Below are 140,372 nucleotides of genomic sequence, written 5' to 3'. Positions count from 1 at the left end.
CATTATGAGTTGAACAAAAATTAGAATGCCTAAATATATACCTAAAGATATCGAAATTTCACGAAACAAGTTTTTATAGGTTCGTATTATTCTCCTGATCATGAAAATAACTTCATCCATAATTTTGACCGAATAAATTGAGTGTGGTATTTTTTTTAAGGCAAATTAGGTATTATACAAATAAAAAATTACAACACTCAATTTATTATATCAAAATTATGGATGAGGTCATTTTTATGATAAGAATAATACAAACCCATAGGAATATCTTTCATAAAATTTTTATATCTCTGTGTCCATAGTTTGACATTCCCATTTTTAAAAAAAATAATAAATTTTTTTCTAATCTGGAATAAATCCATGATTCGTTTTAGAATTTGTCCCAAATTCTGGCATGAATCTTGGATTCGTCTCAAATTCTGGGATGAATCCTGGATTCGTCCTAGATTCTGGGATTAATTATAGATTTGTCCTAGATTTTGGGATGAAATTGGCAAAGAAAATCCTTCGTCGCTAAAAAATCCTAAAATCTATCCAAGTCACAATCCCCTTTCCCTACCCTTTTTTTCCTCCTCTCAGCAGCGGCGACGACAACAATCTCCGTCAATTGACTCGGTATCCCCTCTTCCCTCTCTCGGCTATGGCTAGATGGATGACCACGGTTGGCCTTGGATGGGCGCGGGCAGCCCTGGCTAGCTGTGGCGGTCCCTGGCTGGCCGTGGTCGCTCGTTGCTGGCTGTGACCACCTGTAGTCGCTCGTGGCTAGCCGTGGCCGCCCATTGCTAGCCGCGATCGCCTATGGTCGCCCGTGGCTGGCCGTGGCCGTCCCTGGCTGGTCAACTGGCCTTGTCTAGGATAGTGGACCAGTCGCGGCCGCCCGTGCAAGCTGGTTGTTTCATTTAGCTTTCGTAATTAATTTTTTACCGAGAGTTTAGGGTAGTCGGTCACCTATTTTTGGTATTTCTTTGTTCATTATTATACAATTATTTTTTTATTATACAGATTTAACCACAAGTAATTATGTATTTGTTGATTAATTGTAATAGATCCAATGTTTACATGATTAAAGTTCCTATAGTAATTATGTATCATGCAGTGATCCGGCGGTTAGAACAGGGGGCCCCCATTTTGAGGGGTCAACGCCACGTGGAAGTCAAAGGTCCAGGTAGCCGACCGGAGAAGGGCGGACCGGTCGGCCGACCAGAGAAGGATGGGCCGACCTCCCGGCCGGTCGATCGGTGAATAACCGATGGCAAAAGGCGCCCCGACAGGGGTAGGGGTTCCGACGCTCGATTGAACAGTAACGAAGGGTCGAGCGGAAGTCATGCTCAGCCGTAGACATAAGGTAACATACTGCTAGCAGTCCCTACATAGCACCTTACCGAGGATCTCCCCAGCATACCGATGCATACGGAGGGCCGGACGTGAGGTGAGTGCTGGCCGACCGGACGTGAGATGAGTTACGGCTGACCGGACGGGAGATGGGTGCCGGCCGGCCGGACGGGAGAAGAGTGCCGGCCGGCCGGACGCCCCGGCATGGAGTAGGGAGAGAAGGACAAGGAACATCTTATGACAGCTGTCAAGTCCTATGACTAGGCCATATTCCAAATATGGCGGCAAGATGTTCTGCTGTCCCATCGAAGACTTGCCTGGACTGTAGCAGTATGGTGTCAGGTAAGCATTCTAACAAACACATACCGAGGTATGGGCTAAGGACACGTATGTGCCTCGGTAGGTGTGCGTGAGCCCTTTCACCGCTCTATATAAGGAGCCTTATACTTCGTCGGAGGTACGTGATATATAATTTTTGGAGTCACTTCTTCACTGTTAGCTTGCCTGACTTGAGCGTCGGAGGGTCGCCGCCGGGAACTCCTTCCCGGCTCAACTTCTGTGAAGGTTCATCGGAAGTTCGTGTGACCCGTCGGAGATCTACATCAACGACTCGGAGAGCGTCACGTGCCCAGCGTCCGTTGATTCAGCTTTCGGACAGGATCAATTTGGCGCCGTCTGTGGGAACGCTCCTGCATCCGAACAGAAACAATGGACGAGGCTGGACGATAGCACATGGTGACGCTTTCCATGGAGGAACTTGACGCTCTGATCGAGTTGAGGGTCGCTAAGCTTGTGGAACAAAAACAGAAGGCACCAGCTGAGCGGCCCGAGCAGCAAGCCACATCAGCATCAGGTGGCCGAGCGGAAGCACCACAGGCCACGATTTCATTCCATCAAGCTCTATTCCGCACTCCTGAAGCCGCAGCAACTAATCGAGAACGGGGATCATCTTCGGATGAAATGCCAAGACGAGATAGCAGAAAAGGGAAAGCCCCCCGAGCGGACGCATCGCCCGAGCGGATCAACCGCCAATTTTCAGAGGCTATTCTACAAGACCCTCTGCCCAAGCACTATGTGCCTCCGACGATCGGCGAGTACAATGAAACCAGCGACCCCGACGATCATTTGGGTAAATTCGATAACACTGCAACCCTGCATCAATACAAAGATGGGGTGAAGTGTCGAGTTTTCCTCACCACCCTCTCCGGATCGGCTCAACGGTGGTTTCGGAGGTTGCCGGACGGATCTATCACAAGCTTCAAAGACTTCCGTACGGCCTTCCTCCATCACTTTGCAAGCAGTCGGTGCTATCAAAAAACCAGTGTTAGTCTGTTTGCCATCAAACAGGAAGCCCGCGAATTGCTCCGAGCCTACATCCAGCGGTTCAACAGAGTAGCCATGGACATTCCAACGGCCACCTCGGAGACCATGATGAATGCCTTCACACAAGGCCTCGTGGATGGGGACTTCTTCCGATCACTCATTCGGAAGCCGCCCCGAGACTACGACCACATGCTACACCGGGCCAATGAATACATCAACGTGGAGGAAGCGCAAGCGGCCCGGAAAAAATAAACTCTAACTGAGCGGGCTCCTCCTGCCGAGCGGAAGCCGCACGCTGCTCATCAGCCACCCAGAGGACCAAGGGCCGAAGCAATCCGCTCCCCCCATGCTAGGTCCCACGTGCAAGAGGTAGCTGCCGCACGGCCCAAGCCAAAGAAGAGATGGACCCCAATGTTCTGCTCCTTCCATCGGACAGACACGCACAACACAAGGGATTGTCGGAGTCTTCCCTTGATCGCTCATCCCGTTCCCCGGAGTGGCGGTCAGCGATCGCCATCATCCGACAGGCGACAGAGAACTCATGAAGCCGATCGGACGCTAGCTGACAGGCGACCACAACAAACTCCCGAGCGGCATCGTTCTCCAAGGCGGGAGAATCCCCGGATGTCTAGAGAACGACCCCGACCGTCCGCTCGGGAAGAAGAAAATAGAAGTAATACTTCCCGAGGCGAGATCAACATCATAGATGGTGGTCCGACCAGAGGAGATTCCAATCGAGCGAGGAAGGCGAGTGTCCGGCAGCTCCAGATCCATGCCGTTAGCTGCAACCAGGAACGGGCGAGCGGACCCGAAATCAGTTTCGGGCCCAGAGACTTGGAAGGGGTTGAAGTTCCCCACGACGACGCTCTTCTCATCAAAGCGGTAATAGCCAATTACACTATTCACCGCATTTTTATTGACACAGGGAGCTCGGTCAATATCATATTCAAGAAGACATTCGATCAGCTGCAAATTGATCGAGCCGAGCTGCTGCCCATGACAACCCCCCTCTATGGGTTTACGGGCAATGAAGTCCTGCCGGTCGGACAGATCCAACTGGCTATCTCACTGGGAGAAGAGCCACTCAGGAGGACGCGGATAGCAAACTTTGTGGTGGTTGACTCTCCCTCATCATACAACGTCATTTTGGAACGACCGGCGCTCAGCGAGTTCCGAGCGGCCGTCTCCACCTTCCACCAGAATATCAAGTTCCCCGTCGAAGACAAAGTGGGAGAAGTACGGGGAGATCAACTAGCAGCTCGGGGATGCTACGTCGAGATGGTCCGAGCAGAAGCCAATTCCGCTCGGAAGTCGCCACGGATCGAGGTGAACGCTATAACTGAGAAGCCTCCCTCTCTAGTTTATGAAGAAAAAGAGGAAGTGCAGATTCACCCGACCCGAACGGAGGCCACAACGTTCGTTGCGTCCGACCTGGAGGCAGGCCAGAAACAGGAAGTGATCAAATGCCTCCGGAGAAATTGTGATGTCTTCGTCTGGTCAACGCACGAGCTGCTCGGGATTTCACCGAGCATAGCGCAACACGAGCTACATGTCCGACCGGACGCTCGGCCGGTGAAGCAGAGAAAAAGGGATTTCAGCGCCGAACAGAATGTCATCATCCGGGCGGAAGTTGAGAAGCTTTTGGAGGCCGGCCATATACGCGAGGTTCAGTTCCCGAGCTGGCTGGCGAACGTAGTATTAGTCTCCAAGCCGGGCAACAAGTGGAGAGTGTGCATAGATTTTCGAGATCTCAACAAAGCTTGCCCGAAAGACTTTTATCCTCTGCCGTGAATCGATCAGCTGATGGACTCCACCGCAGGTTGCGAGCTGATATGTATGCTCGACGCTTACCAAGGCTATCATCAGGTGTCGCTCGCCCGTGAAGATCAAGAAAAGGTCAGCTTCGTTACAACCGACGACACCTATTGCTATAATGTGATGTCGTTCGGATTGAAGAACGCGGGAGCCACATATCAACGGTTGATGAACAAAGTGTTCAAGGAGCAGATCGGGCGAAATCTGGAAGTATACGTGGACGACATTCTTATCAAGTCCGTCCGAGCGGCCAATCTCTTCGAAGACATGGAGGAAACTTTCTGAACGCTACGGAAATATGGAGTCAAGCTAAACCCCCAGAAGTGTCTTTTCGGAGCAAAAGGAGGGCGTTTCTTGGGTTACATAGTGACCGAGCGGGGTATCGAAACAAATCCCAGCAAGGTGAAAGCTCTACAAGATATGCCGCCTCCAAGAAATCTAAGGGAAGTGCAGCGTTTGACCGGACGGATAACTGCTCTGTCCAGATTCATCTCCAAGACCGCCGACCGGAGCCTATCCTTTTTCAAAATATTGCGCAAGGCCACTAAATTTCACTGGGACGAAGAATGCGATCGGGCATTCGAAGAACTGAAGGCATATCTGAATTCTCTGCCTGTGCTAGCTAAGCCAGCCGTAGGTGAGCCTCTTTGTATCTATTTATCTTCAAATGAGCAAGCAGTCGGCTCAGCATTAGTGAGGGCGAGCGGAGAAGAGCCTGTATATTTTCTGAGCCATATTTTAAAGGATGCTGAATCTCGCTACACTGGGCTCGAGAAGTTAGCCTTCGCGCTGGTCCTCGCCGCTCGGCGCCTTCGTCCCTACTTCCTGGCGCATACCATCATTGTCAAAACTAATAGCCCGCTCGGACGAGTATTATTGAATCCAGAAGCGTCCGGACGGCTTATTAAGTGGACAACGGAGTTGAGTGAATTCGACATTCAATATCAACCCCGCTCGGCAATCAAAGCGCAGTCCTTAGCAGATTTTGTAACTGAGGTGCAGAATTCAAAGCCGGAAGCCATGTGGAAAATTTTTGTGGACGGATCATCCACTCTGCTCGGAAGCGGGATTGGACTGCTGCTGCTCTCTCCCCAGGAAGAAAAGATACACTTATCCGTCCGACTGGATTATAGAGCTACAAACAATGAAACTGAGTATGAAGCCCTCATAGCCGGCTTACAGGCAGCTCGGCATGTGGGAGCCGGACGGGTGACTATACATTCAGATTCTCAATTGGCTGCTCAGCAGCTATCTGGTACTTTTGAGATTAACAACGCTCGGCTCAAACTTTATGCTGAAGCCTTTGAGAAGCTCAGAGCCAATTTCAGAGAGGGCATCATCCAAAAGATACCCAGAGCGGAAAATCAAGCGGCCGATGAGTTAGCCAAACTTGCAAGTGCAATAACGTCGTTCGTCACCCAATCGCCAATCGAACAAGTATCTTTGGTGGCGCACGTCGACCGGATGGAAGCCCTCACATTCCCAAGTGATTGGAGGACACCCATCATGGAGTTTCTCCGCTCGGGAGCTACGCCATCCGATTACCATAAAGCCCAACTTCTCAAGAGAAGGGTCGGTCGGTTCACACTTATTGGAAATCAACTCTACAAGAAGGCTTTCTCCCGCCCGCTGTTGAAATGCGTGAACTCGGAAGACGCGACGTACATTCTCCAAGAAGTGCACCAAGGATCATGTGGAGGACATCCGGGGCGGGCGATCACTGGCTAAGAAGATATTGCTGGCCGGATACTTCTGGCCAACCCTGCAAACAGACGCCGCTCGGACCGTCGCGACGTGCCTTTCTTGCCAGAAGTATCATAATTTCTCACACCGACCGGCAGAAGAAATGAAAGCAGCCACTGTGTCCTGTCCCTTCGACCAATGGGGAATGGATATTGTGGGTCCATTCCCTATGGCGTCCGGGCAGCGGAAATTTTTACTAGTGGCAGTCGATTACTTTTCTAAATGGGTGGAGGCTGAGCCGCTAGCCAAGATCACCGAGCAGATGGTCAAGAAGTTTATCTGGCAGAACATCATCTGTCGGTTCGGCATCCCCCGTCGACTTATTTCCGACAACGGGCGGCAGTTCACAGGAAAATTGCTCGAAGATTGGTGCAAAAGCTACGGCATAGAACAACACTTCACGTCCGTGGCATATCCCCAAAGCAATGGTCAAGCCGAAGTAGCCAATCGGGAAATTCTTCGTATTTTGCTGGCTCGGCTCGACCATATGGGAGGTAGCTGGGTGGATGAAGTGTCAGACGTCTTATGGGCCATCCGAACGACCCGAAAGGAAGGAACTGGCGTCACGCCCTTTCATCTGGTGTATGGCGGCGAAGCGGTTATTCCTGTCGAAGTTGGCGTCGAGTCCGCTCGGATCCAGAATTATGATGATGACAACGCCGAGCGGAGGAACATAGAGCTGGATTTAGTCGAAGAAGAAAGAGCCAAGGCATCCGTTCGGCTGATGGCGTACCATCAAAGAATGAAGCAGAATTACAACCGGCGCGGAATCCCCAGATCATTCCAGGTCGGCGATCTTGTCGGGAAGAAAGTAAAGCCGGTCAGCGACGTCGGCAAGCTAGAAGCTCCTTGGGTGGGCCCCTTCAAAATCATCGAAAAGCTCCGCTCGGGCGCTTATTATTTGGAGGATGAAGACGGGCGGCAACTGGATAGGCCATGGAACGCGAATCATCTCCAGCCTTATCGAGCTGGGTGAAAGGTGCACTGATGTAAATCATTTTTGTATATATTTTGGGCCGCCTATGTACTTGTAATGCAGGAAGATAAAAAGATAAAAACGCATTGAGCATTATCCGCCGAACGGCCTACTGCGTGAAGACCCCGTGTCATTCGGCCGGGCATATAATTATATGAGCCAAATGCTCGAAGGCAAAGACCCCGTGTCGTTCGGCCGGGCATATAAATTACACGAGTCGAAGGCTCGATGGTAAAGACCCCGTACCGTTCGGGCGGGGTGTATATTATTCGAAGCACGATCAAGGTCAAAGATCCCGCGCCGTTCGGCCGGGAGTATGTTAGCCGAGTCGGAGGCTCGATGACGAAGACCGCCGTTCGGGAGTATATAATAAAAATTAGCCTTAATAGGCCGTCGAGCTCCGACGTTAAATATCGAGAGACGAGCTGGCGTCTATAAACCCTCCGAGCGGAAGACCGTCGAGCTCCGACGTTAAATATCGAGAGACGAACCGACGTCTATAAACCCTCCGAGCGGAAGACCGTCAAGCTCCGACGTTAAAAATCGAGAGACGAGCCGGCGTCTATAAACCCTCCGAGCGGAAGATCGTCGAGCTCCGACGTTAAAAATAGAGAGACGAGCCGGCGTCTATAAACCCTCCGAGCGGAAGACCGTCGAGCTCCGACGTTAAAAATAGAGAGACGAGCCGGCGTCTATAAACCCTCCGAGCGGAAGACCGTTGAGCTCCGACGTTAAAAATCGAGAGACGAGCCGGCGTCTATAAACCCTCCGAGCGGAAGACCGTCAAGCTCCGACGTTAAAAATCGAGAGACGAGCCGGCGCCTATAAACCCTCCGAGCGGAAGACCGTCGAGCTCCGACGTTAAAAATTGAGAGACGAGTCGGCGTCTATAAACCCTCCGAGCGGAAGACCGTCGAGCTCCGACGTTAAAAATCGAGAGACGAGCCGGCGTCTATAAACCCTCCGAGCAGAAGACCGTCGAGCTCCGACGTTAAAAATTGAGAGACGAGCCGGCGTCTATAAACCCGCCGAGAGGAAGACCGTCGAACTCCGACGTTAAATATCGAGAGACGTGCCGGCGTCTATAAACCTGCCGAGCGGAAGGTTGTCAGGCGCTAACGGTAAAATTCGACGTTAAAAGGCGAGCAACCGGAGTCAATAAATCCTTCGGACGGATAACTTTCTGCAAGGTCCTGCTCGGTTGTAAAGGCCGACCTCTGATCGGGCTTGCCGATAAGACGAAAATAAAGGCAACGTGTGGCCGAGCGGCTCCCTTATAAAATATACTTGGCGCAAGAAAATTAGGACCGAGGCAAAAGTTGAAGATTTGATGCTGGTCGAACAAACAAATGACAAAAGAAGAGGATTCGTTTGCGCAGAACAGAGGACCGACAAAATTTATAATATTCGTCCTGAACGGCAGGCATACAAAAGATTGCACACTTAGAGAAATTACATAAATCCCTCATTCACTATCATCAAAGTTAAAGAGAGAGTCGGGGATGGAGCCCATTATGGCCGCCAAATCTTCGGGGGGGACGGACAGCTCGGCAGGTATGTGGCCTTTGGTCTTCAGATATTCCACTGCCACTTTGATCGCCTCTTCAAAAGTTAAGGATAGCTTGTCGCTAAACCTTTCGCCAAATTCATCCGAGCGGACGAATGCTTTACGCACCTCCGCCGACTGACCAGGCTCCCCGTCCTGATATTCTTTAAAAGTAGCTTTCGAAGCGTCGAGGGCAGCTTGAAGATCTTTCCGAGCCCCTTCCGCTTTAGCTTGGTCGGCCGAACGGCCCTCCCGTTCAGTCTTGAGCAGGGCGTCTAATTCCTTCACTCTCTGCTCTAGCCCCCGGTTCTCTACCTTCATCATATCCATGTCTTCGATGACTTTAAGTTTCCGGGTGGTCGCGGCCTTTATTTCCTTGTCCCGCTGCTTGACCAAAGCTTCGAGTCGAGCCACCTCACTCAACAGATCGGAGGACTTACCCCGCTTGGCTTCCAGCAGTTTTTTGGCTTTCTCCAGAGCGGTTGTTGATTGTCTGCTTTCTCCCGCGGCTCTGAGCTTTTTCAGCTCGTCCTCCAGTTCGGTTAAGCGATTGCTGATAGCAATCTGCTCCACCCAATTCTGCAAACGGACAGGAGCAAGTTAGAAGCTGAATCCAAATAACTAACAAGGCAAAGAACATACCCCGGTCGCCTGTTGAAGATTGCTGTCGCCTAGCTGACCGGGAGTCATCATTGTAATTCGGAGTCGAGCATCCTCCCAGGCTTTAGCAAGAGGACCCGTGAGGGTGATCTGCTGCTCGGGGACCACTGGTCGATCAGCAGCCGCCATATATTCCTCCGACGGAAGGCGTAAGATAGTTTTTATCAATCTCGGGCCGCTCGGATCACCCTGTGGCGCAGCTGCTTTACCGGACGGCTCACCACTTGCGGAAGGAAGGTCGCCCAATCACCTAAGGCGACGCATGGTTCGCGGAGGACTGGCGGGCGGCACCTCAGAGGTAGCCCTTGGAGAGCCGTGCGGCGTGGGGGTATTCTCTATAGAGACCGTCCCGGACAGCACTGGAGCTTCATCGCCCCGCTCGGACTGTGGTTCATCAGATGGAGTTGGTTGAGAGGCTGGTTCTGGCCGTCTTCGCTTCTGAGTTGCCAGGGGAGCTTCGTCAACCGAACGACCCTCTACCCCGACCAGAGTAGAAGGATCTACATCGCCTGTAGCCTCACCGAGAGAGGCAGAAGCGTCTAAGGCTTCAGGGACACTCGGAGTCCCCTCATCCTCGCCGCTGGCCGGACCAGCTGAGTCCAAGCTCCGCTCGACGATCTCCCTATTCTTGGTCACCTCGATCTCAGCGGCTCGCAGTTTCAGCCGCTCGGTAGCCTTTGCGCGCCACATAACTTCGGCTGCAGAAACAAAGAATAAATCAGTTAGAACAAAAGAAACGGGAAGATAAGAGAACTTACTCATGCTGCAAGGCAGATCGGCTGGGATAGAAGACAAGCCGAATATATATAGTACTCCCAGAAGGAGCAGCTTGTCTATGTGATAGCGCTGGCCGACTATCCGATCGGCTGCATGAAGGTAGGCCGGATCACCCCTAAACTTGCCGAGCTCCGGTTGCACTGGTATCGTCGTTTGCCACTTGATTCGGAAGGTCGGTGGCTCGGGAAAGCGCATATAGAAAAAATGCTCCTTCCAGTGTTTGTTGGAGCTCGGCATATTATCAAAAAGGACAAAACCTATCCTAGATTGGAAAACGAAAGTACCCCATACGGCCTACTTAGGGTAGTAGAAGTAGTGGAACACCTTGGGGTCCAACGGGATGTTATTCAGTTTAAACAAAACTACCACCCCGCTCAGCAGCCTGATGGAATTCGGAACTAGCTGGCCGAGTGGGATGCGAAAGTAGTTGCAAACTTGCAAGAAAAACTTATGGGGTGGAAAGCGTAGCCCTGCCAAAAATTGGTTTCAGAAGAAAAGAACAGTGCCGGGCGGCGGTTCATGAGGCCGATCGGCTAGGGTGGCTATTACTATGTGGTGGTCGGAAGGAATGTCATAAGTCCGAGCGAGGCGCAGCGCGTCCTCCTCGTCAAACCGGCTCTCCATGGTCGTGTACCAAAGACCAGGAGCGCCGGCGGTCGACTGGGAAGTGCTAGTCATGGGCGAAACGCAGTAAGAAATTCGAGGCAAAAAGAAGGGTTCGAACGAGAAAGAAAAGGTGGTAGACTTGAAGGGGACAGCTAACAGAAAAAAGGAGGGAGCGAGGAAAAGGAAGGCTTACGAGCAAAGGGGATGATCGAAAGGGGCTTCGGGTCCGTCGGGGAGCTGAAACACGAGGTCACCGGAGCAGAAAGAACAGCGGAAGGTCGAAGGTCGATGAAGAAGAAGGCGGCGGAGAGAGGAGGCTGCGAGATTTATAACGTTAGCCTCGTACGGCCTTAGCCGTCCGATTCAGGTCGTGAAGAACGAGGTCATCATCCAGCCGTTCATTTCAAACGGCGGTTGTCCCATCGGAGGTGACGCCACCGCTATACCCTGACAAAAGTAAGATCGCCACGTGTCAGCAGGATACAAGTTACATTTAATGAGCGCCCCTTACCGTACGCAGCGCACGTGAGGGGCAATAGAGAGGAGGATTCGGCATGGATTCCAAGGGAATACAAGGCACGGGCAAGACACCGCCGACCGGATGAGCATCCCTATGCCTGGCCGAGCGGAGTAGTGTAGCGGCCGTTGCTCAGTCAGATCGGCAGTCCAGTCAGTCGGACTTCGCCTCCTTCGACTAGACTTGAGGGGGAGGCAAGTGATCCGGCGGTTAGAACAGGGGACCCCCATTTTGAGGGGTCAACGCCACGTGGAAGTCAAAGGTCCAGGTAGCCGACCGGAGAAGGGCGGACCGGTCGGCCAACCGGAGAAGGATCGGCCGACCTCCTGGCCGGTCGATCGGTGAATAACCGATGGCAAAAGGCGCCCAGACAGGGGTCGGGGTTCCGGCGCTCGATTGAACAGTAACGAAGGGCCGAGTGGAAGTCATGCTCAGCCGTAGATATAAGGTAACATACTGCTAGCAATCCCCACATAGCACCTTACCGAGGTTCTCCCCAGCATACCGATGCATACGGAGGGCTGGACGTGAGGTGAGTGTCGGCCGGCCGGACGTGAGATGAGTGCCGGCTGGCCGGACGGGAGATGGGTGCTGGCCGGTCGGACGGGAGATGAGTGCCGGCCGGCCGGACGCCCCGGAATGGAGTAGGGAGAGAAGGACAAGGAACATCTTATGACAGCTGTCAAGTCCTATGACTAGGCCATACTCCAAATCTGGCGGCAAGATGTTCTGCTGTCCCATCGAAGAATTGTCTGGACTGTAGCAGTATGGTATCAGGTAAGCTTTCTGACAAACACATACCGAGGTATGGGCTAAGGACACATATGTGCCTCGGTAGGTGTGCGTAAGCCCTTTCACCGCTCCATATAAGGAGCCTTATACTTCGCCGGAGGTACGCGATATATAATTTTTGGAGTCACTTCTTCACTGTTAGCTTGCTTGACTTGAGCGTCGGAGGGTCGCCGCCGGGAACTCTGTTGGAGTGTATACTGAAAGCCTAAGCTTTGTAAACTTTCATTATGAATATAGAATCACATTTGGTCAAATTGTCTACTTTTAGTTGTAGTTGTTCACTTAATTTATATTGTAGATAAGATAGTATGTGGTGTCACATACAGAAGATGATATTATCAGTACCTTATAAATTATAAACAGTAGCTCACGACCAAAATGGAAAGGAACAAACTATTAGAAGGTCGTAGTGTAATTAGGTATCAGTTTATCTTGACTATATAATTACACTAGTACACTCAGAGTGTATTGAGTAGGACCATTTGAGGTCGTTTCTTTTATACTGACTTATAAAGAAACAAAGACCTCAGTTATTATGGAAGTGTGTGCTCTTAATCCTAATATAATAACAAGCACATATATTTGATATTTATTTCTTTAATTTATCAATGGGTGAGATTTAGTTCGATAAATCAATAAGCCTGATAAGTTGGGAAATGATATCACTTATAGTGTGTGTTGTTGATTATAGAAGGAAACTGTGTCCTAGATATACTAGGTTGATAATGTCCTCAAGAGGAGCTTATAAGGATTGTCATGTTAAACCCTGCAGGTGGACTTAGTCCGACATGATAATAAGGTTGAGTGGTACTACTCTTGGATTAAGATATTAATTAAATGAGTTGTCAGTAACTCACTTAATTAGTGGACATTCGATATCTTAAACACAGGGAGACTAACACACTCATAATAAGAAGGAGCCCAAAAATATAATTTGGGATTGGTGCGGTAGTTCAATAATAGTTCTCTAGTGGAATGAATTATTATTGATAAAATTAAGTTGTGTGTTCGGAGCGAACACGGGATGCTTAATTTTATCGGGAGACCAAAACCAATTCCTCCTCTCGGTCCCTATCATAGCCTCTTATTTATAGAGTACTATACCCACCTATACCCACCTTCTATACCCATTAATAAGGGGCCGGCCGAGCTAGCTTGGGAACCAAGCTAGGGCCGGCCTAGGTATAAAATTGGGTGGCCGACCCTAGCTTGAACCCAAGCTAGTGGGGGCCGGCCAAATTAATTTTAAAATGAATTTTAATTTTAATTTTTATTATGTGGGAGATATAATTTATTAAAGAGAATTAAAATTAAAATATCTCTCTTGTAAAAGATCTACAAAAGATTAAAGAAAGAGATTAGATCTATTTCTTATTTGTAGATTGGTGAGGCATTTTATTTTCTCTTTAAAAATTATTCACATGTTGTAAAATTAAAATTATAGAAATTTCCTTTTATCAACCATGAAGAGATTTTGAAGAGAAATTTTATTTTTTAAAATTCCCGGAAACAAATTAGGAAGTTTTAATTGTTGATTGAAACTTGTCCAATTTGTTTTCATTGATGTGGCCGACCATAAGATTTCAATTGGGGAAATTTTATTTTATTTTTCTCAATTAAATCATGTCAAGGAAATTGAGGAAATTTTATTGTAATTAAATTTCCTAATTTGTCTAGGCCAAGGAATATAAAAGAAGGGGTGAGGGTGCCTTCAAGAGAGACAACCTCTATTATTTCTCTCCCTCTTTTGTTCCTTGGTGTGGCCGGCCATCCTTTCCCTCTCTTCCTCTTGTGGTGGCCGAACCCCTCTATTTCCTTGGAGCTCTTGTGGTGGCCGGATACTACTTGGAGAAGAAGAAGAAGAAGGAGAGGAAGCGAGCATCTCTTGGAGCTTGGTTAGTGTTTTGATTTTCTTCCTTGGTGAAGCTTCTTTCTTTGTGGCCGAACCTAGCTAGGAGGAGAAGAAGGTGGTTGGTGGTTTCTCATCTCGGAAGATCGTTGCCCACACAACGTCTGAGGTTAGAAGAGGAATACGATAGAAGATCAAGAGGTCTTTCTAGAAGGTATTGTTAGGACCAAAAGTAGCTAGAGGGGGGGTGAATAGCTCGTCGCGTTTGCTCGATGCTTGGCGTTGCTCGGCGTTGCTTGGCGTTGCTTGTTTCTTCAAGAATATGCAGCGGAAAATACATAAACAAACACAAACACGCTAACACTAGGAGTTTACTTGGTATCCACCTCCAACGGAGATGACTAATCCAAGGATCCACACCACGCACGCACCCTCCACTATGAAAACACTCCTTTTCGGTAACTACCGAGGGCGGAGAAGCCCTACAAGACTCTCAGTACAAGAAGAAGAAAGGGTAGTAAAGAATAAGCAAAAGCTTACAAGAAATGCAGTAAAAACCCTAGCTTCTTCTTCTTCTCGTTGCAACTCGCCTCTTGACTTGGATGAACCTCCAAGAACCTTCAAGAACAAGCGGTGAGGAGCTTAGAGAGTCTTGGGGAGGAGGAGCTATGTTGAATCTGGAATGAATCGGTGAAGGTGTCCGAAGGAATCGAACGCCTGCAAGCACCAACGGTCGAATCCCAATCGATTGGATTGCTCTCAATCGATCGGAGGCTTTGGATCGATCCACGGATCGATCCGTGGCTCGCTCCATCGAAACGCCAGGATCGATCCACGGATCGATCCGGCGCTTATCGCGCACAGCAGCTCCCAATCGATCCGATCGATTGGGACCTCTGAATCGATCCACGGATCGATCCGGAGGGGTTCTGTTCGGGGGACTCACCGGATCGATCGGCGGATCGATCCAATCTTCTGGATCGATCCACCGATCGATCCAGATCTGATCGATCCACGGATCGATCCAAACCTCTTGGATCAATCAACGGATCAATCCGAACTGGATCAATCCACGGATCAATCCAAACTCTTGGATCAATCCACGGATCAATCCAAACTCTGGATCAATCCACGGATCAATCCAAACCTTGATTTTTGCCCAAAACCAAGTCCAAAGCCCCCTAAACCAACATCTAGTCAACCATGACTTGTTGGTACATAAGACCTAGCATCCGGTCACCCTTGACCAGCTAGGACTCTCTCACCAAGTGTTTGGTCAATCCCTTTGACCCACTTGGACTTCTCTTCCACTAGATGTCCGGTCATCCCCGACCCACTTGGATTTCTTTCTTGCAAGTATCCGGTCAATCCCTTTGACCTACTTGGACTCTCACCAGATGTCTGATCAACCTTGACCCATTTGGATTTCTCTTGCCTGGCTTCACTCACCAGGACTTTTCCAATTGCCTAGCTTCACTCACTAGGTCTTTCACCTGGCTTCACTCACCAGGATTTTCCTCCTGCCTAGCTTCACTCACTAGGACTTCCCAATTGCCTAGCTTCACTCACTAGGTCTTTCACCTGGCTTCACTCACCAGGATTTTCCTCCTGCCTAGCTTCACTCACTAGGACTTCCCAGTCAAGTATCCGGTCATCCTTGACCTACTTGACTCTTCTTCAATCAACCTTGCATTGTCAAACATCGAAACCCAAACCAAGACTCAAGCTTGGTCAACCAGGTCAACCTTGACCTGAGGGATGTTGCACCAACAATCTCCCCCTTTTTGATGTTTGACAATACCAACACTATCACTTACAATACCACATGTAAGTTAGGCTAATCCCATAGTCTAAACCTTCTTCATGCCACTAGGTAATGAATACATAAGTTAAGCCCTTCATTCTCCCCCTAAGAAGGCAAACTCCCTCTAGGTAATAAAAACCTAACTTACTCCCTTTCATTCTCCCCCTATTGGCACACATCAAACCATCTTTGAGCACACATCAACCCGTGCCTCAATTTTGGGCACTCTTCAACAAATGCCCCATTGTTGAAAACTCTCCCCCTGAAGAGTTGCTCATCGTTGTTCACAACTTCACTCGTTGTGACCAACACGATAATGAAGGCCCCATACCCTTCATTAACCTTAACCCTACATTCTCCCCAATGTAGGCAAATGCCCATCCTTGAGCATTATCCACTTGAAGCCACTTGAACAATGAGGATATCCACTCCCCATTAAAGTTCAAACGCTCAACCTTGAGCATATTCTTAACGGAAGGTTGACCACCTTCCAAGGTTCATGAAAAATAATTTTCATGTCTTTAAAGAGTCCCTCCCCCTAAAGACATGGTGGTAACTTCTGTCATTGCACCAACAATGACTTGGAATCCCCAAAACTTTAGGAAACCCAATTTTAGAAGTTTTGAGGTTCAAATATTCAAAATTTGAAACAAACCTCAACCTAAACTTCAACTTAGCCTTCCTTAACCAATCCATCCTTGTTTTCACATGAAAACACCCTTTCTATGTATACACATGTATTTTTAGGGGTTTGGAAAGGTTATCTAGACTAAATTAGGTTTAAGGATGCTGAAATCAGGCTTTCCCAGCCAAAATCAGCAACTTGGATCGATTGGAGTTGGGTTCCAATCGATTGAACCTTTCTGAATCGATCCACTGATCGATTCAGTCTTCTTGGATCGATCGGCTGATCGATCCAGCGAGCTTCTGCTCGCGAGAAATGCCTTTTCAATCGATCGGCTGATCGATTGAGGCACTCCAATCGATCCACTGATCGATTGGAGGCCTGAAATTGCTGAAATTCAATTTCAGCCAATTTCAGAAACCCCTAGAGAATTCTACAAAATTCCAAAAATCGTAAAACTTTGTGTAGACATTATTTAGGGTATAATTTATCATGGAAAAATAGTTTTCTATGAAAATACATCATATTTTCAAAGATTGACACAAACTTGAGAACTTGCAAAAACTTTAGTGTTTTCTTCAAGTTTGTGTCTAACTATTCAATGGTGATTACTATCAAAAGATAGCCTTCACCAAGGTTTTCCAAAATTATTTTAAAAACATTTTCAAAACCAATATCCCACCATGTTCCTTGGGCTTAATGCACATGACTTGTACATTAGCTTTCCCAATGATGGGAAAACACATAACTATGTGTTTTGATGAACCTAAAACTCAGAAGAATGCACTAAATCAACATCTTGAGTTTTGTTCATCTTCCTAACATCTCACTTGTATCTAATGTGCACTTAAACACATACAAGTCACCTTATAGTCCTTGTGAGATGTGAGATTTTGGTTTTAACCTATTCTAGGGATCATGCATATCTATCTAGGCATTTTAAAGATATTAAACATCCACCTAGGATGTCACTTGTTAATAAGTGATGTTAAATGCCATTTGTCCTTAATTTACAAGGAATTAAACTTAATGCATGATTATGTTATGGCATACATCAAAAGGAAATAATTTTCAAAAGAAAATATCCTATAACTACATGATGTATGTATGTCATGACATGATATTTTTGAGTTTTTCATAATAAGTCATGAATGCACAAATAAAACATGATGTCATGGCATGTAATGGGCAAACAATCATGGCAAGGTTTAGCATAAATAAAATATACCTAAATTACCTTTCTAAGTATCCTTACCCACTTAGCTAACCCAAAATATACTACTTGTTTTAACTTAAAACGTTAGACCTAGATTGCCCTAAATGCTTCAAAGAAATGTCAAAGCCTAAATTGACATTTATATTTCTCTTGATTTGTTTATGCCACTTAAAAATTAACCATATCCTCAAATGTTGGCATATTCCATTTTTCCACAAGAGTAGCACATAAATCAAGGCCCGGAGTGCCTTAAATTTCTAAGAGAATACCAAAATCCCAACTTGGTATTTCTCTAGGTTTTCCCAATTTATGCCCTTTTAAGATAAAATCAAAAATTTCACCATTAGGCACATTTTACTCTTTCAAGGAGTAAATAATAATTCCATTTTATTTTCAAAGGTTAACAAAAACCTTGAAAATGCTCCTTGAGTGTCAATTTCCTCAAAGTTGGGTTAACTACCCTTCTAATCGGAGTTGACACTCTCTAACCCATCTATGGGGTAGAGAAGATGCTCCTAGGAACCCAACACCTATTGGTGCTCCTTGGATGCTCTAGGTATTCACTAGGGATAACTTCCCTAGATACCTTCTTTGTGACTTTCTTAGACTTCTTAGAAGTCTTAGTCACATTTGTTGCAAAAATACTCTTAGGGATAACTTCCCTTGTATTTTTGGCTTGACCACTAGACCTAGGGTTGGTTCCATAACTATATGGAACCCTATGGTAAGAGATTACATCCTTCTTAGCCTTTGGTTTGTATCCCAAACCCCTATGGCCATTAGATGACCTTTGTGCTCCTAGACCTAGACTATGCTCATTTTGCCCTTTTAGGATATTTTCCATCCTTTTTAGGGTCTTTTCCATTTTATCAAGCCTTGACCTCAAGACTTGATTTTCTATCACTAAGTCCTTAGTTTTTGGTTTTCCATTAAATTTATGAGCATTTTTATTTCTAGGCTTGTTGCTAAGGTCCTTAGTGTGATTGCCTAGATTTTTATCTACCTTCCTAATCCTAGGTGTGGTAGTTTTAGCATGGTAAGCTACATTATTTTCCTTAATTTTATCATGCTCTCTATTCTTATGGTAAATAGCATTAAAATGATATAAGTTAGAACTAGCATGCTTTTTACCATAATGTAAAGGGGTAGACTCAATAAAAGTTACCTTCCTTTTTACCTTAGAGGCTCCCCCTTGACTTGAGCTTCCTCCTTGAGCCTTGACCATCTTCTTCCCCTTCGGGCATTGACTCCGGTAATGCCCCTTTTGATTGCAAGAGAAGCACACAATATGCTCCTTGCTCTTCTTTGTTCTGGGGATGGTCTCCTTTGACTTCTCCTTGCCCTTAGGTGCCACTTGGCCCTTCTTCTTGGCCAATTTAGGGCACTTGCCTTTGTAGTGCCCATGTTCCCTACATTCAAAACATATAATATGATTCTTATTATTAATTGAACTATTTATACCTTCTTGTGTAGGGGTGGCACTTGCTCCTCCATTTGATATGAATGTAGAGGCTTCCTCTTGATCCGAAATCAATTTCCCTCCAATTGATTTATCTTGACTTGTGGAGGTGGAAGCTTCTTCATCCTCTTCTTCTCTTGACCCGGATGTGGAGGATTCTCCTTCTTCATGATCCGGTGTCACCAAGAGTTGCTCCCCCTCAATCCTAGAGGTGGAGGCTTCACCTTCTTCTTCATCCTCTTGTACATGAAACAAGGAATATGCTCCTTCCTTGCTCTTTTGATTATACTCCCTTGAGACTGAAGCTTCTTGGATTTCCTCTTCTTCGGAAGTTGAGCATCTCTCAACTTCGGAGTCCTCCTCTTGATCTTGCTCCAATGAGTCACCCTCTTTGGATTCTTCTTGGTTAGGTACAGTGGAGGGGATCTCATGAGCCTTTTCCAATTTGCTCCATAGCTCTTTGGCATCTTCAACTTCTCCAATTTCCTCCAAGATGTTGCTCGGCAATAGATTGACCAAAAGCTTGGTCACTTTGTCATTGGCCTCACATCTTTGGATTTGTTCTTGGCTCCACTTGCTCCTTTTGAGAACTTTGCCCTTTGAATTCCTTGGAGCCTTAAAACCTTCCATTAGAGCAAACCATTGCTCTATCTCCATCATCAAGAAATTTTCAATTCTTGATCTCCAAGAATCGAAGCTTGTGGATGTGTATGGTGGAGCCACCCTTGTATCAAATCCAAGTCCATCTTGGAATTGCATCTTGAAGTTGAGCTTCTTGAATTCCTTTGACTTTGACAATTTTGCTTCAACTTCTTCACCCTCTAGCTCTTCTTGTTATGCTTGACCCTTCCGGCGATGATTCCGGTGAAGAGCGGCCTCGCTCTGATACCACTTGTTAGGACCAAAAGTAGCTAGAGGGGGGGTGAATAGCTCGTCGCGTTTGCTCGATGCTTGGCGTTGCTCGGCGTTGCTTGGCGTTGCTTGTTTCTTCAAGAATATGCAGCGGAAAATACATAAACAAACACAAACACGCTAACACTAGGAGTTTACTTGGTATCCACCTCCAACGGAGATGACTAATCCAAGGATCCACACCACGCACGCACCCTCCACTATGAAAACACTCCTTTTCGGTAACTACCGAGGGCGGAGAAGCCCTACAAGACTCTCAGTACAAGAAGAAGAAAGGGTAGTAAAGAATAAGCAAAAGCTTACAAGAAATGCAGTAAAAACCCTAGCTTCTTCTTCTTCTCGTTGCAACTCGCCTCTTGACTTGGATGAACCTCCAAGAACCTTCAAGAACTGGCGGTGAGGAGCTTAGAGAGTGCTGGGGAGGAGCTGTGTTGAATCTGGAATGAATCGGTGAAGGTCTGCCGAAGGAATCGCACGCCAACAGCTATAAACGACGCCAACGGTCGAATCCCAATCGATTGGATTGCTCCCAATCGATCGGGGAGGCTTTGGATCGATCCACGGATCGATCCAGAGCGCCTCTGTGCTCTGGAAACATGCCTGGATCGATCCACGGATCGATCCAGCGCTTATCGCACGAAGCAGCAGCGTCCCAATCGATCCACTGATCGATTGGGACCTCTGGATCGATCCACGGATCGATCCAGAGGGGTTCTGTTCGCGGGGACTCACCGGATCGATCGGCGGATCGATCCAAATCTTCTGGATCGATCCACTGATCGATCCAGATCTACTGGATCGATCCACGGATCGATCCAAACCTGCTGGATCAATCAACGGATCAATCCAAACCTGCTGGATCAATCCACGGATCAATCCAAACCTGCTGGATCAATCCACGGATCAATCCAAACCTGCTGGATCAATCCACGGATCAATCCAAACCTTGATTTTTGCCCAAAACCAAGTCCAAAGCCCCCTAAACCAACATCTAGTCAACTATGACTTGTTGGTACATAAGACCTAGCATCCGGTCACCCTTGACCAGCTAGGACTCTCTCACCAAGTGTCTGGTCAATCCCTTTGACCCACTTGGACTTTTCTCTTCTTGCCAAGTATCCGGTCAGTCCCTCTGACCTACTTGGACTTTTCTTTCTCGTGCCAAGTATCCGGTCAATCCCTTTGACCTACTTGGACTCTCACCAGATGTCTGATCAACCTTGACCCATTTGGATTTCTCTTGCCTGGCTTCACTCACCAGGACTTTTCCAATTGCCTAGCTTCACTCACTAGGTCTTTCACCTGGCTTCACTCACCAGGATTTTCCTCCTGCCTAGCTTCACTCACTAGGACTTCCCAATTGCCTAGCTTCACTCACTAGGTCTTTCACCTGGCTTCACTCACCAGGATTTTCCTCCTGCCTAGCTTCACTCACTAGGACTTCCCAGTCAAGTATCCGGTCATCCTTGACCTACTTGACTCTTCTTCAATCAACCTTGCATTGTCAAACATCGAAACCCAAACCAAGACTCAAGCTTGGTCAACCAGGTCAACCTTGACCTGAGGGATGTTGCACCAACAGGTATAACTAGTAGTTTTTCCTTTTCCGCATTATACTAGTTATTTATGGAAATAATACCAAATACAAGAGGCTAACGTTCTAGTATTTCGAATATGTTTTTCGATGTTGTGCTCTTTTGTTTTATTTATCCTTGTGATTTGATTGTTCTTTTCGGTTAACCTAAAGTTATTTTAGGAAATTAAATATTAGCTTTCTATAAAAGGTTTTGTCTAGTCGGTGGTGGTTGCTCCCATATCCAAGAAGGTCATGTGCCTCGCCACGTCAGTACTGGGAACCAATTATGGAAATTAATATTTAATGAAATTAATAACTTAAGGTGATTTGGGTCGAACGTGTTAAGTTCCGCAGGAGACCCAAGTCAAAACCTAAAAGAACGAATAGATTAAGTTTTAGATCAAACGTGTTAAGTTCCGCAGGTGATCCAAAATTTAATTTAAAAGAACACATGGTAGCTAGGAAAAGGTTCAGACCTTTGTACAAAATTTTTGTACAGTGGAACCTCTAGGTTTTCCGAGTAGCAACCAACAAACTCCTTCCCGGCCCGACTTCTGTGCAGGTTCGTCGGAAGTTCGTGTGACCCGTCGGAGATCTACATCAGCGACTCGGATAGCGTCACGTGCCCAGCGTCCGTTGATTCACCTTTTGGATAGGATCACTTGTCATTACGTATGAATGTTATTTGTCTCATAATTATTATTTTTAAACATTAATACATGGATTGTGAACCTTTTAATTTTTTAATTTTTATTAATATTGTTTATTTATTTTGAACAAGGTTGGTGAAGCGAAATCTATGTAAGATGAGAAGGTAAGTATTATGTTTTTTCCACAGGTAAGAAATTTATTGCACATATCTTGTTTCAATATATTATAATTATTTTTCTTGTTAGTTTAAGTAATCTTATTAGAAATGAAATGTTTTGTTTGTTTGTTTGTTTATTTCAATATCTTTTGTGAATGTCATACTTGCTTTTACATATTATAAATATTTTTCTTGTTGGTTTAAGTCATTATTTTTCTTGTTAGAAATAAATTTTTTTATTTGTTTGTTTTGATTAAGGGTGTAAACGAACCGAATCAAGTCGAATATGAAGAAAAATCTAAGGCTCGAATTAGTTATATTCAAGTTCAAACTTGATTCGAAGCTCGAAAAGTCTAAAAATGTTAGCTTAGATTCGGCTCGAATTAGAGCTCGGGTTTGAGTTCGGCTCAAAAGACTTGAACATATTTATGAGTTATTCGAATTATTGCTCAAAAATAAGTACACGAAAGACTAAGAATTTATTTATTTAATATATAATTATATTATATTAATAATATATTAAGGCTCGCGAACTATCGAACTAAATAATTTGGGCTCGAGTTTAGCAACAAAAAGGTTCGAACATTTTCGAGTTCAGCTAAAATTTGATAAGTTCGAATACGAATCATAAATATTTAACGAGCCGACTCGAAAAGCTTGTGAACCAACTCGACTCGTTTATACCCCTAGTTTTGATGTAGGAAAAGAATGCATTTGATATGTTAGTTTAAGATTTGATATCAACTTGTAGATTAATTTGGTGCGTGAAATGTTAATTAGGATGTGTGATATATTAAATTGGATGTGTAGTATGTTTATGTTGTAAACATGTGTGTGGTATTGTATTAACATGATAAATTGTGAAAACAAATGAAAGCTGGTCAAAATTTCCAGATTTAGGGATGAATTTGACGACGAAAATAATTTATTGTCAATTTATCGAAAATACTAAGTGATAGTAATATTGTGACGAATTGAATTTTGTCTCAGATTTTACGATGAATTTTGAGACGAAAATCAATTCGTCTCAATATTCTGTTGGGACCAAATATGTAGCTAGGGGGGGTGAATAGCTCGGCGCGATCTCGTGCCCGTCGTTGCTTGTTTCTTCAATATGATAGCAGCGGAAAATGCAAAGAAACAACACTCAATGCTAACACTAGGGATTTACTTGGTATCCACCTCAAGAAGAGGTGACTAGTCCAAGGATCCACACACTCACGCACCCTCCACTATGAAAACACTCATTTACGGTAACTACCGAAGGCGGAGAAGCCTTACAAGTTCTCAGTACAAGAAGAAATGAAAGGGAAACAAAATACAATAAGATCTTACAAGTTTGCACAAGAAAACCCTAACCCTAACCCTAACTTCTTCCTCGCCTCTTGACTTGGGCGTGCACCAGCACAAGCCTTCAAGAACCTTTAAGAACTGGCGGTGAGAACTTTGTGGAGTCGCTGTGAAGATCGCTGAAGAGAAGGATCGTAGTCGTGGAAGTTCTGCCGAGAGAAACGCTTGCCAACAGTTATATCCTGCGCTAACGGTCAAATCCTAATCGATTGGATTGCTCCCAATCGATTGGGGAGGCTTTGATCGATCGATCGATCAATCTAGAGTGCCTCTGTGCTCTCGGAAATTGCCTGGATCGATCAGTCAATCGATCCAGGGCTTATCGTGCGAAATCGCACCTCCCAATCGATCGCCCGATTGATTGGAGGCTCCCAATCGATCGGCTGATCGATTGGGAGGCTTTCTGTTCACGCAACACTTCTCCCCAATCAATCCACTAATCGATTGGGAGGAGGCTTGTCGCGGAGACTCACCCAATCGATCAACCGATTGATTGGCCATGAGCCAATCGATCGGCTGATCAATTCAGCTCCTGTTTTTGCCCAAAAACAAGTCCAGAGTCCCCTAGACCAACATCCAGTCAACCATGACCTGTTGGTACATCATGCCTAGCATCTGGTCACCCTTGACCTGCTAAAACTCCCTCACCAAGTGTCCGGTCAATCCCTTTGACCCACTTGGACTTTTCTCCTCGTGTCAAGTGTCTGGTCATCCTTGACCCACTTGGACTTATCTGCACCAGGTGTCCGATCAACCTTGATCCACCTGGATTTCCCGTGACAAGTATCCGGTCAATCCCTTTGACCTACTTGGGCTTCCCAACACCAGACGTCTAACCAAACTTGATCCATCTAGATTTCATATGTCTGGCTTCACTAACCAGGACTTTCACCTAGCTTCACTCACTAGGATTTTTCTTCTGCCTAGCTTCACTCACTAGGACTTCTCATTTGCCTGGCTTCACTCACCAGGACTTTCCATCTGCCTAGCTTCACTCACTAGGACTTTCCAGCTGCCTAGCTTCACTCACCAGGATTTTTCAGTCTGCCTAACCTCCTAGTTAGGACTTTCACTTGGCTTCACTCATCAGAATTTTTCAGTCAAGTATCCAGTCAACCTTGACCTACTTGACTCTTCTTCACAATCTCCCACATGAATAATCGCACCTGCAATCTCCATGTCTTGTCTACATGTATTGTCAAACATCGAAACTTAAACATCAAGACTCGAGCTTGAACCAATTCAAGTTCAGTCAACCAGGTCAACCTTGACCTAAGGAATATTGCACCAACATATTCGTCCCAGAATCTATAATTATTAAACAGATTCATCCTAGATTTTGAGACGAATTTTGGGATGAAAATTAATTTGTTGTTGATTTACCAACAAAATTATCATTCTTCCCCAAATTTTGCCTACCCAGATTCAGGGACGAAATGTTTTTTGTTGCCAAATTTAGGACAAAAAATAATTTTGTCCCAAAAAGTTTGCGATAAATTTTTTTTGTTGCAAAATAAGCAACAAATTTGGCGACAAATCGAAACTTCATTGCTAAATTTGGCAACAAAATCTAAGATTCATTATAGTATTTTTGCGACGAATTTCATTTTTGATGCAAAATTTACGATGAATTTGGTGACAAAAAGATAATTCATCCCAGAATTTGTCCTAAATTTGGAGACGACAATTTTGGGATGAAAATTTTTTGTACTAGAATTCATTCTAAATTTTTTTTATAAATTCGTCCTAAAATGTGTCCCAAATTAGAATTTTTTTTTTGTAGTAAAGTGAAACAACCAACATTTTACCATATGGATTCTTGTTCCTTACTGCTCAAGGGGTAATTGAAATATTAACTATTGTTAATGGTGATTTCATAACCTCTCGGATAGCAATGGTCGACCATTGATAGTCGATGACTATCATTAACCCTTGGGCATTGAATGACCTTTATTCAACGTTCAATACAAATGAGGAATGATGCTCTTATATAAAGAGACCATGGTCTTGAATAGAACAGAGAACGTAGAAGTGAAAGTTATAGCAAATAAGAGAATCTCCATCCACCTTCATTCCCCAAATCTTCTCTCCGTCATGCATTTTTTCTCATTGATGTACCCATGATAACAATCAGGTACTTTCTCAATTCACCACGAACAACTAGTGTTTGGTTGTGTACATAGTTCTGTCATTGTATTTGTTGAATCGAGTAATTCGCTAGAGAGGGGGTGAATAACGATTTAGAAATTCGAGTAGAAAATCGAGTACGCAGCGAAAATAGAGAATTGAAAACAGAACAATGCTAACACAAGTAATTTTTTACTTGGTTCGGAGCCTTGGTCGACTTCTACTCCAATGGTCGCACTCGTCGAGTGCTTTCGTTGGGTAATCCACTAACAATTCAAAAAAGTTCTTACACAGTGAAAGTACAGGAATGCTAAAAAGAATTAAGTACCGACAATATTTAAAAAAAACAGCGCATTGTTGGAGAAGCTTCAACATCGCAAGAGCACAACACGACAGAGCAAACGTTGGATGGCATTGTAATGAATTGTTCTTTGCTCCAGGATGCATCCTCCTTATATAGGAGGCTCCGGACTCCCGGATCCCTTCCGGGCGCCTGGAGTGTGACGTAGCCCAGCCAACCATAGAGCTCCACGTGGTGACGCACAATAGGGATAAAGTTTGCATTCCGGGCGCCTGGATCCCTTCTGAGCGCCCGGACCTCCATTTTCCAGCTACTTGCACGAAAACGTTAGTCCGAGGTGGAACACAAATTATACAACCCTGCAAAACAAAGTGTTAGCATAATTTATATAAGGAACAAGTAGTAATTAGATTCCGTCTCACCGAGACCGGAATCTAGTCAAGATCTCAACTTAGAGTTCTGAAATGGTTCTAAGTTGGATTGGCGCCTAAGTTCCCTTCCCGGGAACGCGTCCTTGTTGGTGCTACTCGGAATTCCATTCTATTTTCTCTGTACAAAATTGTTTACAAACACAGAACTTTTCCTAGCAACCCATGTGTTTTTCAGAAGTTAAACTTGGATCGCAAATGAAACTTAACATTATTAATCCAAGTTCAACCCATGTGTTCATCAGAAGTTAAACCATATTACAGAAGTTTATTAAATATGTATTTCAAGGATTGACTTTCAGGCCGTTAGCGAGACACTCGGCCTTCTTATGTATGGGACCATCCACGACTTCCTAGTCGAAGCCTTTCAAAAAAATTGAATACTTAAACTCCTTAAGGTAAACCTCCTCTCTATCGACACTTTGGCTTATTCTTTCTTTTCCGCTGTGCTTACTCGCCTTCAAACGTTTTTCGATATTCACCTCCTCTCTATCGATTCTTCACGATCCAACAATACAAGATATCATGTTCTAATTAAATGATACAACGAAGCAAATTAGATATTTGACATTAAATGTTTGAAGTTTACTAGTGAATATGTATTCAGTTTGAGAAGTACAATCATTTTATGAAAATATTCTAAGTAAATCGTAATAACCAGATCCACGATGGAACATGAGTTTGTAGATTTTGATAACTATAGTGAAGAAATTGAATGACTACGAAAATTTTTAGAAGATGTTTCGAGATGACTGAAACCAGTGTTGATAATTTGCATACATTACTATAGTTAATCAACAATTAGTTGATCATAGAGACATCTGTATAATAGTAAGTCTAGACATATATGTCATAGATATAAGACTATTAGACAACTACTCTTAATGAGAATTATCACTGTTGACTATGCGAAGTCAAACGATAACCTAGCAGATCCATTAATAAAACGTCAGTTGCAAGTTCATCGTAAAAGATGGACTTAATACTGATGAAAAATGTTGGTGTAAAGGAAACTCAACCTATGTAGATTGGAGGTTCGAATAATTAAGTTCAAAGAGACAACCTAACTATACCGACAAAATTTCTCGCTATGGGGGAATGACCCAATAGATTATTCAAGGATGGAGGTTAAGAACACACAAATTTTAATGATCTAGTAGAGTAATGTGAAATACTCTTAAGAGATCACTTATGTGAGAAATAAGTAGGATCACTTCGAAAAAAATTGGAGGCACAATTCTTAAAACTTCTTACAAAACCAGGTATGTTCATGGCCAAGAACAAATATACTCATGAGAACTGAGTTGTATCAAGAAGTGTTTTGGGTGATATATGTCAATGCTTACATAGACATCAGAATAATTCAAGGACATCATATTTACTGTCAGCTAGTAAATAAACAAGTCTTCATAAGGTAATGTGTGGTTTTTCGGGCTGCGAAAACCGCTTTTTCGCGTTGCGGAAACCCCAAAACTCCCTAGCGAACGGATCCGTGCGAAGAGTATAGAACAAAAATTTTACATGTACGAGTTTACTAACTAGATCTACTCTTAGATCTATATGTTTAGAAAATTACCCTTGATGCGTGCCCTTTTCGAATCCCGCTCGTCCAAGGAAGTGTCGGATCTCAAGATTGTCAACGTAGACAATCCTCTAGAAGTATCTGTTGGAGTGTATACTGAAAAGCCTAAGCTTTGTAAACATTCATTATGAATAAAGAATCACATTTGGTCAAATTGTCTACATTTAGTTGTAGTTGTTCAATTAATTTATATTGTAGATAACATAGTATGTGGTGTCACATGCAGAAGATAATGTTATCAGTACCTTATAAATTATAAACAGTAGCTCACGACCAAAATGGAAAGGAACAAACCATTAGAAGGTCGTAGTGTAATTAGGTATTAGTTTATCTTGACTATATAATTATACTAGTACACTCAGAGTGTATTGAGTAGGACCATTTGAGGTCATTTCTTTTATACTGACTTTATAAAGAAACAAAGACCTCAGTTATTATGGAAGTGTGTGCTCTTAATCCTAATATAATAACAAGCACATATATTTGATATTTATTTCTTTAATTTATCAATGGGTGAGATTTAGTTCGATGAATTAATAAACCCGATAAGTTGGGAAATGATATCACTTATAGTGTGTGTTGTTGATTATAGAAGGAAACTGTGTCCTAGAGATACTAGGTTGATAATGTCCTCAAGAGGAGCTCATAAGGATTGTCATGTTAAACCCTGCAGGTGGACTTAGTCCGACATGACGATAAGGTTGAGTGGTACTACTCTTGGATTAAGATATTAATTAAATGAGTTGTCAGTAACTCACTTAATTAGTGGACATTCGATATCTTAAACACAGGGAGACTAACACACTCATAATAAGAAGGAGCCCAAAAATGTAATTTGGGATTGGTGCGGTAGTTCAATAATAGTTCTTTAGTGGAATGAATTATTATTGATAAAATTAAGTTGTGTGTTCGGGGCGAACACGGGATGCTTAATTTTATCGGGAGACCAAAATCAATTCCTCCTCTCGGTCCCTATCGTAGCCTCTTATTTATAAAGTACTATACCCACCTATACCCACCTTCTACACCCACCAATAGGGGGCCGGCCAAGCTAGCTTGGGAACCTAGCTAGGGCCGGCCTAGGTATAAAATTAGGTAGCCGGCCCTAGCTTGAACCCAAGCTAGTGGGGGCCGGCCAAATTAATTAAAAAAGAAATTTAATTTTAATTTTTATTATGTGGAAGATATAATTTATTAAAGAGAATTAAAATTAAAATATCTCTCTTGTAAAAGATCTACAATAGATTAAAGAAAGAGATTAGATCTCTTTCCTTATTTGTAGATTGGTGAGATATTTTATTTTCTCTTTAAAAATTATTCACATGTTGTAAAATTAAAATTATAGAAATTTCCTTTTTATCAACCATGAAGAGATTTTGAAGAGAAATTTTATTTTTTAAAATTTCCGGAAACAAATTAGGAAGTTTTAATTGTTGATTAAAACTTGTCCAATTTGATTTCATTGATGTGGCCGGCCATAAGATTTCAATTGGGGAAATTTTATTTTATTTTATTTCAATTAAATCATGTCAAGGAAATTGAGAAAAATTTATTGTAATTAAATTTCCTAATTTGCCTAGGCCAAGAAATATAAAAGAAGGGGAGAGTGTGCCTTCATTGATACAACCTCTATTATTTCTCTCCATCTTTTGTTCCTTGGTGTGGCCGGCCATCATCCTCTCCCTCTCTTCCTCTTGTGGTGGCCGAACCTCTCTCTCCCCTTGGAGCTCTTGCGGTGGTCGGATACTACTTGGAGAAGAAGAAGAAGAAGGAGAGAAAGCTTGCATCTCTTGGAGCTTGGTTGGTGTTTTGTTCTTCATCCTTGGTAAAGCTTCTTTGTGGCCGAACCTAGCTAGGAGGAGAAGAAGGTGGTTGGTGGTTTTTCATCTCGGAACACCGTTGCCCACACCATGTCCGAGGTTAGAAGAGGAATACGGTAGAAGATCATGAGATCTTTCTAGAAGGTATAACTAGTAATTTTCCCTTTCCGCATCATGCTAGTTATTTATGGAAATAATACCAAATACAAGAGGCTTACGTTCTAGTATTTCGAATATGTTTTTCGAAGTTGTGTTCTTTTGTTTTGTTTTTTTTCCCTTGTGATTTGATTGTTCTTTTCGGTTAACCTAAAGTTATTTTAAGAAATTAAATATTAGCTTTCTATAAAAGGTTTTGTCTAGTCGGTGGTGGTTGCTCCCATATCCAAGAAGGCCGTGTGCCTCGCCACGTCAGTACTGGGAACCAATTATGAAAATTAATATTTAATGGAATTAATAACTTATGGTGATTTAGGTCGAACGTGTTAAGTTCCGCAGGAGACCCAAGTCAAAACCTAAAAGAACAAATAGATTAAGTTTTGGATCAAACATGTTAAGTTCCGCAGGCGATCCAAAATTTAATTTAAAAGAACACGTGGTAGCTAGGAAAAGGTTCAGACCTTTGTACAAAATTTTGTACAGTGGAACCTCTAGGTTTTCCGAGTAGCAACCAATAGTATCCACACGAACAAGATGTGTTCTCTAACACACAAGGATGGAGAAGAGAACACCATAAGTGTGCTAGCACTTCTTGATGCTCTCGGATGGGATTGGAAGAAGAAGAAAGGAAAAAAAGAGAACACACTCCTCTAAAATTCTCTATGTGACTTTCACTAACCTCTCTTCTTAGATTAGACTCACTCTCCTTTCTTCTCCCTTACTTGAAACCCACGACCAAGAGAAGAGAATGAGCAAAAAGAGAGCTTGAGGAAGAAGATGATGTGAATGTGAGTGAATGAAAAATTCATTCTCATTCAAAACCAAAAAGGTAACCCCCATTCTCATTAAATGTGGTCATTAAAGAGAATAGATTTGTAACCCCCATGAGGTGGCACCCTTTGATGATGTGGCACATCATCATTAGTCCTCCTAATGCCAAATCACTAATGATGCGGCAAATAGTCAAGTCAAACTTGACTCTTCCTGTTCCTCTCAAGTCAAGTCAAACTTGACTTAATCTCTCTCATGGTTGATTTAATCCAACCATTTAATTCAAGCCAATTTAATATAATGAATCTAATTCATTTAACTAAATTGGTTCAATGAGTCATAATCTAAATTAGACTCATTGAACACATGAATAAACTTGAGTCCAACTCAATTAGCCCAATTTGAATTACTCTTAATCCAATTTGGTTCATCACATGAACCTAATCCTTTTGGTTCATCATATGAACCTAATCTCCATCCACTTGTTCTTTGTGTGTGACCCAATAGGTTCTTGTAACGTTGGTAATGTTTCTAAACTCCTTTAGAAACATAAGCAATGAGCGACATCGAGCAATACATCATTGCTATCCAAGTTACAAGAATGTTGAGATCTAACATCACCTTGTGACTACTAATTGTGACTTCTCACAATATATGACAAGTGTCCTTCTATCCTAGACATTTAGATTGATCAATGTGAGACATAGACCGTGTCATCCTCTGATCAATCTAAATCCTGAACTCCAAGTAGACTCACTAAATCAAATGAGCTCAATATCTCATATTGACTCATTTGGGCATGACCATGCACTTCGTGATCTCACTCTATCAAGAATATCGATGTCTCTCCTGTCATATAGGAGGAATAGATCTCATCTACATCACTCACATCCCTCCGCATAATTTGTTACATACCCAGTAATCGCCTTTATAGTCCACCCAGTTACGGGTGACGTTTGACGACACCAAAGTACATAACTTCTTATGTAGGGAACTATGGTGACTTCAGGTCTAAGGACTAGTAGTCATACTAATAGCCACATGAGAAAGTATATGACACTCATATAACAATCTATGATACTTTTTCATGGCGGATCATTCAGTATACATTCTCTAATGCATACCCATGTGTCAACTTGATATCTCTATATCCATGACTTGTGAGATCAAGTCATCGAGTTGACCTACATGCTAGTCTTATTGCATTAACATTGTCCCTGAATGTTAATACTCGACTAGGAATGATTAAGAGTAGTGTTCCCTATATCATCTCACTATCGATTCAACCAATCGATTGATATAGGTAAGAACCTTCTACTCAAGGACGTTATTATACTTAGGGGGCGTTTGGTTCTTTCCTAGGAATAGGAATTGGAATGGGAATCATTGTATTGTGGAATGGGAATGAGTATGAGTATGGATATCACTTTTAAAAGCAATGTTTGGTTAGTTGTATATCTTCTATCGGAATAAATCAAAGTTTCCTTTTTTACCCTTAAAGGAAAATAAGAGAAAAAATTAGATGTGAGAGAAAGATGAATGTGAGAGAAAAATATGATGAGAGAGAAAGTATTATGAGAGAGAAAGTGTGATAAGAAAGAATGAAGAGAGAGAAAGTGTGATGAGAGAAAATGAAAAAAAAAAGTGTGATTGGAGAGAGCATGATGAGAGAAAATATGATGTGAGAGAAAGTATGATAAGAGACGATGAAGAGAGAGAAAATATAGTGAGAAAAAATGAGGAGAGAGGGTGTCATGAGAGAGATTGAGGAGAGAGAAAGTATGGTAAGAGAAAAAGAGAACATTGAATATAATGGGAGAGATTGAGGAGAGAGAAAGTATGATGAGAGAGAAAGTATGTTGAGAAAAAAGGAGTAAGTGTGATAAGAGAGATTGAGGAGAGTAAGTATGATGAGAGATAAAGTATGATAAGAGAGAAAGTGTGTTGAAGAAAAAAGGAGGAAGTGTGATAAGAGAGATTGAGGATAGAGAGAGTATGATGAGAGAGAAAGTGTGATGAAAAAAAGAGACTGTGATGGGAGAGATTGAGGAGAGAGAAAGTGTGATGAGAGAGAAAGTGTGATGAGGAAAAAAGGAAGGAAGAGAGTGCGATGGAAGAGTTTAAGGAGAGAGAAAGTGTGATGAGAGAGAACGTATGATGAGAGAGAGAAAGTGTACTAAGAAAAAAAGAGAAAAGAGAGTGTAATAGGAGAGATTAAGGAGAGAGAAAGTGTGTGATAAAATGATGAGAGAGAAACTTTGATGAAAGAGAAAATATAAGGAGAGATAAGTGATATGAAAGAAAAAATAAATAAATATATTTTGATATTTGATATTAATGGAGAAAATTTTAGTTTTAAGTCAAGGGTATTTTTGGAATAAGGGAATATTTTGATTGATGAAAATAGGGTAATGGCTCATTGAAGGGGAGGTACATGAGAATGAGTTATTACCCAATTTCAATGATTCATTCCCTTATTTGTATTCCTATTCCTATAATCCAAACATTAACAATGGGAATCAATGATTCTCATTTTCATTCCCCACTCCTATTACCCTAAACCAAACACCCCCTTAGTTTATTTTGCACCAATACAAGTAAGTATAATAACCAAATGCCTTTATTTATATAGAATATGATACAATAAGTCCAAAATACAATCATTAAATGATTGACTCTAGGGCTCTAGCTAACATAATGTTCAAAAGATAAAACCCACATGTCTTATACAGGACTCAACTATTGAATGTTATCATATACTCTATTTCTATTCATGTGGGGGAATGCTAGAAATGTGAATGGAAACTAAGAGGTAAAAGGAGACTCCTGTAGGATTGAAAAGAATTTAAATATCTCTACAATGGTATGATATTGTCCACTTTGGGCCTAAGCCCTTATGATTTTGCTCTTGGGCTCTATCCAAAAGGCCTCAAGTCAATAGAGATATCTTTTCTCTTATAAACCCATGATCTTTTCCCATGTGTTTTCAATGTGGGACTATGTTTGCAACCTTACAACCCCAACAATCCCCCCTCAAACAAAGGACCACAAACTTCTCACGTTCGATCCTCGACCCACCAGGTCTTCCTGCCTCTCGGTCCACCCGACCTACTAGGACTTCCTTACCTAGCCGCAACTAGAACTTCCTGCTTGGTGTATGGTCCTCTTGATCCAAACATAGGAGCCCCCACTTTCTTTGTTCGAGGTCAATATTGTACCTACATGGCTCAATCAGACCATAACTCTTGTGCACAGTCGACGGTTAAACCTTTTGGCAGTCCGGGCTCTGATACCAATTGTAGGATTAAAAAGAATTTAAATATCTCCATAATGGTATGATATTATCCAGTTTGAGCCTAAGCCCTTATGGTTTTGCTCTTGGGCTCTACCCAAAAGACCTTAAGTCAATGGAGATATCTTTTCTCTTATAAACCTATGATCTTTTCCCATGTGTTTTCAATGTGGGACTATATTTGCAACTTTACAACCCAACAACTCCTTTGTGTCTGAATTTAGTCTCACATTAGGAGTTTCCTAACATTATTATTGATTTATATTATTGTGCATGCATGTATTATTGGGATATGCATGATGCGGGTGCGTGCTAGAATACGTTTCGTAAACATATGCAGTAGAAAATAAAATAATAATAATTTCTAATTATTACATCACACACACTACACACATACAAGGATACAACATGTCAAATATGATCATATAATTAAAATTTTACGGGAAGTAAATTTACGCTAGGTATAACTTACGAATGACATGTAACGAGAAGGACATCAACTGTAGCGGTGTTGTTGAACCTCGCCTCTATTCGTATCCACGCCGAGCTCCTTAAGACAACTCCTTGAGTGCAAGTCTCTCCTTCGGAAGTTACTAACCACGAGTGAAGAAGAGAAGCACACAAGGGAAAGTTTTTCTCCCTTGTGGTGGTCACGACAAGAAGAGGGAGAACCCTCTTGTTGGCGACGGGAGAGAGAGGAGAGGGAGAGGAGGATTGGATTTCTAAAAGCCAATCAACCAAATAATGAAACTTGTATCTAATTCTCTCCTAATTACATTTATATATAATCTTCTTTAATGAGTTGGATTAGAAAGTTCAAATGTAATCTATTATCTCTTAATAAAAAATTAGCTCATTAACATCTTAATTTAGTTCACAACTAAATCAAGTTGGTTCATGATTAATTTATGATTAAACCAGATATGGTTCAACTCTAGTATAAGAGATGTAGCACATCCGCGCTTCCATTATGACAAATATTTTTATATTTGTTTTATGTATGGTCCAACCAAACATTTATCTCTTGATCTAAGAATCCTATTCTTTAACTTGTTTTACATTTTTTAGAGACTGGTTAGTATGTGCTGATATTCAGTAAATAATTTTAAGACAATCAAACATATAATATGCACTCAAATAGTGAATCTAGTGTTGGTGTAGTGGGGTCGGCAAGAAGGGGTTGAATTGCCTGAAAAATAAAGTATACCCTCCTCAAGTCTTTCAACTCAAAAATGCAACACTAATAAAATAAAAAGCAGAAATAAAAGAGGAGACAGAATTTTGACTTGGTTACAACCAAGACGGTTGTTAATCCAAGGCGGTCGAACAACTCTACTAGAATATCTCCTTTACTATAGGCGAAGAAGCCTTCTTTACACACTTAGAATGCTCAGAGGTTGCTAGGAACTTAATATAGAGTTGAATGCTTGATTGATTTTCATTTCCTAGCTCCAGGGGCCTTTATATATAGCTCTTGGAAAGTCTATCTCGAGGGTCCAAGGTGCCTCCAACAGGGGTTCAAGGCGCCTCCAATAGTTTGATCGGATAAAACTTTATTCGAATCCAAACGACAACTTTGGCTGGGTCTGAGGCACCTCAAACAACCTTGGAGGTGCCTTGGACTGGTCTAAGGCGCCTTCAAGGTGATGGAGGCGCCTCGGACTCGTCTGAGGCACCTCGGACTGCATTGTATAAATACTACATGGTATAAATAGTTTCCAGCTTCCGAAGCTCCGATGGCTTGGGTGATTTCGGCCATCCGAAATAGGGTTCACTCGAACCCAATTTCCGGTCTTCTCCTTGAGTAAGCTTCCGACCTGGCTTCTCGTCTATTGAACGTGCGCGCACGTTCTTCTCGTCCACCGGTGTACTCTTCCGCAGCTCTTTCGTCCTTCGGACGCATCGAGCCCGTCGTCTCCCTTCTCGTGCCATCCTTCTCACTAGCTACGTCTTCCGCTCGACTTCTTACGGTCATAAGTTCCTGCACACTTAGACACAGGGATCAAATAATAAACAGGACTTAACCTAGCTTGGTTGATCACATCAAAACACCCACGGGGTCCAACATCTAGATTTTGTAAAAATCGTAAGACGATTGTCTTAGGACATCCCTCAAAATCTAACATGTATGATATGAACAAATAAATGGGGAGAGACTCTCTCATGCGTGAGTGTGCAAGGAGTGTAAATCTTGGGTCTGGATTACACTGACCAAGTTGACTCATGTGTGAGCTTGACCTGCGTATGCCGAATGCTAGATCGATCGGGATCAAATTTGTCCAAGTAGAAGATCCAACATCCCATATAGTAATAGTCAATCATTGATGGCTCACAACTATCACTAAGCCTTGGACATTGAATGATCTCTACTCGACATTCAATGTAGATGAATGATGATGCTCATATATAAAGAGAACATGGTCTTAAGCATAATAGAGAATTCAGAAGCGAAAGGTATAACAAATAAGAGAATCTCCATCCACATTTGTTCTACAAATCTTCTTTCAGTCGTGTATTTAGCACATTTTTTTGGAAAGATTGTGGAACATTAATTGTGTGCAGCTTCGTTTGGCCCTTGACGTAGATCCTGAGCCCATATGAGATGGATACTGAGCTCACACATACTTCCATTTTAGAAATCATTCGTCTACCTTTATAAAAGTAAATTGTCAGCATTACTGATGTTAAGTATTCATTGCTTTCAGCGAAAGTAACTTAAACACTACCGATGCCGATTGCCACTGTTAACAAATGCATCTTTCTTCATCAAAATGGATGCGTCATCGTCCCATTAGCAGCGACATAAAGTCACACATTCGGTGCGACAGACAATTCTCAATCAGTCTTTTTTTAATATATATAATCTTTTTTTTTAAAAAAAACAAGAGGTTTCAAAAATCACGCCGTTACAATCACGGAGTCCATCCATATGCTGTCGAAGGGGTGCGCCCACTTGGCCGTCACGGGTTTTTAATCCCCGCCCTAGAACACTCACATCCTCTAATTAATTATCCAATCATTTAATTTCTGTTTAAATGCTCCAATTCCCTTTGGCCTCCTCATTATTTCCTTGTTTTAAGGTGCGACTTGACTCTCACCGGACATGGACGCCATCACCTTTCTTTCTCCCCTCAATAAATTACGCCGTTGGATCGGCCGATTAGGACCGAGTCTCCTCTCCATCCCTTTCCTACTACAACTTTTTTTTTTTTTTAATTTATTTTTTAATTTGTGGTAAAGCAATAAACAATCGATTCCACCGCCACGTGATTGCGCGTTCGCCTACTCCGAGCGTGGCCGTGGCGGCCTTGAATTCGCCCACCTAGATTATCAAATTCAGTTTTAAGTCGATTTCGACCGGGTGGGGCCCGCCTCCGCTCCACTAGATCGAGTGCCGTTTATCGATTCATTAAAAAAATCCAAACGGAGCCGGTCGCTCCGCGTTGCCCAGTCGTTGGGGAGCCAATCACTGCGCCCGGACGGGTTGGACCGGGTCGGCGTCACGTTGACTGTTGCGTTGTCCCGTCTTAAAAAACAATTGAAGGCCTGTCGACGGAGTTCGAGAAAATGCTGAAATCGAGCCGGGTTCATCCGGTCCGTCGGTTTGAACCAATCCGTAATTGGAGCTGAATTAGACCGGATAAAAAGGAATCTCTATCGTCTCTCTCATCCTCACGTCGGGAAACGGGAAACGGGAAACGGGAAACGGGAAACGGGAAACGGGAAACGGGAAACGGGAAACGGGAAACGGGAAACGGGAAACGGGAAACGTCGTCGTATTGGCGCTGCGATTTCCACGGCTCTTCGGCTTATAAAAAGGAGAGCCGCCGCCGCTGTCCGAGATGGTCCATGGTCGCGCCATAGATCTTCTCCCCTGCGTTCAAGCGGAGAAAAGGTGCATCTCTGAGGCTTTGGTCGAAGGCTCTTTGGTGTTTTGTTTTGTAGATGCGGTGGTCGTCGCGGATGGACTTCCTTAGCCCTGCTGGAGTGGCTTGACCTCGCGGTGGTTGCCTGTAAGTTTTTTCCTCCGATTTATCTCGGCTTCTGGGTGCCAAGGCCGGCATCAGATTCCAGTTCGTGTTTTGCTCTGCTGGTGTGGTTGTTTTTTCTCTTCATTTGCTTTGGGTCTGTGCTCCTGGATTAACTGATACGAGGTTTCAGTATCAAGAAAGCTCGTTAGGTGAGGAAAGTTAGGATTGTGTATTGATTTGTAAGGGGAGATTGAGATTTTTGGCCGGCGAAGAAAACAATCGGTTGGTTCTGCACTAAGAGGATGCCTTTTTGAAGGGAAAAGATATCACAGCGGAGAACTGAAGATCCCTGTTAAGGAGAGGGAAATAGGGGATTCCCCATCTCCAGTTTTGTCTTAATACCTTGTCAAGCAAACGCTTTGGTTCAGCGAGCAGTGGGAGTTCTTTGAACTTTGGGCCTTCGAGGAATTTCTGCTTTTCCTCCCTGAAAGATGAGCTGCATCGATAATTGTAGAGACGGTAAAATTGATGAAGAGGAGTTCCGGCGCCCATGTGGGAACAGAGTGGCGGATGACTCTCTTACTCTGGGCCGGCACGCTTTTGGGAAAAATGGTACTTATCCGTCTTCACAGCTTGATATCGATGAGAAGCTATTGATTGATCCAAAATTACTTTATATCGGAGCCAAGATTGGAGAGGGAGCGCATGGAAAAGTCTATGAGGGGAAGTAAGTTCAAGAAACTAATTGGATCATTTTTTATTACCTTGTTTTATTCCTTTTGCTGGTAGAATAGGTCGAACCTTTTTTCTGGATATTTATTTGCCAGTTGAACCATGCCAGAATTAGCTTTTGAAGTTTGAATGGTGTGTGTATTTTTTTCTCTATGACTGTTGTCTGGAAACATAAGTATATGGTTCTGAAAGTTTGTGCATTCATCTATACTGATTAAGTAGTAAAGCTACTGTTTCATTGAACTTTTTTTCAGCAGCCTAGAAAATAGGTATAATATATGTTTTCCCCCTTATTTAATACTTATTGAAAGTAAGGCTCTTTTTTAATTTTTTTATAATGTAAAGATGTGATAGGCACTCTCCATCCCTATCATTTTGAGACATTAGATTGGCGTCTTCCTTATATAGTACTATTTTAAAAAGTGAGGTTGATTTTAATTTATTCAAAAAGAAGTTCTAATAGGAACACAAAATTCTCCATCCATATCTTTTCACTAGTTAGATTTTTGTATCAAATATGTTTTTTTCTCACTGCATGTTTTTATTTCCTCTTAAATTTCCGTAGATTAAACAAAGAGTGAAAACTAGCTAACACTCTCTGAATCAGAATATGAAGGAGAAAGTGTTTCACAATTTACTACAACACCATTTTATTTTTCCGTTATTTTTTTGTTGGTCAAATGTAGCTTAGTGGTATTGGTTGAGGCTTTTCATCCTATGATCATAGGATGAATGCAAAACATTATGTGAATGCAAACCTAGAACGGTGGAGGAAAAGTTCACCACTGGTTGGTACATCAGAATGACTGGATTGCCAGACGGACAAGATATGATGCAGTAGTCATATTTGCAAAGATAACTCATAAATTGGAAATTATTTGATTTAGTATGAATTTTTCTTCAGCATCTTTCCAATAGTTATTCATTTAAGGATCTTGGGCCTGTTTCAACTGAACTTCTTTCTTTGTTGTTCATAAGTAGAACTTAAAAAATAGACTTTCTAACTAACATAATATTCATTGTGTAAGTTTACCATCCAAGTCTATTTTTTTAAAATGGGTTTCTGTGCCAAGTAAAATGGTATGATCCCTGCACTGATAAGTGGACACATATACTTACAATTGACGTACAGTTCAGAGGACAGATGCCTATCGGCCATCAGTATTATTGTACCTTATTCCGTTCAAAAGCTCTTTTATATGCATTATGGTTGCATTTGTACTGATTTGTTGTATTGATTCTTAATCAGGTACCACGATCAAATTGTTGCTATCAAGGTTCTCAATAGTGGTAGCATTCCTGAGGAGAAGGTGACTCTTCAGGCTCGCTTTATTCGAGAAATAAATATGATGTCGAGGGTTCAGCATGATAATCTTGTAAAGGTTTGTTTTCTGATTGTGTTTAGTTGTTCATGTTATGTCCCGTATAGTTTCAACTTTCAGAGAGTGTTTTATTGAATGTGAAAGTTACCTTAACACTCAAGTTTAGATTCTAGCTTTCTAATTTGTTTTTCAACATTATGACAAGTATTCTTTCTTTCGTCAAGTTTGTTGGTGCCTGCAAGGATCCCTTTATGGTGATTGCCACAGAGCTTCTTCCGGGAATGTCATTGAAGAAATATTTGAGCAGCATGCGCCCCAAACAACTAGATACTCATACAGCAATAAGCTTTGCACTTGATATTGCTCGTGCGATGGACTGCTTACATGCTAATGGAATTATACACAGAGACTTGAAACCTGGTTCGTATTTGCCTTTTTTCTTTTAAAATTTTGCATTAGGATCTGCATCATTCAAGATCTTGGTTGCAACTTGCACAATTTATCTACAACCATAAAACAAATAACTGTAACAAAATTATTAGTCTTCGAGATTTGTATTGAGACGTCTTTGAGAGAAAACAACTTATTTACTTTTTTTTTTCTTGTTCCTTTTGGATATCTATCAGCAGTCCTATAATTCAATCAAACCATTTATGTGTATATACATACACCTTATCTGATATATCAATGCAGAGTTTTATATATTATATTGCTGTTGCTTGAGCTATTCCTATCTAAAATACTAGCATAGTGGCTCATAAATCTGCATGGCATCGTATCTCCGCTCGAAAGTAAATGATGTTGGTGACCATAGTAGTAAACTACATTGGCTGTGCTTTCTCTCTGCTGCTTGAGATACATGTTTGTTTAGAAAAACAAGAATGATTTAATCCGAACCATGAACCAACTCTCTGTTAGTTCAAATCATATGGTAAACATGAGGCGATTAATTGCAGACTATTTGTAGGGATACAGGATCAAAAGCTATGCCATTTTTCAGAATTGTATGTGCAAGTATTTTGCTGTTGTGTTTTGAAATGTTTAAGTTGGATAATATAGCGTGCCTCTCATTGATTTTGTTCCTTTATAATTATTTAAATAATGTCATAATAGTTGAAGATAACGTGCAGATAATCTGTTGCTTACTGCAAATCAGAAGAATGTGAAGCTTATTGATTTTGGACTTGCAAGAGAAGAAACAGTTACTGAGATGATGACAGCTGAAACTGGGACTTATAGATGGATGGCTCCTGAGGTGATACATCTCGATTCAGTTAGTAGTTATACTGAAACATTAAATGGTATTCTATTATACAGTAGAGCCTTGCTTTGTATAATCTAGAATCTACCATCCATTCATGTTTCACTTTTATGCAAAATCTTTTTTACTTTATTTTAGGTTAGGGCGTTTGTCTGTATTAAACGTAATCACCCACAATTCTACATGTTTCATCATGAGACAGAATGGAGGGAACATATAGGGGGAAAAAAACTAGAATGGGAAGGGATTATGTTCATCTAATGGTAGGCCCAGTAGCAAGACAAAACATTTTAAAGTTTGTTCTTCTCTATGCTCATTGTTGACCCTGCAACTCTATTTACTTTGGTGTTTTCTTTTTCAATTGCTTTATCCTGAGACCTCATCCCTGCAGTCTTCTAGTCATTTCTTTAAACCAGCTCACTTGTGTAATGCAGTTATATAGTACTGTGACTTTGCGTCGCGGTGAGAAGAAGCACTACACCAACAAGGTTGATGTGTACAGCTTTGGCATTGTCTTATGGGAGTTGTTGACCAACCGAATGCCTTTTGAAGGCATGTCTAACTTGCAGGCTGCATATGCTGCAGCTTTTAAGGTTAGCTTCTTTCAACATTTGAATTCATTGTAATCTTACTGTCCATTTGTTTAGCCTTCTTGCTTCCTAATCAGTTTTTTCATGATATAGTATTTTGCTTTATCAAAGTGAAAGAATAGTTAGCTAAATTAGTCCTTGTAGAATTAAACTTTGAGCTATTGATGAACTAGTGAAATACCATCTCAATTGAACATGCATCAATCTGACACTTTCTAGGCGATTATCGATTTGCCAAGGATGGAGATAATGTTTTCACTTTTAGTTTTGGTTTGTTAATTACCATCGTTTTGTAGTAAAAGCTACTCGGTAGTCGATAATACAAGCACAATTCTCTACAACATTGAAACATTTCCAGTGTCTGGTAACTGGAATTGACTAAACTTGTAGATCATGATCATAGTAACAAGAGAAAATTTTCTCACTGAATACCTCAAAAATTATCGTCACACAGCTTATTGCCTCTTTGATCCGATGCAGCAAATGCGACCGCCACTACCGGACGATGCTCCGCCAGAGCTGGTGTTCATAGTGCAATCCTGCTGGGTGGAGGATCCCAACACGCGGCCCAGCTTCAGCCAGATTATTAGGATGCTGAACGCCTTCCTTTACACTCTCCCACCACCGCCGTCATCAGAACCAGAACCGGAGACCAGTTTTCCATCAGCGATGAGCACAAGGGGCGCCATCACGGCGACGTCTGCACGCAGAGGCGGCAAGTTATCTGCTCTCCGTAAGCTCTTTGCTGCAAAGAAGGAAAGCAGCAGAAGTGCATAAGCAATCAATAGAGATTAGTGGTTTTCTAGAAGTCCAGCAAAAGGACTGATGAATTATAGACAACATGTATTACAGCAGAAATCATGCTCTTTTTGGCAAATGTAAGAAAAACTAGTCAAGTCCAATATTTATAGCTAATCTGATATTCTAACTCACACCTCTGTTCTAATAATAGTGAATCTACTTTACTTTTCCGTGTTGATCCTCGGTGGATTGACGAGAATGTTAGGACGAGCGTATTCATCTTTTGACATCGTAAATCTACTTTACTGACCGGGAGTTATACTTATCAAGGTTTTACAAAAGTTTTTGGTAGGCCACCAAGATTGATCTCATATGGTCTATAACTATTGCAGCTCAAGATTATTATTTAGTAATTTAATTTAAGGAATAAATTGAGATTACGTGGATAGTAAATAAAAAAATATTCTTATTTTTCTCTCTTGTTTTTTAATAAAAACTTTCTAAATTCTATTGGACAGGTTTTGAGCAATTTCAATAATAATTTCCTTCCCAAGTAAACGTACAGTTTTCGGGTTTGCCTTCACAGTTCACACGTTTCCTTGCTTTTCGCTATTTAATTTTGTCCGCTTCCAATTCCGTCGCGACTTTCTCCTTCCCTCCTCGCTCTCCCGCGAAGCGCCTGACCCGATCTCCCTGCGTCTCCGCCGGCGATCTCTAGCCGCCTTGCGCCCATCGCCGACTCTTCCCCGCTTCGATCGGTGTGGTGTGCTTACTCTCTTCTTTTTTATCTTGTACTGTTTCGAGGAGTTCTCGGGAGGCGTTGAGGATGTCAAAGGTTAGGGTTCGTTTTCGATCTCGTCGCTGTTCTTCAAAAATGTTCCTTTTGTTTTTCCTTCTTCGATCAAATTTGCAACTTTTTGGTTTTATCGGGATTTCTCCTTTTGCCGTTCCGGCCAGGGCGGTTCTTTCTCCTGGTGTTCTGGAGGTGAAGGACTTTGTTGTTAGCAAGAGATTGTATGGCTGATGACCGGTGTTGAAGCGATCTCCGTTGTTGCCTTGGTGTTGAAAACTGCCTTAGGGCTGGCCCGGAAGTAGGGAGCAGAAGCGCATTCCTCCCTGTTCACGTTATGCTAATGGATTCTGAAGCTCTCAAAGCTCGCTCCTTTGAGAAAATTGGAGCTTCTCAATCAGATGAAATGGAGATTATCGAGATGGGGTCTTTAATTAAGGTGGGGGAAGTGGCCAACACTGGGCGGGAAGTTTGCGATGATTACTGCACCCAAGGTTGTGATGGTGCAGTCGCTGAATTCATTGATGGAATGGAAGTTTGTCCTGCAACCCCTTCTTCTGAAAGGGACAGTATGGATCTTTCATGTTCTGATCAATCCGAGGAACGCGAGGCCATTTCCCTTGCCCGAACCCCGTTAAAAAGCATATTTGATCCATTTGCTCCTGCGCCGGAAGAACTAGTCGTTGCTCCCGTGAAGAGAACTCTGAAGAGTATGCAAATTCCTCATTTGAGGAAGCTGAAGCTTTATGATTGTGGCGATTACACTCAAATAGAATGCCATGCTCCTGAAGAAGACCAGCTTTCGGAGTTACTTTGTCAATCATTCTTTGAACTAATTGTTTCAAGACAGTTGCAGGAGATACCTGCACGCAAGTTGTTGGATCAAGATCAACAGGAACATTCTAAATATGCTAATACACCACTGTCATTATGTTTACTCACAGGAATTGCGGAAACATGCCCGCCTGCCCCGAAGAGAGAACCAGCAGAATCAACAAAATTAGATCCTGGAGTATGCCGGCAGCTCGACTTCCTTGACAACATGGCTGGATAACAGAGCTTTGTATAATATCACAAACTTATTTAATAGTTAGTGTTCATAATCCTAGCTACATAGATAAGCTGTGCTCTATCCTGTTCAGGCTGATGCAGGGTTTAATAGCGTCTAGAACATTTTGAGTTGTGGATTGCTCATGCTTGCTCAATCAACCTGTTTTGTCTAGCCCTGTTGGTTGTATCTTTGATATTGATATTAGGAAAGTTATTAGATAGCTACATGATTTTAGTCAGTCTGGAAGGGCATGTATTCTTATTGCTAAATTAGCTAAAGGTGGTATCATTATGTTTTCTTCCGAGTTTCTTTTGGTTGTGAATAATCGTGACAAGCTGAAGATAACTATTGTATATAGTTATTATCATTAGTATTGGGTGCCTGACTCTGCTTGGGTTTTTGATTGTTGGATTGTGATGTGTTGTTTTGAAACAACTGAGGATACCATGAGTGCTTTCACAGATATGACACTTCTGAGCCCCGCGGGTTTAGCTGAGGTGACAAGTGACAGGTTGATTGTCACATGAAATCTCGGGATCAAATTGTGAGGCTGGAGGGCGTAAATCTTTACAACTCATATAACTCGTTTTGCTTGCCACTTGCCTCTTCAATCACCGTCTTGATGCCACATATATGATGCTTCTGACTGAAAGCGTATCTGTGATCTGGCATATATTCTATGATGATTCCGAGTTTCTTCAAAACTGAGCCAAATTTAATATCAACCTCAGCAAAATCAAGCCAATTTAATCTAAAAACTAAACTAAATTAATATTTAAAAACAATCAACACACAGACAAAAATAACAAAATTTCGAAGATTAATTCGAAGATGTTACAAACCTAAAATTACCAGTGGAAGATATGGCCTGCGTGATAAAAAGCTAATAAAACTCACAACAAACGGTCAGAGACACAAGAAAATAAGACAAAAATAGGAGAATTATTGATGTATAAAAATTAACCCAGAGATTGAGCACTCAATAAGCAAGTTAACAGTTGGCCACTCCGTTTGGCTTCGACACTCCTTCGTGTCGGTAATTTTTCAGTAAAAAATTCCTCAAGAAAAATATCTTGTTAGCTCGTGTTGGCTCAGGTCCTCACCAGAGGCCATAATGATAATGTACCAACCATTTAGGAAAGAAGAGAATAAACAAAGAACTGGAGAGTGTCTGGAGACTTATTTGGCCAATCCTACAAAAAGGAACATTGGGTGCAGAATTGCTTCACAGCAACATGGATTGTGGATTCTCTATGTAGCTTCTGAAAGCTCTCAACCACTCCGCCCCAATTGCGCCTAACACAGTAAAATTTTAATAGTGAGAATTTACAGTTGAGTTCAGAAATGAAAAACATGTTCATGTTAAACGAAATGGATGAGCAGCTGGCACATACCATCAATCACTCGGTGATCGCAGCTCAATGTTACTGACAAGAAGGTGCCAAATTCAAATTGATCTGGACCGCCACCAGGAAGCACTCGTCTCTCAGCTGTTCCATCAATGATTTTGAGAATCAGCAAAATCATTATTGGATTTCAGATATATGTCATTACTTAAAAACAATCCATCCATACCAGATCCAACAGCCAGAATGGCAGATTGAGGAGGATTTATGATGGCACAGAACTGTTTGATACCAAAGGGGCCTCCAAGATTTGAGACTGTGAATGTACCTCCCTGCAAAATCAACTTACCGAGTTATTGGGCAGAATACTGCATTTAGAAGAATGACGGTTGTAATTCTGTGCACCTCATAATCTTCTGGTTTCAAGTTGTTTTCTTTGGCCTTCTGAGCTAAAATTTTCACTTCCTCTGCAATTGTAGCAAGGCCCTTCTTGTCCGCATCCTGCATAATTTGCTCACAAAAAATTAGTGCTACATGATGATATCATGAAGAGCTGAGATCAAAGTTCTTGCCAACAAACACCTTGATGACTGGAACAAATAACCCATTATCTGTTTGAACAGCAACATTGATGTTAATATTGTTGTACCTGGGTTAAGAACAAACCAGGAGGAATATAACCAGTTTGAAACAAAGTATCCTTAAAATTTGCTAAAATGAAACAATGATTTACTGGCGTATGAAGTCGTTCATCCAAGAGCCGTTGCACTGAGGAACTTTGCGAAGGGCCAGAGCAGTTGCCTGCCATTTAAAGTGACTTAGGATTACATATATTTAATTGTCATTCTAAACAAGATTTGAAAGACAACATGGGATCCATGGTGTTAGTTCAAGTCTCTCGAGCACAAAACCATTGCATACTAGGATGAAATCTGTTGAATATACAGATTGGTACTAATTTAATGACAGCAGCAGTCGTGAATGGCTGAGGATAGTCGTAAACATAGTAGCAATTTATACTCCTTTGATTCAAAATACACACGTAGAAAGAATCTATCCCTACCCCTACAGCCACAGGTCTACAACGGCATGCAGCAACAGGTCGAATATCTAAATGGTAGGCATACCGTAGTTGTGATTGGCCCAAAGCCGATCACTCTTTCCATTTACTCTTTCCATTGACTCTTTCCTAACTTGATTTCGATCTATATACCCTCTCCTTATTAGTATCAGTCGAGCCTATCCTTACGTCTACAATCTCCCTAACTATAAAATAAAGTGATCCCTCAACTATGATTCTAGTCAGCCCAAGCAGATTATAGTATTGTGTGAATGGAAAGAGATTCAAAACTACTCAAGAATGATATTTAACATAATTTTTTGAATATAATGAGTCAATTGATGAAAATTCAAACAGATGAATATTTAACCTAAATTTTTGAATATAATACAACTTTGCATCTCTATCTAGCTACTTTTTCTATATGATGGTAGTGCTCCATATAAATTGATAGTCCTTCTAGAAAATCACGTTTGTCTTACGTACCATTTTTGAAATGTTTAAACAACAACAACAAATAAAAACTAGGATAACAAATCAAGGTGTCCAAAAAAACCTGACTAGATTTTTATCTTTTTTAAACTTAAAATTTTTATTCCTGGAAAAGTTTTTATATGGATCTTGAAAAACCAGGGTTTAGGAGGTTATTGAGGTGTAAAGAGAATAAACCTTTATAACAAGATCATTGATAGATAATTTTTTACCACCAGAAACCTCTTGGAGAGAATTTAGTTCTTTCCTCAACCTGGAGAAGGCAAAATAGTTCATACTTGAGAAATATCTTAATCAAGTCAAATTTGACAAAAATGAGCTACAGCAAATAGAGTCTCACTCCACAAGTTTGTCAACACGGGTGTCAACTGTCAAATAATAATGAGGAATTGTTTGTTTAGAGAGCAGCAAGCGGGAAGCTGTAACCTGCAGAATAAGAACATCAGAAAGAAAATAACAAGCTATAAGCTAAATTATGTGCCAGGATTAAAGGATAGATTAATTTACTTTTCTTATCTGGGAATTTGGAATGTCCACATAATCTAATAGTTGACCGCCTCCTGATTCCTTTGCCTTTGGTGGTGCAGAGACAACCTTTGTTTGAGATGCTACATTCAATAATACAGAAAGATATAAGAAACTCCCTAAACCCCATTACTTTGCACAACTAAACATCTATAAATGCACTAAAAATCTGGAGTAACATCAAATGAAGTCAACTAATTATATTCGGGTTCTAAACAAGTACATAGTTCCCTCAATCCTAAATAAGCAAAAAGGAGGAATCCCCAATGCCCATAAAATGATTGGCCTTCACTTTTTTTTTTTTTTTTTTTTTCAAAAATGATGTGCGTGGGGCCAAAACCCAGAGAGAATATTGTCTCAAAGCTTCTTAATTGCCTAGTTCCACACAATTTTCTTAACCCAGATAAACACCCATATTCCCCTGCACCCTGAATCCCAGTTGAGGCATTCCAAAATCCATGATGTGTTCTCAAGATGGAATAACTATTCAATGATCACAAACTATTGGTGTGAATAATATAGCTGTAGAAATTTGAGTTGATGGTAGCATGAATGTTAACTACCACTTTTTGTTCCAAATTAGATAACAAAAGATCTCAATATTGGTTGCTACAAAGTCACCGAAAAAGAACTAGAATTAAGATTTAACCAAGCTATAAATTCTAATACAGAAATAACTAGATGTTTTGACATAAGTGAAACATAAATAAATGCGCTTGAAAACTATAAGCATGCAAATAACAAAGCTAAACCATAAATTTGTTTTTGTTTTCACATATTATGTTTTAGAATACCTCAAACACAAGACCTAGCAACAAGAAAATCCGCATTGTAGGTTCACACCAAAAATCAGGATGTTAAACAAATACTCTCATTCAGTGGTCACTGACAGTTGTTAGATTTCATGGCTATTGTGTTGACTTGACGTTTGGATCGTTAGGTTAAGCTTTAAAGCCAGTTAGATGACCATGTAACCCTTACCATAAAAGTATTTTGCTATTATAATATTTAAGCAAATAGAAATAATCCCTATTTGAAACAACTAATGAACAGCAAGAATACTGCTTCTACAGAAAATTTTAGTAAGGAAAAGGGCATGACAACAAAAGAAAAGGGCTAGAAATGCGTACCCAAGTAATCTTCAATATCTGCCTTTAAAATCCGGCCATCAGGACCAGTACCTTTAATACTTGAAAGAGGCACCTGCAAAAGGAGAAATATAAAGAAAGTAAAAGACCTGAGATCTTTCAGGAAGAGGATTCACAGAATTCACTAGTAAATGACATTCAATTTTGATAAAAATCAAGAAAAAAACAATAACTCAATAAAGTAAATATCTCACATTGTTGTCTTCTGCCAACTTTCTTGCAAGGGGACTAGAGAATATCCTGTCTTCTGAACGAGACACTTCTTCAGTCTTTACAGCTTTTGGTTCAACAGCCTTAGCAGGGGGTTCCTCTTCCTTTTTAGATTGTGAAGTTTCAGATGCTGTCTTAACTTCAGTAGGACCGGCAGATTCAGAAACATTGTAATCTTTAAATTTCTCAATATCTCCCTCTTCCTCCACAGTTATAGCAATTATCTGATGACAGATTATTCTTGATGAGATAGCAATAAATAAATTCTTCATGCACCTTATATCATTCAAAATGCACACCCTTGTAATAGTTAATAGAATGGTAACCATCAATAGATATTGTATCTTGAAAATAGAATATGAAAGTGATTGAACATGCCTACATAATATAATTTATTGATGGCCTTTCCAACCTAACCACAAATGCAGAAAATTTTATTCTATTCCTTAGCTTCTTTACCATCTTAAAGAATTTGAGAAGTCCAACCATACCAACCTTGAGAAGTTAAAAGTCCGTGTGACTACCAAGATGGAAATAATACAAACAAGAATCGTTTCAAACTTTGCATGTTGAAATTAACTGACTAATTAAATAGCGACAACCCACAGACAAGTTTGATAGTCTAACTATAAGTGAAATGGAAATCTTTTTATTCCTATGAGATTCATGACACTGCTGACTTATGTATACACCTGGAGAGGTCTCATAGGCCCCTCATAATGTTGATCCTATCGCATCAACCTCAGTCAGCAAAATGCAAGTTGAGCAAGTAAGAGAAAGACAATAGAGAAATAACTCTTTCTGTGTTTAACAATCTTGATGTGAAACCATATAAAACAAATGAATAAACACATTGAATATATCTACAAATGAAACATTAGGAACTAATTATGTGAACTATGATGCCTATAATTTTCATGAAAAATTTTCAGTTCTTTATGGACAACAATGACAATATGCATCAAATAACCAAAGCACTTCACAAGAATAGGAGAGGTGTTGGAAGCAACAAAAAAAAACATTAACATCAAGACCATGAAAGGCTCAGTAAGAGAATTTCCACATCAAAACCCAAAGCTAAATAAAACAAAAAATTAAAACCTCACGAGCTAATAGTAAAACCATAAGCTTGGTATCCGGTAACAAGACGCGAACAATATATATATAATTACCTCACCAACTTTTATCTCTTTGGACCCATCTCCATGTATTATCTTAGCAAGATATCCTTCTTCCATGCATTCCATTTCCACAGTGGCTTTGTCCTAATCAAATTTGGACATAGACAAATGAAAATGGGTGTCAATGCTGTGCAATTTTACAATATGTAAAACATGTGTGTTTTTCCATGTAAATTTGACTTACAGTTTCCACCTCACAGAGCACCTCACCAGGTGTTACTTTATCACCTTCCTTCTTTATCCACCTTGCAATGTTACCCTACAAGGGACAGTGCAGAACATTCAAGTGCCATAGAAGCTATATATTTAGTAGAATCGAAGTTTGATGTGCACAAGGGTTATGTACCTCAGTCATGGTGGGTGAAAGAGATGGCATACCAAGGGCCTGATGTGGGGGGAGATCTAACAAAACAAAGAGATAAAAATACTGATGTAAAATTAATAATACTTAAATATACAAACAAAACAAGAAAAATGTGAGGAAACTACATATACAACATTACAAAACATATTCTCAATTTCAGGGATTCCAATCCCTACCAGCCAAACTTTGGAATTGGAATTAATTTGTTGAAAAGTGTTTCAATTTATATTTGCTTCAGTTGAATTGATTAGTCTCTGTGTGTTATAAATGTTTCCTTATATACTACCAAAACTAAGTTAATAGACCTACCTAACTTGGAACACTAACAGAGAATGCTATTTGCCCCTCATCCAAAACTAGCAGTTTCTAAGACAACTGTATCATGCCTACAGAACAATTTTGCTCAAATAAAAGGCACAGACCACAGTCTCAAACCATGATCCATTAGTATACAAATTACAACTCTCACAAAGAACTTTCATCTACACAAGCAAAAGTTTACTAATGCAAGTATCTAACCTACCACCACTGTACACATGTGATTAACAAAGGCATAGCATTACAAACTGGATGCGGCAGTGGACATTTGTCAACCAAATAAAACAAAGATAAGTTCAGATATGCATTAATCATCTACATTCTTCAGCTTCATGCCACCAGTATAGGAGAAATAAGCAATACATTGTATTGTCTTGAAGCTCATCATAAACGATCAAAGAGTTTCATAAACAAAGACAAAAATAAATTTTAAAGTGAGACAAAGGGTGACATAGAAGCAGAACTTGAACCTGGATTACTTGAGAACAGTCTCCTTTGTGTAGTCAGTATACTGAGAAATATAAAATACTTAAATCAGCTTATTATGGTAAAAGAGAAACAGAGTATTTATAGTTAGTGTATAGACACATACCTGGATGAAGCATGGTTGAATCTCATGCCAAACAAAGTAAAACTCTTGGCAGGTGTTTTTTTGTACCAGTTAGTCCCTAATGATTCTGAAGAAAATGCCTGAACAAATAATAAGTTTGATTAAGTCAAATTTTCAAGATCAACTGCAAGGATAAAGCTCATCAGTAGCTCTTTCAAGATTTGAGATCATTACCTTTCTTCTGTCACTGACATTGTTGCTGTTAATACAAATCCGATGAACATAAGATTCAGAATCTCGATAGTTTTCTTTGCCGAAAGCACCCACATAATTCCTTGATACATCTAAAAAAAGAATAATGAATAATGGCATGAAGAAGATTTATCTCATTACATTGAAATTAGGGAAAAAGAAAGAGATGCGACAATGTAAATAACTGAGGCCTTCTATGTAAAACAAAATTACTATAGTATTGAATCCCTTACTCAAAATAACCATTTGTCTCAGAGGTACTTGAGGATCACGTCAGAGTATAATTGCCCTTTCATCTACAGTAAAATGTAAGATATGTATTTTGACCCTACAACTAAAAACACACATTGCCATGCATCCTCCTTGTTATAAGGTTTCTACAAGACCTGGCATGATGTATCTTGAGTAGAAAGCATGAAACACATTATTCAGATAAGTAAATATAAAATAACTATGATACTGGCATTATGATCAACTATTTTGAAAATATACACAGATTTTCACAGCCAAAGATGTGTTAAATAGTAAATACTGAAAGCAATAATATACGACAATAAGTTTTTCGATGCACCCAATTAAATACTTAAATAGAAGATGGCTATTGGAATATGAACTACATGTAGTTATATAAATACATATGAACTACAAGTAGTTAGATAAAGTGAATATGAAACTATTGTACATCAAGATGCAGAAGAAATATAGCAGCTGAAGAAAGAGAGAAATGAACAATGCATTAGGCATTTCCTATTTGACTAGAAAACTAATTCCAACCTCCTGAATGGAAATGCTTTTATTTTGAAACAAAAATGTAAACACTTATAGAATATAGTTTAGAGACATGATTCAATAATTAACAGAAGAATAATAGAGAGCACTAAACAGTGATCGTGGTAAAATAAACAATGATTAAGTCCTCAAGCTTAATATACTGGAACTTGCTAAAATTACAGAAGCAGGAACTGAAAAGGCAAGTGATATTTACACAAAAGAAGAAACTAAAAGAGCATATTAAGGCAAATATCAATAGGGTTAGTACCTTTAGAGAAACCTGCAAGAACAGCAGGTTCCTGAAGTAGAATATTTTGAGCACCCTTAAGCTGCAATATCAGATACAAAGGTTAAGAGTTGTCAAACATGAAAAGAAGAATATAGCAAAAGCTACTCAAACATATCCATGGTACGGTAGTTTCAAACATTATCATCTTGACAGTCCCTGTTGAGGGATAGAAAAGGATCCATTGTGATTTTGCAATATTCTGATATAGAAAGGATATAACTTTGCAACGCCGAGAATAAAGATGCAACAACAAAAGTTATCAGGAGTGGGTTCTACTTCTAAGCATGTAACACCAGTTTTCAGTCATCATTCAAAACATTAGATAAAGTTATCATTTTGCTGTACTTTTTTATTGAGCATGTTAGAAGATAATCCATTTCATATAAATTCAAGGAATGAGTTACTCAACAAAAACCATTTTATTGTGTTGCAAAAATTTAAGTCAAGGATATTCAAGTAACAATCAGATAAACAAATCACTCATATGAATAGATCTATTTCATTACATGTCACGTACTGATATTCCACAAAAGAGAACTAAATCATCTAAAAGTCCGTCTGAATCAAAAGCATTTTATTTATTTTGTAGTGTGATATATCATCTCAGAGTGTACTAAAATTCATAAAATTTCAATCAGAATCATGATCAATAAGAAATACAACGAGATAAAAAAAATTTAATACGTAAGAAAGTCACAAGAAGCATTAAATATCCCGAAGCAATATAAACAATCAACTCAGAATCCATAACCTAAATTCCATAAGCGCACCTTGCGGGAGTGACGGATCAATTGAGAAGCAATCGTCATGACTGGATCGGATCGGATCGGACCTAGTAGTAGCAGCTCGGACGCTGATAAATCAAGCTATTCACGTCAAGAAGGTGAGATCCACCAAACCGTCCAATTTAATTGGGTGCGTGCACAGCAGAAGAGATCGAGATTCTTCACCTGCGTTGGTGTCAAGGGAAAGCACACCAAAGTTGAGGAGGAGAGAGAGGATGCAATGGTGCGGAGTGAACCCCAAGCCCGATCGCTGGCGAGCAGTTCGCAAGTGATTGACTGCCGAAGATCGACGAGCGGCGTCGGCGATGAGGGTTTACTTTGGTACCGCAGTGGGATTGGGAAGAGATCGATGAATCAAGGCAGAAAGCTATTATTACTTATCAGAGAAAGTATATTTCCTTTTACTGATCAATTAAATTTTTAGAACAAATAGGAAAAAGTCAATTATAAAATAAAATAAATAAGAAAAGAGGAAGTTGGATACCGCTTCGCCACCAAGCCACCAACACTGGTCAAATGACTGGAATGGTGTTAGAAATCCGGTTCAATATTTTCAATCTAGCCGAGCGGCTCAGTAAGTTGATTTCAGTTAATATTTTAAATTTTATCTACAAATTGGGGAAAACAAATCAGCAGTAGAAGCTTTTATTTATTTATTTAATAATTTATATTTCCACATTTCATTCTATTAATCAGTAAAATAGATAATCTTCTCACCAATAAATCCAGGGAACACAGTGTAATTCCAAAATATTTATCCCTAATAAATTTAAATTCTGATATTTTATTTATTGTTTTAAATATTTTATTATTTTATTACACTACAAAAGCAGCCCAAACAATAATTCTCTGTTTACACTAACACTAAAAATGATAAATCATCTAATCTAGGATATAGGATCTGCGGTTGAGGCGGCGTCGGGAGGAAGAGGAGAGCGACGAGCTAGGGCACAGGGAGGGAACAGGGAGGGAGGAGGAAGAGGAGGGCTTCTCTGGTTGCTAGGGCACCGAGTTGGGCTGCGTCGGGGGAGGAAGAGGGGCGCCGCGTCGGGTCGGGGAGGAAAATTAAAACGCTGTGATTGCAGGGACTCGTGGCGAGAAGAAAATTAAAATGCGTGACGTGGAGTTTGCCACGAGCGTTGTCCGCAGCATATAGTCCACAGGGTAGCATAATCTTGTGTATATATATATATATATATATATATATATATATATATATATATATATATATATATATATAATCCTGTCCGAAAGTTGAATCAACGGACGCTGGGCACGAGACACTCTCCGAGTCGCTGACGTGGATCTCAAGCCGGTCGGACGACGCTCCGGCGAACCTGCAAGGAAGTCGGGCCGGGAAGGGGTTCCCGACGACGACCCTTCGACGCTCAAGTCAGGCAAAACTCAACAAGAAAGTGGCTCCGAAAGTTGTAGAACGCGTACCTCCGGCGAAGGATGAGGGCCTTTATATAGGGCTGGGGAGAAGCGGATGCACACATACCGAGGTGTACACGTGTCCTTAGCCCATACCCTAGTAAGGGCCTGTCAGTGAGCTTACCTGATTCCATACTGCTACAGTCCAAGTATGTCTTCGATGGGACAGTGGAATCCCCTGTCGTAAGATTTGGAGTATGGCATAAACGTGGAACATGCCCGCTGTCAGGAAAAGATGTCACTTGTCGTTTTCCCCTTTGCTTCTGGCCGGTCGTCCGGCCGGCCGGCCTGCGCTCCGGGCGTCCGGCCGGCTTGCTGCCTTACGTCCGGCCGGGCGCATATAGTGGTCTACTTGGAAGATTCTCGGTGATGTGCTTTGTGGAGACTGTTAGCAGTATGTTTCCTCATGTTTCGGCCGAGCGTGTCCTCCGTTCGGCCCTACGATCCTGTACCATGAGCGTCGGGGCCCAGCTTCCTGCTGGGGCGCCCTTTGCCATCAGTTAGACCCCGGTCAGCCGGCCGGGCGTTCAACCCACCCATCTCCGGTCGGCCACCTGGCCCTTTGACTTCCACGTGGCGTTGACTCCCTAGAGCGGGGGTCCCCTGTTCTTACCGCCGGATCACTTGCCTCCCCTTCAAGTCTAGTCGAAGGAGGCGATTAGTCCGACTGACTGGACTGCGAGTCTAGCCGGGCGGCGCATCCGTGCCATTATACTCCGCTCGGCTTACCACCGGGATGACCTTAAAGTTAGTCAACAGCCACATTACTTGGACCTCCTCGTAATCTGCGCCAATCTTCGACATTAAGGCAGAGCATGCGCTCATTAAATGCTTCGAATGGCTGACTGCCACGTGGCGCACTGTCTTCATCGTACGGCGGCGACGGCGTGGTGCTTTGATGGGATCGAAGCGGTTCGAAATGGACGGTGCGATGCACGCTTTGGTTCCCGTGACCTGGATCCAACGGTGGAGGTCGCCCGGCCTCCACCCTATAAAATCTTCATTCTCCCCTATCCCCCTCATTTGCTTTCGCGACCTCTACCTTCGTCCCTGGTATTTTGGTGCTCCGACGATTCCATTCCTGCTCTCCGACGCTCTCCGGCGCCTCTCCCTTGATCTTTTTCCTCGCAGTAAGGCTCTATATCTTTTCTTCCTTATTTCCGGTGTTTCCTCCGCATTTCTTTCCTCAGTTTCAATCCTTGGGGCCTTTTTTCACTTGCTGCCGCCTTTCTTCTACCTTTCCGCCTTTTTTATTCCTTCCGCTCGGATCATGGCTAGTTCTTCTCATCCTGAAGACCAGTCCCTCGGCCCATGGTACACCACCATGCAGTCCCGATTCAACCAGCATGATTTTGATGTTCTAACAGACAATTTTGAAATCTCCAATGATTTTGAACTTCTTTTGGCCGGTCCCTCCGCTCGGCCACACAGGCCGCCGCGCGGAGCCTTCTGTGTCTTCCGCGACCAGTTTACCGCTGGTCTGCGTTTCCCTGTACATCCTTTCATTATCAATGTTTGTAACTTTTTCGGTGTTCCGCTCGGCAGTCTGGTACCCAACACTTTTCGCCTTCTCTGCGGGGTTGTTGTTTTGTTCAAAATCCACAACATCCCCCTCCGACCGAACATCTTTTTTTATTTCTATTACCCCAAGCAATCCGAGCCGGGCACCTTCATGTTTCAAGCTCGGCCCGGCTTAGTCTTCTTTAACAAACTGCCTTCTTCCAATAAACATTGGAAGGAGTATTTTTTCTATATCCGTATGCCCGAGCAGGCCAATTTTCGGACCAAGTGGCAGGTCGACCTACCCCCCACTCCTGAGCTGAAGAAATTCAAGACCCGATCGGACTACCTCCATGCTGCAAACATGCTAGCCAGTCTACGGCTCGACATCAATAAGCTTCTTCATGAAGGAGTGATGTACATCTTCGGTCTGAGTCCCATACGGACTCTTCTTCCGATCGACTTCGGTAAGAATTTTACTTGGGCGTTTGCTTTGATTGCTAACTGATTTTTCTCCTTTCCTTTGCAGCGGACTTCGTCATGGAGTCGGTGATGACCGGCATTCTGAAGAGAAAGGCGGTGGCGCTCGAAGCCGCGGCAGCAAAGGAGATGGAGGCGCTCGGCATCCAGCCGGTCGCCTTGCATGAAGGGGAGAGCGGGACTCATGCAGAGTCGGCCGCTCAGGCTTCTCAACAGCATGTGGCAAGCGGAGCCACTCCCAGCGGAGAACAAACTGTCCAAGAAGAAGGTTCCGCTCGGGAAGAGGGACAACCCGCCTCGAAGAGGCGCCGAGTGGAAACTCCACTCCGCTCGGCTACCTCTGCCGTTCAACCGTCTGCCCGAGCTACTGCACATGCTCGTGGCAAGGCGCCAGAAATCGAAGCTATTTCATCTGATCGGACGCCTTCGGAATGGGACGAGCCGGAGGACCCTATTGAAGCTATTCCGGTCAGCACCCTTCCGCCCGCTCGTCAACCAGTCAAGCGCTCAACCATTCATTCTCAGTTTTCGGCGCCGGCTTCTGATCCTCTTCCGACCGCCGGTCGGACGACCCCCGACCATGGCCGCACTGTACGAGTCTCTCTTCATCTCCCGACTGAAGAGCTGCTGCCAGAGGCCGATCGTCCAACCATGCCCGAGCACACCATCACCTTGAAGGGGCCCCTAGCCGAGATGTGGGCTGACGCTCGGGCGCGCGTCGCGCTGATCCCCCTTCGAAATTTGGCCAATAGCCATATGCAGGAGGCCACGGGGGTAAGTTTGTTTTCTTCAGTGTTTGGTATGCATTATCTCCGTTCGGCCACTAACAACTTCTAATTCTCTCGCCAGAGATGGGTGGAAGAGATAGCTGTCTCCAACCGCCTGGCGATGGTGGACGAGGAATTAAGACAACTGAAAGCAGTTAGCGGCCCGTCCGGCTCTCAAGGGCCCTCGTATGCCGAGCTGCAAAAGGAGCTGAAGAAAGCTCAAGATTTGTTGGCGGTCGAGCAGAAAAAGACAGCCGATCAAGCTCATGCCTTGGCCGAGTCCGAGCGACAAGTCAAGTCGCTCGACACAAAAATAACCTTGGCCACCACTCGGAAAAACACGGCCATTTCCGACTTGGAGAAGAAGAACGTGGAGGCTCGGGGCCTGGAGCTGAAGGTAAAGGAGCTGACGGAGCAGCTTGATAGAGAGAAGGCGGGCCGCTCGGCCGACGCGGAGAAACTTCAGAATCTGCAGGATTTCTTTACTGCCTCCCAGGCGGCCCTCAAAGAATATCAAGAGGCCGAGCCGAGTCGGGTCGCTGCCCTAAGACAGAGCTACATCCGCTCGCCTGAATTCTCTGAAAAAATCTACGAGCGGATGTACACAGCCTTCGACTTGGCTATGACCGCCACCACCACTTATCTGAAGTCCAAGGGTCTTCTTCCGGAGTCCACTACTATTCTGGCCGGCGATCAAGTGACGCTTCTGGACAATATCCCCAAAGATCTTTATGATTACATTGAATAGACGTCTTTATATGTAATTAGGCCACCAGGCCAAAAAATGATCTTTTTTTGTACTTATGCCGCTCGGCCTAAAGTTTTAATTTTAATGCAACATTTTCCTTTCACGTACTTTGTCCTTTTGCTAGTTAATGTGTGTTGTCCGCTCGCCTATTATCACATCTCTGGTATTCGGAAAGACATTTTTGCAAGTATTTGGCGTTGCCCTTCCGCTCGGCTAAATATGTAATATTTCCAATATGCAACATTCCGCTTTGATAGCAGAGATCACTCGCTAGACACCGATGAAGTACCTTTGGGTACTGGGCCGAGCGGAACGTAGAGACGATCGAACGATATTGACGGCGAGTTTCTTGGACAATTGCATCCTTTTTATTGGCCTCTTCCGCTCGGATGATTTATAGACGCTGATAACCATGATTTTAGCTATATTATTTTGAATCATAATGCATGTTTTTATTGGACTATTCACAGCATAATCTCACATTTAGATTGCATTTCATAATTTGCATGTGATCTTGGACTTAATTGTAAATTAGTCTATTTTCATGGTATTTTGGTGCTAATAGTTGTTTATTATTTTGTAGGCATCAAAAGGGTCATGGACCCGATCAGATTGGACCATACTTGGCTCAAATCTAGGGCAAGATGAGGCGATCAAGACCTGGATCGATTTGGACCGTCCATTGAAGATCAAGCAGATCTGAGCCATCCGTCAAGCATATGGTCCATCCGATTTAATGAGGAGTACATCTGGACCATAGATGAAGATCAGTACCTCTTGATCCAGATCTGAGATGTTTTCCACCGTTGATCAAGCACCGAGAATCCTCAGCCGTCCGATCAAAACTGAGGAGGTTTAAAAACCCGCGTGAGAAGCTACAGTAGCTGAGCTCGGCGTCGCGATTTCCTCCACAGTGCGATCTTCTTCTCCGCTGCGACGCCGGTGTTCCCCATCCTCTTCCAGATCTACTTCTCAGTGAGTCTCATTGGTGTCGGAGCTTCCATCCGTTGGCTTCCAAGTTTTGATCCTCTGTACGCGCCGGCGATCTCCTCTCCAGAGCTTAGATTTGTTCGGATATTCTCTCTGTTTCAGCCATCAGCGGAGGTGTTTCTCAGTTGATAGTGGCTCGCTCTCAATCTGAGAGTCTCGATCCAGAGAATCCAGATTTCAGATCTGCAGAATTTCGAGCTTGGCAGATTTAATCTTCTCCAGCTTTTCCGGGAAGATGTTCTTTGGTGCTGGAGAATTCTGAATTGAGTTTAGTGTTTGAGAGCTTCTTCTTCAAGTCCGAAGTGAGGTTTCATTAAGGATCCTTGTGTGACGGCAGGGAGAGATTCATTAGAAGAGTAGTTTGAATTGAAGATGGCTTAGATTTTAGTTTTGCAGTTTAATTTTCTGCATCTTTGTTTTCTTTTGAATTATTCATTATCTTGCTCAGATCTGAGGATCTGATAGTTTAGATGCAATTTACTTTTTACTATGAATTTCCTATTTCGTTTCTACAAGTTCATGCTTAGTTTTAATGCTTGAATTTAGTAATTCTTTGTCTTTCAAATGAATACTTTGTGCCGAGATTGAATTGAATTGTTGAATGTTTAACTTGATGTTTCTAGATGTGTATCTCTATTTAACGATGCTGAATGAAGTAGAGAATTGTAGTCTTGATGTTGAGCTTGATTGTGGAGTGAATGTGATTATGAATTGGATGTTATCTCAGTTTCTATAATTCTGTTTGAGCTTTGTATTTAGTTATTTATGTGATTGTGAGTTAAGAATTAAGAAACTGATTCATTTGATTGGATGATACCAAGGAATCCGAATTTAATGATTGTTTTTAATTTAATGAGATGAATTTTAATCAGATTTAGATGAGAGTGAATCTTCTTAGATCTTGATTTTGATTGTTGTTGTCTAATTTTGGCAGAAGATGTATTCAAATTGAAATTAGATTATGATTGGAACCGAATCTAGAATTCACACACATACACTAGTTACCCTTGGAAAAATACGACTTGAGACTCCTTACTACACGTGTTTCATTTTGTTTATGTGAGTTCCAATCTTTATCAATTTGGTGAGCCTTGTGACATGTAAAAAAAAAAAAAAGGTGAACACCAGACGCCGGCTCGTCTCTCGATATTTAACGTCGGAGCTCGACGGTCTTCCGCTCGGATGATTTATAGATGTCGGCTCGTCTCTCGATATTTAACGTCGGAGCTCGACGGTCTTCCGCTCGGATGATTTATAGACGCCGACTCGTCTCTCGATATTTAACGTCGGAGCTCGACGGTCTTCCGCTCGGATGATTTATAGACGCCGGCTCGTCTCTCGATATTTAACGTCGGAGCTCGACGGTCTTCCGTTCGGATGATTTATAGACGTCGACTAGTCTCTCGATATTTAACGTCGGAGCTCGACGGTCTTCCGCTCGGATGATTTATAGACGCCGGCTCGTCGTCTCTCGATATTTAACGTCGGAGCTCGACGGTCTTCCGCTCGGATGATTTATAGACGCCGACTCGTCTCTCGATATTTAACGTCGGAGCTCGACGGTCTTTTAAGGCTAATTTGAACACCGCCGTTCGGCGAAGCTATTTGTCATCCTTTTTATCATTTTGCTGCCTGCATTACAAGTACATAGGCGACCAAAATATACACAAAAGCGAGTTACATCAGTGCACCTTTCACCCAGATTGATAAGGTTGGAGATGATTCGCGCTCCACGGTCGGTCCAGCTGTCGCCCGTCTTCAACCTCCAAATAATAAGCGCCCGAGCGGAGCTTTTCGATGATTTTGAAGGGGCCTGCCCAAGGAGCCTCCAGTTTGCCGACGTCGCCGACCGGCTTTACTTTCTTCCAGACCAAGTCGCCTACTTGGAATGATCTGGGGATTACACGCCGATTGTAGTTTTGCTTCATTCGTCGCCGGTACGCCATCAGCCGGACGGACGCTTTGGCTCGCTCCTTGTCGACCAAATCCAGCTCCATGTTCCTCCGCTCGGCGTTGCCATCATCATAATTCTGGATCCGGACGGACTCGACGCCGACTTCGACAGGAATCACCGCTTCGCCTCCATACACCAGATGGAAAGGCGTGACGCTCGTTCCTTCCTTTGGGGTCGTGCGGATGGCCCATAAGACGCCAGGCACTTCATCCACCCAGCTTCCTCCCAAGTGGTCAAGCCGAGCGCGCAGAATACGAAGAATTTCCCGATTGGCTACTTTGGCTTGACCATTGCTTTGAGGATACGCCACAGACGTGAAGTGTTGCTCGATGTCATAGCTTCTGCACCAATCTTCGAGCATCTTTCCTGTGAATTGCCGACCGTTGTCTGAAACAAGTCGACGGGGGATGCCGAATCGACAGATGATGTTCTGCCAGATAAACTTCTTGACCATCTGCTCGGTGATCTTCGTTAGCGGCTCGGCCTCTACCCACTTGGAAAAATAATCGACAGCCATTAGTAAAAATTTCCGCTGCCCGGTCGCCATAGGGAATGAACCCACAATATCCGTTCCCCATTGGTCGAAGGGACAGGACACAGTGACTGCCTTCATTTCTTCTGTCGGTCGGTGAGAGAAATTATGATACCTTTGACAAGAAAGGCACTCGCGACGGTCCGAGCGGCGTCTTCTTGTAAAGATGGCCAAAGTATCCGGGTAGCAGGATTTTCTTAGCCAGCGATCGTCCGCCCGGATGCCCATCGCAGGATCCTTGATGCACTTCTTGGAGGATGTACGCCGCGTCTTCCGAGCTCACGCATTTCAACAGTGGGCGAGAGAAAGCCTTCTTGTATAGTTGGTCACCAATGAGTGTGAACCGACCGGCTCTCCTCCTTAGTAGCTGGGCTTCATCCCGATCGGACGGTGTAGCACCCGAGCGGAGGAACTCCATGATGGGTGTCCGCCAGTCGCTCGGAAATGAGAGGCCCTCCATCCGGTCGACGTGAGCCACCAGCGAAACTTGTTCAATTGGCTGCTGGATGGCGACCGACGTTATTGAGCTTGCGAGTTTGGCTAACTTATCGGCCGCTTGGTTCTCCGCTCGGGGTATCTTCTGGATAATAACCTCTCTGAAGTCGGCCTTGAGTTTCTCGAAGGCTTGAGCGTAAAGCTTGAGCCGAGCGTTGTTGATTTCAAAGGAGCCTGAGAGTTGTTGAGCGGCCAATTGGGAGTCTGAATGTAGCGTCACCCGTCCGGCCCCTACATGCCGAGCAGCCTGTAAGCCGGCTATAAGGGCTTCATACTCTGCTTCATTATTCGTAGCTCTATAATCAAGCCGGACGGATAGATGCATCTTTTCTTCTTCGGGAGAAACCAACAATACACCAATACCGCTCCCGAGCCGAGTGGTCGATCCGTCCACAAATATCTTCCACATGGCTTCGGGTTCTGGCCTTTGTACTTCGGTGACAAAATCCGCCAAGGACTGCGCCTTTACCGCCGACCGGGGCTGGTATTGGATGTCGAATTCGCTCAACTCCGTCGTCCATTTAATGAGCCGTCCGGACGCTTTGGGATTCAACAGCACTCTTCCCAATGGGCTATTTGTCCGGACGATGATAGTATGAGCCAAGAAATAAGGACGGAGGCGCCAAGCGGCGAGGACCAAAGCGAAAGCTAGTTTCTCGAGCCCAGTGTAGCGAGATTCAGCATCTTTTAAAATATGGCTCAGAAAATATACAGGCTCTTCTCCGCTCGCCCTTACTAGTGCCGGGCCGACGGCTTGCTCGGTTGAAGATAAGTAGATATAAAGTGGCTCACCTATAGTTGACTTGGCTAGTACCGGAAGAGAATTTAGATATGTCTTCAGATCTTCGAACGCCCGATCGCATTCTTCGTCCTAATGAAACTTGGTGGCTTTGCGCAAGATTTTGAAAAAATGTAGGCTCCGGTCGGCGGTCTTTAAGATGAATCTGGACAGAGCAGTTATCCGACTGGTCAAGCGCTACACTTCCCTCAGATTTCTTGGAGGCGGCATATCTTGTAAGGCTTTCACTTTGCTGGGATTTGCTTCGATGCCCCGCTCGGTCACTATGTAACCCAAGAAACGCCCTCCTTTTGCTCCGAACAGGTACTTCTGTGGGTTTAACTTGACTCCATATTTCCGTAGCGTTCGGAAAGTCTCTTCCATGTCTTCAAAGAAATCGACCGCTCGGACGGACTTGATGAGAATGTCGTCCACGTATACTTCCAGATTTCGCCCGATCTGCTCTTTGAACACTTTGTTCATCAATCGCTGATAAGTGGCTCCCGCGTTCTTTAGTCCGAACGACATTACATTATAGCAATACGTGTCGTCGGCTGTAACGAAGCTGACTTTTTCTTAGTCTTCTCGGGCGAGCGACACTTGATGATAGCCTTGGTAAGCGTCGAGCATACATATCAGCTCGCAGCCAGCTGTGGAGTCCACCAATTGATCGATCCGAGGCAGAGGATAAAAGTCTTTCGGGCAAGCATTGTTGAGATCCCGAAAATCTATGCACACTCTCCACTTGTTGCCCGGCTTGGAGACTAATACTACGTTCGCCAGCCAGCTCGGGAACTGCACCTCGCGAATATGGCCGGCCTCCAAAAGCTTCTCAACTTCCGCCCGGATGATGACATTTTGTTCGGCGCTGAAATCCCTTTTTCTTTGCTTCACCGGCCGAGCGTCCGATCGGACATGTAGCTCGTGCTGCGCTATGCTCGGCAAAATTCCGGCCAGCTCGTGCGTTGACCAGACGAAGACATCACAGTTTCTTCGGAGGCATTTGATCACTTCCTGTTTTTGGCTTGCCTCCAGGTCGGACGCAACGAATGTTGTGGCCTCCGTTCGGGTCGGGTGAATCTGCACTTCCTCTTTTTCTTCATAAACTAGAGAGGGAGGCTTCTCAGTTATAGCATTCACCTCGATCCGTGGCGACTTCCGAGCGGAATTGGCTTGAGCTCGGACCATCTCGACGTAGCATCGCCGAGCTGCTAGTTGGTCTCCCCGTACTTCTCCCACTTTGTCCTCGACGGGGAATTTGATCTTCTGGTGGAAGGTGGAGACGGCCGCGCGGAATTCGCTGAGCGCCGGTCGTCCCAAAATGACGTTGTATGATGAGGGAGAGCCAACCACCACAAAGTTTGTTGTCCGCGTCCTCCTGAGCGGCTCTTCTCCCAGTGAGATAGCCAGTCGGATCAGAGGGGGGTTGTCATGGGCAGCAACTCGGCGCGGTCAATTTGCAATTGATCGAACGCCTTTTTGAATATGATGTTGACCGAGCTTCCTGTGTCAATAAAAACGCGATGAATAGTGTAATTGGCTATTACCGCTTTGATGAGAAGAGCATCGTCGTGGGGGACTTCGACTCCTTCCAAATCCCGAGGCCCAAAACTGATTTCGGGTCCACTTGCCCGTTCCTGGCTGCAGCCGGCCGCATGGATCTGGAGCTGTCGGACGCTCGCCTTCCTTGCTCGGTTAGAGTCGCCTCCGGTCGGCCCGCCAGCAATAATGTTGATCTCGCCTCGGGAAGTATTACTTCTATTTTCTTCTTCCCGAGCGGACGGTCGGGACCGTTCTCTAGACCTTCGGCGATTCTCCCGCCTCGGAGAGCGATGCCGATCGGGAGTCTGTTGTTTTCTCCTGTCAGCTTGAGTCTGATCGGCTTCATGAGTTCTCTGTCGCATATCGGATGAGGGCGATCGTCGACCACCACTTCAGGAAACAGGATGAGCAATCAAGGGAAGACTTCGACAATCCCTTGTGTTGTGCGTATCCGTCCGGTGGAAGGAGCAGAACATTGGGGTCCATTTCTTCTTTGGCTTGGGCCGAGCGGCAGCTACCTCTTGCACGTGGGACCTTGCATGGGGGGAGCGGATTGCTTCGGCCCTCGGTCCTCTCGGTGGTTGAGCAGCGTGCGGCTTCCGCTCGGCAGGAGGAGCCCGCTCGGTCGGAGTTCCTTTTTTCCGGGCTGCTTGGGCTTCCTCCACATTGATGTATTCGTTGGCCCGGTGTAGCATGTGGTTGGAGTCTCGAGGCGGCTTCCGAATGAGTGATCGGAAGAAATCCCCATCCACTAGGCCTTGTGTGAAGGCATTCATCATGGTCTCCGAGGTGGCCGTTGGAATATCCATAGTCACTCAATTGAACCGCTGGATGTAGGCTCGGAGCGATTCGCGGGCTTCCTGTTTGATGGCAAACAAGCTGACAATAGTCTTCTGATAGCGCCGACTGCTTGCGAAGTGATGGAGGAAAGCCGTTCGGAAGTCTTTGAAGCTTGAGATAGATCCGTCCGGCAATCTCCGAAACCACCGTTGAGCCGACCCAGAGAGGGTGGTGAGGAAAATCCGACACTTCCCCCCATCTGTGTATTGATGCAGGGTTGCCGTGTTATCAAACTTACCCAAATGATCATCCGGATCGGTGGTTCCATTGTATTCGTCGATCGTCGGAGGCACGTAGTGCTTGGGCAGAGGGTCTCGTAGAATAGCCTCTGAAAATTGGTGATTAATCCGCTCGGGCGATGCGTCCGCTCGGGGGGCTTTCCCTTTTCTGTCGTCTCGTCTAGGCATTTCATCCGAAGAAGATCCCCGATCTCGATTAGTTGCTGCGGCTTCAGGGGTGCGGAATAGGGCCCGATGGAATGCAACGGTGGCCTGTGGTGCTTCCGCTCGGCCACCAGATGCTGACGTTGCTTGCTGCTCCTGCCGCTCGGCTGGTGCTTTCTATTTTTGCTCCACAAGCTTGGCGGCCCTCAACTCGATCAGAGCGTCGAGTTCCTCCGTGGAAAGCGTCACCGTGTGTTGTCGTCCAGCTTCGTCCATTGCTTCCGCTCGGATGCAGGAGCGTTCCCACAGACGGCGCCAAATTGATCCTGTCCGAAAGCTGAATCAACAGACGCTGGGCACGTGGCTCTCTCCGAGTCGCTGACGTGGATCTCAGGCCGGTCGGACGACGCTCCGGCGAACCTGCAAGGAAGTCAGGCCGGGAAGGGGTTCCCGGCGACGACCCTCCGACGCTCAAGTCAGGCAAAACTCAACAAGAAAGTGGCTCCGAAAGTTGTAGAACACGTACCTCCGGCAAAGGATGAGGGCCTTTATATAGGGCTGGGGAGAAGCGGATGCACACATACCGAGGTGTACACGTGTCCTTAGCCCATACCCTAGTAAGGGCCTGTCAGTGAGCTTACCTGATTCTATACTGCTACAGTCCAAGCATGTCTTCGATGGGACAGCGGAATCCTCTGTCGTAAGATTTGGAGTATGGCCTAAATGTGGAACATGCCCACTGTCAGGAAAAGATGTCCCTTGTCCTTTTCCCCTTTGCTTCTGGCCGGTCGTCCGGCCGGCCGGCCTGCGCTCCTGGGCGTCCGGCCGGCTTGCTGCCTTACGTCCGGCCGGGCGCATATAGTGGTCTACTTGGAAGATTCTCGGTGATGTGCTTTGTGGAGACTGTTAGCAGTATGTTTCCTCATGTTTCGGCCGAGCGTGTCCTCCGCTCGGCTCTACGATCCTGTACCATGAGCGTCGGGGCCCAGCTTCCTACTGGGGCGCCCTTTGCCATCAGTTAGACCCCGGTCAGCGGGCCGGGCGTTCGACCCACCCATCTACGGTCGGCCACCTGGCCCTTTGACTTTCACGTGACGTTGACTCCCTAGAGCGGGGGTCCCCTGTTCTTACCGCCGAATCAATATATATATATATATTCACTTGTAAAATAAAATAGAGAGGGATCATCCATTTCCACCAATATATATAAAGGAAACATCCTCTAGATCGTAAAAGTGATCTAGAAGATCCCGTCTCTCATAGGAGAGGAGATCCTCTGGATCACTTTTTACGGTCGAGAGGATGCTCCTTTGTATATATTGATGGGGATGGATGATCCATACTTGTAAAATAAGTGGGAATCGTTCATTTCCATTAATGTATGCAAAGGGAATATCTTCTGGACCGTAAAAAATGATCCAGAGGATCCTGCCTCTAGTAAGAGAAGAAATCTTCTGGGCCACTTTTACGATCTAGAGGATACTCCCTTTTGCGTTCCAAAGAACCCTCCCTATGTATATATTGATGGGGATGGATAGTCTCTACTTGTAAAATAAATAGGGATCATTCATTCCCACTAATACATAATTAAAGAAAAAAAAAGAAAGACATGCTCAGGATAAAAGAAAAGTGGTCCGAGGATCCGCCACTTATTTAAAGAAAAAATATTATAATTAGAAATTAAATCGTAGATATTTAAATAGTAATTTAGCACTCTTCCTTGTGGCAAAAAAGGCGAAATCGTTCGCCCCCAGTGCCCCCGCCGCACCCGACCCAAGGTCATCACGAGGGAGGTAAATCACAGCATCCTGAGCAAGCATGTGGTAGGTGGGGTGAGTTGCACAGGGACCGGAGATTTACGCTCCGACTACCCTGAGTTTCGATCCCGTGACCTCATATGACAAGCATCTCACCACATAGCAACTCGGATGAACTGTGGGATCTAATTTAGCACTCTTCCTTGTACTATAACCCGGAGTAAAAATGTTGAATGGGATAGCATCAGCACTAAAGCTTTACACTAGGTGATCCATGTTATTCTCAATTACCCGACCAAGGACTATTCTACGTTGATGGGCACGAAAGCTTCCAATTCCACAATTTATAAAGTCCACGTTGGGCATTTTGTCAAATATCACATTGGGAATGTTGAGAAGACGAAAACATGACCTAATGATATAAAGTCCCTGTCGAGCATTTTGTCAAATAACATTTTGACAATGTTGAGAATACAAAAAAAGGACACACACAGAGATTAAAAGGTCACATATATTAAATTTTATAATGACAGATCCGTAGTTCACAGGTTCCATTCAGAAAATTTATTCTATGGAACCACTTGGGACTTAAAAAAGATTACATGTTGGAACCCAAATTGTCCTTGTATGATAGAATCCCAACCATCAGAACCAGTCGCATAATCTTGCTAGACATTACCAATCAACAATTGACTGTAGCAAGATAACATCGATGACAGTCGTCTCATCTTTAAAAAAACAAACTTTACATAGATTTAAGACATCTAGGCTGTTTGAAGTCGCGGCACCAGTTCAAAATGATTTTCCAGCAACAATAAAACTTGAGAAAGTGAAGACACCTTGAAATCTGGCTTTAGATCATCAGCATAGGAATCAAGAGAGTCGTACCTCCCGGTTTCGTCCAGCAAGCATGTGAAAGCTCCTGCTCTCTTCCCGCAGGCCACCTGTAAATGGTGAAATATAATTCACTTATCATCATTAACTTCACCAAAGAGCTCGAGTTAGTTATTTATTAGGAAGATATTATGCAATTAAATCTACTTAATACACAACCAGTGGTTGCATAAAAATACTGAATGAAACAGGACTACAAGACGATGCATATATAAATGGCAAGTGTTCGAAGCAAAAGTGTGATCATACTCTGATGACACTTTTGGTATCCCCTCATGGGGAACAAATGGAGAGGAGACCTATACTTAATTTGTACTGTACAAGAAATGATGCCAGACAGACATCCAAAGACTACTTTTCACTGCTTTTTCATTTTGTTTAGCTTGCTGGATGTTTGATCTTTCTTATATCAAATTGCAACAATAATAGTTCATATCCAATCGCTGGAATAAAATAGTACCAAAGGATAGAAAAGGTTTTCAATGAATAATCTACAGAAAGTTGGAAGCAATATCCCCTATAAGTACTGCTCAAGCCTGAGAAGCTAGATCAGTTGATAAAGAGGCCTTAGCAACTCCCAACAAGTTCTTGGGACTAACCATTTTCAATTTACACATCAAGGAAGTTAATGTGATCATTAAGGTATGTCATAGACCAGTAATTTTTATGAAAACCTGGTGACAACTCAAAATAAGAGAACAAGACAATCACAGTAAAATAGCACATGGGCATATTGGAAAAAAAAACATAATGAGACATTGAACATTCAGAGTAAAAAAAGGCAACTAGAAGGAATTGCATGATGGAGAATTTGGCGGTTGATGTATACTTTTTTTTTATTCTGAGATATATTTTACAGGAATTAATTCACTCACATCATCCCGGAGGCTGTCACCAATCATCATGACTTCACTTGGAGGAATATCCCAAATTGAACAGATATGCAACAAAGGAGCTGGGTCTGGCTTGTAAGGGCGAAATTCCCTACTCAGTGCGGGGACAAACTCCATCTGTCACCAAAGAAAATATTGCATTGTAATATTAGAAGACATTTCAACTTAAGCAAACATAGTAAAACTTTGTCTATGAACAAAAACATAAATGTCTATATATCAATCAAATCAACAGATGAGTAAACGTTAACATACTACATGTTAATCAAAACAAGTTGGCAACATCCTAATTCCTACATATAATCAACCAAAGACTTGGACAGCTAAAAAATTTGGTAAAAGTAGTCCATAAATCTAGAATGATTTCAACTCTCGCCCAGGTACCACATTTGTGTTCAATCCATTCATCTAATTCAAGTTGGTAATTAATAATCTAGAAAGACAGTTGATTATGGTAAGTTTTGTATTGAGAAGGTTTATGACGGGGAATTCTCACACACACACACACACACAATTTTTCTGAGTCTGAGGGAACACATCTGCAGCAGTGCTGTTGAGGTTGTCTAGCATGGAGAAAGAGAAAAGAATTGAGAAAGAATTAGAAAGGGAGAAGAAAGCAGGGATGAGGGAAGGCTGCAACTGTACAAAAAATAAGTAGCCAACGGGAAATATTGTAGAAATCCTAACTCTAACAGAGCTATGATACCATCTAGAAGTGGGTAGAATTAAATTATATCAATGTTTGAAAGACACATCTTTTCATGGTATTTTATAGGACTCTACGACAAACTATAAACCTTTTACACCTACCCATTACACATACCCTAATAACATGCACATAAACATTGACAGATTTATTTTCAAGTAAAAAATGAAGGTACAGGAAACCATGAATACAAACAAAATAATAACTTACTCCAAACCGCTGATGAAATATATCAACAGAAGCCTTGACATTCCGAGTTATCAAACCTCTCCTGAAAAAGATTTTACGTAATAAGCAAGCTAAACAATAATGCAGATAAGCATAAAAAGAAACAATAGCACAGCTAATGAATGTTACTCAGGGCAAAGTAGTGTTACTTAAATAACATGTCCCTTCACTTTCTATCATGCATTGGCACATTCAATTTAGTATCACCTGTAGTGTAGCGCTGGTTAAGTGTCAAACACAGAGATAGTAAAAAGTAATACTAAATATGCCTTAGAGAAATATCTTAAAAAATATGCCTTAAATACAAAGTAATACTAAATATGCCTTAAAAAAATATATGCTGACATTCATTATTCAAGCATAAAAGCACTATAAAACTTCAAGCAATAATCAACTTGAAGAGAGAAAGGAGGTCTACAAGATAAGGCACATGAATAAATAAGAGTATAAGCTTCAAGAAAGAAAGAAAAAAATTACCTTATCTCCCTCGAATCCAGGTACTTGCAAAGTTCCAAAGCACCTGAAATATGTTTATTTTATCAAAAAATAAAATATTGAAATGGATATTGAGTTTGTGTGTGTAGAATTATAGCTTGAATCTAGGATGTAATATTTACCTAAATTTATCTGTTAAACTATTTAGCATATTCCATATTATTCTATACAAAAACATATGATTTTTACAATTATGTTAAAGTTACAAGATAAAGAAGGATCACATATAATAAGCTGTTCAATTAGAGAAAAATTATAACACACTATCATATACCAATGATGTGGTGTCCTCATCATTTACCTAGTAATTTATCTTTAAAATTTATTAGTAAACAAGTTAGAAGAAATAAATTCCTCTCAAAATAAAGACCACTACACTATAAATGCCTCTAGATCTGAACTATCAAGTTATCCTAGCATATGCACCCTCAATAAGAGTGTATTGGATTGGCTTCCTTTTCTCTACTTTAGAAAGACCTTGAAATTCTTGCATCTTACTTTAACATTTTTGGTTTGGTCCCTGCGTGATTTCACCCATTCTTTGCTTGCTTGATAGACTGAAGTTTATGAATCATATGTAAAATAACAAAAACATTGTACAATCAAACTAGACAAATTAACTCAACAGTGTGCTCTCCAGTCTCTAAAAGCTTGTTGAGTAAACTCCACACAGACACTAGAAATGGAACAGGTCAACCTACTCTACTACCAAATGATATAAGTATAGAGACCCAAGCATACTTTCATCATAATCCACTATTCAAGCATTCTTGGAGCAACTCTCACTCGAGCACTGCACAATCTAAGTATCAGAACACTAGCATACTCTTGATCTCTCAAACTCTAAATGCAAAAAATTAGAGTACATATTTTAATAGTAAACCAACGAACCCTCTTAGGTTGCAAAATAACTAACCCAAAACCTTGTATAATCAATGGTGCTACAGATCAATCTCAAATCACCCTTAAAAATAAGATAAACTGATGGCTGAATGCTCTTCACAAATTACTAATCACACCAAGATCGCAACCGGGGGCACCCATCTTCGACAAATTAAAGAATAATAGCGGATCCCAGCAGTTGGATTAAGGGCATTCGACGAACCAGGCATAATCTGAAGACGGTCGAGGCCCTGTCGCTCGAAGTGAGCTATCGTTTCGTACGCTCGCAGCTTCTCCGCCGTCGGCCACGATTCAATGTGGTGGAGGATGTCGACGCCACCGCCGCTGGCGCTGGAGGAGCGCCAGGCGGCGTACCCCTCCTCCCCCAAGACGGCACGATACATGGCCCCGAAGTCGATCGCGGGCACCGTAAGGGTCCCGTCCATGTCGAACACAAGGCCTCGTAGTCGCCCCTTCTTGGCGCCAGCGGCCGCGCCGTCATCGGCAGCCGACGACATGGGGGAGAGACGCAGCCGACGAGGAGGGGAGAATGCGAGCGAGAGTACGGTCCGGAAGGAGAACCAGCGGCCGTTGCAGAAGAGAGGAGGCGGAGGGAGGAAGAGCGGCATCAGGTGGGGGGCAGAAAAAGGTTAGGCCTCAACGCACATAAAAGATGCTGTGTGTGCGATTAGCCGGTGACTGATGATTCCATCTCAACAATTAACTGATTGAGATGGAGGTGACGTGGACCCCAAGCGAAACTTATAGAATAAATTCGTTTTAAAATTATTTAATAACTTCTGGATTCGCCAGGTCCACTCGATAAAAAAAAAATTTAAAATAAATACAATCGTCATAATTTTGATATGTTTTGCCAAGGAAATTTATGGACTGCACCAGGTGCTAAATTAAATTGTTAAAGCCCTCTTTGCAAATAAACTATTATTAAAAAAGAGAAAAATTGAGGAAAAAAATAGAATTACCTCAGGATAATCCCATTCTTACAATATTTATAACGATGATCTCCGTCTAAAATCGACAACCTTCCAATTAAATGACGTCTATATTTTTGTCTTCCATTATTGCAATGGTAATAATCATTTTGAAACAGAATAATTTGGCAGCGACAAGAGACACTCGACTCACTGGCTTTCAGCGTTAACACTAGCCTCGACTACTATCACAAAGAAAGCTGCCATGCAATATGACACAAATCCTGACTCGACAATCTAATGAAATTGCATACTTGGACGAAATTAGTATGGCATTCCGCCCATGCCCGCGCCCGCAGCAGCATCATCCTTCTCATCCTTTGGCAGTTCGACGACTACAGCTTCCGTAGTAGTCAACAATGAAGAAACGCTGAAATAAAACAGACGCATGTAAACATGAGTTTGGATGTAATGAGCCATGTGGGGTTTTTGGTTGGGAAGGTAGAGCAAACATCATTTTACTTGCCTTGCAGCATCTACTAAAGCAGTTCTGATAACCTTCAAGGGATCAATTATGCCGGCTTTCACCATGTCGACATAATCACCTGGATGTAAAGGAAACATCAGCAAAGTTTTTAACTAGCATCTCAAGACTACTTTAAGAAACTTGAGTGGAATTAATGTGACCTTTGGCTGCATCATAACCAAGGTCGACGTTATCTTGTTCTAAAAGCTTGCCGACGACCACCGCTCCCTCTGCTCCAGCATTGGAAGCAATTGTATGTACTGGAGACTGAAAGTTCAGAACAGAAAGTTAGAAATATGGCATAATAAGTTGCAAAGTTTAGTTCAAAAAGATTGTGAAGGACCTTTAAGGCGTTCTGAATTATTTGGACGCCAATCTTCTGGTCGAAGTTGGCTGTCGGCAACTTATCCAGGTCCTTAGATGCATAAAGAAGCGCAACGCCACCACCTAAAAACAGCAAACGAGTATACTTCTAAGTATTGTGAAGAAAATAAATTTTTAAAAAAATCTAGGAATGAACAAAAGACAAGGATTATGGAAAACCAGTTACCTGGTACAATGCCCTCTTCGACAGCAGCTTTTGTGGCGTTAAGAGCATCTGTCACCCTGTCCTTTTTCTCACCAACTTCCAATTCACTAGCCCCTCCAATCTGCAATGACGATATGTGAATGAGATATATAGCGTGCAAGTCATGGAAGTGATTCTCTAACTTGAATGATTACCTTAAGGACAGCAACTCCACCAGAAAGTTTAGCCAACCTCTCTTGTAACTTTTCTTTGTCATAATCCGAAGTGCTCAATTCAATGGCAGATCGTATCTGGCATGAAAGGACGTTTAAAATCATTAGCTAAATACAAACATGAGTCCATTAATTTATTTCACCTTGTTATTGATCAGGTAGAAGGAACTGACCTGCTGGGATCTCTCTTCAATAGCCTGTTTGTCACCCAAACCATGTAGAATCACAGTGTCATCTTTTGAGATTGTCACCTATACTTAAATCATTTATGAATCAGATACCTTGAATTGGACCCCTTTAAAAATGACTGTGTCACTGATCAGTTCCCAGTTCAGGAAATGGGGTACTGACTCTAAGACATAGACACAAATAAAGAAAGAAAAAAAATATAGCAACACCTTTTTGCAAGCTCCAAGCATTTCAAGTTCCACTTTCTCAAGATTCATGCCAAGTTCTTCCGTTATGACCTAAACCATCAAGTAAATAACTGTCACTATATATTAATGATCACAAAACAACGTCTATCATAAAGTTGTACTGACAGATCCCCCTGTGAGTGTGGCAAGATCATGCAAACTGGCTTTCCTGTTCTCCCCAAAACCAGGGGCCTTAACCGCACAAACCTATACAGTAAAAACTGGGTCAGTGCTGGAATATGATCAATCTAGGAGCAAAACTGAATTCAATTACCAATACATAGAAAAAGTGCATTCTTGACCTTGATTCCAGCACGAATCTTATTAAGAATCAAAGTTGCAAGAGCATCACTTTCTACATCTTCAGCGACAATTAGCAAAGGTTTTTGTTTCTGAGCACACAAAAGAAAAGCATCAGTATTTGTCATATGAACTGTACCACATTGTGAATCAAGATACTTCACCTTCAATGCCAATTCTAACACCTTAACTACTGCATTGATGTTTGAGATCTTCTTCTCATGTATCAAAATAAGAGGATCTTCAAGTTCCTGCAAAATAGGAAATGAGATTCTGAAGCAATAAGAAACATTACCTGAATGAAAAGCACTTGATCAGATATGCTTCTTACACATTTTTGGTTCTTGTGGTCAGTAATGAAATATGGTGATATGTATCCTCTGTCAAGTTTCATTCCTTCAACAACTTCCAGTTCATCACAGAGAGTTTTCCCATCCTTAACAAGGCATATCAAATTTATAAGCCAAAAAAGAAAGCTCAACAAAATTCTTAACAAGGACTAACAAGCAGACAGAGTCCACAGAATGCACAATCACAAATATTTTATTTTCCTGGAGCATAAAACAAAGGAATGGCAGATAACATTCGAAGTAGCTATCTAATACAGTAGTATTTTCCACCGTCATTTTCATATGGAGAATGGCAGATGGAGGGTGAACTGACAATATTACTTGCAGATATAGTGGAAGAGAAACAGAACTGAATGTTATTAAATGAAACAAAAAACAATCACAAATATTTTATTTTCCTGGAGCATAAAACAAAGGAATGGCAGATAACATTCGAAGTAGCTATCTAATACAGTAGTATTTTCCACCGTCATTTTCATATGGAGAATGGCAGATGGAGGGTGAACTGACAATATTACTTGCAGATATAGTGGAAGAGAAACAGAACTGAATGTTATTAAATGAAACAAAAAAAGCAAGCAGACAACAAATAGAAATAACATAAAATTTCACCACCTAGAATATGTCACTTACTGAGACTGTGATAACTCCCTCTCTGCCAACTTTCTCCATAGCTTTTGCAATTAGTTCCCCGATTTCCCTTTCTCCATTGGCTGATATTGTGCCAACCTTTGAAGGAAAATCAATTAAATTGTCAATAATGCAATAAAAAAAAGGGCAATCCAGTGCACAAAGCTCCCGCCAATGATGTAATCAGAATTAAAAAGGTACGAAATCAGAAGGTGCAATCTTCCAAAGTTACGATGAAGCTTTTCCATGGATTTTTTGCAGTATTATGATTTATGATATTCTAGATACCAGAGAGCATTCTAGATACCAGACTGAGTACCTGAGCTATCTCCTCTGATGTGCTAATCAACTTTGCTCTGGCTTTCAAGTTAGTCACAACAGCATCAACTGCCATGGTGATACCACGTCTCAAGTCCATTGCATTCATTCCAGCTGCTACTGACTTGCATCCTTCAGCAAATATTGCTCTTGTAAGAATCGTAGCACAAGTTGTTCCTGTATACATTGAGGGAAAAAAGACATCAGCCAAAAAGAATGCAGCCAAATCATTTAACAAATAACTCAACATTACCAAAGAACACACAAAAATTTCACTTACCATCACCAGCAACATCATTGGTTGCGTTGGCGACTTGCTTCACAAGGCTGGCACCCACATTTTTTATTTTATCCTTGAATTCAATGCTCTTTGCTACTGTTACGCCATCTTTTGTCACTTTGGGTGCGCCAAAGCTTTGCTCAATAACAACATTTCGTCCCTTCAAACCAATAGCAGGAGGGAAACGAATCAAATATTAAATCATTGTATCACGATTCACGAAACGCACATCTTCTTGATCACATGAATGATCTTTGACAGAACAAACAATACCTTTGGGCCCATAGTCACCTTCACCGCATCTGCAAGATCTTCCACACCCTTGAGCATCAAAGCACGCGCATCCACACCGAATCTGATATCTTTCGCGGCATAGTTTCTACTCCAACGAAGTCTACTTCCAATCTAACCCAACAAACAATTAATCGTATACTAGTACAATCGTCAATAATCCGACAACTATTTCAATCATCACCCCCAAACATATCCTCATGATCGCAATTCAAAAATAAAAGCCTTGTCAAAAAGAAAACTCAATATGCGAAAACATTAATGACCATAAAATTCATCACAATCAAAAAAATCCTGACATTCATACCTGGCGGCTGCTGTTACCTCCGGTAACCCTAAAGGCAGAAAAGCCAAGTTAGATATCACCATGGAACACGGACAAACTGGTACATTTCTTTCTGGTAAATAAAACTTACCTAGCCTTGGATGCGAGGGAGGCAACGACGCGATACATGGTCGGATCGAGGAGCGAACAAAAATAGGCCTATCGGCAGTATCCGATAATTCCGTGGAGAAGAACAAGTGGAAGAGCAGCTTTCTGAGGATTAAATAGAGGGGAAGGGAAGACGACGGCGGTGGGCGGGGAGGAGACGAACCTTCGAGACTCGAAGAACCCAGTAGGTGCGGTGTGCGTCTTCGCTAGGGTTTAGGGTTTCGGACTTTCTGTTTTTTTACTTTTCAAACAAACATTAGTCAGATGTCCTTGATGCCTTGCTACGTGAACGGAATCTGGACCGTTCGTTAAGATGGCCGACGCCTTCTTGCGATGTAATAGGGTGAACGGTCGGTCAATCCGCCACCTATTCCGTCCATCGAATAAATACAAAAACTAAGACGCTCTTGCGTAACATCCAAACATCAGCAATAGTTCGATCGTCCTAAGGACATTCAATGCAAGATATTTAAAGAGCTTTGAAAAATAAAAAAATCTGAAAAAAAAATTTAATTATTATGCAGGTAAGGTTTGAGTTTTATATTTCAAGTGACAAAAGGTGATTCGTTCGTCCTCATGAGGGAGGTTATATTCGGTCATGTCGAATTTTGATCCCAATACCTTATGCGACAACACCCCATGTCTTAATTATCGTACCGCCCCAAGAGGACAGAGTTTTGTATTTCAAGAACAATAATGAAATTTCAAAGCTGTTTTTTTTTTGAAATTGATGTAATATGCATATAAGCATGCAATTACATGTTATTAATTAGATCACACAAAATTTTTTTAGAACTCTAACTATTGAAATTATTTCAATAGATTTTTAGAATGTTGATGTGACATGTTATAGCATATTGGGATCATAAAAAAAAGCTTTTTGTATAACTCTAATTATTGAAGATGCCCTAATACATCCTATATGAGAATCTCGGTTACTTGGGAATGAACTCTACCTCCTAGCTCTACATCATGTAGGGAGGAGCAATTAGTGGGTTCTCACGTTGCATTAATAAGTTAGTAATTTGCCAAGGGTGCACTTATGGTTTCCGAATGCCTAAACGGCGTACTAATATATTAGTGTACCTAATTCTCATTTTGCCTTTCCTACCATTAACATATTCTTTTTTTTTCCCTCTCTCTCTTCTACACATACAAAATAACTCCGAGAGTGTTTGATCTTTTCATATAAGAATCATTACACTAGAATAAAATATCCTCATGAATTCTCCGTCTATATCTTATCGTGGGATCAACGATGCTAGACTGTTTAGGATGAGAATATTACCTTTGTTCCAATGAAATAACATGCCCTTTGCTCCTATGGACTGGCATAATTGATACTTGTATGTTGTATTATTGCAAAAGGTTATGGGACTAATTCTCAACATGTGTAAAATGCATTATAGATCACCTGACCCCTCATGCAAAAGGTCACTATAATAGGTGAACCCCTCATGATTTACCTCTCTTCTAAATCGCATGGAGCAATCTTGGAAGGACCCCGGGGTGAGGGTTATTACCTTTTTGCTACAATGAAACAACTCTCCCCATGCAAAGGATGACTGCACTAGGGCAAATACCCCTCATAATTTATCCCTTTCCAGAGAGGGGTGGGACCACCCTAGAGAGACTGCTAAGGTGACGACTTCATCTTTTGTTCCAATGAAGCAACTTTGTCGACCCCCCACTGGTTAGCGTGGTTGATACATGCATGGTGTTTGCCCCAATAGATTTTGGGGTCAATTCTGAGCGGGTACAAAAATATTTCATTGGATTCCGACCTTCCCATGTAAAGGACCGTTGTGCTAAGACAAATGTCCTTTGTGATTTATCTCTTTTTAGAATGTGTGGGGCTCACCCTAGAGGGGCGTGCTGGCGCAGATGGTTCATGCAAGGGTATTAAGCTCGGGGATGATTCCCAACGGATGCGGAATGCCCCACTGGTTGTCTCACCCATGCATGCACTACTATTATTGGGCGAAACCCTCTTGATTTATCCCTTTCCAATAAATGTGGGGCCACTTGGGGGGTGACAGTTTCACATTTTGCCACAGAATGAAGCAACTCTATCAACCTCCATGGGTTGGCGCAAATTGGTACTTACATGAATGATTGTTCAATAGGTCTTGGAGTTAATTTCCAACGAGTACAAAAATATCTTACTTGGTGTCTACTCTAGGTGTCTATTGTTAGTACTATAAAAGAGGTTCATAGAGCTAGAGGGGGAGAGGTGAACAGCATACATGCAATTACAATAACAATTATTTCTCTTACTAATGAACTAGCAAGGGCAGACACTTTAATAATAAAATGAAAATATATAAAAAAAAAGTGATAATTTACTTGGTTGCAACCCTCAGGTTATTAGTCCAAAACTATTAAACACACTACTAAGATCTTCTTTAAACAAGAGTCAGAGACGGAGAAAGCAAACTAGGGTCTTGTAAATCTTGTAAGATTTATATTGTATAAGTTTATTTTCTTTCTTCTTGTATTAAGAGGTTGTACAAGACTTCTCCGTCTTCAGTAGTTATCGAGAAGAAGTGTTTTATTAGTAGATGAGTGAGTGAGGGTCAGATCCTTGGATTAGTCACCTTTTCTTGAGGTGGATATCAAGTAAATCCTAATGTTAGCATTGTGAGTATTCTTTGTGTGTATTTCCGCTGCATATCATCATCATCAAAGCAAAACAACGAAGCGCGACGAGCTATTCACCCCCCCCCCCCCTTTAGCTACAAATCGACCCTAACAAGCAAAAACAAAATTAAACGAAAGTATTGAATGAGTGTGTTATTTTCTTCGAGCATCAATGCTCTTTTTATAGTCTTCATCTTCGATCTGATCATTTGCTAATGTGGTACCTTCCAGACACCTGGAAGTAATACGGGCACTTGATTAGCACCACTATGGTGTTAACCTAACTCTAACTTATAGGAGTAGTGTTGGTTTTAGAAGATTAGTACCACTATGGTATTGATCTTCTAAAACCAACACCAGAATATTCTAAAATTTTGAATGAACTTCGATTTGGCATGTAGAACATCTCATTCTAATACCCAAGTCAAAAGTTATGACTTCAAGAAGCTTACTCTATTGTTCCCACATTAATAAGAATTCATCATCTAAAGGCTTGTAGAAATAGAAATGAAAATGACTATAATCAATGTGATTAAATCACAGAATACTTTAAGCCCTAAGATGGGAAGAGAGAAAAACTATGAACAAGGAGTCTCACAAAGAGAGGTTGCGGCGAGAGGTCGACAATGAGAACAATGGGGCAGTACTGAAGGGTGCAATCTGGAAGCTTCGTGGCCGCACGAGGATCTGAGAGCAAGGAACACCAGAGGGGCAAGTACAGTGTCGCGACGGCGAAATAGGGTTGCCCTAGCTTATCTTCGGAGGTTAGATGAGAGAGATGGTGAGGGGCGCGAGGTTCTGGAAGCTTCACGACCCTAGTCTGAATTTGAGAGCAAGGAACACCGAAGGGGCAAGGACAGCGTCGCGACGGCGAAATAGGGTTGCCCTAGCTTCTCGTCGAAGGTTTGACGAGAGAGATGGTGAGAGGTGCGAGGATCTGGAAGCTTCGCAGCCGCATGAGGATTTGAGAGCGAGGACCAACGGCGTAGGGCGAGGACGACGTCGTGGCGACGAAATAGGGTTACCCTAGTTTTTGGGTTAACCTATGACGAGAGAGATCAACTTTGGTTGTGAAGAAGAAAGTGTTCTATGAAAAAAAAAATGCAAAAGCAAACAAGAAAAGCCAAAAATGTGTTATTTGAATAATAGAAAAGAAAAAAAAAATCAAATTAAACATGTTTGGTCAGCAAAACACAAAAGTAGAAGAGAAGTCACGTCACGACGTGCCAAAGCAGTAGTCGCGCAGGTTAACAGTATTGTATATCTATGATGTGGATATATCTAAAGGGCTTAGAGGGAATTAGGACAAAAAGGAGGGGCAATTTGGTCAAATCAGTATAGCACCCCTTTTAGGTTATCATTCACACGTGGAGAGGAGGGCATTTTCCTTCTTTGTGGATGTCTCCGCCGCCACCAGCACTATGATGCCGGAGGACCTCCATCGCCACCAACACTATGACATTGGAGGACCTCCGTCGTAACCACGAATTGGAAAAGAGTTTCTTCTTCGCTTCTTCCGCCACTAGAGGAGACGCCATTTTCTTCCTTGCGCCACGCCACCGCGATCGAGGAAAAACGACACTGCCGTTGGCGTTACCTTCTCCCTCGTCGCAAGCGAGCCACCCTCCCCTCCTTTGCTTTCCCTCTCCTCTCGTCGGCAAAGGCCTCTAACCGCCTCTGGTCTTGAGGCAAGCCATCGCCCTCCTCGCATCGACCATCGCTCGTCGCCGCCTCGCCATTGGTCGCCCCCTCACGCAGGTAGCTTGGTTTACCTTCTTCGCCACCACCTTCTTCCTCTCTCTCCGCAGCCAGCCCTAGCTGTCGACGTTGCAATCGCCTTTGCTCTCTCCCGGTAAGGGACGGACACGCCGCCTCTCTTCCCTAAGGGGAGAGGCTCTTCTGTCGGCGACCATGCAAGTCCGGCGAGGCCAGCTCTGCCGGTATACCCTGCCCTTACCTGTCTCTCATGCAGCCGCCATCTCCAGCGACAGCCAGCCACAATCGTCGCCCGACCTCACAACGTCACTATCGTTGTTGGTAGCCCCATAGCTAGATCCGATAGTCCAGTACCCTTGCCTGTAGGTTCGACGTCGATCCCGCCCTTGATTTGCGCCGTCACATGCTGTTGATGCAGTCCAACCTCTCCCGAGCAACCGTCGTAGTGCACCTTGCTATCGTGTTCTGGCCTTCGTGCTAATGTCACATCCCGCCCTGCGTGCCGCATCTCCCGGCCTGCATGCCGCTATTATCTCCCGACCTACGTGCTGCTATTATTTATCGGCCTATGTGCCACTACTATCTCCCGGCATGCGTGCCCCTACTATATCTCGGCCTACATGTCGTCTTCCAGATATAGGTCGCGTTTGACTAGATGCCGTCAGATCCAACTATTCATCCTGCTCGGAGTCATCTGCTTTTCCAGATCACGACAACTTGAGCAGCGTCCCATCCGAGGGCATCCCCCTGGGCCAGGGTACGTTCTCGTATTCACTCTCCATTTATTTTATTATTTTAGTATTAGTTTGTTACTTATATATTCGTTGAATCTGTCTCGAGTCTCAGGGTACCAGGGATCAGGGCAACTCGGTTGCTGGTTGTAAGTGACGTTGACTAAAAGACTTCTGACGATTTGGTCAACATAGAAGTCATCTCAGCATACCCCCCCTCAGAGACGTCGTAATTCGGTCAACATTTTATTCACATTACCTGACGATTTTTTTGACTCAGATTCCAGACAAGATAATATATATATATATAGATAATATATATATATGAACATTTAAATTATTAAAAAATTAAATAAATTACAACCCGACTAATCACTGCTAGTGTCTGACCAAAACCTACGCCTGAGCGCACATCGTGTTGGAAGCAAACCAAGTACACCCCGACTGGAGTCGTGACCAGCTGTGCCAGCTCAGCTAGAGCAGCACCATCTCAGGCTTCCATTGTGCTGCTTGGCCAGCTCACGGTACAATGCACATTGATCAATCAATCAATCTTCTCATTTTTCCAGTTGAAAAAGTAAACTCATTCTGCGAGGGGCAGCAGCAATGTCTAATTTCTACTGAAAACAGAGCTGATAATCCTGGAATTTCACGTATGAGACCGTCCTCTCTCCCTCTAGAAACTACACCTGTACTTCGTCGACGCGCTTTTCTCATCCCTCCCAACTAAGCGAATTGCTCGGACGGGGAATTCCCATGGGAGATATTGGCAATAGATGTAGACAACTAGTACCCTACTTAGCTTATACTCTTCAATAAACTACACATATACGAAACAATGATTCAACTGAACCGTTTCAAGTTTCAACAGCTACCGAATCACGCAGAACTTGCGCTTGCAGTTGGATGTTTCCGCATGCCACAAGCTGTCATCGGTCATAATTAACTCGTCTCATCGTACAAAAGCACTTAGATCCCAATTTAGTCGTACTTATACACACACAACCGCACAAGAGGCTTTCACGGTCATATAAAATTGAAGCGCGCAACATACATGCAATTTTGCAATTTTTTTATAATCGTCTAACTCAAACCGCGTCGAGCAAAGCGTGTCGAGTAAGACTCAAAGGAAGCTATAAAATCCAGAGCAACCTCGCCATCTACCACCACATAACAAGCCCTTCTCGTTCCCTTCTGCTAAATTCGCTTCTATGGCCGTAACAAAGAGAGCAACGTCGGGCGCATGGAAGCTCCTGCGCCTGGCTCTTCTATGGACGCGCAAGGGCGGCGCGTTCAGGCGCGGCGGCGCCTTCGTCGGCCTCCGCCTGGGGGACTACATCAAGAGCCTCAAATCCGGCGGCCGTCGCGCCGAACAGCTCCATTTCGGGGAGCGCGAGTTCTCGTTCGAAGAGACGCCGATCCTCCGCTTCAAGACGCCCTCCGCAAGGTTCCTCTGCTTCCCCTGCATCGCCGCACCTGCCGCCGACGAGGACTACTTCTTCAATGTTCACGGGCAAGACAGGAGCGCTACGACCGGTTACTGGATCGACGACGGCGAGACCAGCTCCGACGGCGAGGTGGCGCCGGAGTGGAGGGAATTGGACGAGCAGGATGCACGAGGGGAAGAGGAACTGGAGGGAATAGATAGCAAGGCCGAACAGTTCATAGCAAAGTTCTACGAGCAAATCAAGATGCAGAGACAGGTCTCGTGGATACAGTACAACGATATGCTCCTTAGAAGTGTGAATTGATCACCCTCAAATTCTTTCTGATCGCGGGGTGTAAATATTGTGAGCTTTTGATCGGGATTATTGAATTCTTTTTTGCTTTTTCTCAGTGTAATAAAAGGATTGTATTTGTATTGAGTCTTCCATCCAGAGGGAAACAACGAGAAAAATAAAATTGAGCGTTGACGTGGCGAGTGGCGATTGGTCGTTACTCGATTACTGGTTTTGAAATCCCAAAATTAGTATTTGTACTCCCAACGAATACCACAATTTTCATCTCCACAATTAAAGTGTCGTCGGGTGAACCCCATGGCTTCGCTGCCCCTTCCGCCTTCTTCATCCTTGCTCGGCTGTCGTCGTTCCTTTGCTCCTGCTCCTTCGGTTCTCCCTTTTCCTCGCCCATCAACGGGAGCCCTGCAGAAATCGACCCGTAGGAAGAAGTTCTTCGTTCCAGCTGCTGCTGCGGTGCTGGATGAGGCCCCGGTGCTCGATCCGTCGCAAGACCCTAGGGATGCCGTCGATTCCTTGAAGCTGAAGCTTCATGTGAGTAGATCTGCTTCGCAGATTTGGATTGATCTTATTTAATATAGTTTCCTTATTGTTTGATATGCTTGGTGCGACCATTCGATTGATGCGATTTTTGACTTGTAGTAGGTTTTATGTGTTTTTTTGAAGAAAGTTTATTTCGTTTTTTCTCATCGGGAGTTTCTTGATTTTGTTCTTGGCATAGTCTGGTATTTGTTTTCCTATTCATTCCATCTCGGTTTTCCTCATCGAGAGCTTCTAAAAAAAATTCCTACTTTTTCTCACCTTCCATTGATTGATTTACATATTCTCATTACGAATCCCGCTCTCTTTGTTTTCTTTTGGCGAGTTTCAAATTTATGCTTTGATACGCATCTGCTAACTGAATTCACTTGTAGGAATTAGTTCTTCGATTGTTTGAAAATGTTTTGAGTATCCGTAGGATTTCATTTTCACAAGGAGAAAAGTTACTTACGCACAAACTCATTATCAGACGGCTTTAAGTTTAACAGGACTCTTTCCTCTTACCAAAAGGCCCATTATTGCATTAAGAGAGTTGCTTAGAGTCTTAGATCATTTGTGATAGAGAACTTCTAACGAGATGATGACTTTTATTGTTTCCCTCCAGAAGTTAGTGATGCCTTTTGACTAAACTAAAATGCCCAGTAGAGTGTGCCAATCCAACAAATATAGCTCCTCTACTCGTGAGGACAAGATATGAGATAAACATTGGATTGGCCCCAACTATAGATTATTTGCTCTGAATCACTAGTGTAGTTAACAAGGAATTACCTCCCACCCCTAGGATGGAATTTTGATTTCCCTATAGCTAAGCAATATTCAAGACAGTTGGCCAGTGGACTCTAATTGTCTAGTCCGAGCTTTCCCAGTTTTACATGTAAACCTACATGCCGAAATTGGCTCACAGTCTTTTAGGAAACTTAACATTTAGCACAAGCAATTTTAGGGTTGATTGAGAATATCCTCATTGATTTGATAACTGATCCATGAACTCCACATTAGTTATGCCTCCAATTGAGCATTCAACCACTGTGTTCATTGAAAAGAAATAAAATTTGATTTTTGAACTTGGTCTTTAATATTGCAATAAAATTGGGATGTGAATAGTAGTTCCAAAGTGTCAACAGACATCCTTGAATAAATGAATCAGAAGCAATGAAATGTGATCTTGTCTGAAAGCGGTAGAGATGGTGTGCTGGATAGGTGGCACTGCTTTTGATCGGGAGATGGCTCTACTAGGGAGAAATGATGACGCCTGTCACGCCTTCCAGTTCCTCTTTGCGCACACTCGAAAGAGGCGCTGCTGTTGACCGAGAGATGACTTTGCTAGGGAGAAACGTTGATGCTTGGCATGCCTTCCAGTTCCTCTCTGCGCACACTCGAAAGAGAAAACCGAATGTTAGAGCAAAAATCAGGGAGGGGGTCCCTGGCGTAAACCCTCTGATGCTCAAGTCAGTACAGTGGTCGAGCGAAAGTGGAGAAGATGAACAGTAAAATACGAGTGCGTAATATTGCGTATTCAAGCATAAAACATAAAATATCAAGCATACAACATACCCCGCCAACGGAAAGAACCCCTTTTTATATCACCTCTCATAACCTCAATAATGAGGCGACAAAGAATATTCGGGTCAGAATGTGTCGGGTAATGGAGGGTGTACAGTTTTCCTCCAAGGAATCTTCCGTCACACGTGTATGAACAGTCTTTTGTAACATCCACAATAATGATAGAAGTTGAGTAGTCATTCTTATAAGAAGGTTTCGTTGCATGTATGTGTCAGATATCAGAAAATTCCCTAATGAATAGCTATTATTGTCTGACGATTTGTTGCGATTCTTTGACAATGTTGTCCCCTGGAGGTAATCCGACCAGATCCATATCCGACTGACTATATGTAATAGAAGACTGTAATAAGAATGGGGAATTTAGTCCCTCCGGCCCGATCGACTATTATGCTGACTGGGCTAGATGTGTAGCTGTAGTGAGAAATGAGTTGTCTTCTAAGTCTGAACGACACTGAGTCCGACTAGTTGTATACTGAGAGTGCTTTTGCTAGGAATTGGGGAGCTCAGGCTCAGCCCTAGGTCCATCTGACACTTTAGACTGAACAACCATGTGCAACAAGACTTGCCCCTAAACTGTTATGTTAGGATCTGGAAGTCCGACCGGATCTCATCCTGCCCCGCTGTATGTTAGGAGATATTGCCTTTGCTGTGTGTTGAGAGAATACTTCTGGAGGATGGGGAGCTGATGTTAGTGAGAGCCCTAGAGCCAATCATGTGATGGTTACTTTTTGGACTCTTTGTATCATATTCTTGTACATATATTTCTGATATATAAATAAAGGCATTGTGATTATTATACTTGTGTGTATTTGTGCTATATAAATAAGTATAATAATGTCCTAGGGTAGTAGGTTCATATCTATATCAATCGATTAGTTAAATCGATAGTGAGATGATATAGAGAACACTACACTTAATTATTCCTAGTCAAGTATTAACATAGAAGGATAATGTTAATGCATTGAGACTAGCATGTAGGTCAACATGATGACTTGATCTCACAAGTCATGGATATGAGATATCAAGTTGACACATGGGTATACATTGGAGAATGTATACTGAATGACCCGCCATGAGAAAGTATCATGGATCGTTATATGAGTGTCATATACTTTCTCAGTGACTATTAGTATGACTTTAGTCCTTAGACCGAAGTCACCATGGTTCCCTACATAAGGAGTTATGTACTTTGGTTTCGTCAAACGTCACCCGTGGCTGGACTATAAAGGCGATTCTGGGTATGTAACAAATTATGCGGAGGGATGTGAGTGATGTAGATGGGATCTATCCTCCTATATTACGGGAGTGATATCATAGTCTTGATAGAGTGAGATCACTAAGTGCATGGCCATGCCCAAATAAGGCAATATGTGATATTGTGCTTATTTGATTATAGTGAGTCTACTTGGAGTTCAAGACACTTAGATTGATTGGAGGATGACACGGTCTATGCCTCATATAAGATCAATCTAGATATCAAGGATAGAAGGACAATGTCACATATTGTGAGAGTCACAATTATTAGTCATATTGGTGATGTTGGATCTCAACATTCTTGTAACTTGGGTAGCAATGATGTGTTGCTAGATACCTCTCATTGCTTATGTCCCTAATTGGATTTAGGGACATTGCCAACGTTGACAAGAACCTATAGAGTCACACACATAGAGCAATAGATGGAGACTAGTTCATATGATGAACCAAGAGGAAAGATGAAGTCAAGTTTGACTTGGCTAAATATGGAAAGTCTATAAAAGGCAAGTTTGACTTGACCTAAATCCACAAGTTTGACTTGACTATGAGTTAGACTCAAGTATGATCCAAATGTTGGATAAATCAATTAAGGGAGTTAATTTGGTCATGTTTGACTTTGGCCAAATTAGGAAGGTTGAAAGTCAATATTGACTTGACTTGGATGCCACCACATTTGATGAGGTGGCATGGGAGAACCAATGGGGATGCTACACATCACCATGCCACCTCATGCTTGCCACCTCATGGGAGGTTACCCATGAGTGGCCGGCCACATTAAGGGGGCAATTAAGAGCATTAATTGCCCACTTAATGACATTTATGTGGCCGGCCACATGATATGGTGGATTGATTGAATTTTTGAATTCAATTTTTTTGATTTCTTCTTCTTCTTTGGTGCTCTCGGCAACTTCTCCCTCTCTTCCTCCTCTTCTTGGCCGAAAACCACATAGGTGCTAGCACACCTTGTTTCGGTCATCTTCTCCACCTAATTGCTTGTGTGGACACATATAGAGGGGCTCTACTTTGTGCCCTCTAGATCCAACTTCAACCTTAGTCGAGCGGGATAAGCGAAGGGCACGCATCAAAGGTAGTTTTTCTTTAAACTATAGATCTAGGAGTAGATCTAACATATTCGGGTATTAAGCATGATATAAATACGTGGAATTTTTCGAATCGGATTTTTCTTTGCACGAGATCCTTGGCTAGGGTGTTTCGGGGTTTCCGCGACGCGAAAAGCGGTTTTCGTAGCCCGAAAAATTCTAACAGCTGAGACCCGTTTGCTTGGCCAAAATTAAGGTCGTTCAAGTTTATCTTGTATATCTTAGCATCAAGTGGAGCGATAAGTCCTTCTAGTCCAGCTGGCCCTTTGGACCTTCTAACCATATATACAGAGAGACTTGAACCCAAAGCATGGGGAACTGAGTCTCTTAAGTCTGACTGTCTACTGGGCTGACCGGCTTTATCCTGAGAGTCATAGTGTTGAGTGAATCTGACTGTCACCTCACCCTGACTTTGACCACTACCTCACCTTGACTTTGACTGATATGTCATCTATGTGTCCACTTACAACACACCGTATCAAAATGATTTGATGCATTTTAAGTTTACCGAACACAATTTCTACATTGCACTGGGTGCACAGTTTTGGTCAATTCCAATAAACACAGCAGCAATGTATGACTCAATAACCAGTAGACCTCCAATCCCAGATGTAGAAAGAATTACTATCAAATAAAAAGGGGACCCTTGGCGCTCCTTTCTATTAAATTAATTAGATTTCATTTTTTATACTTAACCTGCTCTTTTTGTATCCTAGTTCTACTTATTGGATCTCTGTGATTCAATACACCATACCAGCCATATGACACTTGTTGTATTAGCAAATGAGCTTAAATTCTGGATTTGCTTTGGTTCAACCATTTGATCTGTTTGCATCCTCTGATTCAACCATTTGATGTGTGCATCCTCTCAAACTCTGTATTTTGTTTGCATGTGCATCTGTTCTAGTGACACGTAACATTACCTGACCAATTCATTTCATGTATAAAGCAAGTCTAATGAGCACCCTAAAGGAAAATTAGTAGCATAAGCATGTAATCCGCAAGCTTGTTAATACTTTGTAGCCTCTAGTCATATATTTGGTATTACACATGTTTTGGTACATGAACGTTCTCAAAAAAAGCATGTTAATCTTATGATCCTCTGTTCTTCTTATAGCTTTCTTATACATAATTCAATACAGAGTGCAGTTTCAGGGTTGAATAGAGGCCTTGCAGCTAGTGAAGAAGATCTGAGAAGAGCAGAAGCTGCTGCCAAAGAGCTTGAGTCTATAGGAGGAACAGTTGATCTAACAATAGACCTAGAAAAACTTCAAGGAAGATGGAAATTAATCTTTAGCAGCGCTTTCTCTTCTCGCACGCTTGGTGGAAGCCGTCCTGGACCTCCAATAGGCAGGCTAATTCCATTAACTCTTGGACAGGTATGTTACAAAGAAAAGCTTTTCATATGGATGGTATGAACTCATAATTTATGTAGCAAGCAATAATCACAAACCAGGTAAATTCCCATACAGGTTTTCCAACGGATTGATATATTTAATAAGGACTTTGACAACATAGTGGAGCTTCAGTTGGGCACACCATGGCCGCTTCCGCCGATTGAGGCTACAGCTACTTTAGCTCACAAACTTGAAATTATTGGTAAGCATATACTTGAATCATGGTCTACCTTCTCATTAGTAGGTTAAGTTCTAAAAATGCCATTTTGTGAATTTTTCTAAGTTCAAAGTGCATCCTGGGGTAGATGGACTCTTGTATTTCTCCTTGTATAGACAAATATGCCTCTATATTGTTTCCATTCAGTATACAGGTTGTCCCATTTTTGTTCAATCAACTAGCATTTTCATGCCCAGCATGGGGATTGTATGATGTTTTTTTTTTTCCGCTGAACCGGTTAAATCATGGTTTTATTATTTCAATCAAACTAGATTGACCTCCGGTTTCCAGTTTAATTTGTTATCCATCCTGTCCTGCCCGGTCTTAGAAAATATTAGAATTGAGTGCAACAAAAAATGTATTGTGGTTGATCCATCCTCTCCTGTCTAGATTTTTTTATGAATCCACTTCAATGAAGAATTAACTTCCATCTCTGTGCAGGGACTTCTAACATAAAGATAACATTTGTCAACACTACTATAAAGCCCACGGGGAGCTACTCTCAGCTTCCACAGCTGGAAATTCCTCGTCTTCCAGATTCACTGAGACCTCCTTCCAATACAAGGAGTGGTGAGTTCGAAGTCACTTATGTTGATAGAGATACTCGCATCACTCGAGGAGACAAAGGGGAGCTTAGAGTTTTTGTCATCTCATGAGCACCAGTACATTTCTCTTCTTCAAGTTCTTTCTCGTAAGTTTCTACCAGGTATTATTCTACGTTTTTCAGTTTATACGTTGAAATAACTGATGAATTCGTTATTGTACATGCTGTAAATTTTAAGAACTTTTGTTAAATACTGTTTGCTTAGGTTGGAAATAAAGATTCAAGTACCCATCAAATAATGCATTCTAACATGTAACACCTTTCCCCTTACGTTCATTGCAAAAGGAGATGATACTGTCCCAGTCTTGGACTTCATAATTAATAGCTGGGAACATGAATTAGGATGATCGACCAAGCATTTGATAATTACTTGACAGAGTCAAAAAGAGTGGCTCTTACTATAACCAAGGCAGACAATCACGGTAAGCATTGTCTTCTGAGATAATAAGATCCTATTTTGCAAGTTATGCAACTTGGACATCAAATCTAAGAAAATTGATGGTAATTATTCGAAGCCGATAGGCTTCTGTAGCAATATAAAATGAGTTCTAATTAATTATATGGGAAAACCTTCGATGTCGATTTGTAGGCCGTAGTTGACTTATTCCGGCTAGATTTGCATAAATAATTGTCAATAAATAATTCGAGTAGAAAAAATCGTAGCAGCTTGACGAAGACAGGCCAATGCTTCTCTCATATGTGAGCCGCATTCTCTCATATAATTGTCCTATCGTTGGATGCCTTACTACAATTAATTTATTGTGTCTTCCTTTATTTACGTAGACATATTTTTAAAATGATCGTTTTATTTTCTGGAATAAGCCATGGCGAAGTTTTGCGCCTTCGTGAGTAAGGAGGCTGCTATCATTGTTGTAGGGAGTCTTGGGGAAAGAGGAATTTATATGATATAATGTGATTAATTGGATTATGATGTGGTTGACGATATAAAAAAATCTAGAGAAATCATCTTGTTACTTCAAGTGTAGTCCTTGCTGTCGCCTTTAATCCATTTTCTACTTCAACTTGATTGGTGCTTTCGAATGTCCTGAGGTTACAGTATTGTGGTAACATTTAGATTATCCAGATATCCATGATTTAAATCTTAATTATAATTTATTTGTAGGAATTTTTTTTTAAATAGAGGGTGTAATCAAAAGAATATTAGATTTCTGGATGGACTATCGCATGGACTATCGCGTGTGCTTTTCGATTTATTTTAATTTTCGATGAAAAATTTTTATTCGATCATCCAAAAATAATCAATGAGATTAATTAAGATTATTATTATTTTTATTAGTGCTTTCGAAATTATCCTGATTTGTCCTCCCAGATCTAATGTTTTTAAACCCTGACCGGAAGATTGGACAGGCCAGCCCGGTGGGTTTTTTATTTGCATGAACCACTCAAAATATGATTCAATTACAATTATTTTCCCATTTGGACGAAATTCCTGTTGCATCCACCACTAATTGCGTCCTGCCATGTCAACCCTTCCATCAGTTGCCCAATGCAGGCGCTTAAAAACAAACATAAGTTGGACCAGGCCATCACTACCAACCTGACCTGGAGCTCTGTTCTTTCCATCGCCGGCCGAACCAATTTAATTAATTCAAGACAGAGACCCACCAAATCGGCAAACTGTACATGGAGGTGGCTACATATGCTCTCTTACTCAGTTCCACTCTCATGCATGCTATGGATTCAGAATGAGAGAAGACGTTGTGCTGGTCCAAGACGCCGTCCACGGCTTGCTCCACCATGGCAAGAACTGGCTCGCCCAACCCCTTACCTTCTCAGCACCGCCCACCGTCCCCTTCGCCCACCACCTGCTCGAGGGCAGCTGCGCTACTGTCTCCGACACGTCCATGTTCATCAACCTCGAAAGCGATGGCTTGGATGACGCCCGGAGTGAGCACGGGCTGAGCATGATCACGCTTCTCTTGGACTGCGCGGTGGCAATTTCCGCCGACGACTTGGCCGAGGCTAATAGGATGCTGCACGAGCTGACCCAACTCAGCCTCTCCTTACTCTGCTTCCTGCGCCGAGCGCGTGGTGGCTTACTTCGTCAAGGCCATGGTTTCCAGGGCGATGAACTCGTGGACAGGCATCTTCTCTCCGCTGATGATCCCCCACAAGGTCATTCTTTCTTGCTTCGAGACCTGTCCCCAGGGCGTAGCACAGATGGAGAGTGCATGGTTCTGTGACTGAAAGGTCCAGGGGTCGATCCTCGGGGTATCACTACCTGGGGTTAACGTCTCCGCTATGCACTTTCCACCTGTGTACCTGCATTTATTTCCCTCCATATCCGTGGGACCGGCTCTAGGGGGGCCGTTGATGTGACGGTTCCACATTTTTTTCTTGCTTCGAGACCTTCAACAACATGTCGCCTTTCGTCAAGTTCACGTACTTCACGGCCAACCGGGCCATCTTGGAAGCAATTCACCGAGCAGATAGAGTGCGCGTCGTCGACCTAGACATCATGCACGGCCTTCAGTGGCCGGCGTCTCACCATCTTCCATGGCGATGGAACGGTGAAGCTGGGGTGGAAGGGGACAGCGTTCTACAAGGCATCGGCATGGACAGCTGTGCCACGGTATTATAATGTGTAAGCTAAAATACATCAAATACTAATGGATACATTTATTTTGCTTTTCTTCCAAATTTTGTATTAAATAAACAAACGAAAAATTATACTATATCTTCCTTGAATTTTAGAATCCAGAAGGAAAACCAAGGCTTACATTATGCATCTTATAGATTGGTGTGAGACCTGTAAATATCTGATTTTGCTTCGTCTGCTTCATTGAACAACCAATTTGCAGATCCAAAATCCAAATGTTTACTAATAGCCTTTGAACTGCAGCTTCCCTTTAGTCCACTCGCGTAAATGGTTTTGGTGAATATCGATCACTTTAGTCAGCCAAGGACAATTCATTATGGACTTTGATGTATTCATTTAAGATGGAGTCCGTGCTCTTTAAAGACGGCCGTAAGCTTCAAAACCTGGGTCCTTTCAGCTGTATCCTTCATGAACTCAGAAAGTAGACTTCGTTAGCAAGTTCAGTTAGTTCATATCTTTGACAATGACAATAACAATAACAATAACACAAATCTTTGACACGACGCTAAACAATGACAACAATAACAATAATACAAATCTTTGACATTGTTGAAACAATTTCCTTCAGGTCTTCTATCTAACAATTGACATCTGGATGAAGAGTGTGAACTTACTGAAAGACTTGACAACACACTATCTTATTAGATTATTTTAAATTTGTTGCACCTTGTTTTTTTGTACATGGAAAGTTGTAGCCTAATAAATATAGCTACAAACTCAAGTCATTAAATTGAATTTAAGCATTGTGGGTGGGTCAATTATCAAACCTAACCAAATTAATGGGTCAAGCTCTCAACTAAAATGCATTTCTAAATGATATCAAAGTGCACCTAACCCTCAGCATAATGTGCAAAAAAGGTTGTTTGTGTGATAATGGAGCCATCCTTTTATCTAGAATTTGCCAATTAGAAATGAATATGGATTATGAGCTGAACTAAGGATCTTGCTGGGGACCCAAGCTTCTGCTGGAGTGCACTCTAAATTCGTCCCATATAGAGCTGAGCAAATGAAAAAGGTTTACAGTCTAGGATGAGTGAACTACTATTTATCTAGCTTAAGCATATTTTACAGGTCCCATTCTCCAACCTAAGCAAATTCTTACAAAATTACTTGTACTCGTAAAATAATAATAATTTAAATGGCTACAAAGAATTCAAAGAAATCTAAAATGATTTACAATTCCCACCTAATAGATAATAAAGAACAAATTATGTTGAAACATATAAATGCTAACCGGTAAAGATGATTGCCCATACCAACAAATAAAAGTTTGAAAAATTCTGAGGAAATGTGCTATGCTAGATTCTTTATCAATCTCCTCATTTTCTCAATATTCTATATTTGCACCACAACCAAGTAGATTATTTTATTCATCTATAGCAGTCTATTCTATCAAGTAGTAATTTCACTTGAACTAGTTGGCTAAAGGTGAACTAATTGAAGATTAAAGATATACATGGTTGCCTATATACAAGTGAGCTAATTTAAGATTAAACAGATATATGGTTGTATAATCACATATATTATGCAGACTACATTTGTGCTATGCATCTCCCATAATATCTAATGTGAGTGCATTCTGCATAAGGAATATTGTATGCATGTGACAGTGCCATTATAATCCAGTGATGTGGGCAACTTCAGAAGATCTAATTTCATGTTTTGATGAGTGAATAGGAAAATGATTAATAGAAAAATTTCCATGAATTGCATCTAAAAAGGAAAGAATGTAAAATACAATCTATTGAAGAATGTAAAAATATAATTTGAAGCATTCAATATGACAACCAGTCTAACAGATTAGTAGTTATTTGCACATTATAAAATAATAAATGAAAGATCACAGTTATCAGCCAACAAGTTAAGAGATCAGCATACCAGAGCAAACCACTTCTCGCTCAACAGAGTATAGCCTGTAAGTTATTATGTGCAGGGAGGAAATATTTTTCATTGGCATCAGAGGAAGATTTTTTTGCTTTCTTGCCATCCAGTGGCAAAAGATGAATTAGCTTGCTACTAGCAAGAAATGGCGAGCTAAGACGAAATGGAAGTTACAATATAAGGAAACAAACAAAACGGAGGAAGCAAGATGTCATTAACCCCCTAATTGGGAATCTCTCTGAACAGATTAAGCTTGGGAAAATTTCGATTCAATCGTTTCAAAGAATCCTCAGAGAAGACGTTTCGCATAGCTAGATCCTTAGCTAATTCCTCTGCCACAGCTCTATGCCTAGCATAAGCAATCCCCTCAATAAGAATAATGTATGTAGTTTCATTGGTATGACATCCTTTGTCTACCATCTCTGCAAGAACGTTGATTGCCATATCAATCTTGTGAACCTTACACAAACCAAGGAGAACTGTGTTATAAGTTATGACAATTGGCTGGAGTCCACTGCGCTCCATATCCCTCATCAAACCAATGGCCTCATTTACCATCCCGTCTCTACACAAACATGAAATCAGGAGATTGTAAGTAACTTCATCAGGGTTGATTCCCTTGTCGATCATTTCCTCCACCATGTCAAGAGCTCTCGATCGGTTTCCATTGTTCCAAAGCCCTCCAATTACCACATTGTACGAGCTTACGTTTGGAGAACAGCCTGATTCAGCAAGCTTGTCAAGAACCTCCAGTGCATGAACAACGTTTCCCCTCTTGCAAAGGGCTGACAGGATGGTGTTGTAGTTCACTATATCAGGAAGGAAACCATTAGAAATCATAAAGTTCATGAACTCTATTGCCTGATCCAATTTACCATCTTTGCAATACGCAGAGATCAAGGGGTCATAGCTATAAGAATCAGGCTTCAGCCCTCTGCTGATCATATCGTCAAGCAACTGCTTTGCTCTGTCTAGCTTACCTTCATGACACAAAGAGTTGATCAAAAGGCTATAGGTAACAGTATTGGGCTTCACACCTGTCTCAAGCATTTCACCAACAACTTTCTCTCCATCTTCCCATCTCTTGTAACTCAACAACCCACGGAGCAAGACGTTGTAGGACATTACATCCGGGTCGCATCCTCTCGAAGGCAAGCTCTTGAGGAACTCGTACGCCGCATCCACCATGCCTTCTCTGCACAGCCCTCGGATTATGGCGGTGTAAGTGTAGTTATCCGGCTGAAGCCCCTGCGACATCATCTCGTCCAAAAATTTCATGGCATCGCCAATCCCTCCCTGCAGCAGCGCCGCCTCGATCAAGATGGTGAAGGTGACAACAGTCGGCTGGCACTTGTCGTCCAGAAGCCTGTCCAAGGCCTCCAGTGCCAGGTCGAGCTTCCCCCTGGTGCAGAAGCAGCCGATGAGAATATTGTAGGTGACGATGTCCGGAGGACAGCGCCGGCTCTTCATCCGACCGAGGACCTCGATAGCCGATTCGATGCGGCCGGCCTTGCAGAAGCCGCTGACGAGCGCGTTATAAGCGAAGACATCGGGCTCACCGTGAGACTCCAGGATGTCCATCACGCGCACGGCCTTATCGACGCTCCTCGAGCTGCAGAGCCCCTTGATTAGCTTAGTGCAGAGGATGACGTCGAGCTTGTAGCCTTTGCCCACCATGTACTCCAGGAAATAGAGGGACTCGTTGAACTTCCCGGCTTTGCAGGAGCGGTTGAGGAGCTTCATGTAGTGAGACTCCTTAGAGTCTAGGGTTTGCGGCTGGGTCGCCTTGGCTTCAGCAGACGCCATTGCCTGATAACTGCGGATCCTGATAGTAAAACTTCTACATCGACGGCCGCTGGAATTCCGGCGGAATGTGGAATGGAGAAGGAGGTGCGGAGCGAAGGACGCGCGCAAAGAAATTGACATTTTTGGGCGGGATTAATCTTTTGTGAGCGAGGTCAGATCCTCGAACAAAGGAGGAGATGGCAGAGGAGCAGGATGGCGGTCCGCACGAATGCTTCTGGATAAGGGACTCAGGCTTCATCCTCCCATCTGTTTACTTGGGCGGAACTGAATAGACTTCTTCTCTTCCCAATTCCCAAATATTCCAAGTCATTTTCCGCTGTTTACTCGAATGGAAAAATGAGTAAACTAGGAGGACTAATTTGAAAATGAGTGCCCTTCAAAAATTTCCTAAAATATATTAGGAGGGCGAAATAAAAAAAAAAAACCTTAAACTATCGACCGCTCAATTAGGTCACTTTATTACCAGAAACGGGAACACGGAAAGGAATCGAGAAGAGATCGAGAGGGAGATTTGAGGTAAAGGTGGTGAAAGGAGAGAAATGATCTATCGTAACTGGTCTCTGCTGTCGTCTACCGTGGTGATATGGGGAGGCGTCGCCACCGCTGGACTCGCCGGGACTTTCCTCTTCGGCAGTAAAGTGCGTCGTCTCTTACGTTTTCTTCTCGCTCTTCAACTAGTTTCCTGTGATCTATTTATTACCCTTGCACAATTTCTTTTCAATGCGTTTTTCTTGACCTAAGCATTCGATTGTTATGCCGCGACGTGGTTTCTTAATCTTAAAATTAGGGTTTTGGGCTGTTTAGAAATAAGTTGGGGAAAGTAGGGTGTTTAGGGAGGTCGATTGTTGTCGATCGTTTCAGATTGTTTTCCAGTATTATGAGATCTTCATCCGAGTGTAAAATTGCTTGCTAGTATGATCTATTTCCTTTATTATTTGGCCTTGTTAGTGCTTTGGGTCTTGAATGCTCATGATAAAAATTGGAAACATAAATTTCAAGCTAATTTCTTTTACTTTTGAACTGGCATCTATTCCGTTGAATCTTTATAAAACACTGGAATTTGGCTTGATTTTGTGATCTGATTCTAGACAAAGTTGCTTGTTTTCTACTAGAATACATGAGAAAAAAGAATGCTTTTGTATAAATTTGGACTACACTTAACGAACTTTAGAAGAGATGGTGGAGACCGGGACTGTATGAAGTGAGTGAATCATATGGAAACTTTATTATACTATGGAATGTAAGAAAGTGTACAATTTGAAGGGGGCAACTACTATATTATAAAGACACATTTTAAAAGGCATCCCAATTAAGTGACAAGAGAAGTGGCTGAAGACATCTTGTGAGATAGATAGAAGATAGTCACTAAATATATTAAACTAAACTGGAATAGACGGATTATGAGTGAGAGAAAAAAAAATTGAGATGTGAAAAATAAATAAAAAATATTTTTAAAATACATACATGTCTCCAGGGATTGAAAGCAACATTATCTTCCAATGTTGAAGAGATTGAATTAGAATTCTATGACTTTGTCTTTCCATCAATAACGATCATATTTGCTCAAATAAATCTAGGAAAACCTTAGGATGATATTCCTATTATTCTAGTTCCAATATATCTTCATTCCTAAAAGACCTTTTTCTTAGATTTAAAATATCCCAGGTTTATTTCCTCTGCAATGCAAGGGATAAGAATTTAAATGCATGTTACTTCATTTTGTTCTTTATTCTTCATTGTTGAAGTTTTCTTATCATAATTTGGTTGTTATATTTGTGGTTTTGGGGATTTATAGCTTGATTGTGCATGGAATTTTGATAAGGATATATAAAGCAGAAACAAATTCTTTTGCCAACAGAACTTCTTTGTTGCTATAATTCTCACGGATATGAGTTTCTTAGTTTATGTTTCTCTTTGTTTTATCCCCTATCACTTTCTCACTGTATTACTTTATGGATAATTTAGTGAAACATATCTATATTCCTGTCCATATTTTGAAATCCAAACGTAAGGTTAAGAATCATACTTCATAAGAAATCATTTCTTGAAAAAAATAAATTTAAAAAGTTATGACAAAGTTTAGGTCACTTCTCCAGTAGCTCTGAGGCAATGCTTAAGTAATGGTAGCGATGATCAGCACTCATCATCCTGTTCTTTAGCTTTTAGTGGATGTTTAAAGTACGTAGACCTTAGTAGTTGCTGACAGATTCATCTGTTGCTATCCCAATTGTAACATCTCGAACTCTTCCTTTTTCCCTTCTTCTCTGACCTATACTTATTACAAGTTATTATATGTCATGGCTAAATTTATCATAAAACATACAGGAGAAGTTTCAACGGTACTTGAACTGCGAAGGTGAGAGGCTCCGACTACATGAGAGGGCCATGATCAAAGCAAACCAAGCCAATTGAGTTAATGAGGCTGAGGAGAATATCATCTGGTTGCCATTTTGCTTTCTCCTATTCTAAGTTTCAAGTGCAATAAATGTCGTTACAAACTTCCATTTGTAATTTGGTTTTGGGGTGTCACCCAGCAAACCAAGATCTTCAATTGTTCTCAAATTAAATCTTGTGATGTTTTTGATTGTGATATTTTGGCATCCGAAGCTTATTTTTAATACCTGATGTTTCGTAATAGTTGTTTTTTGTTTCGGAACACTAACACTCCGGCTGTCATTCACCACTCCTAGTGCCTTCTTTTGCTCCAGCCTTTATTCCCAGGATGTCTATTTCTACCAGCATTTCTTTGAAGAGATCCTTATTGATTTCAATGGGACTTCTAACGAGCATTCTATTCTGCCAAACAGCAATTTGATTCCTTTCCTTAGTGCTAAATAAAGCTTGTATTAAATTCTTGTTGTCTATTTCCTGGGATGAGAACCATTTATTGGGTTAGGCCCTCTTCAAATCAATGCTCAAATGTTGTAGCATCTCCTTAGAATAATTCTACCTCCACATTATTCTGATTTATCTCTTTTAAGTGGAGCATCATCACCATCTTCTCTGTGAGGGTGGTCAGGTCCAGGAACAACTATGAGTGCCATGAAGTTTTGTTGCGAATGGCAAGTTAAAATTGTCTCCTTTGAATTTTTTTTTCCCCCACGGTACGAGGTCAGTTTCCCGATTGCTCTTACCTGAACTTTTGCTGCAGCAACAATATCTTGTACCCTAAAGGAAACAGGCAGGAAAAGCTCCTTCTCTATGCTTGTCGCAACTGCGATCACCAGGTCGATCTTGCTCGTGATTTCAGTTTAATTTCCTAGCACGAGCACTTGTGTCTTCTCTCACACTGTTGGTTTTTCTTCCCTTGCAACTTAATTAGGAGGTCGCTGACAACAACTGCGTCTACAGAAACGTGGTGCATCACTCTGCAGGCGAGTTCATGCAGCTCTTGCCGGTTGTGGCAGCTGATCCAACACTTCCTCGCACGAAATCCGTGAGGTGTGCAGTTTGCGATCATCCAGAAGCCGTGTTTTTCCAGGTATTGATGACATTGACGGATTCAGCGAGTGAAATCTGTTTCGACTTTAGTTGATGGTGTTTCAATTCGTCCCTGGACCAAAACTTGTAGGCTATGTCTCGAAGCGAGGAAGGAATGACGCTGTTCTTCGTGTGCTGCAACCCCAACTGTGGCTACAGGTGGAGAGATTGATAATACGTTGGCATGGAGTGATTTGTAGATGATTATCAAAACTAATTATTAATGAGAACACTTCTCTGTGTTTTTTTCTATGGATGGGGATTTTTTTTTCCGGACCTACGGTGCAACGGTAAGGTATCTAAATTATCATTTAGATATTTACGGTTTGATCTTCAATTATGATAAATTTGTAAGATTTTTTTTTTTCTAATTAAGGTACGCAACTAAAAGATATTTGACTTTTAGACTATTCATTGCGAGTTCTTCATGATTTATATATCCTGGTGGTCAATGGAAAAATTATATGAAATTAGGCTAATCATCCTAGAGTTAGTTAGGATTATCATTTTTTTTTTGTTATGAGAATTTTAGCCCCGAGAGTTATGGTACAGCAGTAAGGACACTTAGTTGTCTCTCAAACATCTACGGTTTAATTCTTAGCTATGACGTATTTGTAGTGATTTGTTCTCTAAATGGCTCCTGGATCGTTTGCGATAAATGTTTTCTAATTTATCTTGATAGCTTGAGAAAATTTTTTATTAGATTGGTCGAAAAAAAAATTTGTTAAACTGGATCGATCATCCTAGACTCAATGTTATTCGCCTGATTCTTTATTTGTTGATGAGAATTTTCTACCATTGATAAGAACACTATCCTATAGTCGTAGTTGTTGTGATCTCTTTGGTACGAAACCTGTAGGCTATGTCTCGAAGCGAGGAAGGAATGATACTGTTCTTTGTGTGCTGCAACCCTAACTGTGGCTACAGGTGGAGAGATTGATAATACGTTGGCATGGAGTAATTTGTAGATGATTATCAAAACTAATTATTAATGAGAACACTCTTCTCTGTGTTTTTTATATGGATGGGGATTTTTTTTCCGGACCTACGGTGCAACGGTAAGGTATCTAGGTTATCATCTAAATATCTACCGTTCGATTTTCAATTATGATAAATTTGTAAAAAAGATGTTAGACTTTTAGACTATCCACCGCGAGCTCTTCATGATTTATCCTGGTGGTCGGTAGAAAAATTATATGGGACTAAGCTAATCACCCTAGGGTTAGTTAGGTTTATCATTTTTTTTTTTTTTTTGTCAATGAGGATTTTTAGCCCCCAAAGTTAAGGTACTCGTTAAGGGCACTTAGTTGTCTCTTAGACATTCATGGTTTAATTCCTAGTTACTATGTATTTGTAGTTATTTGTTCTCTAAATGGCTTCTGGGTCGTTCACGGTAAGTGTTTCTTAATTTAACCTGATAGTCGATAAATAATTTCTATTAGACTGGACTGATCATCCAGGTTTGATGTTATCTAACTTTGTTAATCATTTTTTTCCCTGTGACTATGGTGCAACACCTACAACGTATTTGTAATGATTTTTTCTTTAAATAAAATTTACAATTAAAGAATACTGGACTTTTAGATCGTTCATCGTAAGTATTTATTAATTTATCCTGATGGTTAAAAGAATTTTTTTTTGTTAAATTAGATTGATCATCCTAGACTTAATGTTATCCGTCTGATTCTTTATTTGTTGATGAGAATTTTCTACCATTGATAAGAACACTATCCTATCTTTGTTGTCTCCTCAATTATAGTTTTAATTTGCCCCGACGGATTAACGTATAAGAGCATCCACATCAGTTACCTTATCCAAAGATTTTACCCTAAATTTTGGATAGGATAACTAAAAACTCTCTGCATCAGTTACCCTATGCATTCCCTAAATTTAGATTTGATGAATAGTGATTCTCTAAATTTAGGGAATGAAACCTCTACCTTAAAAATAAAATAATATTTCTTTTTAATCTCTCTCCTTCCACTCAATCTCTCTCCTTCCATTCATTCCATAAATATAATAATAAAAAAATAGAAGAAAGAGAAGAAAATAATAAAAAAATTAAGGATAATAGAAATTTTAGGGTATTTGATGTAGTGCACAGTGAAAAGTGATTATCTAAATTTAATAAAGTGAATCATTTACCTTAAATTTTAGATATAGTAATAGAGAAATTGATATGGATGCTCTAATCTAAGTATGTATGTGAGTTTGTTGTGATAGGTCCGGTGAAAATGGCTCATTTGGGTGTTTCACCTTATATCGATTTCATCTTTTATGTGATTATAATTTTAATTTTATTTTTTTTTAAATCTTATTTTACATTACTTTCAACGGTGCATGTGGAATAAATTAATCATAGTGCTCTATTTTATTTTAAATAATTCAATAAATTAGTATATATATCTCGGCTGAGGTCAAGTCGCTTCGCTGCGATTGTTCTTCTTTGTTTTGCTCGAACAATCGAAGAAGAGTGACAGCGTGGGAGAGAGAGAGAGAGGCGGTGAAAGGCGGAACGCCACCGACCGAGCCTTCCTCCCTGTTGGTATTCGCATTGGATTATAGGGTTTCGTCCTCTCCGGCACGTGGGTCGCCGTGAATCCAGGTCCCTTTCCTTTAGCTCAATTTTGCCGCGATCTATTCTATTTTGGGTTTGGATCTCGATTCAATCCCGTTCTTTTGTTCTCCTTCAATGTGTTCTACTTGTTCGGGTTTTTGTTTCCGGGCGACTCCAGGCGAATGGTTTGTTAGGATTTGGGGGTATCGGTTTCCCTTTTCACATGGAATTCACTGTCGGTCTTTTCCTCGCTTCGTGATTTTGGCGAATGAACATCTTATTTTTCCTTGTATTTTCTCATTACAAGGATGCCGCTGGTTGACTTTTTCATTCCTTTTGGGCTTTGTAACTCGTAAGTTCTCTTATGAGGGATTAACTCTGCTTTGTCATTGTGATTACTAAAATTTCCAATTGGATTACTGAAAGAGATTGACATAATTCACTGATGCAAGCAGCCTTTTTTACTTCTCAGTCAGGTAAGCTTTGGACATTGGAGTTGCAAGGGGGAGGATAGCATACTTCTGTGAGTTTCATGGGTTCTCGCATAATCACTCCCGAGGATGTTTTAGAGTCTCTGATGGATGATGGAACCATAGATGCCATCAGATTGAAGATCATTAACCAACTGAAGGCCAATGTAAGTAATTTGGTGCATCAACCTTACCATGAATGGTTATCATCTTGGATTTATATATAAAGGTTTATGTGTTTTCGACCAAATATTAAGTGAACTTGAACATGTTTCTCCCTTGTGTAGTGTGTGTTTGGTTGAATGTGGCTCAACTGTGTCAGTTCTCTTGATCTTGGTATAATCCATCTCCCTTGTGGTTTTTCATGATTGGTTAATTGTTGACCACTCTCATTTAGTGTTCCTGCAATGATGTCACATGAGAGATGGCTCACTTTCTCTTTGTTCTTTCTTCAAAGTGATCTACTAGCTGCTGGCTTAAGAAGTTGAATTCAGAAAAAACAAAGTCGAATACATTGATTGAGAATTCTGCATAAATTTCTTTATAGGTAGCTGAATTTTTAGCTGATTGTTAACACTGCCAATAAAATATTCTGCATGCTTCCATCCCTAAAATTTCAATGTCTAATTTCAGGAAGAGCTTAAAAACAATACAATCACTATGGTGGAGCAAAGCAAAGTTCTTAACTCCCATGGTGCAGAGAAACAGACTAAGAGAGAGTTATTTGATGCGCTAAGACGTGAACTTGAGTGAGTATTGCTATCCACTGAAATGTGCATATAACCTTTTTGCTCACTAGGGTTGAGGAATATTGCTATCCACTGAAATATGCATTTAACCTTCTTCATCAATCTTCCCCTTATGAAACTTTGATGTTTCTGATGGAATAGCTGCGAGGATTTTCCTATTTTTTAGTTTGTTAAGAGTCAGGATCTTGTCTTGCAATTTTTCTTGAGCCATCAACTTTTCATGACCTTATTTGAAGTGTCTAAGCCCATTGTCTGATTGACAAAGCTTCCAAGGTTCTAGAGAAAAATGAGAAGTGTCATCAAACATATGTGCGCTGGATATGAGGAATCTAGTGAGCCATGAGATCTCTTGTCCTCATTTTTCTGGCCTTGGATTGTGAGTGGCAGGGCATGGCAGGCACTGATTTTATAGAGATACTCATCACAAGTTTAAAATAAAAGGGATCTACCTATCGTCAGAATGGCATTTGTGGGTCTAATTGTTACTCAATTTTTGCAGAACTCAGGTGCTTGAGAAGGCATCAAGGGCTGTTTGGGAGCTGATTCTTGATGAGAGTGACTTGGGAAAGGAGATCAGCGAAACAGTTGAAAGAGTCTTCTGTAGATTAAGTGGCCAAGAGTTTTTGCCACCACCCCCGCCTACTACAAGTTATGTTCATGAGTCAAATAAAGTAGAAGAAGCACAGGAAACGGAAGCAGAGAAGGTGAAGGATATAGAGATGTCTGAGTCATCGACAAAGAAAAGGACCTTCAGCGAAATGAATGTAAAGGAGCAGAACTAGTTGCTAATGGCACGACTAACCATCCTGCTGTATCACATGATGTTGCACCATGCTATAGCAATCTAACAACGCGACATCATGCACGTTCACTTTTTGATGTTGAAGGTAGACTACTATGACAAATGAACTTGCTTGGAAGATTTTGTGTAAGCATTTGCTAGGAAGATTTTTTGTAAAATTTCACTTTGTTCTATCATTCCTAGTGCCTGTGGTTAGGTTTATAAAGAGACCTAGCTGCATGATTTACTTCTGAACCCTGTTCTCGCAAGCATTTTTTTTTTTTTTTTTTGCTTGGAAGATTTAATGTAAAATTTCACCTCGTTCAATCATTAATAATACCTTTGGTTAGGTTTACAAAGAGACTCAATTGCAGGATTTACTCCTGAACCCAAAGAGTTTGGGACAATTCTTTTGATTGCTTTTGTATTATCTTTCCCTTCAAATTATAAATGCTAACGGAGATTTGATTGAACAAGAGGATCGATAGGATCAAGCGAAGATTCAGTTTATTTACTTGTAGAGGTGACTGAGCTCAAAAGATTTCTGTTAGATTATTATAATGATATATGTAGTCGATTTTTAAATAGTTAAGATAAATATGATTTAATAATGTTGTTTTTATTTTAAAAAAAAGAAAAACAATTTCAATCCTGTGCATGAGCAAAGGTAAATCTTGTCGTAATGTAACAGTACTCTATATGAGAAAAGTTAATTCACCAAAAGTCATTTATTTTAAAAAATAAATCATTATAACGACCCTTAGCCACATACTATATGAAAAGAGTAAATTATGAAAAATATTTATCTTTATGCAGTGGTACTTTATATGAGAAAAGTCAAGCATCTGAACAAATTTTTATATCAGTTAAAAATTAACATTAAATTTATTGGAATAATCATGAAGACCTACATGGTGGATGCTAACGTGGCGCTCAAAACTTACTGTCTGAATTTGCCCTTGCAAAATCCAATAACATCTCACCACGTTCTCTATCCTCCCAGTATCCGTGGGACACGTGTCGCATAGATCGCTCGTTCGATCCCCGTTTTGAACCCTATTTCATCCCCCCGCGTCGCTCTGCAGAACCGCGATTTCGGCGCCGCCGCCGCTGTAGAAGCGAGCTGGAAAAGATCCAAGCGTATTTTCTGGCGGCGTATGGCGGCTGAGTACGACCTAAAGATTACGGCGGCGGAGCGAATCCTCGAGGTGTTCATGGACCTCCGACTCCAATCCATTGGATGAGTTCATGAGCCTCCCCCGCTCGATGGTCGTATATAATTTTGCCCTTTTCTGCTATTTTCCTCTTCGCCATCCGAATGATTTTTGCTATACTTTGATAAATTTTTTAGTCGGCGATTTGATTGGGCGATTCAGGCTTCCCTCTGATAAGGTGCCAAAGAAATTAGGAATTGGTCTATAAAAGGAGTCCTCATTGCGATTTTGTGGAAATCTTTTTTATTCTGAGAGATAATGCTAACTCACAGTTGATGAAATCAACTCTTTGCCCTACCAGATTTGAATAATTTCTTGCTAGTATTCACCGGTGTAGTGTAGTGCAGCACCATTTTTTTCGTAGTCTACTACTTATCATTGTTTAGTAGATTACACGAGCATGGTGCTATAATAATTTTCTTTTGTTTTTAAGATGTTATTTGGCATGTCGTTGCCCTATAACAAAGAGCAAAAGGGACATTCATGGATGTTTTAATCCCCAATGGTTGGTGGGCATCTTGTCATGGCCGTCTCCATTATTTTTGAGACTTAAAATGATATATTCAGGAAAAAAAATTTAAGAAAAAGCTCAATAATAGACATATAAAATGATGGACTTACAAAAAGTGAAATAGTGGACCATGATTTTATATGTCTATCCTTAACTTTTCCTTAGTTTTTTTTCTTGAGCATATCATTGCTCGTTTGAGACTCTAGGCGAAAAAAAAAATTTAATATTTTTCAAATAAATATTATTAGAAATATTTAATTTTATTTGTTATAGTAAAAGGTGAAATTTTATTTTTCTTGATTTTGTCGAGATTCGACATCTTGCCCATTGTAACAATATATATCTCGTATTAGCTAACTCAACTATGTCCCGGGACGACATTTAATTTTATTAGTAAAATTTAAAAAGGTAGTTTCATATATTGCCGATGATTATTTATACAATTGAAAGCAATGATCAATTAAGCCACATAACAATAATTTTATTAATTTATTATTAGTAATAATATCACGTAAAAAATAAAAAATATTTTATATTAATTAATTTAGAAACAAGTAATAAATTATTGTAATACTATTAATATACATTTTAATTATAATTTTTTTAAAAAAATAATAATCATTTTTAATTTCGAGAAAGGGACACAGCTTTGTGAACTAAACTGTCTTTTTATCAATTTTAATTTTGATAAATTATTAATAAAATTTATTTAGTTAGAAAATATGAATGGTGAATTATTAAAAAAATTGAAAGAAAAATAAAATTTAGAAAGAAATAATACTACAATATTAAATATACTTTTGACTTTAAAAATATTTTTATGAAAAAAATATTAATTAAGTATAACTAATAAATATTTTTAATTTATTAATAAAATTTAATTTTGATTAATAAATTAAAGTTTTATAAGTAAAAAATTTAAAATTACTAATTAAATTTTAATTAAAAAAATAAAAATAAATTATCAAACAAATCTAATTTTAATAGTAGAAAATTAAAATTATCAATTACATCTAATACAAGTAAAAAACAATCCAAATTTAATCTATAAAAAATTTAAATATTTTAAATATTTAATATCCAAGCTCATATGTTTTTAAAATAATATTTATATTTAATTTTTATATATATATATATATAATTTATGGATCCAAATATAATAATGACCCTAGGCAAAGGTCTTAATGACCTACCCCTTGAGCCGGCCATGCTTCTTAATATGTCGCAAACTACAAGGGTGTCCATGATCAAAATGAGTACTGAATAAATGCTTTAATGCAAAAGCAGTAAAACTTATCACAATTGAGCAAACATGTTGAATCAAACACAACAGGTGAATTGGAGATGGATTAAATATTTAAGTCAACAAAAGATAAGATTTTGGATACAACTTTTGCCTTTTAGGGGCAGCGGACAGATCTTGCCCCCATCAAGAGTTTTCATCATTCTCTTCACAAAACAGAGGTCACTAATGGCTGTTCTTACCTCTACGAATTATCAGCCTATAAATCTGCTTCTCCAATTTCATTCTTATATGCCAAATGTTAGTGTTCAATTTGAGTTGAGGTTATATCCGCTTTTGTTCTTCATACTAAATTCGGCCACCTTGTGTGTCTGGCACCTCCTGACTTAATCTTGTCAAAATAAATTACTGGGGAGTTTTTTGTCCACTGTCGCTTACAATGACAAGCGGGAGTTTGAGAAGAGATCTGGAAACCACTAACGCTAGCAGAGGTGTAAGCCAAACAATTCATTCATCATCACCAGCAATAGATTTGAACTCCACCATTTGCATGCCTCTTCCTGCTACTGCAATTTGATACCAACTGTTCCCTCCACTGGTAAGGCGAACAAAACAGATATTGGATTGAACAATAAGTTTATAAATCATAAAGCAAATGTAAATGGTGGCTGAACCTGTCATGGATGATTGCATCAAGTGTTTCTGGCTCTGGTACACTGATGATAACATTTGAATGTTCACTCAACCTGAACAACGGGTCTATCTGCCAACACCTAATTCGTTGATCAAGGCCCGTGGTGAATGCCCATGTGCCATCAGTCCAAACACCTGGGAGGCAAAAAAAAAAGTAATAATTAAGTGAAACTAAAAAATACTATTCAGAAGTGGATTGTGTTCTTAAAATGAAGCCTACACCCTGGGGCCACTGATAACAATAGACAAATATAATAACCCAAAAACAGTAGATACATCTGATGTATCTTGTCAATTTAGGCTGGTACAGAGTAGACCCAAGATTTCTTGTCCTGACAAAATCAACTGTCGGTTGAAAAACCTAATCTGTTCCAGGTTGAAGCAGTGAACTTCTTGTGTCTATAGCTAGTGAACAGATTCTTTGATCAGCAAATGACAAGAATTTTGGTAGTCATACTTTTGAACATCCTTCCCCAGATAACATAAATGAGATTAAGAAATTACCTTTAACTGCTGAGTTGTGTGCTGATAAAATGCTATTTTGGGAAAGTACATTGAGCTTGTACCTTTTGCCTGCATCAAAATGGCCAGAACAATTGCATCATGCAAGATATTTATGTGTGTTTACGGTTACCAAAACAGGGAGAACAGATATACCGTCTCTTCGATTATGATCCCCATCGTCTATATAATTCTGTCTAGCAGTAGACTGATTATCTCCAGCATCCTGATTGGTTGGTTCCACTTGCAAACCAAAGACTAGCAAGTGTAGAGATTGATCATCCCCACCACTTAAAACACAGTAAGTAATCTCAGATTTTGAGTACTGGCATTTCTTGATTTCTGCAACATTTAAACAGTTGACACCTGACTGGTGTAGTGAACTTAAAACACATGAGGGATGTATTTCACATAAATTCGAAAAGATATTTGAAGGCCCTTTTGGAACATCAATTAGCCGTGTGCTAGATGGAGTGTGTATCTGATCACTATCCATAGTAGATAAATTTGCAAATTCATTTTCAGAACAAACCATATCAGCGCCTTGTTTTATGCCATTTGAATTGCTAAATGTATTCCCAGGAGATGCATTACTCAATGATTTCCACCTTCTTCCACCTTGGCTTCCTCTTCCAGTTTTAGGTCTTCTCTGACAATCAATGAACATCTGTGGTTGAACATCCAGCACTGTTTGCACAAAGGATTCAACTACTTCAGTGAGATCCCAGAAAGTAATGCTTCCATCAGTTGATCCACTTATAAGGAGATATGCATTTCCAATCGGAGCAGCATCTGCAAAAAAATGTAGTTTCAATACCAGAGTCAAGAAACAGTTAATAGCAACACCTTACTAATTTCTTTTGTTAAAGTACTAAAATAAATTACTAAATTAAATTGTTCATCAAATCTTTTGCAGTTTGAAGCATGAAAATATCCATGGTACCAGGAAGAGAATATAATAGTCTAATGGAAGGCATAAAAGGATTTTTTTTTTGTTGTTGTTGCTTTTCAGGCAAATTTTCACTTGTTTTCTGTTCATATATTTGCTTCTGAACATAGTAAAAAAGAGAACCACATCAAAAGCTACAAACCATGCAAAACTCAAAACGAATACTAAGCTAAATCATCACCTTTGGAGCAGGAATCCCAAGGAACAACGTGCTGCAGAGATAAAACAGGAGATTTTACTGGAACAAGTAAAGCTACATCAAACCTGAAAAATGTGGCATTCAAAACAGGCATTATCACACTGAAAACGAGAAAAGGGAGCACATGGTGAGTCAACAGAAGTGTTACCAAGAACATCTTCCAAATGTCATAACCAAAATTTACCATGCAACAGTTAGAAAAGGAAAAATGCACTTGGTTAAAACTACATACCATAATCGATAAGGCAAAAGAAGAGCCTTCAACATGAGGGTTGCATCTGAACAAGCAACCACTATAAAGCATATTGTAGTCCTGTTTGAGACAGTAAGGTCTGAATAAGCTAAAAGCATATGAATCAAAAATCTGTTACAGGATCCATTCAAAACTGAATATTTCAGCTCACCTACTATCTACAGGTTTCAAAAGAAAAGCAGTAACAGCCAGGTATCTCCAGTCATTATCCATCTGATCCACAAAAGTGGAGTTTAATGTTGAAATCTGATCACACTCAGTGGTTAAATGATTACTTTCTTCAGATGTTTTGAATAACTTCTCCAACCCCTTTTGACGACTAGCAAACTTTGAGGGCAGCTGAGTGGAGAACCACCGAAAAGATATTGATGATAACTCAGTTTTGGACGGATCTGATGTATAATCAGAATTTTTGTTTTGTGCTCTGCTACTCTGTAAGATCCAAGAAGTCAGAACTTGCTTGGAACCAACTGAAATCAATAAAAGTTGGTCTTCACTGGAATCATTTGAAGTGCGATGTGTATCTTTGTTAGAGGTACTGGACATCGGAATTTTGAAGGTATATATCTTTGGGATGAAGCATAGAGACCTCACAGCTGACCCTCCTACATGCTCACCCAGCAATATTGATTCAGACCATCTTCCAGCTTTGATGGACGAGTACCTGCATCATTTTCAAGAATTATCCAAATAGATTAACCACAACCTTTTGTATTGATTAAATTCGCTAAACTTTCCAATTAGAGGGGAAAACTATGAAATTTGTTAATGAACTGAATCTACGTTTCCTACTTGGCCTAAGAAAAATATAAAGTCAAATCCTCAATCCCAAATCCAACAAATCATTCACATGACACAAATTCATTACCATGAACGCCTGGCTAATTTGGAGAGTTTGAACAAGATGTAAATTTATTATCATGAAACAAAACTCTTTTTAGGGAAGAGCAGTGACTAGTAAAGAGGGTAGTTGTATTTGACCTTAATCTTCTAAAAACCAGGGGAAGAAAAAAAAGAGGTTTGGGAGTGAAGAAACTAACATCATATTATAAGAAAGAAATGATGTCATTCAAATTAAATGGGGTTCCGCCAGTACATATTATTTACAAATTTGAAGAAACTTCAAGACAACACTATTAAAGTATAATTAAAAACCACAACAAGAAATTGAAACAAATCACAGTCAAGGTTGTTAATCCATTTAGGGAACAAATACATAATTATGTACAAAACCTGGCCAGTCGCAAACTTCCATCTTCACAGCCTGTTGCAATCCATGAATGACCACCCTTATTGCGTGTTGATAGGTGCACAGCTGAAATGAAAGATAATGAGTGTATCTCTCTCCCATGGTATTGCATATGCAAGACCTTGGGAAATAATTTTTCTTTAGCAACCACCCAAACCCTATGAACATGAACAATGTGATCCTGAAAAAGGAGAATGACTCAAATGAATAAATTTTCAATTACCTAAATCATGGAAAAGATCTTAACAGAACATTTAACAATGACAGCTATAACATATTTCATACTTTCACTATGCACTGAACCCATGAAAAATTATACAGACTTCACTAGATAATATTAGGTTTCTACTTTGCATGTATTACTATTAGCTAATTCCTAATTTTTATTCAACATTTTTAGAAATCATTTAAAATCCAGTGGTCATACAATTTATTTACCTCAAATAGCCATCAGCATTAGAACCAAGATTTGGTTCCCTTACACTCCATTCATGCTAGCGTAGAGTCATTTCCCAAATCTACTAGGGTAAATGAAACAAAGAACAGCTGATAGTGATGATCTCTTAGAAATGGTCATTAATTGAATTATGTCTTCTAATAGAGTCTTGAGATTGTATATCAAAATCATTCACCAGCTGTATCTATATTCCGCCAAAAATTCTCAATAATTTTCAAAATGCCCACTAGGTTAGATTAATGTAAAAATATCCCCTAAGCTTGACATTTTGTTATCATAAGGGCCTAATGAGCTTTACAGTACTGCTATGCCACCATCAACCTAGTTTTTGTTACATTTTTTAATAAGTATACAAGGAGAACATGATCTCATAATACCTTCACATAAGCAAAACAATTTTGGTGTTCTGGAATGTCGCCAAAATGAAAAGAAAATGGCCTGCGCCATCCTCCACAAGGAATTTTGATTGTCTGCAGATAGATGAACCATTACTCATTAATTGAATGGTTTCTAACAAGACTGTAATGTGACAAAACCAGATAAAAGTACCTTAGTTTCATTTGTCATATCCCACGTTATAAAATCCACGGATGTAAAACCAATTGCGTATTTGTTGAATTTTGTGTCCCCAGAGGTTGCACTTGAAAAGACTGACTGAATCATACTAAGATCTTTCACTTGATTCATACCAATAAATTCAATTTTCCTTAGGATTTTACTATACTGGAAATAACAAATGCATCCATCTGCCCCAGTCTATAATAATAGAAAAAAGAAGTTAGCAATAATCAGTCATCTTTGTAATATGATTTCTGTAACTAATCATGGTCTTACCGTTTGTATGTCAGCATCATTCAATTGTGAACTGACAATGCAGATACTAGTGACACTAGATATGCCATGTGCACCTTTAAATTGATCACCAGGAGAGATGACTATTATTTCTGTGCGTTTTTCTACCATCAATTCATCCACCAAAGGAAAGAGAATAATATTCCCACGCTTATCACCGCATATAAGAACCTACAGAATAATTAAGGACTCGATGAATTAATCAATGCAATAATTTGTACTAATTTTTCATCAATATTCAAATAAGATAGTTAAGTTAAAAGCTAGACTCACTGGACAATCAATCAAAAGATAGTTAAGGGATCAATAGTTCAATACTTAGGAATCAAGATCACAAGAAAGTGATTGTTCTTATGTGTCATGGAAATTGTTTGGCGCATAAGAAAACAATAGTTCTCAAAGCCTTAGTTTATCTCAGTGTAGCAGATCTCAATAAAGTCCATATACTGTTTATCTACGTAAAATTTAAAAAATATGAATTTTATGAATATTTTTATCAACGTCAAATGCAATAAATTGTGAATGGGCATTCAAAGTCACAGATTCTATCAAATATTACTTGCCTATTCTCAGAAATGCTTATGGCAAGTGGTACATGTGTGGGTATTGGATCAGAGCATAGATTTGCTTATATCAAACCAGTATCAATATTTGAAACCATAATGAGAAAATATTCTCTCAACCATTACCTCCTCTTTACGTGAGGCATCGATACACATGATTCGATGTCTGAAACTTGAAGTAAACACTGCAAGAAGTAATGCATTGTAATCTATGCTGGTAACATGGATGTCAGATTCTAAAGCAGCCTTTTCGATTTTCCACATCCTCAGGATACCCTGAGGATCTGATGTAAAGAGATAGCTGCATGATGCAATGCACATATTTGAGGAAATATGGAACAAATTAGTAACAAATAGGATAATGAAAAATCAATTATCCTTACCTACTACCCAATGATCTGCACCAGTGGACACCTAATAATTGTCTCTCCTTTTCTGCTGACCAATTAAAAGAGAACGAGGCTGAAGGAGTAACGCCTCGATTATTAACCCCAACAACTGTCACTTTCCCATTTCCATCTCCAATTGCAACAATATCATCCAGGTTCAAAGATGACTCTGAAGTCTTCATGGGCAATATATCCATACAAATAATCTGCGATTCTCTTAGTTGGATAAGTTCAGTCCGGGTTATCCTTCCAGGATTAGACAATTCAACATGATATAAATATCCATTATTGGTTGCAATATAAAGAGAATTCTCCTGAGTAAACTGTATGCATCTTACATACTCGCTTTTGCTGCAACATCAATATAACTGGAATTATACAGAAGAACCACATCTTTCATATCTGATGCAGGGTGTTAAGGAGAGTAAGAAGAGGAAAAGAGGAAAGGAAGGAATTCCACCCTTTTAGTCCATATATCAAAGTGAGGCCTTTTTCTACATTCTTAAATACAAAAACAACCCTCACTAAGAATAGATTTTACATGGAATCAGAGTCATTCCGTCATTGAGAAATATAACTCAACTAAAATAGATGCTCAAAATGGTAAAGCAAGAAAAATATTGACCCTTTCCTACCGACCTACCCAATGTCTGACATACAATAATGAGGTTGGAGAAATTGCATCAGAAACACCATCAACATGATTAAGCAAGGGAAGACAAAATATTTCTGAACTGCCAATAAAAATCTTACAATAACTTTGGAATATGAAAAGCTCAAAAATTAAATAACTGCATAGATGGAATAAGAAATATTCAGAAAACTTACCTGTCCATCAGAGAAAGCTGGTTTGCTAATTTAGGAATACAAATTTGGAAATTCTCTCTCTGATCCATCAAATTGTCTGATATGCCATATTGTTCTCTTGCCTCCTTAGAAGAAGAGGAAGTAATTTGATGCACTTTGACTGCAGAATCAAATCCCGCACTTACCAGAAGTGAAGAATCTGGATCATACAAACAACGCCATATGCCTCTACCACTGCATCATCATAGTAAAACTTCTGTTGTTCCCAAGTATTTCAGGTGGTTAACTCTATGCCAAAAAAAATATCAGTAGTAACATGCAAATTTCCTAAATCACTTTTGATCATGGGTGACAATATCGGGATTGGTATTGATATTGAAAATTTAGAAAACCTAAGTACTGGCATAGTTATTTAAGGCATGAGGCGCCCAAAAGCGCATAGGTGTTGTGGGGCCTGAGGCGCTAGGTGCAAGGTGAGGCGCACTCCTTACCGAAGTAAGGCGCTTTGAATATAAATTTTTACAATTCAAACATATATAGGGAATTTCTACCAAATTATTCCACTAACAAAATTCAAATATTTCACAAACTATTAAACAACAATGTAAATATACAATTCACTAACATTCAAATATTGAAATAGTTTACTTTCATAATCAAAATTAAATTTCAAATTAAAGCAATGTTTTAAAAATCGGCCTAGGCAGCCGCCTAGGCGGTAGGTGCCAACCAACCACACCGAAAACATGCTAATCGGCCAACCTATGCGGCCTTGATGCCTAGGCGGGATTAGACAGCCCTAGGGGCCGACTAATCAGTCGAATCGTCTAGGCACCGCAAAAATAGTGTAGGTTTTCATGATTTGTTTTTAGTTTGGGCTTTTAAATTTAAACCCAATTTAAAAAAAAAAAAAAACTGAAATGTAACTTTTTTTTTTGTGGGGCTTAAGTTTTACAAGACCTAAACTTTGGTCCAACAAGAAAATCGATTTGTTTGTTTGCCCTAGCGGCTAGCACCAAACTTTATCTTCATCGTACTGACGAACCAGAGCTAGAGAAATCAGAGCGAAGAAGAAGCCCACATTTATGAGAAATCGAAGAGTTAAAAGGCTAAAGAAATCGATTTGAAGAAAAATTTGTTGTCTGATCTTTCCTCAACTGAGCAACTTGGAAGCAATTAAAGGTTGTCCAAAGCCTCATCCTTTGGAAACATTATTTCATTAGACAACCTCAAAAAAACTCTAGAGTGAGAACTTCATGAGGATGATTTTGCATCTGTAGAAGAGAAGGAGGATTACAATGATGATATTGAGTTTGTGTCTGATGAAGAACAAATTGTTGAAAATTATGGAGAAGTAGAATAAATTTATGATATTTTATTAATTGTGTAATTTTGAATTCATTTTAAATTTGATGTTATTGTGTTGGAGTTAGAGAATGTGATTTATTATGTAATTTATGTTGATGCAATAGAATCCACCCAGTGGCGCCTAGTCCCCACCTAATCGGCCTAAGGGCTAGGTGCTGGTATGGCGCCCAACTAGTGCTAGCGAATTTTAGAACTTGGAATTAAATAAAAACAAAGTTCAAATATCTAATTAAAATCTTCAAAATATTCCTCAATCATATCATTATTATCATCGTAGGATGTTCCAGATTTATATCTAGCTGAATCTTCATCAGTTCCCAATTTTACCCCTCCCGTAAACCAGCTGCATTTCAACCGAGTGTTGATTTGATACTGACCTATATCATCTCGTAAGATGAGCATGGCTCCAGTATTTTGTTGTGCCGAAGGGAGTGTCCATGTTTGGTGTTCCATAGATTTTCCTTTGAATTTGCCTTTATATTGCCCATTATCAGGAAATTGAGGTGTTGTTCCTTGTGCGGGCGGATAATTGATTTGTCCCATCAATGGTTCATTTGGCTGTTTGTAATTTGAGATAGTCGAGTCAGAAGCTGAAGCAAAAGCCTTTTCCTTTGTATTCTGCATTAGCCTTCGCAATCTTGGATATTCCAATTGCTCCAGTGCTTGTAATTGTGCTGTATTAACATGTGCTGCTTCTTGTTCTTCTGTATCTTGATAAATATTAAGATTTGCAATATTATCAGCTAATTGGGAAGTATCACTTACCCCATTGGGATTTTGCTATTCTTCATTTTGTTCTGGATACTCGTATATTTCATACCACAGGCTTTCAGGTCCTTCTTGTGGTATTCTGTCTAGGAATTCTTCAACAATTGCATCATGTGGTGTTGGGTCATACCAACCATTGGCCAGGGGTAATTGAGCTTCTATCTGTTCGACATGCTGAACAACCTGTTGCCAATATAAATCTGATTCTGCATCCGAATTTTCCCAATTTGTTGGTTGTTGATCTGGGTATAGTGGTGCTTGAACTGGATAATCAGTTTCTTGATTTTGAAGTCCTAGAAAATATGTTTCCGGTCCATCTTCTTCTTCTTCGTATTCTTCATTGTTTAGACCTTGCTCCACAAGATCTGGTGATGTTAAGTCATTTGGGTCGAACTCTGGGTCTTCCTCCCAGGGTGTATCTTCCCAGATGCTTGGGAAAACAAGCTCATTGTTGCCTTCCTCATCATCCCAGCCAGTTGGAGGGGAAAGTTCAATATCTGCAAATCCATTTGGAATGTCATAATTAACATAGTAATCAAACTTACCGCTTGGTTGCCCAAAGGTATCCCATCTTCCAGTCTTGTATTTCTTGCCTTTCGGATATTCATTAATAAGAACACCCGCAAATTCTTCATCATGAATGTCTTCAATATCTTCTTCATTAAATTTGCTAGCCTTAGGATTTCCTGTGGATTGATATCTTGAAAAGGCTAATGAAATTGATCCATCCATCAGGGTAGTTGTTCGTACAGCCTGTGGATTCCGAATTTGTGGTGTTAGAGGTGGTTGCAGTATCCACCTCATTCCTTGTAGCTCTGCTGTTGTTCTAGGTGTTGCTGGTACCGCATTAATTCCTGTACTGGCAAAATAATCTGCTACATTTTGAATGTTATAACGAAATCATGCATGACTAATATTAGTCAATCTTCCTATTAGTCCCCTTGTTATTAATAGATTACTTTCAGCAGAATTCCAGTTTTCATATCCATGTGTTTGTATAGCAAGTTCTATATGATGAAAGAAATCTTCTATGCTGATTAACAGATTAGGAGCAATATAAACTAATTGAGTACCTTCTGATAGATCTATTTCCATTGTTCCAATAATAGATCTATCATCGCTCCATCTTGTGTCTCGTAAGACCACAAGTGCATTAGTGCCTGCATTTCTACGATGAAGGGCATGTATACGAATCATTACTAATCCCAGATGGATTAATTGCATACCTTCTTGTCTGAGAATTGAATAACTTTCAGGATTGATTAATGGTAGGTTTTGTTGCCCTTCTGTAACCAAGATTCTGGTTTCTGAATAATGTTGGTAAACTCTATGCCTTGATTCTGACCATTGTGTACTATATAGTGTCTCAGCAGGTACCAGAGATGCTCTCCTTTGCTGAGATATTCAAGTTCCGCTTCCGGATTAAGTTGACTTTCAAGTGTCCTTGTATTATTTCTTCGCCCAGAAAACCTTCTTTGTGCTTCATGCCTTAGTCTTGCCATTCTTCTATAACTCCGTATCTGATCCTCTTGGGATGATACTACTGGTTGAGAAACTTCAGTTACTGCTTCAGTGATATTAGGCCTCCTGTTATTTGCCATTGACTTCCTCAGAATCTTTCTTCCTTAATTTCTCTTTTTCTTCTCTTAATATTTTCAACTGATCCTTATAAACGAAGAAAGGCTCTGGTATCTTGATTTTGGATTTTTCAAGATTTAATCCTTCAAGCTGTTTGGCAAGATCTGCAACCTGATTGTTAGTATCAACAGGTTTTTTGAGGATTAAATCAAGCTTTGTATTGATAGACAGTAATAATTCAATAATAGTATTATTCTGCCTATTTATATCTTTTACTGCAGCTTCTTTAGCGAAGATAAAACCGATAGCCGGACTACTAATAGTCTCTGTATTTTCAAGTGCCTCTAGATATTCCTTTGAAGTAGCTGATGGAGGCAAATTCATGCAAATTGCCTTTTTATCTCTCGTGCTACCTCTTGTATTTGCTTAACTTGCTGTTGGAGATTTTGTAGTAAAGCTACAGCTTGCTCTTCAATCAGCTTTGGTTGTTTTGTTATTTCAACCACCAATTCCTTTATATCCCTGGCTGTAAGAGGTTTACAGAGTAATAATTCTTTTTGTAATTCAAGAACAACCTTTTGTAATCTCTGTTGAATCTTAAAAGACTCTTCCAGAGATCTTGTTAATTCACAATGATTTTCTTTGATAGTTTTGAGAATCGTGTGATACTCATTTCGGGATATTTTGGAGTGTAATATAAGACGGTCATAGATTACGTCTATATTATGAGAGATGTCTTTGAGTTTTACCTCAGTTGCGAGATTCAGGTACTCTAGATCAGCGGTTCTCGAGTTTTGATACCAATCCTTTATTGCCTGTTCAAATCTTTCAGACATGGCTAATATAAAACTGTAAATTAAATATGTTAACTATGGTACGTCGTTCCAGGTCCTTCCTTGTGTCCCTGCACATAATGACCTTACTAAAGCCTACCATAATAACATATAATAAGCTTATAGCTTTAGATAGCCATATCCAAAATATTAGAACAAGACTACAAAGTATTAGATCAATAACTCTTGATGCCTTTACCAGAGTACCTACAAAGAATTTTAGCCAGACATCGCTCTGATACCAAAAATAAAAAGGATATACTCACTTGATATTATTGAAATACAAGTGGAAATTTTTACAAAGCGTGGATACGAGGATGGTCTTGAGTATGGGCTAGGATAGCTCGTGAGGAATTTGTAAGTGGAAGAACTCAAAATACGATTCCAGAAGCACTGAAAGGATTTGTGCGTATGCAAGTGGCAAGTTTCCTACAGTAAAAGCAGCCATAGACGCAGAAATACATGCCTGTATGGAAGCCTTATCCGCTATGAAAATACATTATCTGGATAAAAAGGAGATCATTCTTAGAACGGATTGTCACGCAATTATAAAATTCTTTAACAAAACCACCCAGAATAAACCTTCACGGGTGAGATGGATATCTTTTGCTGACTATATAACAGGAACAGGTGTGGACATTCAATTTGAGCATATTAAAGGATCAAATAATGAATTAGCAGATGCCTTGTCTCGCTTAGTTCATTATATGATAACTATTCAAGATATCCCTGACAATCAAGAGGAGCTATTCATGATAATTAATGCAGCAATTGATGAGACCAAAGATGCCTCACTTTTTATCAAAAGCTAGTACGATTTATGATATTATTCCAGCACTCATCAATAAAGAAGGAAGCTATGCATGCCTATGTTCAATTATTAAAGCTCATTCGGAAAAAGAAGGGACAACAATGCATGCTTTATTAAAGCACGAAGACAGCTGTAAACTTTATAGGAACTAAGCCTCAGGGAGTCGTTCCTTTATATAAAGCTTAATTATTAAGTTTGCATGAATAAGAGGCAGTCGTAAAAGGAGTGATACGATAAGATGCGATGGGGCCCATAACGTGTACCCGGTCTTATCATATTGCCTCCTTAATTAGCCTATAAAAACCTCAGCATATGACTTAGCAAGGCAAGCGAGAAAAACTCGAAGTCTTACTTAGTCTGGTTTTTAGCCTTCTCTTGAGTTCACGAGCTATCCTAGCCCATACTCAAGACCATCCTTGTATCCATGCTTTGTAAAAATTTCCACTTGTATTTCAATAATATCAAGTGAGTATATCCTTATTATGATTCATGACACAGATGATGATGAAGACTTTGAAGATTAAGGAATTGATGCCTTCTTATCTGGGGAAAGAACAGAAGGAGGTAACATTTAATTTTCTCAAGGTCAAAAAATTAACAGCAACGGCAAAAATTCCGGAAAGGTGAACTAAAGGAGCAGCAGGATATGATCTCTTTATTGACCAAGACATAGAAATTCCTGGTAGAGATAGAAGATTGGTAAAAACTGGAATAAGTATTGAATTTCCAGAAGGACATTATGCAAGAGTAACTGCAAGATCAGGAGCAGCAATCCGATTGAAAATAGATATTGGAGTAGGAGTAATAGATGCTGATTATCGAGGTGAAATACAATTATTAGTTATTAATCATTCTGATACCAAAAATAAAAAGGATATACTCACTTGATATTATTGAAATACAAGTGGAAATTTTTACAAAGCGTGGATACAAGGATGGTCTTGAGTATGGGCTAGGATAGCTCGTGAACTCAAGAGAAGGCTAAAAACTAGACTAAGTAAGACTTCAAGTTTTTCTCGCTTGCCTTGCTAAGTCATATGCTGAGGTTTTTATAAGCTAATTAAGGAGGCAATATGATAAGACCGGGTACACGTTATGGGTCCCATCGCATCTTATCGTATCACTCCTTTTACAGCTGCCTCTTATTCATGCAAACTTAATAATTAAGCTTTATATAAAGGAACGGCTCCCTGAGGCTCAATTCTTATAAAGTTTACAGCTGTCTTCGTGCTTTAATAAAGCATGCATTGCTGTCCCTTCTTTTTCCGAATGAGCTTTAATAATTGAACATAGGCATGCATAGCTTCCTTCTTTATTAATGAGTGTTGGAATAATATCATAAATCGTACTAGCTTTTGATAAAAAGTGAGGCATCTTTGGTCTCATCAACTGCTGCATCAATTATCATGAATAGCTCCTCTTGATTGTCAAGGATATCTTGAATAGTTATCATATAATGAACTAAGAGAGACAAGGCATCTGCTAATTCATTATTTGATCCTTCAATATGCTCAAATTGAATGTCCACACCTGTTCCTGTTATATAGTCAACAAAAGATATCCATCTCACCCGTGAAGGTTTATTCTGGGTGGTTTTGTTAAAGAATTTTATAATTGCGTGACAATCCGTTCTAAGAATGATCTCCTTTTTATCCAGATAATGTATTTTTATAGCGGATAAGGCTTCCATACAGGCATGTATTTCTGCGTCTATGGCTGCTTTTACTGTAGGAAACTTGCCACTTGCATACGCACAAATCCTTTCAGTGCTTCTGGAATCGTATTTTGAGTTCTTCCACTTACAAATTCCTCCCCATCCTTCCATTGAACCATCTATTTCAATGATAATATAAGAGTTGATAGGAAGTAATTCTAAGTCTGGGAGTTCTTGGATAATCTTTCTGATTTTCCTGATAATTTCCCAATCTGAATTTTTGAATCTTCGATCTCCGTTGGTGATGTATTGGAATAGAGAGGGCCTAATAAAGTACTTAGATTTTGGATGTATGGTCTGGCATAATTTAGAATTCCAAGCCAAGACCTAAGCCCCTTCAGAGTTTGCAGCTTCTGTTCATCAAAATCTATAATCTTTCGGATAATATGCTGCTGTAATTTTATTCTACGATTTCCCACCGTAGTTCCTAGAAATTCAATTTCTGGTTGAGCTATTTTCATTTTTGAAGGTGATAAGACTAATCCTTCTTTTGCACAGATGTCCAGCATTCTTGTTAAATGTTAAATGTTACCTCCTTCTGTTGAAAATCAGCACCGCATAAAAAATCAGTGAAATAAGTGAGAGGGGAGGGGAGGTTGATGCTGACATTCACGCAGAGAGAAAATAAATAAGTTTGCAAGGGATTAAGGGAGATTGATGTTCATTTTCTAGGGGAGAGGAAGAGTCACGCAAGAAAAATATGTCGCGTGCATATAAGTTAATGCAGCCTAATTGATTTAAAGGGTAATTAAAGGAATGGGTTGGGCTTTAATTTAAAAAAAAAAAAATCAATAAGGCAAGGAAAATCACACCTTATCCTCTCAAAAGGTGTGTGCTTAAGCGCGCTTCATTCAAGTATTGCATCTAGTCGCAGCCTAGGCACAAATGTTGTGCCTAGCTGCGCCTTATGCCTAGGCTCAACTAAGCGCGCACTTTTCACAACTACATCATATCATATTGAAAGAATCAAAATTGGTAAAAAAAACTTATTTTTACAAAAAATGGAAAGAACAAAATAAAAATGCTTACTAAATAATTCATTCAATGCCATATTAAAAAATAGAGACTTAGAATTGAACATTAATATATTTATTTTTCCTCTAAAACTTGCCACAATAATTGTCTAGGAATTCTATCATAATGGTTTAGGAACATTAATATACAGAAGGAAAAATTAGCATTTGATTGGTAAAATTAATCAAACTAAAACACAATGAGTTTGCATATTACAATTATTTTGATCCTTAAATGGGATAAAATGTTATCAACACTTACATGTGTTCCTTTAACATCAATAATTGATCCCCACTTGTTGCCCAAACTCGACATGAACAATCTTCGCCGGCTGTAATTGCTACCTAAATGGATAACATGAAATAATTAAAGAAAGCAACAACAACAACAAGCCTTATGGTCAAACAATTACCACATTTTAAACTTCTTAAACCACATTTTAAACAACGCCACCAATTGTTTTGATTTTTAACTTCTCTAACTAACCACATTTAAAATGTTACTCTACATATTTCTCTAGCCTATTTTGTCAACCATTTTATTTCTTAAACACATTATGTTAATCCTCTCCCTATCAATTTGCACCTACCACAAGTTCTAATCCTTTTCCTAAGAGTGATATTCCAAATTGCTAAATTAAATTTATGACAATCAGTGAACTTCATTATAGACATGGCTCCCAATAATCTAAAAATGGCAGTAGAATTTGCTAGCAAGAATTCTTACATGCACTCTACTGTCAGGTAATCACCAGAGCTTCCCTAGAGATTACAAGAATGACTATTTAAACATATATATTAAGAAAAGCAACATATTGAGTTGAATTAAACTCAGGACAGAGAAAAAAATTGGATAGACTACATTAGCAATGTATTCATGTTTTAGACATACATAGTGCTGTTAAAAAGAATTACACATTCTGGTACAGAACAAAAGGACAAAAGTAGCCAGATCTGATTAACACAGCAAGATATCTAATAAGAAGCAAGAAATACTAAGATATATTTCCAGTTTCATCAGCAGAGCGTCATAGAGAATGCCCAGATTAATTATCCCAGATATATCAGGCATTAATTATGAACTTTAATAATAATATAGTTTAAGATTAAAGGATGATATCATAAACATAATAAATCAGGTTATACTGAAAGAGAGCTTACAGAATGAGATATATAGCAGTCCCAGATTCTAGCATTATGCCCGAACAATGTGAGATCAGATGAAACATAATTACCCAGAGTCTGCACAAGATTGTCAAATTTTTGCTTTTGACAATCAATTAGCCAGATACGAGCACTGCCCTATGAGTGAAGCCAAACAAAGCACTTAATTTCTGAAGGTTACAGACCTAAGGCAGCAGTTAAAACTTTATCATACAGAAACAGAAAGGCATCTAACCCACCTGCGATCATCAGAAACAGACATCAGCCTTGTTCCATCGGATGACCAACTCATTCGAAATATTGATCCTTCATGCCCAATTAGTTTATTCAAATGATAAGCTACATAGTTCACGCTATCAATATGAGCATCCATTGCACTGGATGAGTTGGAACCAACGTGCTCCTTCAATTGATTGGATGAAGGATGAGGTCCTTCATGAATTAACTTCCAAATGATTATCTGTTTGAGCATAACACTTCCAATCATCAACTGTTGACATCTTTCTGTAACATAACACAAACTAAATTGCACTGAACCAAAATCATCAAAACATTTTCTATGCGAATCACATAATGTCATTGAAGGCATAGCAATGGAGTAATACTGGTATGCAGTATACAAAGGTTGCCAAGAAAATTTTAACTTCACTATAAATATTTTCACAAAGAAAATAAATAATCATAGTACAAACAATTAAGAACTCAAGGACACAACCATAGATTAATGTTGCTTAGTTGCATTATAAAAGTGTAAAAACAGGGATCTTATTAATGCTTAAAGATTCACTCTCACCTTCCCAGTCATGAAAGCTCTACATTAAGTGATCAACTAGGTTAATGGCCCAAAAGTTAAAGAAATATCAAATGCTTCAATGGAAAAACTAAAGAAAGAAAATAAAAGAAAACCAAGTTTTGCAAAATGTTGGCCACTCAATGTTAAGCCTCATAAACAGGTAGATGCTTTATGAACAAGGCTGGTCGATTTAGAGAAGAAGCTACCCAAAAACCTAAAAGGCTAAACAAAGATACAGGGAAGCATTCCACACGACATCTTAAACCTGCATCAAGAATGAGAAAACACAATAACATATCCAGGGATCAATGTTCATATTCTGGCATAAGCTAAATGCTTAATACATTTAACTAACAGAAAATTAAGAAATAGTTTTCTTCTCAGTATATCACCACCATAGATATACAATTCAATGAGCACAAATGTTTAAACAATGATCCATAACTAATTCCATCATAAAATAAACAAAAACACTAAGAACAGTTTGTGCATGATCACAATTAAAGCATACAAGATATCTACTGATGTAATCTACCAATCTTCTTAAAGACAAAGCATTTGAACTATCAAATGAAATCCATGAGGAATAACCTCATTAAAAATTGTTCCAGATGCCATAATGAGTAGCCTTATGCTGTTTCCCCACAGTCTCATAGAATACAAGAGACACCTCTCTGCAAGTCCATACATTAAAACAATAAGACATTTCTAATGTAAATAACTACAGAATGATAAAGAAAATAGGGCCACTGCAACAGAATGTAAATAATTTTCTTATCAACCTGAAGATTTCACTCGGGTGACCACAATAGAACTAGTAAGATTCCACAAAGCTACAGAATTATCACTGAGGCCCACTGCAAGAACATTGTCCTCCTGCATCGATCGTGTGTTACAACAGATAAGAAAAAGAATAATCCTCCAAAAAGTCACTCTGTGAGAGTACCTTCAAGAAGCAGGCATCCAGGACCCAGTGATCAAACCCTGGCAATCTCTGGATCAATTCCAATCTCACTCCTAAATTGGACCCAGCACCATCATTCAACCCCAATCTAACACACAAGCGAAATAGCTTAACTCGCCGCTCTCCATAGATAGCAATAATGAAAAATGCTGCCGAACAAAAAGGGTCATCATTATTGTCAGGAGATTGCAATGAGATTCCATGAACACGCACCCCTTCGAAGACCTGAAAGGTCTCCACAAGGTTCGCCGATCTGACATCATAAACCAGTAACTCAGATCCAGTTCCTGATCCACAGAGATGAAGACCCAAAACGTAAGCATGAGAGGGACAAAGAAAGAACAAGATACAAACAGAAGGATTCACGAAGCACAAAGGAAGGTGACTTCAAAAACTAACAGTTAGATAAAAATAGAAGATATAATTTGGTTTATGACATACCGGAGCTTATGACTATGGACGAGCAACAATGAAAATACTTCGGACGACACGCAGCACCTATGACAATTTTATCCAACGTGGTACCAAAGCTACTTTTTTTTATTAGTATTTTCTAAACGCGATAATCCCCTAAAGAAATGTTTGATGGCCTACCCCTATTGTTCATTTGATTCTCTTTTCCTCAACTCATTCCTGACGCATGCCCAGTGGATGTCTCTTTACATGTCATCCAAATCACACATCATAGACATAGCAAGTCACATTGCTTCCTTTGTACTTTGTTGCACACCATGCGTGCTAATGCTGACGTTATGCTTCCTTTACTCCATCATCTACTTTCCACTCGAAAGGAGAAATTGATTGATATTAAATCATCTCATGTGCCTCTCATTGTCGTTTTCATCACGTATTCAAATGAAGAAACAACTGACATCCATTCAAAAAAATTGCTTTTTGCTGCCGCTCGATGTTCACATTAATGGAACTTTCATGTATTATGTGCATTGAGATTGTTTTTCTAGTGTATGTATTTGTACTTTCTAGCTTGAGGGATAGTGTTAAAAAAATATAACTTGATCCATGGCAAACTTAATCTTATGACTAAATTTAGATAGAAATCATTATTTACATTGATTTAGTCAGGTTTTTTACATGAAATCTATAAATACATATAATTAGTATTTATCAAACACATGGCAACACAATAGTTTATTTCTAAAGAAACAACTGAGAAACAGGAAAACTGGAAGTGAACAAAGCTAGAGAAGAAGAGATGACTACCAGCGAGAAGAAGGGGGAAGGGGGACATGGGACGAGGCAAAGGAACGAATGAGAGAGCAGAAACTTCTCCGAAGTAAGGACCGATCCTTAGTCGCCATGAGCTCCGCTCGCCACCAGCCATCTTCGCAATAAGCAAACGAAGACTTCGTGAGATTTGAACTTCACTTCACGGCCGCGAGGGTTTACGCGCAGGCGGAAGTGCATTCGTTTTCGGATGGCTTTAGGCTCTATCAATGGGCTTAAATATGGGCCATCTTTCCATTATAAATGATCGTTTTACAGTCGTCCTAGCCAGGCCCAAGTGTTGCCCCGGCAAATGAGCTGGCGCATGGCCCCGACAAATGTCGAGGGTATTATTTTTAATTTAAATTTTAAAAGTATATATTAAAAAATAGAAAAATTAGACAAATTAAAAAGAGGCCATCTAATTTTAGAATCATCATCATACCACATGTTTTTATTTTTTTTTAATCAAACAGGACGTTTATCCTGCATAATTATCTAATTATTTCTCACTATATCATTTCCGTTATTACCTCTCACATATACATTCATGAATAAGTTTGGTGTTCAACTTGATAAGAATTTATTTATGTTCGTTCAATATACATAAGATTAATTAAATAACAAGTTTTAACAGCTCGTTAAGCTAAACAAATAAGTTTGAACACATATATGTTCAGTTCGTTAACATTCATGAACAATATTCGTGAACAATATTTATGAACAACATTCATGAACAATGTTCACGAACCATACTTATTAATAAAACTCTTTGCAATATGCTAAATAAACAATAAAATAAATAAATAAATTTAAATTATCAAGCTCAATAACCAATCAAACAACTAAAAGTTTCAAACAATCAAACAAGTTTGAATTGAGAGCTTGATAACATCTAAATGAACCAACCTCGAACCAAGCTCAAGCCAAGTTTAAATCAAATTCAAGTCAAACTTGAATTGAGAGCTTGATAACATCTAAAGGAACCAAGCTCAAGCCAAGTTTCAAAAAAGCTCAAGCTAATAAAAAATAAACCAAGCCAAGCTTAAACAGTCATTTCAAAAGCTTGGTTCATTTTAAGCTCGGCTCGGCTTAGCTTGGTTGCATTATCAAACAATTTTGAACACCCCAAAGCTCGGCTCGACTTATTTACATATATTTTTCATTTAAATTCTGAATAGGAGGCTAATTCTGAATAAGAGGCTCATTGTAATAGTTACAAAATCGTACTATCACAATAAAAATATTAGGTAATTTTTAAGATGTCATAATTTTTAACTCAAGTTAAATCATGATATACATAATATATCAAATCGAAACTTGTTTAAAGATCTATGTTTGTTTGTTTGTTATCCCGTGTAACTCATGATGACCAAGTCTTATGCCAAAAACATATTATTTAAAGAATTTTTTAAAATTTCTAAAGAATTTAACCTCTATATTGTAGTAACTATTACAACTATAAATAATAATTATCATAATTATAACAACTATGAAACTATAATTATTATATCAATCATGAAATGGACTCGATTAGTTTAAGAATAAGATAATAATGACAACAATATTTATAATTATGTCAGGATGGACAATTTATTTTTTTTATAAAACATGGCACTTTTATTTTTGCCCAAAATAAGATAAAATTCTAATTTAAATATTGAAAATTAAAAAAAAAAAGGATTTACATCAAAAAGGATGAGTTTGTAAAATAAAAAATATATATATGTAATTTACATTGTCAACCCTTCAACCAAAACTCATAATCCATATTTGAAAAGCTACCCGATACAACAATATTTCTAACTCCAAAATCAGAAGAAAAAAAAATGAAGCCTTGAACCTGCTCCACTACTGAACCCGCAGTCATTATTCCTGGATCGGTTTTAGGAGATCCCTATCGTCTTGCCCAGAAGCCACAAGAACAGACTAGTTTCGAGCATAAACACTGTGTGAAGCCATGTCCTATCCACTGTGAACCCAAATATGGTAATCCCTGCTCTGTTATTCTCCAAGTACGTCACTGCGATCGACAGAAAATGTAATTCGAACACCAATGGAGCGTTTTAATTCATCAGATTTCAGAAGAAAAAGAAATGGAAGTGTACCAAGTGCTTGTCTCTGTTGAAAGGAAATGGTGTGCGCGTGCGTCGGCACGATCTTTGTGTCTTCGAGTTCGTCCTCCTCGCTGCCTCCTTCGTCGTCGTCCGAGTAGTCGTCGATTTCGGCTGCGGGCAATTGGGGAGTGGGCGTGGAAATGGCTTCACAGGGTGTCTCTGGATCGATGGCGTAGGACTCGATGGTAGCGCAGACGTGCCATTTTGCTGCATGGCTCGTGAGTGCTTGAGCTTTGTGGGTGATCTTGGCCGCGCTGCGCAAGCATGTGAGTAACCCGGCGACGAGGACAATTGAGCAGAGCTGCGAGTTTCCAAGGGAAATCGATGTCGGTTTCAGTGCTGGAAATTCTAAATTGGGGGAGAGGAAGGGGAGGGAGAAGGGGAACTGACTGCGAGCTCGCCGGTGTTGAAGAGATTGTCGTCGGAGTGCGGTCGGGTGGTGACCAAGACGGCGGCGAATTGGCTGGCCGTCACCATCGCCATGCCCGAGAGGATGAAGCCGCGGAATCGGTGGCTTACGACCTTGAGCTGCCGCCTCAAGCGGAGGTGCTCCTTCAGCACCGGCATCACCTCCGATTCCTCCTGGAATACTGCCGCGAATTCCTGCAGACGCAGGATGTGGAGGTGGCAGACGGACCGGAACACCGCGCAAGCCACAAGGAAGCTCGCCGCCCGGTACGCCCACGACGTCAGCTCCAGCAAGCACGCCACGCACCCTGTCGCCACCGGGTTCTTCCAAAAGGGGATCCGATCGGCGCTGAACGCGTACCACCAGATTTTGTAGGCCACCTCCGCGGCGAAGCAGGACGCCAGGAAAAGAGAGAGGAAGCGAAACGACCTGCGGAGCTGGGCGGAATACGCCGCGCGGACGCGCGCGCGCTCTGCGCGGCGACCTTGTCTAAGAAGATGAAGCGGCGGAGGCCGCCGCTAGGGGTGGAGGCGGAGAGGGAGATAAAGGAGAGGGCCGAGGCGGCGCTGAGGGAAAGCTGGACGACGAGGTCATAAGGACGACGGTGCGGACGGTAGGAGAGGACGAAGTGGGACACGGCGGGGACTGCCACTCCGAAAACCAAGAAGACCACCCACGAGACCACCGACCGGCCGGCGTTCGACTGGTCGAGGCACATCCACCGGAGGCAGGACCGGAGGCTGCGGATCTCGTCGCCGTCGTCCATTAGAAGCGATTTCATCGCCGGGAGGAGCGGCGCCGCCTCCCTCCTCGTCATCGCAGCTAGCGTACCCCTCGAATTGGGCAGACGATGTGGTCGACGTAGAGAGCAATCCAAGTTACGATGCGCTCTCAAAAAGGGGATCAATCGGATGAACAGACGACGAAATTTTGGTCGATCTTGAAGACGCAAGCACGATGAGTAAGAACTTTGCCGGCGAGGGAGGAAAAGGATCGACAGTGATCGAGCACGGCAATGGAAGAGGAAAAGAGAAGGCGTGGCGTCTTCCGTGATAAGTTCTTCTGTTTTAGTTTTCTCTGGTTAGTTGAAAACAAGCGTCGATGACGCGTGACGCAGCAGAACCTGAGCTATCTCTTTTAATTGATCATTACACGCGTCAAACGGTCAAATACACATAAAAACAATCGAGTCCATATTTTTAGAAAACAGCTGGAGGCTTACCGTATGATATTTTTAGAAAACACCTTTGAGTATGCTCCTTTTTTTTATATTGATGTGGATGTATCATAGGGCATTAGGAAAATTATAGGGATCAAGAGGGCATTTTCGAGGAGAAGGGGCCTTCGTGTTCTTCTCGCCGTCACTGTCGCCGCCGCGAACCAGAAGGGGAGTTTCTGCTCCCTTTCTCACCGCCACCGCCTCTCCCTCACTCCAACGGCCACCGCCTATCTCCCTGTCCGTCACTCCACCGCCGGCTACTCCGCCCAGTTCCTCGGCAGCCTCGAGGCGGACCTGGCGGTCGTCCTCGTGGCACTGGCTGTACTGGCGCTGGTCAACGCGCACGACCTGATCGCCCACCTCGCCGGCGTCGACTTCCGCCTCGGCTTCATCTGCTACGACCTCCAGCTAGCCCTCGTCGAGCTTGTCGTGCCTCTACTCCTCACGGTCGCCTCCGCCGTCACCTTTCTCGGGATTCTCCTCCTTCCGATCCAAGAGGAGCAAGGAGCGGCCAAGAACATGCTGATCGCCGGGCCTCTGCTTTGGCTGACTCCGGCAGCCTCCAGGGTCTTAATCCACGCACTAGCTCCCTTCAGCCGCCGCCTCTATCGGCTGACCCGCGGCATCAGCCGGTTGCACAGCGCCACTGTCGTCGATGCATTCCCGTCGCCGGATCCGACTTCCCAGCTTCTCTTCATCCCGCGACTCCTTGTCGACGACCCGTCACAGCCACCGTGTGACCCAGCATAGTAGCCGGGTTTTCACAAGAACGCCGACAGCTTCTCGCCGCCGCCGCACCCGTCGCTCTCATGCATGTCGCCGACATCGAGGGCCTGTCCTTATGCACTGGTGGCACTACCCTGGCGCAGGTGGCCTTCTAGGAGGCTACAACCCTCGGCCTCATCGTCGACCATCTCCAGCCATTGTTGTATTCCGACCTTCGTGCCGCTATTCCGGCCTATGAGGCGTGACTGTAGTTAGACTACACGCCGTCCTGCAGATGCATATCACGTACGGCTCCGAGTCACCGGACCCAGCTACTTAGTTGATGGACATTTATCTATTCTACAAGGCCGCGATGACTCGATCAGTATCACGACTAGGTCATCGATCCATCCGAGGACGCCCCCTGGGGCCAGGGTACGTTATCGCACTCATCCTATATTTCTTTCATTGTTCTACTATTATTCGACTGCTTATATATTCGTGGGACCCGCCTTGAGCATCGGGGTACCAGGGATCGGGACAACCCGGTCGCTGGTTACAGGTACTGTTGACCAGAGGACATCAGACGACTTGGTCAACACAGAAGACAACTCACCATCCAGGTCATGAAGATATGGTCAACATTCCAGACACGTCACACCGACGGTTCCGTCTTCTCAAATTCCCAACAAGATCATATATCTTATGTACTTGTTTTAATAATTAAAAAATAAATAATAATCTCAGTTAGTTTTATTGATTATTTTTGAAGTGATCGATTCGATCCTACGAAAGTTTTCCATTGATCATCAAGGTTGATCCTATCAGGAAGATGAGAAGACGGACCTGCCAGCGTAACGTAGCTGGAATGTTGACTGTATCTCCATGACCCGGAGGGTGAGCTGTCTTCTGTGTTGATCGAGTCGCCAAAAGTCCTCTGGTCAATAATCCCTACAGCCAGCGACCAGGTCGCCCCGGTCTCTGGTACCTCGGTGCTCGAGGCGAATCCCACAAATATATAAGCAGACGAATATTAATAACAGAATAGTGAAATAAATGCAGGAAAGGTACGGTAACGTACCCTGGCCCCGGGGGCGCCCTCGGATGGATGGGTGAACTGATCGCGCTGCTGATCGAGTCGTCACAGCCCTGACAAGTGGATGGATGTGAACCCGCTGAGGAACCAGATCTGAGAGTGATGGCACGGAATCCGATGAAGCCTGGATCCAGAAAGCGACATGTAGGGCGGGATATGACAACGGCTCGCAGGCCGATACACGACACACAGGTTGGATAGTACAGATAACTCACAAGCATAATAATGGTGCGAAGAATGAAATACCACGGCTCGATGGCCGGAACCAAATCGGCTCGCAGGCCGAACATCATCTTAGCCCGAAGGCCGGAGTAAACAAACCTGAGCTCGCCAGATGACGGCTGTCCAGAAAGTGACAGAGGCTATTAAGGGAGGCAGAGGCAACACCCACAGCCGTTGGAAACGACCGTGGTGATGGGAGACGCCGCTGGCCACAGGGGGAGGCGACGCCGGATGCCGGTGGTGACTGTGGTCATGGGAGGAGGCAGTGACGCCTGCTGGAGGTGACTGCGGCCACGGGAGGAGCGACGACAATGAACGATCATGGCTTGTAGGACAACGACAGTGGCCGGACGTTTCTGCCGGCGAGAGGAGAGGTGAGGGAGAGAGGAGGCAGCCTCCCCTCGACGACATCCGTGTCGGCGAGAGGAGAAGACGATCCTGTTGGGGATAGGAAGAGGCAGAGGAAATGACCCAGAGGCGAGTGCTGCCGACGGATCTCTTCGGCGGCGGCGGCGAGAGCAAAAGCCTCTGCTTCGGTCCATGATGGAAGCGGCCGAGTGAACCCGAGGGAGGAGATAGCGTCTTTGCTCGCGAGGGAGGGAGGCGGTTGAGATGTTACTGAGCGACGTCGGTGTCGTTAGCGTGAGGGAAAGCTAATGGCGTTGGCTCTTGTGCGAGGATGGCGGCAGGGAAGCATGACCCCCTTCCTCTCTGTGCTAGGCTGCGACGGAGACCAAAAAACACGAACCTGGCCTCCCCCCAAAGTGAACAGTGCTCTCCTTTTAAAATCAAAACCTAATTTGATCCCAAATATCCAAAATGTTCTCCTCTTTCCTCCAAAACTCTCTTTTGTCCTTTAATCACATCCGCATCAAGGGTAAATCAGGAAGTACACGCGACAATCAACTCAGAAATCTAATATCCTTTTATTATATTTTTATTTGGACAAAAAATTTCTATAAATATTTATATTAATAATTAGAAATAATAATTAGTCGTCATTTATAATTTATCTTTTTTTTATTGACTGGATCATTAATAAGAGCGCTGGGATGCACAAATCAATTTTTACTACACATATAGTTCTATATGTGTTATCTCCGTGCCTAATTAATTAAAGGAGGACAGTTTTATTATAAAGAAGGGGTCAATTATTAAAAAAATTATTTCCACTGTTATATTTTTTAACTGTAGAATATAAATTCACTTCCTAATTTACGTACACATAGTCACGAAACTTTTTAGACTGCGTTTAATTTAGTTAACTTTAATGTAATTAAATTTGTATTGTAATAAAATTTATAATATTACGTTACTAAATTTGATGAGAAATTGTATATTATGTATATAATCTTTTGATTATAAATATAATTATATATTTTTTTTATGTTTATTATTTTTTATAAGGGATATAAATCATATAATTTATATTATTATAAAATGATAAAAATATCCTGCGACTTTCTATCGTCGACGGCTGACGATCGACGGTGACTGTTGGTCCCTTGGCGGCTGATTAGAGAGAAGTGAATAATGTTGGTACAGTTGACACCAATGAGTAAATCTGAGTTTTAATAAATGATAAATAGGTTAAAGTTAGATGTGTTATGTGATCTAACCTTTCTACTAAGTGTGCATGACTTGACTGATTTGACATCAAGTTGAAATCCAGTTAGGTCTAGAGGACCTAATAGCTAGTGTAGAAGTCCAGATAGGTCAAACAGTGACTCGATATTTAGCGGCAAGTCCGACTGGGTCTACGGGACCTGACAGTTGGTCAAGGTCCAATTGGGTATGCGGACCTGACAACCAACGGGAAAACCTGGTGGACCATGAGGAAGTCAAGTGATTTTGTGTGGTGAGGTAAGTCACTGAGAAGAGCGTTCCAGTGAGAATGAGTCCCATTAGGCGTAAGTCCAATTTAAGTCCATTTTAGAAAGCTAAATTGAGATCATGATTAAATTATGGTCTCGAGAAACATGATCTAATTAATACTGTTATTTTATTATTGTGCTAACTCTATTTTACAAGTTACTTTTTACTCTTTGCTTTTGAATTAACATGTTTTAGCAAGAGTTAGAAGAAAAAAACAGCCTTGATGAATAGTGCTAAAAGCTTCTTCTATGCGAAAGAAAACGCCTTGAAGCTTGGCGCTGAAGGCGTCTTCGAGAGCTTGGAAGGTGCCTTCGGTCGATAACGCAGAAGGCTTTGTCGACGATAAGAGTTGATTTTTGGGGATAAAATTTGGGGGTGAAGGCGTCTCCAAAGGTGTTGAAGGCGCCTTCAGCCTTCTTTAAAAGGGTCGTTCGGCCACAACTTCTAAAACAATTCTTCTACAAAGCTTTGTGCAACCGTTCGACATTTTGACGACTCCAAATTTGTGCTGCTACTGTGCTACGATGTTGCTGCGCTCGACTACTGCTGAGAAGTTGTCCAACACCGAACTTGATCCGACAATCTACATGTGTTGGGCAATGAAGTTTCTTTGTGTACTTAATTACTGTATAAAGGAAAGTGTATCTTGTTACACTTATCCTATCTTTTCTATTGTACTCGTTTCCCTCTTTCGATAGTTTCGGAAGACGATTATAGTGCATTGACAATCGATACAGTTCAAGGGATTGTGAGTCTTGGAGTAGGAGTCGCCGAAGACTCTGAACCAAGTAATCGACCAAGTTTTCTATTTTGCCTTCATACTTAGTTTTTCTGTTGTGTACTTGTTTTCAAAACCGAAAAATCATAATTTTAAAACTATGTGATTCACCCCCCTCTCTCACGTGGTTTACGATCCTACAAGTGTATAGAGCAAGGTTTGCTCTTAATTGTTGCAACCACCAATCAAGCCGAGGCTTTTCTTCTTATTCGTTTTCGATTTTGAGATTTTCGAATATATCTAAACTGATACGATTATCCTTTCAAATAAATTTTCTTTCACCTCAATTTTTGCTCAAAGTGGGTACAACACCACTCAAGCTCAATATTTTTTTGGTATTTTTCTCCGACACTACTAATCCAAGACCAAATTTTGATATTTTTTTTAGTTTTCCTATTTCAGTAATCACATGGCCAAAAACGAAGGCTTCAGCACCGCACACCTACTACTCTTCACCGGAAACGACTTTCCGTAATAGAAGAGGAGAATAGAAGCTAAGTATAACTCAAGATGGACATCGACCAGTGGCTCTCCATCCGACGTGGGCACCAAGCATCAATTGATGAAACAACCAAAATACCTATGGATTCGAAGAATTGGAACCCAAATATGGGAAGGAAAGCTTAGATCGACTCCAAAGCACTAAACACCTTCCAGTGCGAATTGACTAAGGAAAAACTCAACTGGGTCGATCGATCCATTTCAAAATGCAAAGGAGCTCTAGGACAAGCTAATCGAACTATACAAGGGCATCAACGATGCGAAGGTAACAAAAAAAGACCTCTTATTAAATTCATTATTCAATATTAAAATGTAGGGTGGAGAAACGGCAACACAACTCCACGTGAGGATCAAAAACATCCTCAATGGTCTGCACCTTATCGGCCGTGAACTTCAAAAATTGGACATTATATAAGATATGTTTTAAATTCATTGCCCCGAGATGCACTGTGGGCATCCATAGTGGATGCCTATAAAGTTTCGACAAACTTAAATAAACTTAAATTAGATGAACTATTTTATAAACGGGAGCTGGATGAATAGACTAACTCCCAAAAGGTCGAGAAAGGTATAGCGTTTTTTGCAAGTTCTGCAAATTAGACAAAGAACAAGACCAAGCAAAAAGTGGAATCTGAGTCTAACTCAAACTTGGATCCAGAAAAGCAATTGGTAAACATGGTAAGGAGAATGTTCACCAACAAGAAGAAGGACTTCAGCAAAAAATACCTTCAAAAGATGATCAAGCCCAACATCAGCAAGTCAAGCATTACCTGCTTCGGATGTAACAAAAAGGGTCACTACAAGCACAAGTGTTCAAACATCAAGGAAGATAAACCCAAGAACCTCAAGAAAAAGAAGGCACTCGAGGCAACTTGAGACGAGTCATCTTCGGAGGAATCAAATAACGACGAACTGAAATACATCAACTATTTGGCACCGATGGCCACCAAATGAGAATTGGAAAGTGAATCGGATCAAAATGAAGAGTTAGAATACAAGTCGAGCCACGAGCCCGCACTTATTTCCAAACATTCCACTAGGGTAAACTCTATTATAAGCTAGCTCTATATTTTTTTAACAAATTATTTCTTGTCTATATAAGAAGTTATCTACTGTTGAAAGTCAAATAGATACACTTAGTAAAGAAAAATAAGGAGCTAAAAGAACAACTCAAATCAAACCCAACAACTAAACCAAATCAATCTAAAAATTCAACTCAAGTTGCTAAACTTGAAAAAGAAAATTCCACACAAGAATATGAAATATTAAATCTTAAAAGCTTACTTAAAAAATTTACAACAATATCCAAAAACCTAAACTTATACTTGGATAACAACGAGTTGTATACAATAAATCCAGCCTCGGATACAAGTCCAGCTCTACAAATAAAACATTTACATCATTTTTTTGTCAAAATAACAAATAAACTAAAGCTTGGATTCCAAAATCTTATCTAACCAAGCAAGTAGAACTCAATCAATACAATGTACCTAAAAATAAAATTCAATACCTAAAACCAAATCATAATAAAATCAATAATTCAAACTCAACCCCAAAAACAAAACTTAAACCTATTAGTTCAAATTCAAATCTAAAATATAAAATAAAATCAAAAACTAAATTTAAATCAAATAACTACAAATTCAATTTAAACTCAAAATATAATCAAGTTTATTATAATTATAAAATAAATCAACATAAACCTAAAACTTAAACTCTAGTTCAATAATTTAGGGAGAGCCACCAAACTATTTTACATCTCTAAAATAATAGTTTACCTGGCTAGGTAATTAGGACTAGATAAATCAGTACTAGAGAAGTTTGGGATGGTAGTAGGTTAGGGAAACTCTGTCTATGCAAGTCTAGGAAGAATCATATGTGTTCGACCTGATGCATTTGGCTTAGTGGAATTAACTGAAGCTATCCCTTACCAATCTAAACTGGTTAGACTAAAGTTTTGTATTAAGTTCTTTAGGTAGAACTATTTGAAAAATCTCGAAGCACGTGATTATTCTAATGATATCTGTGTGACTCACCATATCCTAGAAATTTATTCAAAAAATATATGCTTGATTAACCCAAAGCTAAACTTGAATCTAATACAAGTTAAATCAACCCCTAAAAATTGAACTTAACTTATCTCAGAAAATGATATGATACCTTTGTCTGAAAACTTAAACTGAATGAGATGATTAGATTAAATTAAATTAAAATAAAATAAATTAAACTTAAACTTAACTTAAACTTAAAATTAAAATTAAAAGTACAATGAATACCCTAACCTACCTATCATTAAACACCTTAACATATTCCTAACTCCTACCTATTTATAGAAATCTAAGTGGATCTTGAATAATGGTTGCTCCAGACACATGATTGGGGATCACACCAAATTCACCAAATTTAGATATAAAAGTTTAGGAACAGTTGCATTTGAAAATAATGACAAACTTATGGTAATTGGTATAGGTAACATTGAACTAGAGTTTAATTTCAAACTCGGTTCCAGAAGAGCAATTGGTAAACATGGTAAGGAGAATGTTCACCAACAAGGACTTCAACACAAAATACCTTCAAAAGATGATCAAGCCCAACATCAGCAAGTCAAGCATCACCTGCTTCGGATGTAACAAAAAGGGTCACTACAAGTACAAGTGTTCAAACATCAAAGAAGATAAACCCAATAATCTCAAGAAAAAGAAGACACTCGAGGCAACTTGAGATGAGTCATCTTCGGAGGAATCAGATAACGACGAACCGAAATACAACAACTATCTGGCACCAATGACAACCAAACAAGAATTGAAAAGCGAATCGGATCAAAAGAGTTAGAATACAAGTCGAGCCATGAGTCCGCACTTATTTCCAAATGGTCCACCAGGGTAAACTCTATTATAAGCTAGCTCTAGACTTTTTAAAAAAATTATTTCTTGTCTATATAAGAAGTTATCTGCTGTTGAAAGTCAAATAGATATACTTAGTAAAGAAAAATAAGGAGCTAAAAGAACAACTTAAATCAAACCCAACAACTAAAGCAAATCAATCTAAAAATTCAACTCAAGTTGCTAAACTTGAAAAAGAAAATTTCACACAAAAATCTGAAATATTAAATCTTAAAAGCTTACTTAAAAAATTTACAACAATATCCAAAAACCTAAACTTATACTTGGATAACAACGAGTTGTATACAATAAATCCGGACTCGGATACAAGTCCAACTCTATAAATAAAACATTTACATCATTTTGTTGTCAAAATAACAAATAAACTAAAGCTTGGATTCTAAAATTTTGTCTAACAAAACAAGTAGAACTCAATCAATACAATGCACCTAAAAATAAAATTCAATACCTAAAACCAAATCATAATAAAGTCAATAATTCAAACTCAAACCCAAAAACAAAACTTAAACCTACTAGTTCAAATTCAAATCTAAAAGATAAAATAAAATCAAAAACTAAATTTAAATCAAATAACTACAAATTCAATTTAAACTCAAAATATAATCAACTTTATTATAACTATAAAATAAATCGGCATAAACCTAAAACTTAAACTCAAGTTCAATAATTTAAGGGGAGTCACCAAACTAGTTGACATCTCTAAAAAATAGTTTACCTGGCTAGATAATTAGGACTAGATAAATTAGTAACTAATTTAACCTGACAAATAATACTAGAAAAGTTTGGGATGGTAGTAGGTTAGGGAAACTCTGTCTATGCAAGTCTAGGAAGAATCATATGTGTTCGACCTGGTGTATTTGACTTAGTGGAATTAACTGAAATTATTTCTTATCAATCTAAACTGGTTAGACTAAAGTTTTGTATTAAGTTCTTTAGGTAGGACTATTTGAAAAATCTCGAAGCAAATGATTATTCTAATGATATCCGTGTGACTCATCATATCCTAGAAATTTATTCAAAAAATGTCAGCTTGATTAACCCAAAGCTAAACTTGAATCTAATACAAGTTAAACCAACACCTAAAAATTGAACTTAACTTATCTCAGAAAATGATATGATACCTTTGTCTGAAAACTTAGACCGGATGAGATAATTAGATTAGATTAAA

The 140,372-nt window shown here is 40.8% G+C and overlaps 12 protein-coding genes and 1 long non-coding RNA gene across 28 annotated transcripts; 6 read left to right on the top strand and 7 right to left on the bottom strand.

The window, feature by feature from the left end:
• Window positions 1–37,983: 37,983 nt before the first annotated feature.
• On the top strand, window positions 37,984–42,971 carry LOC122000674 (serine/threonine-protein kinase STY13-like). Its single transcript, XM_042555089.1, has 6 exons — window positions 37,984–38,861; window positions 40,116–40,248; window positions 40,413–40,608; window positions 41,319–41,443; window positions 41,884–42,042; window positions 42,520–42,971. The coding sequence occupies exons 1-6, from the start codon at window positions 38,626–38,628 to the stop codon at window positions 42,814–42,816; spliced, it is 1,146 nt and encodes a 381-aa protein (XP_042411023.1). The 5' UTR covers window positions 37,984–38,625; the 3' UTR covers window positions 42,817–42,971.
• A 2,573-nt stretch (window positions 42,972–45,544) lies between these two features.
• LOC122001917 (dihydrolipoyllysine-residue acetyltransferase component 3 of pyruvate dehydrogenase complex, mitochondrial-like) lies at window positions 45,545–54,225 on the bottom strand (the record flags this gene model as incomplete). The annotated part of the gene is made up of 20 exons (XM_042556910.1): window positions 45,545–45,917; window positions 46,016–46,111; window positions 46,197–46,299; window positions 46,373–46,468; window positions 46,550–46,616; window positions 46,701–46,768; window positions 47,697–47,772; window positions 47,860–47,945; window positions 48,027–48,127; window positions 49,175–49,247; window positions 49,387–49,626; window positions 50,575–50,667; window positions 50,768–50,842; window positions 50,930–50,985; window positions 51,736–51,776; window positions 51,858–51,955; window positions 52,050–52,159; window positions 53,107–53,167; window positions 53,898–53,980; window positions 54,078–54,225. Coding segments are annotated over 20 exons (1,842 nt in total), but the record flags the coding sequence as incomplete, so codon positions are not given.
• Window positions 54,226–68,605: 14,380 nt separating this feature from the next.
• On the bottom strand, window positions 68,606–73,123 carry LOC122000673 (haloacid dehalogenase-like hydrolase domain-containing protein At2g33255). The gene is made up of 5 exons (XM_042555088.1): window positions 72,434–73,123; window positions 71,311–71,353; window positions 70,816–70,876; window positions 69,882–70,016; window positions 68,606–69,056 (listed from the first exon to the last, which is right to left on the bottom strand). The coding sequence occupies exons 1-5, from the start codon at window positions 72,837–72,839 to the stop codon at window positions 68,877–68,879; spliced, it is 825 nt and encodes a 274-aa protein (XP_042411022.1). The 5' UTR covers window positions 72,840–73,123; the 3' UTR covers window positions 68,606–68,876.
• A 137-nt stretch (window positions 73,124–73,260) lies between these two features.
• LOC122000672 (chaperonin CPN60-2, mitochondrial-like) lies at window positions 73,261–77,657 on the bottom strand. Its single transcript, XM_042555087.1, has 18 exons — window positions 77,411–77,657; window positions 77,302–77,329; window positions 76,977–77,108; window positions 76,704–76,863; window positions 76,425–76,600; window positions 76,109–76,204; window positions 75,457–75,561; window positions 75,290–75,376; window positions 75,128–75,217; window positions 74,952–75,032; window positions 74,808–74,876; window positions 74,583–74,660; window positions 74,392–74,487; window positions 74,219–74,318; window positions 74,012–74,115; window positions 73,830–73,935; window positions 73,669–73,747; window positions 73,261–73,572 (listed from the first exon to the last, which is right to left on the bottom strand). The coding sequence occupies exons 1-18, from the start codon at window positions 77,446–77,448 to the stop codon at window positions 73,467–73,469; spliced, it is 1,731 nt and encodes a 576-aa protein (XP_042411021.1). The 5' UTR covers window positions 77,449–77,657; the 3' UTR covers window positions 73,261–73,466.
• Window positions 77,658–83,666: 6,009 nt separating this feature from the next.
• Window positions 83,667–84,385, top strand: LOC122000668. Its single transcript, XM_042555079.1, has one exon. It carries the CDS (start codon window positions 83,726–83,728, stop codon window positions 84,263–84,265), a length of 540 nt encoding a protein of 179 aa, XP_042411013.1. The 5' UTR covers window positions 83,667–83,725; the 3' UTR covers window positions 84,266–84,385.
• Window positions 84,386–84,496: 111 nt separating this feature from the next.
• On the top strand, window positions 84,497–93,644 carry LOC122000667 (plastid-lipid-associated protein 6, chloroplastic-like). 4 transcript variants are annotated; one of them, XR_006117201.1, is made up of 5 exons: window positions 84,520–84,784; window positions 89,850–90,086; window positions 90,180–90,306; window positions 90,763–91,027; window positions 91,131–91,507. XR_006117201.1 is itself a non-coding variant. In XM_042555078.1 (5 exons), exons 1-4 carry the CDS (start codon window positions 84,551–84,553, stop codon window positions 90,975–90,977), a joined length of 813 nt encoding a protein of 270 aa, XP_042411012.1. In that variant the 5' UTR covers window positions 84,520–84,550; the 3' UTR covers window positions 90,978–91,012; window positions 92,426–93,644. The 4 variants fall into 4 exon arrangements, 3 of the variants coding, with proteins under 3 accessions (XP_042411010.1, XP_042411012.1, XP_042411011.1); XM_042555078.1 differs by lacking the exon at window positions 91,131–91,507 and adding an exon at window positions 92,426–93,644 and having other exon boundaries at window positions 90,763–91,012; XM_042555077.1 differs by having other exon boundaries at window positions 90,763–91,012.
• On the bottom strand, window positions 93,371–97,430 carry LOC122000666 (pentatricopeptide repeat-containing protein At3g04760, chloroplastic-like). Of its 2 annotated transcripts, XM_042555074.1 has the most exons (3): window positions 95,424–97,430; window positions 93,667–93,949; window positions 93,371–93,508 (listed from the first exon to the last, which is right to left on the bottom strand). In XM_042555074.1, the coding sequence occupies exon 1, from the start codon at window positions 97,350–97,352 to the stop codon at window positions 95,649–95,651; it is 1,704 nt and encodes a 567-aa protein (XP_042411008.1). In that variant the 5' UTR covers window positions 97,353–97,430; the 3' UTR covers window positions 93,371–93,508; window positions 93,667–93,949; window positions 95,424–95,648. The 2 variants fall into 2 exon arrangements, with proteins under 2 accessions (XP_042411008.1, XP_042411009.1); XM_042555075.1 differs by lacking the exon at window positions 93,371–93,508 and having other exon boundaries at window positions 93,635–93,942.
• Window positions 97,431–97,653: 223 nt separating this feature from the next.
• On the top strand, window positions 97,654–100,964 carry LOC122000671 (DNA-directed RNA polymerases II, IV and V subunit 9A-like). Its single transcript, XM_042555085.1, has 5 exons — window positions 97,654–97,870; window positions 99,558–100,294; window positions 100,384–100,459; window positions 100,555–100,713; window positions 100,804–100,964. Exons 2-5 carry the CDS (start codon window positions 100,266–100,268, stop codon window positions 100,882–100,884), a joined length of 345 nt encoding a protein of 114 aa, XP_042411019.1. The 5' UTR covers window positions 97,654–97,870; window positions 99,558–100,265; the 3' UTR covers window positions 100,885–100,964.
• LOC122000669 lies at window positions 100,874–105,524 on the top strand. 5 transcript variants are annotated; one of them, XM_042555081.1, is made up of 4 exons: window positions 100,874–101,007; window positions 103,742–103,906; window positions 104,373–104,488; window positions 104,988–105,524. In XM_042555081.1, the coding sequence occupies exons 2-4, from the start codon at window positions 103,802–103,804 to the stop codon at window positions 105,268–105,270; spliced, it is 504 nt and encodes a 167-aa protein (XP_042411015.1). In that variant the 5' UTR covers window positions 100,874–101,007; window positions 103,742–103,801; the 3' UTR covers window positions 105,271–105,524. The 5 variants fall into 5 exon arrangements, with proteins under 5 accessions (XP_042411015.1, XP_042411018.1, XP_042411017.1 ...); XM_042555084.1 differs by having other exon boundaries at window positions 100,887–101,002; XM_042555083.1 differs by lacking the exon at window positions 100,874–101,007 and adding an exon at window positions 102,742–103,317 and having other exon boundaries at window positions 103,746–103,906.
• Window positions 105,525–106,356: 832 nt separating this feature from the next.
• On the top strand, window positions 106,357–106,764 carry LOC121999827. Its single transcript, XR_006116810.1, has 2 exons — window positions 106,357–106,538; window positions 106,621–106,764. It is a non-coding gene; the product is annotated as an uncharacterized LOC121999827 (long non-coding RNA).
• Window positions 106,765–108,309: 1,545 nt separating this feature from the next.
• LOC122000663 (WD repeat-containing protein 6-like) lies at window positions 108,310–127,582 on the bottom strand. Of its 3 annotated transcripts, none has more exons than XM_042555065.1 (22): window positions 127,377–127,582; window positions 126,138–126,442; window positions 125,974–126,067; window positions 125,783–125,865; window positions 124,638–124,858; window positions 124,396–124,531; window positions 123,497–123,579; window positions 115,171–115,383; window positions 114,685–114,693; window positions 114,337–114,588; window positions 114,080–114,254; window positions 113,373–113,561; window positions 113,088–113,294; window positions 112,916–113,008; window positions 112,066–112,262; window positions 110,984–111,496; window positions 110,812–110,892; window positions 110,562–110,644; window positions 109,588–110,223; window positions 109,435–109,503; window positions 108,912–109,065; window positions 108,310–108,832 (listed from the first exon to the last, which is right to left on the bottom strand). In XM_042555065.1, the coding sequence occupies exons 1-22, from the start codon at window positions 127,495–127,497 to the stop codon at window positions 108,745–108,747; spliced, it is 4,002 nt and encodes a 1,333-aa protein (XP_042410999.1). In that variant the 5' UTR covers window positions 127,498–127,582; the 3' UTR covers window positions 108,310–108,744. The 3 variants fall into 3 exon arrangements, with proteins under 3 accessions (XP_042410999.1, XP_042411000.1, XP_042410998.1); XM_042555066.1 differs by having other exon boundaries at window positions 114,337–114,693; window positions 126,138–126,243; window positions 126,369–126,442; window positions 127,377–127,515; XM_042555064.1 differs by having other exon boundaries at window positions 114,337–114,693.
• Window positions 117,284–119,004, bottom strand: LOC122000664. Of its 6 annotated transcripts, none has more exons than XM_042555068.1 (3): window positions 118,359–119,004; window positions 117,831–118,139; window positions 117,284–117,740 (listed from the first exon to the last, which is right to left on the bottom strand). In XM_042555068.1, exons 1-3 carry the CDS (start codon window positions 118,507–118,509, stop codon window positions 117,298–117,300), a joined length of 903 nt encoding a protein of 300 aa, XP_042411002.1. In that variant the 5' UTR covers window positions 118,510–119,004; the 3' UTR covers window positions 117,284–117,297. The 6 variants fall into 6 exon arrangements, with proteins under 6 accessions (XP_042411002.1, XP_042411003.1, XP_042411004.1 ...); XM_042555069.1 differs by having other exon boundaries at window positions 117,284–118,139; window positions 118,359–118,445; window positions 118,512–119,004; XM_042555070.1 differs by having other exon boundaries at window positions 117,284–118,139; window positions 118,359–118,411; window positions 118,512–119,004.
• A 1,446-nt stretch (window positions 127,583–129,028) lies between the features above and the next one.
• Window positions 129,029–130,976, bottom strand: LOC122000662. The gene is made up of 3 exons (XM_042555063.1): window positions 129,887–130,976; window positions 129,488–129,797; window positions 129,029–129,402 (listed from the first exon to the last, which is right to left on the bottom strand). Exons 1-3 carry the CDS (start codon window positions 130,061–130,063, stop codon window positions 129,266–129,268), a joined length of 624 nt encoding a protein of 207 aa, XP_042410997.1. The 5' UTR covers window positions 130,064–130,976; the 3' UTR covers window positions 129,029–129,265.
• Between the last annotated feature and the right edge of the window lie 9,396 nt (window positions 130,977–140,372).

Source organism: Zingiber officinale, chromosome 7A, assembly GCF_018446385.1.
Source record: "Zingiber officinale cultivar Zhangliang chromosome 7A, Zo_v1.1, whole genome shotgun sequence".
NCBI lineage: Eukaryota > Viridiplantae > Streptophyta > Magnoliopsida > Zingiberales > Zingiberaceae > Zingiber > Zingiber officinale.
Note: the sequence above shows the minus strand (reverse complement) of the source record. Positions and strands in the feature narration are given on the sequence as shown.

Bases quoted from the DNA above. Each gene is read 5' to 3' on its own strand.
- LOC122000666 (XM_042555074.1), bottom strand. From the start codon at position 97,352: ATGTCAATTTCTTTGCGCGCGTCCTTCGCTCCGCACCTCCTTCTCCAT.
- LOC122000667 (XM_042555078.1), top strand. From the start codon at position 84,551: ATGGCTTCGCTGCCCCTTCCGCCTTCTTCATCCTTGCTCGGCTGTCGT. The intron at 90,087-90,179 runs GTATGTTACAAA...ATTCCCATACAG, and splicing joins TTCCATTAACTCTTGGACAG to GTTTTCCAACGGATTGATAT. The intron at 90,307-90,762 runs GTAAGCATATAC...ATCTCTGTGCAG, and splicing joins TCACAAACTTGAAATTATTG to GGACTTCTAACATAAAGATA.
- LOC122000674 (XM_042555089.1), top strand. From the start codon at position 38,626: ATGAGCTGCATCGATAATTGTAGAGACGGTAAAATTGATGAAGAGGAG. The intron at 40,609-41,318 runs GTTCGTATTTGC...GATAACGTGCAG, and splicing joins ACACAGAGACTTGAAACCTG to ATAATCTGTTGCTTACTGCA. The intron at 42,043-42,519 runs GTTAGCTTCTTT...GATCCGATGCAG, and splicing joins CATATGCTGCAGCTTTTAAG to CAAATGCGACCGCCACTACC.
- LOC122000673 (XM_042555088.1), bottom strand. From the start codon at position 72,839: ATGCCGCTCTTCCTCCCTCCGCCTCCTCTCTTCTGCAACGGCCGCTGG. The intron at 70,877-71,310 runs GTAATTTTTTTC...AATCTTTTTCAG, and splicing joins CTGGATTCGAGGGAGATAAG to GAGAGGTTTGATAACTCGGA. The intron at 69,057-69,881 runs GTGAGTGAATTA...CACCATTTACAG, and splicing joins GTGACAGCCTCCGGGATGAT to GTGGCCTGCGGGAAGAGAGC.
- LOC122000663 (XM_042555064.1), bottom strand. From the start codon at position 127,497: ATGGCTGGTGGCGAGCGGAGCTCATGGCGACTAAGGATCGGTCCTTAC. The intron at 110,893-110,983 runs GTGAGCTGAAAT...TGTCTCAAACAG, and splicing joins TTGAAACCTGTAGATAGTAG to GACTACAATATGCTTTATAG. The intron at 110,224-110,561 runs GTGATGATTTAG...ATTTTTTTGCAG, and splicing joins TTGGGATTCCTGCTCCAAAG to ATGCTGCTCCGATTGGAAAT.
- LOC122000668 (XM_042555079.1), top strand. From the start codon at position 83,726: ATGGCCGTAACAAAGAGAGCAACGTCGGGCGCATGGAAGCTCCTGCGC.
- LOC122000671 (XM_042555085.1), top strand. From the start codon at position 100,266: ATGAGTGCCATGAAGTTTTGTTGCGAATG. The intron at 100,295-100,383 runs GCAAGTTAAAAT...CTTTTGCTGCAG, and splicing joins ATGAAGTTTTGTTGCGAATG to CAACAATATCTTGTACCCTA. The intron at 100,460-100,554 runs GTCGATCTTGCT...CAACTTAATTAG, and splicing joins GTCGCAACTGCGATCACCAG to GAGGTCGCTGACAACAACTG.
- LOC122000669 (XM_042555081.1), top strand. From the start codon at position 103,802: ATGGGTTCTCGCATAATCACTCCCGAGGATGTTTTAGAGTCTCTGATG. The intron at 103,907-104,372 runs GTAAGTAATTTG...GTCTAATTTCAG, and splicing joins TTAACCAACTGAAGGCCAAT to GAAGAGCTTAAAAACAATAC. The intron at 104,489-104,987 runs GTGAGTATTGCT...CAATTTTTGCAG, and splicing joins GCGCTAAGACGTGAACTTGA to AACTCAGGTGCTTGAGAAGG.
- LOC122000664 (XM_042555067.1), bottom strand. From the start codon at position 118,509: ATGCAATTAATCCATCTGGGATTAGTAATGATTCGTATACATGCCCTT. The intron at 118,140-118,358 runs GTACTCAATTAG...TTGCCAGTACAG, and splicing joins GGAAATAGATCTATCAGAAG to GAATTAATGCGGTACCAGCA.
- LOC122000662 (XM_042555063.1), bottom strand. From the start codon at position 130,063: ATGCCGGTGCTGAAGGAGCACCTCCGCTTGAGGCGGCAGCTCAAGGTC. The intron at 129,798-129,886 runs GTCAGTTCCCCT...GGAAACTCGCAG, and splicing joins TCAACACCGGCGAGCTCGCA to CTCTGCTCAATTGTCCTCGT. The intron at 129,403-129,487 runs GTACACTTCCAT...TGTCGATCGCAG, and splicing joins TCAACAGAGACAAGCACTTG to TGACGTACTTGGAGAATAAC.
- LOC122000672 (XM_042555087.1), bottom strand. From the start codon at position 77,448: ATGTATCGCGTCGTTGCCTCCCTCGCATCCAAGGCTAG. The intron at 76,601-76,703 runs GTAAGTGAAATT...CAATGTATACAG, and splicing joins CAATGATGTTGCTGGTGATG to GAACAACTTGTGCTACGATT. The intron at 75,033-75,127 runs GTCAAGAATGCA...TTTACTGTATAG, and splicing joins AGATTCGTGCTGGAATCAAG to GTTTGTGCGGTTAAGGCCCC.